At 28.8% G+C, this 144,179-nt stretch overlaps 2 protein-coding genes across 4 annotated transcripts; one reads left to right on the top strand and one right to left on the bottom strand.

Moving 5' to 3' along the window:
* The first annotated feature begins 27,610 nt into the window (after nucleotides 1-27,610).
* Nucleotides 27,611-31,685, top strand: LOC148230746 (uncharacterized). The gene is made up of 3 exons (XM_088195744.1): nucleotides 27,611-27,729; nucleotides 27,824-29,768; nucleotides 29,835-31,685. Exons 1-3 carry the CDS (start codon nucleotides 27,611-27,613, stop codon nucleotides 31,683-31,685), a joined length of 3,915 nt encoding a protein of 1,304 aa, XP_088051870.1.
* An 11,655-nt stretch (nucleotides 31,686-43,340) lies between these two features.
* On the bottom strand, nucleotides 43,341-111,239 carry LOC148230745 (cell adhesion molecule 2-like). Of its 3 annotated transcripts, XM_088194417.1 has the most exons (8): nucleotides 111,144-111,239; nucleotides 110,782-111,037; nucleotides 64,445-64,656; nucleotides 62,129-62,264; nucleotides 60,108-60,367; nucleotides 55,257-55,392; nucleotides 43,812-43,948; nucleotides 43,476-43,611 (listed from the first exon to the last, which is right to left on the bottom strand). In XM_088194417.1, the coding sequence occupies exons 2-7, from the start codon at nucleotides 110,852-110,854 to the stop codon at nucleotides 43,848-43,850; spliced, it is 918 nt and encodes a 305-aa protein (XP_088050543.1). In that variant the 5' UTR covers nucleotides 110,855-111,037; nucleotides 111,144-111,239; the 3' UTR covers nucleotides 43,476-43,611; nucleotides 43,812-43,847. The 3 variants fall into 3 exon arrangements, with proteins under 3 accessions (XP_088050544.1, XP_088050545.1, XP_088050543.1); XM_088194418.1 differs by having other exon boundaries at nucleotides 43,341-43,611; nucleotides 110,782-111,239; XM_088194419.1 differs by lacking the exon at nucleotides 43,812-43,948 and having other exon boundaries at nucleotides 43,341-43,611.
* Nucleotides 111,240-144,179: the final 32,940 nt, after the last annotated feature.

Genomic DNA, 144,179 nt, shown 5'->3' with positions numbered 1-144,179 from the left:
CAAAGACGACGATCGAATCAAAGTCAGCGATGGTGAAGACAGGATCAAGATTACGCCCTAGATGATGACCCCAACATCAGTGACGATGAGATGCAAGTAAGTAAAGCGCGATACGAAAGCCCTTACATCTCAAAAAGCTTAGCAACTTGTTGAATAAATCCCGATAAACTGAAACAAAAATATAAAACCACACGTTAATTTAAAAATAATATATATAATATTATATATGCTTGGCCATAATAATAGGGCAACCCCAATAAATTTGTTATATCTTAAAAATCGTAAAAATATAAATAAAATTTTAGTTTAAAATTATCTTAAAGTTGGATTCATCAGACCAAATGACTTTTGCTTAATCTTCAGATGTCCAATCAAGGTGTTTTCGAGCCCACTCTAACCTTCGAGTTAATTTATTTTTGAAAGGCACGGCTTGTGTCGGGCTTTATAATCTCTGAGTCCCACATCGCTGAGTCTTTTTATTGCTATCTGCAAAAAAAGAATGACTCTCGGCCTGTAGAAACTTCAGCAGCCAGCTTTGAAAACGTTTTTCAACAATTTTTAAGGGACTTGTGAGCCATCATTCAATTTTCCTGAGCAGTTGTGTCTTTCTTTTTCTTTCAGTTCTTGGCTTTAATTTGTAAGAACTAAATTCTTTGAACCGTTTCAAAGTATTTTGGACAGCGTGTCCTGAACAAATAATGTGTATACTAATTTACGATATATTCAGTCAATAATATGCAATAAAATTATAATCGCTCCTTTAGTTTGACTTAATTAGCGTTTTTTTGTAATTTTTTTAGATGTTTAGATAATATTCAAAATAAGTTATTGAATAAAAAAAAACGACAAATAAAGGCCGAAATCACGCAACTGAACATAACTGTCACTTAGTGTGACTGAACAATTAGACCTGCAATATTTTTTTAAAACTCAAGTGAGGAATTTAAAACGACAAATTCCTTTGTATAGTTTTTATAAATACAGCTAAAACTACCTGCTAAAATATTTCGGTTAGACAATGCACTTGTAAAGAGTTACACAAAATTTTAAGGGGTGCCCCAATATTATGGCAAAGGCTGTTTATAATATATTCGTATATTCACGTATATTTATATGTTTTATCCTCGCACTAATGTCTTTTGAATTTTTCTCGATATTTCGTCAAAGATGTCCTTTAGCATCATATGGATATTCATTTATGGTACACCTTTTAAAACTTAGCACAAATAATAATTTAAGAAACGCCCATAATTTTGGCTTTTAATGTCTAAAAATACAGTAATTAAATTGCGAACTTATCTCATATCTGCCTAAAAATAAGTACTAAAAATATTTGATCGTTTTGTTATATTGTTTCAAATTTATAAATAAGTTGATAGAAAAATCATATTATTATATAACTTTTCACTAAGCGTGTAAAAAATTCCCATACAGAACTGTCAAGGCAGATATATTGATAATGATCATTTGGGTCAATACATATTGCTTGAAATTATTTTTAATTTAATATCCCTATTGTCATTTAGTTAATTGGTTAGTTTATTTATCAAATACATTATTTGATGTATTTTCTCAAATGCTCTTGAAACTTTAGTTTTAATTATTTTTTATTTACTATATCTTTATAAATTGTAATATTTGGTTATAAAAACATGGAAATGTTTAATTGTAACAACAATATTTTCTTATTGTGGGAATGTTAATAAGCCGAGTAAAACTAGTTTACTGAAAGGCAATACAGCACCGAATTTGATCTGCATCTGTTTGAAGAGTATCGATTCTCAAAAAAAAACAATTTAATGAAATATTTTTTTAGATAAATGTAACAAATGTTTCAAAGCTATTAATGGTTTAATATTTTTTTAGTATATAAACTATGTGATTTTTAAATAGTATTCATACGATTTATTACAGTTTTTTATTTTGGTTGTGACTGAACAACTCACGGTTGCTAATCTACTATTATGAAAGGTTTTGCTTGATGATGTATTAAATTCAAGTCGGTAAGTCTTTTTAAGTGTTGAAAAAAAATTAGAATCGTTAACCGGTCGTTAGCGTCTGTGGATAGAAGTTTTCGTGGTGGCAAAGACGTTCGAATCACGCGTTCGCTAATTACTCGCCAACAAAGGCATTTGAGAAGTGTACTTTTTCACGCGCACTTATAATTAAGGGCGGAAAAAAGGCGGCCGGTAGATGAAAACTCTTTTCCGGCCCCCGGGCAAAGGGGTTGAAATTTGTTCGTGGGGAGGGGTCCGCAGATTAATGAGGTTTTCGTGTTAATGATCGACATTTCAGACGTCCAGACACACTCTTTCGGCCGATTTTCCGACATTCATCAGACGGCAAGAACATAATCCCGATTTATATTAAAACGTCCGAGAAAAATCGACGCAATTATTTTCTTTTTTGCCGTGCCGAAAATAAAAACAGACGGCCGCTCGCTGTGCGAACGGTTCGCAGATGAATTGTGATGTTTGGTGGTAATTTATCCGAGCCTGCCTTTGTTTACGGGCGGTTGTAGGAAAAAGTGCACAAAGGGCCTGCGCCTCCGTGTTAAAAGCCTTCGCGAGCTTTCGTAAGTCATAAAAATTAAAGGTACTTTCCCGACTTGCCCACGTATAAAGAACGTGAAGTGAATTTTCATATGGCATTTCGGACTGGCGCTTGACTCGCGCGTGTGTTGCTAAAGCAAGAAAAAGAAAAATTTTCAAAGACAAAAAAACGCGAAAAAGAAAGGCTTTCGCCTTTTGGAAAACGAGGTTAGAGGGGCTAATGACTTTCGTGCTTTTGTTTGCGGGAGGCCTTTATGGCCTACACATATTTTTATACGTTATGCAGCACGAGTTTAAGCAACGTTATCTAATAATCGCAGTCGTAAAAGCATGCCTAATAGTATATTTCTAGTATCGTACAGGTCGAAAAATCAAAGGATAGTATACCTTGCGGATATAAAACTATGTGTATAAAACTAAAAAAATATAACATCTGGATATATTATTGTTCAAAGTCATATAATTTTTTTTTCTCATATCAAAATTTTATAAAATTAATAAATATTTTATTTTTAAATGAAATTTTTGAGATAACGAGATTAAACTTTATTTTTTTCAAAGTAAATAATTAATTGCATTAAAAAATTGCATAACAATAAGAGTGGCGAAAGCAATGTTGTTGCAACTCTTGAGAATAGTTGAATTTTCGCTTCGGTTTCGCTATAGAATTAACATACTATAGTACGATCTATTACGCTTAAAATTAATAAAATATTGTAGATTTTTTAATCTACTTAAGTTGATAAAAAATACAATTAATGATTTGTCACAATACAAAAATTAAAACAAGAAATACGATTTACAGACATAATAAAGAATTTACAGTCTTTAATATAATTGCTATATTTTGACAAAGGAAAAATAGTTAAAAAACTAAATAACTCAATGGTTATTTAATTACTTAAATCTTTCTGATAGATCTCTGACTTTTCATTATTGGTCAGTAGTTCTTCAGCGGACTGGTTTGAATGAACGTGAACCATCCTACAGTACATCACAATGAAGTTTAATTTTGTTTCTTTGATTGTTTTCATACTTAAACAACCGTGAAATCTTTATTTTTTAATTATACAATGAATATTTTTGATACAACATATGACTTTCGATTGAAATCGTTTAATTATCTTTAAGTTGCAGATATTGGGTGTACTCCAAAGTAGAATACCATATGTTCAGATCGGTTTTAATATGGTTTTAGAGATTTAAAGTTTATTATTCATCTAACTATGTATATGCACCATATAAGGCGTCTGTGTCCCAAGATATTTCACCGAGTTTCTTGAGGTAGTTTCTGATCATTTAGCTTAACTTGTGGGCAGGTTTATTATTTATTGTAAAGGTTATTTGTATACATTCTGTTTCATTAACTTTTGAATATTGTTTTGGCTTTTTAAAGGCATTATTAATTTTTTTGAAGGTATCGATATGTCATTGAAAACTCTGGCGTTCATTTTGCAGAGCGATGATATTTCCTCGTGATGATTGACAAATATTAGTCTTATTTTTAAATATTACTTTAGGGTTGTACAGTAGGCGTATTGAAGGTTGTGTTATTTTGTATATCACATTTTATGAAATGTCTTAATGCCTTAAGCACATCAAAAAAAGTAACGAAAAATTCTTTTTTTTATTCCAAATTTTCATTGCTTGGTGACAACAAGCAAATAATATTTTCACCTATGACTAGCTTTAGTCCACGCAAGAGCTATTTTTAAATACTTTTAATAAAATTTGCAGGAGACTAATGGATATATACGAAGTTACGTTTTCAGGGGGCTTTCCAAGTTTGAGAATAAGAATAATTTGAGCAACTTTCCACTGTGATGGAAAACATTTCAATCTAATTATGGCATTAAAAATGTATGTGACGAACCTAATGGCTGAGTTAAGAAGCTCTTTCGGGACCTTTCCAGCATTTTTTGGTATTTTATTCGTTACGATAATATACATTACTTCTTGCACACAAACTTGCTTAATAAGAAAATATATTTGATGCGGTGTCTCCAGTAAGTCATAGATTTCTTCCTTTTTTCTAACTGAAGCCTTAGTAGGAAAGAGATTAACAAATTTAGATAGATGTGTTATGTATTCTTTTAGGACCCTTCAAATAAGTTATATCCAGGATCTTTTCGTATTTGTCATACAAAAAAAAAACAGTTAAATAATACATTTTAAGTGTGATACAATTTTTTCTCACCAAACTCGGATATGTCATTGAAAGGACCTACAATTAAATAACAAAATTTATTTGTTTAATATGTTGATGTACTTGGGTAGGACAGTAGCCGCTGGCGATGAGCGCGCAGATTCGAAATCTGATATTTAGCGCTCTCACTTTTTCCAGAAGCTTACAGGTGTCACAGTAGTAATTGCTTGGGTGCAGATCATTAAACTTCTCGGATCTTTTAACACTTAAAATGTATTAAAGTAACTTAATTTGTATCTGAAAATTCTTCATGCTAAGTGAGAGAAGTGTAAATTATAATATTATTTTGGTAAATTACCATAAAAGTTCATTGTTTGTCTGTAGCAAAAATGGATCTCATTTTAGAATGAGCATTATTGGATATTCCATGTGCTTATTTTTAATTACGCCTATTTCTAGAAATATCTATATCGGATATGCTGAGTCATGCAGGAGACCATATATCAGCAGTTAGCGTATTAAGTATTTATAATGAAAAAGTTAGTTTTTGATACTGCGACCACTTTATCTTCGGAATATTGAAGCTAAAAATAAAATATTAGAGAGTTATTTTGCTCTTTGCTTTTTTTAACTTAGATGGGAGTCTACCGTGATATTTGAACAAGTTCACACAGAGGAATATCTTTAAATTTCTGATAAATAGCAAAATAAGTTTTAAACAACGTATTTATACATATCAGACTAAAATGTTTGGTATATTTAAACGACAAATTTAAGATAAATATTAGAAAACTTTATTATTTAACAAAAAATATCGTGTTTCGTTACTTAAAGGAACACTTTAATTTTATCATTTCATATCTGGATTATTTTGAAAATATACTATTGTTTACGTATATTACTTTATAAACATTAGGTTTGTATAGAATAAAAATTAATTAAAAAATTGTAGAAGATATTATTATTATTTAAATAAAATTATCAATTCGACAATTATGAAAATAAGTAACTTATTCTAAAGGCCATAAATATGAATATTCAACCACTTCAGAGATAATATGTCACCCAATGCAGTAATGAATTACTAATTTTTGTTTTAATATCGTCATATATTTTGATATACTTTTATTTAAACCTTTTAGTAAATCAAATAATTATTTTTTCTTCTACAATATTCAATATGTAAGCAGCATAGCTCTGATTGTTATTATTATATATTGATAAAATCAAAGAGTAGGAGCTCAAATGGTCAGCTCACATGATATCATACCCGAAATAGACACCGCTCAATTAGCTAAGTAGAACCTCCCAAATGTTATTAAAATAATACATTTTTCTAATTAACTTGCTCGCTTCAATAACAACTAGTTGAATTACTAAGCTTCGTCTGGGGCTAATTAGGAACTACTAATGTTTGTTAAAATAGATTAGATATGTTAAGAAATGTATATTTAAAACATAGTCAACATTATTTTAAAATTTAAATCGCATTTAATTATATATTTGAAATAATATAATATAAATAAATATGTGCTTAAATTGGATAATCCAACCTCAAAATAATCGCAAGCATACGGACAGATTAAATTACCTTCTTTATATAGAGAGAGAGAGATATGCAGCGTAATAAATTTGATTAACGCATCGTCGCATACGTTACATATTTTGTTGCACCACAAAGATGTTTAACAATTCAATTAGTAAATGTTTACTGTATTCTAGAAGACCGAAGCTGGCTGTATATCGTATTATATATACATTTATGGTGGAGAGCTTATGCGAGCGGTGGTACAACTACCATACCGCAAAACCCGCACTGTGGAATGCCTCGTTTATTTCAGTTGCTTCGCATCCGAAATTGTGTATGATTTCTCTATTGTTTTGGTTTATTTCAAAATATGAGATAATATTTAGACAAAAGAAATCCTTGATGATTATGATTTGGATTATAAAACATTTTATAGGCAAGGAATATAAAAAAACTATATTCAAATTACGACCGATCGCTTCAAAGCTATTTTATGATTTACGATTTATCTGCTTCCTTGAATAAATATCAATACAAAAAACGGAGGACGAACAGAGCCGCTACTTTGTCAGTATTTGTGATTTGTGTGTTTTATGAAAATAAGATAATATGTTTTATGGGTTAATATTTTTTTAATGATAATACATTAACTATACACTGCGTATATTACGCCGTGTTATAAAATCATATAACCCTCTATAGAATTAATTGTTATAGAATCATAGGTTAGATTATTTGACTTTAAAAACCAAAATTATATACCTAAAAAATAATATAGATATATATTTATATTATTTTGCAAATATAAAAATTTCTGCCCGTTGATATATTGACCATTGACCGTTTACGACATATATTTTAAGAATAATTTTATTTGTTAATAATTGAACTGTTACAAAAATATTATTCATTGCTCAATTATGTATGTATGTACAAAGTATGGTTCAAAATACAATATACATAATGGCACATCACAACGTTTGCAATAATATAAGGTCCGTTTGGGATGCTCCGTAATGCTGCAATATGCACAACGACGACTAGTTCCTTTCGCAATCCAATGTTCAAAAGTTAAATCTGTAAGCTTTTTGGATCCTTGTTGACTTCATACTTTTAAAATTGAAAAATTGGTTTTTACTGTGGATTTTAAATTTTACTGTTTCTTTGTATAAAATAAAATAATTTACTATGCAAAAATCATAAAGAAATAAAAAAAATTATACAAATATCGTTGATCAAATCGATCAATTCCTTTCACGTAAAAATTATAGTTCCTTATGCTGGTTCTAATTGCTTCACTTAAAATTAGGGAAAAAACTACACATGAGAAATATATACACATCGAAAGTTTTTGCTGGTTATATTCTACTGATATATAATAGTTCTCCTCTTGGAGCAATTAAAATTTGAGCTAAAATTGCTATATTTTACTGGTATATTTCCACTCTTAGTGCAATTAAAAGTAGGACTATTTACGTTCTTTTTATCATCAACAGTTAAATCGGGTTCTGAAACATCTGATTCCGAAAGAATTTCTTCCATATTATTCGGCATTCGAGTCTCTTCCAATGTTTAAATCTTGCTCATCCGTTATGCCATCAATTAACTAAATTAGGTTTTCCTCATCCATGTTCTCTACCTTACCAAAAGTGTACTGATTTTTATTAATATTACCTAAAATGTATTAAGTATAATTAAATAAAAAAAGGTTAGAGAATTAATATAATACAGTGAAGTTCACAAATTGGTACTTTCCTCTTATATAGGGTCAAATTTATTTAAAAATATTTTTTATTTATTTCTTATATATGATAGATGAATGACATTTTTAAAGTAAATTTGTTGCAAAGAGTAATATTTATAGGATGTTTTCTATTCTTACTAACACTCAATCACTGCCGCTTGTTCACACATAACCTGTTCAAATTTTAAAACGTACATAAATATGTTTTAAAAATTTAACATATTAGGTGTGAACGAGCGGTAGCGATTGAACTATTGCAATTGTACGGATTTTTTTGGTACAAGACAATTCGAACTTTTCAATGAAAATATTATTGTATATAAGAAATTAAAATGTATAAGTTAATAAATTAATTTGACCCGTGATTACACAAAAGTACATAAAAATTAAATTAGAAAAAAACTTAAAAGATGATATAAGTGTATAAAAAAGTGTATAAAATATGTAAACTTTTAATTATTTATAAATCACTCTTTGATCATTTAAAATTAAAGTTTTATTCCCAAATATATTGTTATAAACTAAAAATAAATTATGATAAAACATAATCTCACTTTAATAATTCATTTAAAAAATTTGCACAAAAACCAATTATTGTAATTTAAATTAATTTTGTTAGCATTGCGTACTAGAATTTCAAGGTTATGTCTACTATACAGCAATTAAATCGTAAAAAACAATATAAACGCAACAAATTTATACATTTAATAATTTTTATATAACATATAAATATATAATAAATGATTATACACATACCTTTTCCCAAAAATCTCCGAAGTGATCGATAAAGTGCTTGCCACAACTTCATACGGTCAATGGTTAATATAATGATCATGACATAAAACATATTTTTGGCCAACAACGGCTACTTTACGTCATATTGACAATATATTAACCAATGACACTTCTCGGCAGCGTATTGTGATGTTGAAGGTGATATTTTTTATGCATTGAATTTTTATTATAGACCGTAATGACGATGGTTAATTACTTAACCGTTCTCGGGCTTTGGCCTATAAAGGGATAATGAGATAATCTATTATAATGTATTTATTTTCTTCCTAATATGATAAAGCACAATTATGGTAACATTATTTTCAAACCGCTAAAAAAGTTTTTCAGCTCAATCAGCGATTTTGCTTTATAATTTCAGTTATTGCTTTTAAATTATATAAAAGTTATTCTTAAAATTACCTAAAACAGGATTGAACAAAAAAGCGTTCCAAATAGTTTCGAATTTGAAGTCAAGCATTCATTATTTTTCTATTTTTTTTCGAGAGCAAGCTTATTTTAGTTTTAAAATTATTTAAGGCATTAAAAAAGTTTATAAATTAATAATAAAAATTTTACGGTAAAATAAATACCAATCAGTAAAAACTATTCATATTATTAGTTTATTACTCATTTTATTTTTAAATAGAGCAAATTTTCCGGCATTTTTTAAAGTGTTTTTCATAGTAAAAATAAATATTTATCGAGATACTAATTTTATGGTTTGATAGACTATATTTGATTTTTGAATATGAATTTTTAATACTCTATTCTTAATATTAATTATAAATTTAATATTGTTATAAGAAACCAAAAATATTTAGTATTAAACTCTTTCTATGTGACTAAAAAATCTAGCTGTGTTAAATATACGCATAAATGATTGATCGAGAGTAGAAAAGAACAATATAATTAAGTTTAACTCAAGGTTATAACGAATTTTGAAAATAGAAAACCTGAAATAATATTTATTTTTACACTAAATATGCTGCTATTAAATAAATTATTAGCAATTTACTTGCTATAATAATTTAAAATTTAAGTTATTCTTCGTATTGGTTGAATTAGGATTCACATCTAAATATAGATTAGGACAATTCGAAAATTTACAAAATAGAGTAATCAAAAATTGACTACATTTACATTATGATACCCATACTGCTGACATATGTATATAATATGACTTATTGTACCTGTACTTAATATAATTAATATATGTTTTTTTTTTAAAAAAACAAAGAAAAATACTTATATTATAAAAAATTAACAAATCGAGTTAAATAGAGAAATAAAATAATTAGCTAATTGTAGCTAAATATAAGAACCTTAATTATTATTAAATAAATAACTAGATTTAGCGATTCTGTGCCCAGAAATAAAATCTGGTATTTATTATATGATTTGTCAGTTATAGCAAGGGCTAGGAATCGTTTCGGTTTGAGCTCGCTTTTGTGTTCTTCTAATCTTGTTATTAAGGAGAGTTTTGCTATTATTACCGGAAAGGTTTTATCTTATATAAATTAATTTATATGAAATGTATTATTTTATTTTATTTTAACTCGTGTATGAAGCCGTAAATATTTATTTTAATTTGCTCAAAAATACAACGTTCCAAACCTCCTAACTTTAATATTCCGCGGGGCGAATTTAGCGTTGGGAATAATCGCGTTATTATTATAAGTTATTTGTACAGCAGAGTCGAGATAATGTACGGCTGAGATATATTTCTCGCAATAAATTTATAGAGGAATAGATAAAAGTACGAGGGGCGCCTAGAGATTTGAATGCATAAAATGTCATCGTAACGCTCCAGCTATTCCGCTACCGAGCTTCTAGTAGAGAGCGAGGAACAAACGATGAAGTGTGGATATGAGATTAAGACTATAAATCCAAAACGTTAACAAAACCTCCCCATTTTTATATGTGTCGTTTTGTTTTGCTTCGTAGTAGCATCGCGATGCAGTGTCAGCGCTACTTTGCGCAGCAATACTTATACGTATTACTATATTGCAGCGCATAATACCGAATTCATACAACTTGTTTTGCTTTAAGCCAAGAAAACGTGTCGCTAGTGGCGTTTTTCATTTATGATGTGTCTTTTAAAACATTATATTTTTCAAAAATTATTGAACTGGAAATTGTTAATATATTCATGAAACATGATTATGACCTATTAAATGATGAAGCCCTATTCTTTGAAATAATGATTAGAAATACTAAAGTTGTTAGAGAAAATATCAATATACTAATAGTGTTAACGTCTTACAAAACATTAATCAAAGTATGAGCGAATGCATGCTGTTGATATAAAAAGCTTCGAGAAAAATTCTCAGATATATTTACGAAAAACTTTAGTGGCTACATAGTTAATACAATAACAAATGATATACATTTATAAAAATATATCGTTTTATATATGCCGGACATTTGTCCCGCATGCGCAACAAAAACCTGCAAAGCGGCTTACTATCAATACGCGAGAGAGTAAGATGAGCTCAAGTATACCGCAACAGTTGGCTGTACAGCGTACAGAAAGATCTATAAACCCTTTATGTCAGTAGTCCAATACAAAGCAAAGTAAAGGATAAAAAACATCATTATCTTAAAAATAAATTATTTCAATACAAGGCCCACAACCAAATTATTGCCATAATACTCGTTGTCATAAGTGTTATCTCGATATTTTTCATTTTTCTTAAATTAAAAATATGGACATATAAAAATATATTTGTAATATACAATATGTATTTATGTTAATTAAAAATATGTCTTTGGGTATAGGAATTTTTGATGCCGGTGTTAACAATATTATAGGTTATTATTTATCCATGTAAATTATATTTTAGTTAATAATTAAAATATTTATAAGCGAATCGGAAGACTGGTAAAATATTCAATAAAATATACAAGTACATTATGAATTATTAAGATTATAAATTTATTCACTTTCCATTACTTATTATTTCCCTTAGTATTTAAAAAAAAATGACAATATTTTATCGCTTAATTTATATAATAAACATTGACTATTGTTACATTTAGCCGGCAAAGAAATCCTTGCTAATGACTCAATTATAATACCATACTTAAATCATTGATTCTTGCATTTTTAATTATTTATTGACTGAAAAATACGTAAGAAAGTCAAAACATGATTTTAGAGTCGGCGATAAAACTTTATTGCCAAACAATGTTTTATGGGTGTTAATTGGAAGTTACTTCTCCCGTTTCAAACAAATTGCTATTGACGCGGTTGTAAGCAGGTCAAAAACTACTACTTGTTATTTTTTGTAGTTGCTCTTGAAAAGTTAAATATTTTTTTCGCAATGGTAAGCAACCCAGCTAAATCTCATTAATGTAGGTCTAGGTATTTACATATTATTTGTGTTATTTATCCGACCAAGTAACTTTAGAGCGTGATAAATTATCATTCGTCATCACGATTGTACAAGTGCGTGTGTTACAAAAACGTTAGTGACAATCGGAGATTTAGACGGATTAGATAAGTGCGTACATCAAACATTTACATTTATTAAAAATATGTAAACTCTGTTAGGAACTTTGATCAAAAACATTTACTAAATACTTCTAACTCAGAATATACGAGAGCTTAACTCACACTGCCCATAATTTTGCTGAGTAACTACTACATTTTAAAAGACTAAGGAAGCAGCCACTTTCTACTTTACGTCAACACTAATCCAACTACGAATTTCGAAATCTTGAGTTCAAACCGATCTTTAGAGACTACTAGATTTTATGATACATATACAAGGCAGTACATATCTATAAGCTATTTAACATATACCTGTACTGTATTATATTTATCTTTAATTTGTATTAAAAATATCGTTCTACGCTATTAGTATAGTTACCGACAGATATACTATTGAAAAAGGTTGAGCTCGATTCAACGTCGCCATTGTCAAATAGTTAAAGTTCACTCTTAACAAGTTTCAATAGCAATACAATGGATTGGAACAGTTTTTTTCAAACGTTTTATTTCGATGATCTCTCTCGAAACAGCAAACTTTACGAATAATCTGGATTTAAGTTTTTATTTTTACTGTTTTCTCATTTCTCCATAACTGTAAATGTTACTTAAATTTATTTTGAAACGTGCCATAAACCTTTATCTTTATCGAATGTATTTTTATGTATATATTATATATATATATAAACTCCCGTTAGTAATAAGCAAGCAACTAACATCAGAAAATCCACACATTCGGCATATAGTTGAAGCGAACTATTCACCGTCATGTAAACACGTATTGGCGACAAGTTGCATGAGAATGGCCCTAGGCGTTGGGCGGCGAACGTGGGCCCGCGTGCCCAAAACGGTTCAGGTGTTCGGGCTCGTTTCGTTGGCTTCGCATTGTTCCCGTAATGGCTGCCATCTTTCACCTTATAAATTATTACGGCCCAGCAGCAACATCTGCAAGACAGTGCTTCTCAAGAGCTACTACAAGAATACAAGTGTAATACTACTACCACTACTAAAACACAGTTGCGGTAAACTGGCGAACGAGCGCGATAAATCGGCGATGGGAACAACGCGAAGATTAACTGTAACCGTGAGACTCTGACCCAATTTCGACGGGATAAGAGAAATTCCTTCGCTAATGCCTTGGCCCCGGCGCGGTATCGATTGGGATAATAAAATATTTATATACTTGGCAGGGCAGCGTTTTATCCAATTATAGTTTTGGTGTGCGTAAGAGGATCAGGGCGGTTGGCGTGCGGTTTTGTGCGTAATGGATTGAGAAGGTAATGGATTGCAAGGAAGCATTGTATTAACCCCTTAGCCAAAATCGCACTGGTCTCCGAGACCCTATGAAATCATTGAAATCCGCAATATTTTTTCCTTTTTTATAAGAAACCAATTTAAGTAGTTTCGAGGCGAACTTTTAAATTAAATAAAAACACACGTATATATTACAGTGAATGTGTATTTTTAGTGAAGTATATTTTTACTCGTAATAATATAATTTCAGTCTTATTTATCGTCTGTAATGATCATTGCCATTAAGCTTAATATTCTGTGCCTACGTGTGTTATACAAATATCAGTATTATCTACATATGTTGATGTGTTTTATTATGGATGACTTTTCTAAATGAAAAAATCTATATTTATAATTTTTTAAGCATTTTGGATATGTAAGATTTCTGTAAGCAAACGCATATTAATATATGTGCTTAAGTATAGTAGCACGTGAAATATGTATAAAATTACAAATTTTAATTTTTGCAAAAAATTAAATTTATTGTTTTTAAAAGCATACAAATAATATTAAAGCAGTGTATTTATTAATATGTTGTGCAAATGTGATTAGTTTATATTATTTGAGAACGGAATAGCGTAGTCTGCAACGTCTTAGACTAGCAACTTTGACGTTGCGGGTAGCACTCAAATTTTTATTTATAAAAAATTCGCTTTTAAAAAAAAAATCCGGGCCTAGTTGCAGTAACATCTATTGGTTATAAATATATATTACGCATGAGTTTATATATATTATATGTCACCGATTCCCAGAGTTTGTCTGGTAGTTAATACTTACTTGTGGGTATCACATATTATACATATATTTGTATTGTTTTTTATTTGTCTTTAAATTAAAGACAAGATAACATTGTCATAATTTATTTGCTTGTGTACTACCCTGTTATACACATATTAAATCGAATCAATAAACTAAATTTGTAAATTCGTACCTAAAAATAAATGTTTTTATTATATGGTATTATTAGCTCATATTGAAAATGCTCATAGCTTATATAATGTATTACGAAGTGCGATTATAAGACTATCCTATAAACATATAAAATTACAAGGAAAACTTTAAGCTGTGTTTGCGTGCGTTTCGCCGTAACTTTTCGGGGTTAAACTCGCTTACTGTATCTGGGCATACCTTTATTTACATTATAAACAACCTTCAATGGGCAGGCATGTCAAAGCCTCATACTTTAATAGCTTAACCGCAACTTGAAGGCTACATCAAATATTCAATTTATTATGGTAGCCGTATTTTTTCTTCTGCTCTCCCACTTTCAGTTTCGCGAAGCTTTTCTTTTCGTTCTTTTTTATGTATGCAAAGTCACTTTGATGTGATAAATTATTTTGTAGTCGAAGGCGAAATAAGAAAATAAATACAATTAATCAAAGCGTTGCGCGGATTGACAGTGACGTAATAATCAAATTTAATAAAAGATTAGATTATTATATATATTTTTTTAACTTAACTAAAATAACTAAGATTAAATGTAATAATAATATATCATTATGTTTTAAGAATAAATCCTAATATACTCGTATATGTTTAACTCTTAAATCGATTAAGTAAGCTTTAGTAAACATGCTCATAACAAAGCATGGGGACAAGAGTGACTTTGTTAAAAATCAAGAAACGACGCTTCATTTATCACTGGATGATAGTGCTTCATCGATCTTATCGCTGTCAGTAAATAAGCTCGGATTACATCACATTTTTGTGTAGAGCAAACGACGGTGCGTTAAATAGAAAAAAAATAAACGACAATAAATAAGTACATATATAAGAGTATATTCGTTTTAATTATTATTATTATTACTATATATTATCAAACAGGAATTATTTGCGTTATTTATTTGTACATACAAAATCAAATTATGTTTTATAATTTTTTGTTTGATATAAGCGTGAGTATATTAATGATTTATGTACAAAAAGGTATATCAATGTTTTTTCAATCGTCTTTGTTATACAATAAACGAAAACTCGTTATATTATATCGTGTTTTTTTATCGTTTTAATTTAGTAGCCAATGTACACTTGTTCTATTCTTACCTTTGCAACGCATAGGTCAGGCTTCTCTCCAACTACGTCGATGATTCTTATTGCGGTGATCACATTTATCACTCTTGTCTGTTATGGATACTCCTCATACAGAACTTGAAAATCTGATTAAGCTTCCTCTTCTCAGCACGTGTCAGAAAAAAAGTATTTCCCATCCAATAAAAAATAACAACATGCATTTTCATAGATGTATCCCGTTGTTTCGCACGTATCATTTTCGATTTTGCAGTTAAAATGTATTGCAACGGAGCGAGCGCAGCATTGCGCCATTTCTTCCGAATTTTCCGTTCGTCTGCATACACGGAGCGTACCGATAGAAGAGCGTTCCCTTAGAAGATATACGAGTCACATATTGGAAGCTCCGCACCTGCACCGGGTTTTAGCGCCTCTGCCCCCGGATCAAACATCACAACTAAATTGAAACACGTATTTTATAAATATTTGCATACAATATGCAGCCAGCCACCAGTGCACACGACGCGGTATTCGCAACGAGAAGCAATTTATAATCGGCTGTGAGGAATTCAATTCAATGTAATTTAATACAATTTACGTATAGAATTGTTGTCGTTGTTGTTATTACGGCTATACGTGACTCACTTATCGCTTTGAGTTATGACGCGTTCGCGCGTGAAGACGAAATTACTTATACACACACGTGTAATGTTATGTATGGAAATGTGTTATCAAGGTCGCGTGGTGATCATGGGATAACATGCAATCTTAGCTAGTGATATTTCAAACATGTAAACATAAATGTCGCGTAATATATAATACGTGGATTTGATCACATGAACAAGGTGAAAATAGCGAAAACTTGAAATTCTATATCTAATTATATTTTGGTTTAATTAACTTTAGGGCAGAGTAGATAAAACACCAATAATAGGATTAAATACAACGCTATATTGTACTATAAATTAGTTTTAAAATAGCTCTGACGCTTTCAATGGGTCATGACGAAAAGCAATCACCGGTTCCAATACACTTCCTTATGGAACTCTGGATTTAATTTCTTTCAGTTGCGTTGACTTTCACGCTAAAGTATTTATCTAATATTAGGATTCGAATATTTTATAAATTTTGTTCGGCATGTTTATTTCTATCTTATAGACCAGTCCATTGTGCCAGATTTTGTCTAAAGCCTGACTGATATCTATGAACGCAGCGGTGCAGTACCTTTTGCCCTCAAAATAATTGCTAATTTTTTTTATAATCCTATAGACTTTCATATTCCTGTGGCAATTTCTAAATCCAAATTAGTGATTTGCAATAATTATTTACTCTTAAATGATTGGGTTTATTCATAACAATTTTTATAATATTTTAACCAACACAGGTAACAGGCTTATCGATCTAAGCGACGTTGTTACTAGTCTCCAATTCGAGTAATCGAGTACTCGATACTCGAGTATTTTTGTCTATTTTTCAAGTACTTGATAATCGAGTATTTTGAAAATTACTCGATTAATACTCGAAATTAAAAAAATTTGGAATATTTCAGAAACAAAAATAACTTTAACTCGGTCCGGTAAAGGTTAACGTCTTGCTTTTATTTGGCGTTTATGCCCGAAGTCCCGAGTTAGAGCGGTTACTATCAGGTATAATTTTTTCATAGTTCCATAGTTGCATAGTTCCGGTCGTCGGCTATGTTAGTGGGTACGACGGAGAAATTTCTTTTGTGTTTTCTGTTCGACAGTCCCGACTTATCTAAATGAACAATATGAAATATCAACAAAAAATTTTTTTAGGTTTTATGACTATGCAGTTGTAGCGTAAAGTGTTGTAAATTGTTTATACTGATCCCTCAGCTTAAAATATAAATCAAAACAATTGTGTGTTTTAAAGGCATTTAAAGTAAAGTCAGTTCTTTGCAAACCGTTTAGCTCTAGAGTGAAAGGGATTCACCCAAATACATCTTCGAAGGATATAGATTTAAATTCTTCGCATTAATCAGAAGGAGTAGAATATTGTATATTGTTAAGAAAAAAAATCTATTCAAGAAGAATTACAAAATGCTATTTTGTCAATAGTCGAAGGAAATAAGAGAAAAGCAGAGAAGGGAATGAAAGAAGAGAACATATAAAGAGAGTTCAAAAAATTGTATATCTATAAAAAGCGAACAGATATAAATTAGAAGCCTTATCCAACGCGTTAATGACAATAAGACCAACATCAACAGCAACGGAAAAGGTTTTTTCCATAACGGGAATAATAAAACCAAAGGTTAGCAGTAATATTAAATTCGAGACACTTTTTGCATTATTTTTTTTAAAAAGTATGTTCGTGAAGTTAAAATAATTGTAAAAATTAACATACTAATTATTTTATTTATTTATATATATGTGCACGAATTTGAATAATAGCTATTTTGGTACATTTGGTAAATACTCGAAAGTACTCGAGTACTCGAGTATTTTAAAATTTTAATATTCGATACTCGAGTAGTTGACGGTTCGAGTAATTGGAGACTCTAGTTGTTACTTCCAGTGGTTTTTCTGGTTTGGTATCATCTGCTACTTTCCAGGACGAAGAATAGTACTTCACTCTTAATATGTCGTTAGATATTATTGTTAAAATTTTCATTCCTTTTTCCGATAATTCTTTTAGTAATTTTCTTAATATTAAGTAGAACCCCTGCGATATGTGTCTGTTATTATTATTTGTTTTATTTATTTTACTTTGAACCTCTTGTACTCGCTTTATTGAGTGGAAGTGCTTTTTAATAATCTACAATTTTCTTTGTATGTATTATAGTTTCTGTCACAGAATCGTATTCGTCGTTATCTAATAGGCTTACGATTTAAAAGTTACAAAGAAATATAAAAAAAAAGAATTACGAATAAATGGAGCATACATATACAACTAATTGTATATGTATGCTCCCCCTATTCGAATAATTAGTAAAATACGATCTATGAATACTTGACGATAGATGCTTGAACGCCCTTTGAATTGTTGAGTAGATAATTATATACAATACAAAATACGTAAAAAAATATATTAAGAATAGTAAGACACGTCTTAAAATGACTTTGGTATGAGTATAAAATATACATATATTCACATTGCTTTATAAACAACGGTATTTTATAATAGTTTAGAATAAATTATTTTTTACTTTTAATGGAGGTATTGTCATGTTTTTGTTCAATATTATATATGATTCGGACTATTGCCCATAACAATTTATTGTATTTAAATTGTATTGTATTTAAACCCATTCAATGCTTATAGCACAGTATCCGTGTTCATTTAGCATTGTAAACATGTTATTGTCGTATTGAATGTGTTAATATAATTTTTATTTGTTTGATTATATACTAACTGAAAAACAGGATATAATTAAATATTAGTCGTTTAAGTAGGATATACAATGTTTTCATCTGTCATTATTATTAGGTTTGGGTTTTCAACCGAATATATTTGCCCGTTTTATGATTATTTGTTCATCGAACATTTTTTAAACTAATTGTTAAGTATTTATATATATTTGTAGTGAATATTGCATTGTTAAGCTCTTCTAATACAGTTTAACAATGCTGGCAGTCAAATATTTTTAGATATTATTATGCAGCTGTATAGGTACTTTCTCAATAAATACGAATAAAGTTTAATTTTTAATTTTGTCTAAAGAAATTGGTAATGCTAATAATTGTCAATGTGTTTCTAAAATTTATATTTAAAAGAAAAAGCGCATTACAAGAAAAAATAAAATTTTACTATACAAACACCTAATTAGACCGGTTATAACAAGTGTTTGCCCAGTATAGAGAGGCTCATCATTAAATTCTAAACTCTTATTTAAAATAATACGATAAAATAATACATAATACATAATTTTTTACTCACATTAAAAAAGTTCATAAAAGAATTCTAATGCACCCTAATTCACCCGAATCTCTTATTATCACATACGTCAGAATAACAAACGCACATTATTAAAAAGTCGTGGATCGTTAGACACTTTTATTTGCTAGTCTTTTCCCATAGTTGAGTAGTCCCAATAATCTTATAAATCAAATGTACAATCACCTGACACAGCCGATGTTCTGCGACCTCGCGGTAACCCTATTGTACCTTTATACGATGGCCATTTGTACAAAAATTGTGTCGAAATGAATAAATATATACAACCGGCTTTAAAGGGTCTAATTTAGGTCACCCTCACAAAACACACGACATGTACCAAAAAAAGTAAGTTCATAAAAAAAAATATATTCTTTCATTGTCAGTTCGTGAAATTTTGTAGTTTTTCCCTATCACAAATTTTTTTTTTACTTTTTTCTTTAATTATAATACATCACTTTATCAACATTCAATAAAGTTTTCTGGCTTTAAACGCCGCACTATCCACGTGAGTGTATCCAAAGACAACAAGCGGCGTCGATTCAACGCAAACATTTATGTTTTCCGACATGTCATGTAAATATACATCACGGTCGTATGTAAATTCCTAATGTGAGAGGGTGAGGCCATACCTTACTGTACTACACACGAGCCTATAGTGAGTGAGTGAGAAAAGAGAAGAGAAGCGCTCCGGGGCGTTTTGTTCGGACGGGGCTAAGCTTCCAGGAAATTGAACCGACCGAAATGGGGCCTACGCGTCGGAGCTTTCAATTTGCCTACGAATAATATTCGTCCTTTAACAAAGATTATGTTGTCCTTCAGCGCCTTTTTTATATACCTCCGGCGAACAATCGTGACGCGTTACCCGGTTCCATTGTTGTTTAATAATATCTTCAAAGCGAAATACCAATTTTGTGAAGCGCGGTGAAATATTTAACCAACTTTGCGTCATGTCGGGAACCCTATCGTAAAATACCTTCCAGCTTATTCAAATATTACATATATCTCATAAGCATATCCTGGCTGTATATATCTTTTTCACTACTTTGATTAAAGTTATTTTTGTGAGTAAAGGAAAAAATCATGAAATATTAAATTTTTTATATATATATATATATATATATATATATATATATATATATATATATATATATATATATATATATATATATATATATATATATATATATATATATATATATATATATATATATATATATATATATATATATATATATATATATATATATATATATATATATATATATATATATATATATATATATATATATATATATATATATATATATATATATATTTATCGGAATTCATCGAAATTAGAACTTACTGTTCGATATTTCGGCTGTAATGCTCTAACCATGGTCACGAATTTTCGGCAACTGCCCTTCTCGTCCTTGACCTTGTTATATATAGACGCGCCTGCGTGGGTCAGGATATTCGTTAATTGTCCATTTTCCGGGGTCGCGTCATTCAGGTCCTTGTTAATGTAATCGTTTAATTTTGTAGTAATTAGGTCAGTGACAATTATTTGTGATTTAGTACTTAAAACCGAAAGCCAAAAGTTTAATATCATGCTGCGGTCTTTATTAAAACTATATTCGGCTAAAGCAGAGTAACGGTAAACTTTTTGCCCTCACTTTTGTGTTCTGCTTCGCGGTTAGTAGAAAAATATTAACACTTGTTTTTGTGGTCTTCAAAACAACATATGATATTATAGAAGCAAACTATAAGGCGATGGAAGAGTTTAAAGTACTAAACATGTTCATAAACCTCACTAGACTCGCAATAAAAATGGTTGATATAATGTTTGCATACAGGATGACCTCTTTGATTGCTTCCAAACCTCGGGCAGGGCGATTGCATTAGAAAAAGCTGTCAGAGACTCAAACATCTATACAGATGGATTTATATACAACAAATTGATCTACAATGATGATATTGATATAATTGAATGCTTAATTCAAGCCCCATTTCATATTTCATAACCTTCATAAGACAACTGAGCGAATAAGGATTAAGATCAACATGCAAAAGACAATGTATATGCCCATCACAAAAACAAAAATACACCATGACCACCCGCAATTTTGTGAGTAAACCGTAGATTGGTTCGTTGATCAATGCGCAAAACAACGTCAGTGATGATGTTTAAAAAACAAAAAGATGCTTCTTTGGATTTCATAAATTTTTAAGATCTACTTTTACAGATGTCAAGAAGCACAAAAATATTACTATGCAAAATCTTGATAAGTCCAGTGCTGATATACGAGGCAGAAACATGTACGCTAAGCACCGCCAACAGTCAGATACTACGAGTGTTTGGAAGAAAAATTATGCGGAAAATCATTTTGCGATCGTGGGACTTGGTGGCGACAGTATAACCATGAGCTCCTAGAACTCTATGGGGAACCAGACGGGTTAAATAAAATCAAACGACTCCACTGGACAGAACATGTAACCCGCATGGAAGTTTCAAAGCCACAGAAGCGTCGCCATTTATCAAACCAGATGGTCGGAAAAAAGTAGATAGACCACGGCCTAGGATGCTGAACGGAGTGAAGGCGGATGTGAAGACTCTTGGTGTCAGGCTCTGGAAAAGAAAGGCACAGGAGCACAAGCTGGAGTGGAAAAATCTTCTGGAAGAAGCCAAGGTCCATCCGGGCCTGTAGAGCTGAGAAGAAGAGAAATTTAATCGTTTGATATAAAGTATATAAAAAGTAAATTCAAATTCAACACGATCTTTTTATGATTATTTTGTATTTCATATTATTTAAATAAAATATTTAATTTATAAATGATTAATTTTTAAATAATAAAATTAAAATAATAGAATTCAGATAACATAATAGCTTAGATAAGAATGTGTTTATAAAACATTTCGCAGTTACAGGTAGTCCATGATTCCAGATAGCAAATTAGAAAGTAAATTACGTATAAAAATAATTGTATTTACTAAATTTATGCAATGCATTACAATTTTGATTAGGAAAATAAACATATAGATAAATCTTAAAGTAATACATTTATCTTTAACTGTATATGCCAATGTACACAATGGGGTTGCTTTTAATTTATATAAAAACATCCCTGTACTGCATTATAAAAATGATTGTGTATATGTATATAATAATAAATAAAAAATAAAAATTATGCTTCCTAAAAATGTTTTATTTATTATAAAATTTACATAACATCTTTAGAACTAAATATAAGGTAGTGCTGAAATATTTTTTTATTATAAAAAATAATACTACACTCAAGTCTTACTGTGTACTTACACTATGTGAATGAAATAAAATTTAAAATTTACATTGTAGTATTTTGCGGGTTTTGGTGCAGATATTCAAAACACGAAACAGCGTTCCTTTAATCGTACTTCATATTATAATTCATAAAGTTAGCCCCATGCATACATGAGTGTTAAAAAATAATGCAAATTTACTCCTAGGGAAAAGCCGAATAGATATCCGGCCCGATATGTGCAACGGTGGCTTCCTGTTTGGCTCGGTGGCACGATCCTTACATAAATAATGCATTGTATTCACTTATGTGTGCAATCGTTCTGTTATTTTGCCCGCAACGAAAAATGCAGGTGAGCAACAATGCTATGCTTTTTGTGTTAAAAAATAAAAGAAAAACCATACACCAGCAATAAAATTTCGATTGCCGCGTGATATATTGTTGTTTTCAAGCTTCTCCCGTTAGCAATTTGCCATGTCTTATATACAAACATATATGAAAGTATATCGTCTTCGGTGCAAAATCGAAATTTACATTACACAAGACGTGTTTGTATAATGTAACGTGTGTACCTAAGTATATTGTGGAAATATTTTCCTGACATTTTTATACCGCATATATAACGTTATCGTATCAAAAAAGCACTATTTCATGCGTAACGTCATTTTAAATATTTGTCTACGTTAACAAATAAATTTACAATATTGTGGACAGTGGTGGAACTACATGGCGCAAGAACCTGCAAGGGACTCAAGTTTGTGAGTAAGAGGTTATTCCATTTTTAATGCAAATAAATATTAACATATTTTACTTATTATTTAGCTTTAAGAAATATTTTGTAAATTATACGTAAATCACATCTTACCTAAACAGCAATTTAAGATTTTTTTTATAAGCTCTTATAATTATATTCTATAATAAAAAAATTAGTACTGAGTAATATATATCTATATGTTAGAAATTTTATATTCCAGTCTCAATGTATCTTACCGATGCCACCAATCATGTTGTTATTTTGCGCGTCGTTGATTCTTCCATAAAACTTTGCGACTCTCCTCAGCTTCTATGTGTAAGTTTATTGCGGAATTATACATATTTAATTAAACTCTTGATTATGTCTAGCTTCCAGGTTAATTGATAAACGTAATAATCATAATTATGTATATTATCGCTACGAGCTAATGACTCGGGTAAAGATCGATATTGTTGGTGTCCTGATAGACCGTATAGTACGGGGTGTAATACGGTAATGTACCTCCTAGCAAAATAAAGTATTTATTTATAACATTTCGTAAATTATAGAAGTGAAGTAACAATAAGACGTAATTTCAATCTGAAATAACTATGCATCGGCAATCGCCCAATAATCTATTCGTATAAACCCAGATACTTTGTGAAATATTTTACGAAACTCAATAATTTTCTTTTCATATTAAAAAATAATATTTATTTCTGGATTACAAAAATGTAATATTGTGATTAGATAAAATTAAAAACCATCGTTATTTATAAATTATAAACATTAACTAAAACAATTTTAAGCTATTGTCTTATTTTTGTATAATAATTAGGGTATGTGGTCTTCATTGCTCATAAGATAACTACATCGTTTCCTTCATATGTTTTAGATATCTTGAACTTATTACAAATCAGTATTTCCATGTAATTATTACAATTAAAAAATATTTTTAAAGACTTAAAACATTATTAATAATTTAAAAAATGAAAAAGTTTTATAAAAAAAATTGCAAATATACTATTATATATTAAAAGAGATCCACCTCATTTATAAAGTTTATTAATTACTTTACTAAAATTACTAACGAAAACTTTATGAATAGTTTAAAAATAAGATATGTGGTAATCTATTAATTAGAAGATTATTACTATATATGCTTTATTCAAATAACTGTATATCTAGTATATTCTATTCATATCCTAATTTGAATTCATATTTAATATATCTCCAGGGATATCTCAATCACGACTCACCACGACCAAAACAAGCAATATCGTATTAAATACTTGGAACCACTCATTGATTCCGCTAAACTTATTCGATAAAGTCCGTTATTAAAGATACATTTATGTATTAGTGCAACAAACTTGATACAAAATGAGCTTTGAGGATTTGAGTACCATAAAAAAGTTACACATTATTTACATACATGAAATACAAACGATTACAATATATCCTAAAATTATATATACTAATTGTCTTTATCAGGGTTACTCTAGTACTATTGAGAATATTTAAAGATAAGATGCCTTTGTATTAGAATAATTCACAGGAAGAAGGAAATGAAGAATTTTTAAATCATTGTGGAGGGGTAAATTATTAATATAAAAAAACTGGCTCTTGTATCAGTTTCGCATGTTTTTTTCCACCAATTATGTCATACGGTATGATATAACTTATGCTATGCTGTAAAATCAGACCATAGACGACATTCTTTTTTAATTTTATCCGCTGGCTAATACAGATGTTTTGAATGGGTTCTAGTATAACATACAAAGAAGTTAACCAATCGCTATAAATTCATGGCATTATATGAATAATAAATTTTACCATTTAAATATGCCAATCAAGAACATTGCCCCATACATAAATTTAAATGGATACAAATTAACTTATAAACCTTGAGAATAATTTGTGCTGTGATAAACATAAATTTAACCGTATAATAGCATATATAATACTTACTCATTTGAGTTAAATAGGATACCCCAATTGGCATCGTCTTTTGGGTTCACTTTTGCATTGCTTGCTTATGAAGTTTATTGTATATTCAGTAGAAAACAGAATATAAACAATTTTATACTAAATGATACTAATGTTATCATTTTTATTTATTATAATATATTTATTGTATAGATTAATAATATAACCAGAGAATTCTGCTATAAGAACAACCATATTTTTAATAATAAAAACATATTTTAAAAATTGATTAAGCCACCAAAAAAAACACCTTTGTATTCACTAAGCTTTTTTAGTTAAAGAGAATGTGTGTGTTAAAATTATGATCACCAATTAATTATATATTATCTAAGTGATCATCGGATCAATTAGTTAAGTAAAAAATGAAAAATGTGAGCTATGCGCCACATAGCTTCTAGCTAGAAATTATCAGTATTATAATATATAGGTAAACAAGCCAATTATAACGTAGTGTATTATTTAGTCGCTTGGATATTATTATACATATAAAAAAGCAAGGTTAATATCCATAATTAATTTAATATTTAGTTAGATTCATACACTCTAAAAATAAAAGTAAAGTAGACAGTTATACTGACATTTGAAGGGCAAAAATGAGAGTTTTTTTTACTGAATATTTCTTTAGGTTATTAAGAATGAAAATGATGAAAGGATTTATATTTAAAATAATTTATTATTTTAGTATATACCGCCAAAGTGATTATATAAATTTAATTTAAAAGTAAAAAAAAATCTATATTAAAGGTACACGTTCAAAAACAAAGATAATGATGATTTACAAATCTGTAGGTGTAATTAATAATAACAACAACAATAAATAAATATTTAAATAATCAGTAATAAGTTATTGTTAATATAATCAGAAACTCAAGTATGCTACAAAAGTGTTGCGCCATTATTCTTATAATGCAATAATTTTATTTATAGCCATTATTATTTAAGATATATCAAAACTTGTAAAGCAGCCGAATGAAAACTGTTCCTCATTCAATATTTGTTTAAAAAGCACACCAAAGTATATATAATTTATTATATAACTATTTTTGTAAATACACTATTAAATGCATGAGTACAGTGCAAGAAAAAAATACGCAAAAAAAGTCAAGGAAATATCTTGAAATATTATAATGTTTTATAGAAAATATTTTGATATAAGCCTATTTGAAAAATTATTTTTGTAAAAATAATATAGTGTGAGTAATGATAAAAATAAAATTTCAAGTCATTTTACAAAATCTTAAGTAATAATAAAAAGGGTTTTTAGATTATTAAATAAAAGTTTAACGTGCTAGAGACAAAAGTAATGATGATAAGCTATAAATATCTAACTTTTGTGAAAATTAATGAAAAGGATCGTAATGTTCTTAAATTTAATACCTTTAAATACTTAGAGGTAAAATAAATAAATTTAATTTTAAATATCTTCATAAATGTTTTAATTAAAAAAATAAATTAATATTAGGTTATCCCAAAAGATTATGTGGTTTTGTATATTAAATATTAGGTAAGCACAGAAGTTTACAAAAGTTTGTAATAAGATAATCACTTTACGAGATCTGTGATTTTTTCTCAAAGGGATAAAAAGTTTAATAATACCTTTAATAAAGAAATTGTTTCCAGAGACAAAAAAAATCAACCTCTGTTTTAAAATCCCTTATATTTTTAATTTTTGTGTTTTATTTTGTGTCAGTTGTATACATATATAGCAAGGTAGGATTTCTCATTCTTTTTTATAAACTTTTTTAACGTGTGTTTTTATTACACGGTCTTGCACTATTTTTCAAGAAAGCAACAATTTTAATTTTAATTAGCCCTGTTGTATATCTTGAATAAGATCAATAAACATATACCAATGACTTCCTCCAAAAATATTATGGACATATGGATTAGCTTTTATCTTATCAAGATAAAGCTCTCTTTTGAAATGAGCTGTTCCGACAATTTTACATATATTTATGCATGGCCGAATAAAAGTGTGTTATGGCCGTGCGTGGTTTTTTGTATAAATAACCTGAAGACGCCTCAGCTGTCACGGCGTATGGTCGTGCGTCAGCAAGGATTCTGAGGATGTAAACTCTGATAATAAAGCATTTCTATGGTTAGAGGTGTTTAATTCCGTCGAGAGACGGTGGTCCTTCGAAAAGAAAAGACGGCCATCTCCAAAGGGGAGAGGTCGCAACATTTGGTCCTACGAGCCGGATGGACCACCAGAGCTTCGCTGAGGAAGCATTCGGGGCAGCAGCAGCTGAGCAACTGCGGGGCATCACAGGGAAGCCGCCGGGTCGAGAAGCTGCGCAGACGGAGGAGAGGACATTTAGGTTAGTGGTTAGCCGTTCCCCACTTGTTATTTCCTAACCTCAAACTTTTCCTTCGAGTCAATATGTCAAAACGCGACATACTGAAGCGTTCTAGGCTGCAGTCGCAGCTTAAGCGATTTGCCGACGCTGTTGAGGGCTGCGTGTCGAGTGGAGACGCGTCGGGTCTTCAAGTACATCTTGATGACGTTGTGGATGTCTTAAGGACCTTCAGGCAGGTCCAAGAGGACATCGAATGCACCATAGGTGAGGTGGACGATGAAGCTACCTCGGCGTTCGAAAGGGATTATTACAAAGCCATTTACGCCGCGAAAGAGTTAATAGTGCGATATGCACGGGGGCAACCCCCCCTCCCAACAGTCGCGCCGCCTACTAATGTCTCATTACCTGCCCTTCGGTTGCCTTCATTTGAAGGTAACTACAAAGATTGGCCGCATTTCTCTAGCCTTTTTCTAAATATTGTTTGCCGAAAGGCAAACATATCAGATGAAGAGAAAGTCCACTATTTGTTGACTTCGGTCAAGGGAGAAGCCGCTGAAGTCCTACGCGGTATAGAGTCCGCAGGTCAGTCATTTGACTTCGCATGGGAGTTGTTGCGATCACGGTTCGACAACCCGAAAATTTTGGCCACTGAGCACTGGAGAGCACTGCTCAGTATTTCGACGGTTAGCGCCAGCTCCCATGTGGGGTTAAGGAAGCTGATCGATGCGGCTACGTTGCACGTAAGAGCACTGGAAGGTCTTGGGCTGCCAGTACAGCATTGGGATTTTGTCCTAGTGCAGGTCATCGTGTCAAAATTGGCAGTGGTGCTGGCCCGCGAATGGGAAGCGACAGCACTAACAATCAAATTGACAACGTTCGAAGCGTTGTTAACATTTCTAAAAACGAAACATCAAGTGTTGGAAAACACAATTATCCCGACTCAGGTTCCTATTAAGGAGCCTAAAGTTGTTCACCAAGTGAGCCATCAGCCGTTGCGCGAGGTATGTCCTCAGTGCAAGGGGACTCACAAGTTGGGTGAGTGCCCCAGTTTCAAACAATTGCATGTCCATAAAAGGTGGGTCATCGTGAAACGAAACGCACTATGTTTTAATTGCCTGCGGAAAGGTCATAGTGCTGGTAATTGCAGGGGCAGTTGCTGCTCAGTGTGTGCAAAAAGGCATCACTTTTTGCTCCATGAAGATAGGGATCGAGCAGAAGCTCCAAAAGCGACAATGTCCGCTGTAATGGCCTGCCAGCCAGGTCAAACCGGTAAGGTAGTATCGCAAATAGCTTTACTTTCGACGGTAAAATTATCCATCCGGGGTCGAAATGATTCCACGCAAGTCTGCCGTGCCCTTCTTGACACTGGCGCTGAGACGAACCTTGTATCATGTGCACTGGTTGACAGGCTGGGTTTGAACATCCGCAAATCCAGCGCCAACATAGTGGGTGTAGCGGAGTCTGTGGCCGCTAGTCAAGGCTCTGTAAAGCTAAAAATAGCGCCGAGGAAGAAAAAGCAGTGGTCGGTAATTGACGCTATAGTCATGCCGAAATTGACTGCAAAAATTCCAAGCATGGCCATCAGCAATGTACGTAGGGCCATCCCTAGATATATCCAACTGGCAGACAATGAATTTGACTTGCCGGGAGAGGTGGATGTCATCCTTAACGCAAGTTGGTTCTTTGAATCAATGCGCAATGGGCGCAAAAGAATCAAACTTGAGAATGGGTCAGTAGTAATTCTGGCAAATTCCACATTTGGGTGGATAGTGTCGGGTAGCATCTTAGCACCGGCCGCTAAAGATCCTGCCTGCAATCTTAGCTTGGTGCAGATGGACAGGCAGTTAAAGAAGTTCTGGGAGCTCGAAGAGGTCAGTAATGACCTAAGAGCTAGTCACAGCGACAAGTGCGAGGAAGAATTCAAGGGTTCAACAAGTCGTACAACGGAAGGTAGATTTGTTGTACGCCTTCCATTCAAAACTGATGACCGCACTTTGGGTGTATCATACGAGCCAGCGCTTAAGCGGTTCTTTGCTTTAGAGAGAAAGCTGGCGAAGTCTGTAAAGATTCGGGATGAGTATACTGACTTTCTTAAAGAGTATATCTCTCTTGGTCACATGTCTTAGCTTCCCACCGATCCGTCCATAAGGGACGAGGGTTACTACATTCCACACCATGCTGTGATAAAGGAAAGTAGCCTCACAACCAAGCTCCGAGTGGTTTTCGATGCATCGTTCAAGTCCAGCAACGGTGCCTCGCTCAATGATCTACTGATGGTTGGTCCAAAACTACAGCAGGATATTTTTGTCGTGTTGATTCGTTTTCGTCGGTTCACGTATGTCATTACGGCTGACATAGAGAAAATGTACCGGCAGGTTCAGGTTCACGCCTCCCATAGGAGATTTCAAAAAATCTTGTGGCGATCTGACCCACGGGACGACGTGAAATCGTTCCAGCTGAGCACAGTAACGTACGGGACAGCTCCAGCTTCATTTTTGTCGGTGCGTTGCCTGCATCAACTTGCAGCCGAGGCAGAGGTTGATTTTCCTGCAGCCTCTGCAGTCATAAAAAATGATTTTTATGTTGATGACCTGCTCACCGGAGCAGAATCCATTGTGGCCCTTAAGGCATTACGGTCTCAAATTGCCGTCATATTGAGAAAGGGTTGTTTCACCCTGAGAAAATGGCTGTCAAACGAGCCGAGGGTGATAAGCGATCTCAAGGAGGACGCAAAGGGACAGATCTCTCACCATATCATTGAGACGAATGAGTCAACGACACTGGGAATGGGCTGGGAAACGAGAACAGATAGGTTCTTTTTTATGGCAGCGTTCCCGGAGACAGTCCCAGTGACCAAAAGAGAGATCCTCAAGTCGATTGCACAAATTTTTGATCCGCTGGGTCTAGTCGGTCTCGTTGTTGTAATATTAAAAATATACATGCAGCAGTTGTGGAAGGAGAAGCTTGGCTGGGATGATAAAATCCCCAGCTCTTTATTCAGCTCCTGGCAATTGTTGTACGGGGATTTAAATGGCCTAAAGGCAATTGTTGTCCCACGCCATGGGTTTGCGCAGTATCTGTCTAAGATCAAATTGGTCGGATTCTGCGATGCGTCCATCAAAGCATATTGGAACCGATCAATGGTGAAGGGCTATGTGTGTGTCTTTGTGTGCTTTGCGACAAAGGCAGTGCACCTGGAGGTTGTCACGGGACTCACTACAAATGAGTTCATGAACACCTTGAGACGATTTATCGCGAGGAGGGGCAAACCTGCCGAGTTGCACTCGGATAATGCCACGAACTTTGTGGGAGCCTCTCGTCAGCTAGGAAGGCTTCTAAGATCTGCCGACTTCAAGGAAGTTCCGGCTTCGTTAGCTGAACAAAGGATTAAATGGAGATTCATACCACCGCGGTCACCGCATTTTGGCGGTTTGTGGGAAGCGGCTGTCAAATCAGCCAAGCGACATCTGGTAAGGGTAGTGGGAAACGCGTCCTTAACATATGAAGCCTTCAGTACCGTCGTTGCGCAGATCGAGTCAGTATTAAATTCGCGTCCGCTCACTCCAAGTTCCAATGATCCAAATGACCTCATTCCATTGACTCCTGGTCATTTCCTTATCGGCGAGCCACTAACTGCTTGTCCCCAGGAAAACGTGCACGACGTGCCGGAGTCACGGCTGTCTCAGTACAGACGTTTGCAGCAGCTGGTGCAGCACTTCTGGGCCAGGTGGTCCAAGGAGTATGTGACATTGATGCAGCAGCGCAGCTTCAGATCGGGTTCCTCCAATCCTGACATTGGCGACATGGTGTTGTTGAGGGAGGACAATCTGCCTCCTCTCCAATGGCAACTTGGACGGGTGATCGGGTTGCAGCCAGGAGAAGATGGAGTTGTACGCGTTGTCTCGGTAAAAACGCCTAGCGGCATCACCAAACGTGCAGTCAGCAGGCTAGCACTCTTACCAGTGGAGCAGCAATAGGACACAGTGTAATAAAACAAATGAGCGTAAACATCGCTCAGGCGATGAAATTAGAAAATAGTGAGTAAACAAGTATCGTTTCAAAATAAGATACAAAGCTACTTAAAGTGTAGGGAGGAAAAAGTATTCCAAACATAAGTTTTTGCAATGTTCATATGTTACGATGTTTGTACGTGTTATCTGTTCTGTATACTTATGTATTATAATTTTTGTTGTGTATACTTTGATATTGTTTTTCGGTTGGGAATACTCATGTGTTATAATTTCTGCGCCTATGTGGCAGAGTTTGTATTTAGCTGAGTGGCGAACATTTTTTAATAGTTAATATAATTGCGTTCAGCCAACTGTTTTTCAATAAGTTTGTTCAACTAGTGTTTTGAAAGAACAATACTTTTCCCTTGTTCAAAGTATGTACGTTCCTTCAAGGGGGGAGAATGTTCCGACAATTTTACATATATTTATGCATGGCCGAATAAAAGTGTGTTATGGCCGTGCGTGGTTTTTTGTATAAATAACCTGAAGACGCCTCAGCTGTCACGGCGTATGGTCGTGCGTCAGCAAGGATTCTGAGGATGTAAACTCTGATAATAAAGCATTTCTATGGTTAGAGGTGTTTAATTCCGTCGAGAGACGGTGGTCCTTCGAAAAGAAAAGACGGCCATCTCCAAAGGGGAGAGGTCGCAACATGAGCTTAGTAATATTTTTAATGATAAACAGAAGTCTCTTTTATTAAAAAATAATAGAGATTTTGAACTTCACTTTGGTCAAGCATTTCCTCTAACATTGAGTAGTTTGTAAACATGTTGAACTAAACGCTCATTTTTCAGTTTTGAGACAGCTTGATATATTTTAATTCAATCCATAATGTGACTTTAAACCTTCAATATAAAGATTTATAGTAGTTTAATGGTTAAGGGAATTTTTAGTACATAATATGTATGCGTAACTGTATATTTATAAAAAAAAGTATTCATGATTATAAAATAAAAAAATTCAAGCATATATTTTAATTGTCAATTTTACTATAAAACCTGACCCTAAAATCTCGGTCACTCAAAAGTCGATATTTTCACAACATATTATTATACGTATACGTTTCCACGTTAGTAGCACGCATCCACGTAAGTATTTTATCGCGTTAGTGGACCAAATTAAACGTCGGCTTATCGGCTAAATATTGAATCGACGTGACCCAGAAGGCATTGTTTGACAAAAAAATATAACGGTCTAGTTGTTTATTTTTATATTTTCACTTTCAGGGCGATATGATTGATTCGGCGGTCGAATCACGCGAGAGTATCGTTTGTTTCTCGCGCCGGCCCGGATTCCCCCAGACCTTATCTTGATGCTCCGAGTCGTGGTGGCCAATACCCACCTATAAAACGGAAAAGAGAAGAAAATTGTGTTTATCCAAAGGCCGATATCCGATAGCCGCACGACATTAATCACGCAGGCTTGGCGTCGCTTTTCTTCCGTCCCTATTTGCAGAGCGACTGTCAATAGGCGATGAGCGGAAGCAGTTCTGTCATCGCCAGAACCCTATATTTTCTTATGTATTATATTGCAAGTGTTATATACCTTAAGCTGAAATCCGTTTCTAAAATTTCGATTAATCTGTAGCGAATATATCGTTCAGCTTATTGACGTTTTAAATTAATGTATATTTATATATTGATTCATCTACTTCTAACAATACCAACTGTTTTACATTCTGATCTTAACTTTAAAGGTATAAATATTTTCTGTAATTAGAACATATTTTTATAATCTTGATGTATTTTATAAACTTCGGATCGTTTGCTCTCTTTTATTATTTTAATTAAATACCCTTAATTATATATAAAAAAATAAAATTGTCACATTGTAAAATATGATAATATTTATTCGCTTATATAAATGCTAAACAATAATTAAAAGTTAATAATATAATGTATTTATTTTATATTTATAGAATTATTACAAAAAAAATAAACAATCATGTATTCAATTAAAATTAATCCTAATTATTTTATGCCTTAAGAGTGAAAGTTGTTCATGCAACAGTTATTTTGTACGTAATTTAATTTAATTAAATTAACAACTTTAATTATTTAAGAGTATATTTTGATTTTATATTAACATGTGCGAATTAAATTATAAAATTTACCAATTAATATAAATTTATTGTTTTTTTAATTATTAGGTATATTTTTATTATTACTATAATATTAGCACTTAAAAGTAAATAGGTAACAAAAAAATGATTTTTAGTATTTAAATATTGAAGCAGAATAAAGGCAAATTAATAATGAATAAAAAACCATATAATATTCACATGTACCTAAATTTATTGGAAAGTTAACATTACAGTTATTCGTGCTTAAGCTGGTTTGCGGACGTTGACTATTTATTCTATAAGAATGTCTTTCAGTATATACTATATAATATATGACGAAATAGCGTAGTTCGTGACGTTTCAGTCTGGTAACTCTGTGGTTGCAGGTTCGAGCCCAGGCAGTGTAAAAAAAATGAAACGATAAGAACAAGAGACTTAAATGTCAAAATTAAATTTTTAAATATATTACGATAAAGGTTAAAAATAAAAATTATCAAAAAATTAAATTTAAATTTCCTTAAATAATATAGATCTTATATTTTAGTAACCAAAAAATCCAATAGGGTACACATATATAAAAATAAAATTTAGTATTCAAAAGCACAAAGAAGTTTTACATACTTTAGATAATTTGTAATTCAAAAAATAATGTTAGTGTTATTTAATACCGAGCAGGCATGTGGTAAAATAATTTTAAATACTTATTTGTATATAACAAATTAAGTTTTAATTGCTTAAATTTTAAGAGCTGTTTTTAATAAATATCGGTCTAAAGGTCGCAATAGCAGCAGCAAGATATAATTAGTCTAAGTAACCCTGTTCACTTAAAAAAGGCGATAATAAAGCTTGTCTTCGTGTTTCATATTATTTCTTTTACGCATTATCGAGGGCTTTATATTATTTGTATGCGAACAATATAGCTTTTGCGTGAGCCTAATAACTAGTAAAAGGTTTTATTTTATATAGCTTATAAATCAAACCGTCATACTGAAAAGTATTTTAAACTGCAGAGCTTGGTGAAAGTAAAGTAACAATGTCTAAGCTTTTTAGAACCGAAAATTCTTCATTTATTGATTTCAAGATCGCCAAAGTTCTAAAGAACACTTCTATTAAAGAAACGATCGCATACCAGATGGGCAGAGCGAAAGTTCGAAAGCCAGATACGAATCCCAATGTGTGCTTACAATCGCGAGAATAATTGAAAGTAGTTATGTGAAATTATGGCCGCGGGCGTCATTGGCTGCGCGCGATACGGCCTAAGTTTAAGCAAAATAAAGTTGTAGCGAGGGACGGGGGGGGGGGGGGGGCAGGAAGTTTTGGACAAGAAAGTGATTATCTAACGAGTGCGGTAGTTTGGCTGTTGGTGTCGGTGGCGCCGTAGATATCTTTCCGAACCGTTTAATAGATAAGGATGCCGGGGAATTAGCGAACGCTTTGGCAGAGAGCACATCTCGCGGCGCTAAGCTCCGCGTGAAAACTTTCAGCAGTTAAGCTCCCCCTTGACATGACACAGTGTTCGGCGGAGCGGGGGATAGAAGGGGGGGGGGAAACTTTTGGATTTTCGTTGGAATCGGGGGTGAATGCACAACCGGGAAGATTGATTGCTTCGTCTCTCTCGGTTTGCCCCCGCGTTTGGTTGGCCGGTTGCGGGATCGGCCCGTTTGCAAGATCCACGGATCCTTACACATACATAAAACATCATCAATTTGTGCTGAATACACACGCCCCCTGAAAAGGCGCAAAGCGAAACGACACATGTCAATGCGAATGTCGTAATAAATCATTCGCGTTGTCGCGGGACGGTGTACATGTTACGACAAAATAATTTATTTCTACCGATGAAACTTGCCAATGAAAGGGTTTTTTTGGTTGTTGAGGTAAATTTTATCAAATTATAACTTTATCAAGCGATTAGTATCGGCAAGCAAAAGTGGATATAAATCTGCATATAATAATATAAATATATCAATCCTGTAAAGACTAATGAGACCATGAAGTCCCGTCAAACATTGCAAATTGCGTGTCTATGAAAAAGGTTGTGCTGTCAATAGTAATTTTTACTTTTCGTTCATAATCACTTTATGTTTATTTTAAAATGTTATTTTTTCAGAAAGTAATATTTTAAGATGGAAGTAGAAGAGAGCTTAGAGAAGTTGTGTTTAAGAATTGTTATTTTTTTGTGGAATATTGATGTAGAGATTAGAGATGAGCTTCGGGATTGTTGTTGGAGAGAAAAGTGGTGTTTGGTTGGTAAAGTTTGCAAGAAAATTTGGTTCTTGTTATCATTTTTAGAAGAAGTCTTCATATTTTACATATACACATAGTTGGTCGTACACATTTATGTTGACAAGTGGAAAATTGTTTGCGGTCAGGTACTCTCGCAGGGATATGAGAGTTGTCGACTTTATTTTACCGATAAATATATAAAAGAGCCAATTACCTTAAGATAATTATAAAAATACCTTTCCATTCCATTTTTTCTCATATATAATATTTTCTTATATTTTTAGATACTCGATTACAAGGTATTTTATCAAATACGGTTTATCCGTTTCTCTGAAATAAGAATACATGAAAATGCAATTACAATTTTTAGAAAAGACGTATTTCTAGGTTATCTAGCATAAATGAATTTCTAAAATTCACTACAAACGTTTAATTAAATTGATTATCAAATTTGTTGAGTTTAATTTATACTTTTTATCCATTATTGTATAAGCTTATTTAATTTATTGATATTATATTATGCTACATTTTGGTGCTAGATTTTCTTATTTTTTAATATTAACTGATATTAGATAATCTTCATTTAACATATCTAATACCAAACTTTTTTCTATATCAAAATTTTTTATAAAGAATCAAATAAAAAAACATAAGATTTAAAGTTTTAATAATAATAGTATTAATTATTAAGATGCATCTCATCAAAGGATTTATTATTCAATATTGTGTATTTATAATCGCTTAATGCATTTAAATACTATTTATTTATCTAATACATGTCTTTGTATCGTAGATCCAGTTTCTTTGTTTTGAAATACATGTATTTTTGTCTAGTCTGTTTAAAATATATAAATTATTGGTCGACACTAAGAAACTTTTGATCCCAAAAATTTAATTGCTAAGTCCTTGAATATTATTTATATACATATATTTAATAACTATTATGAACCAATACACGATTCTATCGAGTACAACCGTCAGTTTAACATAGTTTATTGAAACAGCTTTATTTGTTTTATGTACATTTTATTTTAATTACTTATCTTGATTATTAATTAAAAATATATATTGTCAAGATAACAAGATACATATATGTTTGTATTTTTATACTACAATATGAGCATTTATTTTCATCATATATATTTATGGTGTCCGATATTTAAAATTTTACGAAACTTTTGTCCTAATCTTAACCATAATTTCATAAAACTACTTTAAAATATTTTTACGATTTAAGCACACATCGGTTCGTACGTAATCTACTGTCCAAAGTTTTTGGTCTGTTATGAGGTCGTTTTTACCAAGCGGGTTTCATCGGTGTTAAATGGACGAAAAATTGAAATATAACTCTCAGCGCGAGTCCGTACGATTTAACAGTCCGTGAGTAAAATTTTGCATGGAATATCTTTTCAACGGCAAATATGTAATACTTAGCTATCAGTAAAAATCACATTTAATTTTAAATTATATTTAAGAAAAAAAAATAGTGTAAATCATTTCAGAGAATATATCAAGGCGGTGCAATTGAATAACAATCAACATCTATGAGTAGTCGAAAAAGACTCCAATTTTACTTACTTAGATATTTTAAATGCTGTTTTGGTTGAAAATATGTCTGCTACCTATTTAATGAAAAAAATGTAAAAGAACCGTACGAGGTATCAAATTCTTCATCAGACTTTAAATAGTTATTCGTCGCCGAATAACTATACATATTGAGTTTGCCTATAATATTCTCAACGTCCTATATGTGTTAACAATTATCATAAATTATAATGATTATTATTTGAACAATTTTAATTTACTTGTAATATATTAAATATCATATTACTTTGACATAAATCTTTTTTATTATGATTCTTACATAATAAAACATCAATTGTAGTGGTTTTCTGTTGCTCACTTGATTTGTTATCCATACTGTTTTTTGTATAATATTATTCAAAAAATAATTGGAATATTCTCTATATAAATCCGCAATTATTTTTAATGTTATATTTTAGTATATATTTTATAAACATAGTCATAAACATTTTTTTTACATTTTAATAACAGATTGTAAAAAAAAAACATAAAAATGTGACACAATATGGAAAACCTTTAATGTTTCCTTTTTTTTCTTTTTATTACTCAAAAGAGTGTTTTAGGTAATAAAAAACACATTATAACTTTGCGACAGTAATGTTTAGTTAAATCATTTAATTTGTATAATATTATTATTTAAAAATGCTTGTAAAAAACAGCATAAATCATATTAAAACATTTTCACTTTAATACTTCATAAGTTAATTTTATTGATATAGTATGAAAACATTCGTGTGTATTTTGGCGATATATTACACTTTGGTCAATAAAGGTAGGTGTGGGTTGGAAATACCCAACAGGCATTTTTATGTAATTTCTCTGTATATTCTACACATTTTTGTATTCAGAGCTTATGTGTGCCTTGGGAGATTCCATCGTATTGTACCAGTGATTTTACAACGTAAGGGAAAACAAAATATATGTGCCCCGTTTTTTTGCGAGAATCAATTTTTGGAATGGTTAAATTATGTAGGACGCGCGATACTGAAATTTCTACCATATTTATAACTTTATATTAAATTTTCATCCATAGAGATAATCGTACTGTTTCAATAAAGATAAAAAATGACTATATACATCGTATGTGCATGTGTTTTCATTCATTGTTAAATGCTTTATTCTCATAGAGAGCTGTCATTCTTAATATAAACTATCATGATTAACGAATGAACGCAATCGTCACACTTGTAACTCGATGTTCAACGGCTGTTATTACGCCCGTCAACCTTTTAACTTGACAGGAAAGGCAGTGCCATAACAGCGTAAAATAATTTTATAAAATATTCGATAAAAATCATTCCGAAATATCTTATGACATTTTATATTTAACTTGTGGTAATTTCTTAAATCTTTGATATAACCATAGTTTTTTTTTTCCTCAAGTGTTTAAATCAATTAATTATCTCGTTTAAAGATAATATGGCGATTAATATGGTGTCATCTGCATATATCATATTATTCTTAAAAATTCGCATTTCATCGATAAAAATATTTTATTCTTTATTTTTAAATCCATGAAAATGAAATGATGAAAAATCCATGATGATGAAAAAATACCACCCCGAAGAACACATTTATCAGTCCGTAATTATTATTCACAATTTAATTAAGATATTATTATTTTATTTAGTGTTTTAATTATTGATATTGTATTTGTAAATTATACGAATTTCTAATCAGAGCAGTGAGAACAATAGATTACTGTCAATTGGGTCTTAAAAATTGACAATAATATTATAAATTGCTTTCCTAGCTTTTAACGATAACAATAAAATCATTAAAGATTAATGAGATATTATTGTATAGATTTGCCTGTATAAATCTAATGATTTGTCATAAATACAACTTGTTATTTTTATTATCAAGTATTTTTAAATAAATTAACATAGAAGCTTACTTTTTTTATAGTAATTATAGAAAAAAAATGTTATAATAATGAATTGATTTTACTAATTTAAATATTTTTAAAATAAAAAGGTGATAAATTATTACGGATTTATAGTTTTTTTGATCTATAATATATCATTGAGTTTTCAATAAAGTTAAATACATTGAAATCGTGTAGTGACAAAAATGTGATTCATACATTTTTAATCTTTAAGTTAAAGATTTTAAATACTTGATTTCAAAAGCTATTGTGAGTCACAATATAAATTATCATTTTTAGATTAACTTATTTACCCAAATTTTTAAAAATTGTATGACCCACATGTCATACAATTTTTAAATAACAGACCAAAATTTAGTAAGTTCAACTAATTTTTGTTAAAATAAATTTGACGTGTTTATTAATTTTATTTTATTACCATAATAATTACTCCATAACCGGAAGCATAAAAACAGCTGTAAAAATTAATTACAGCATAACCGAGCGGCTAGTAATATATTTTCTTTATTGTAATTTTGTGTTTTAATTATTAATTAATTATGTCTTGATTTTTTATATACATAATTAAAACAATCTAGGTGATTTATAAGGAGCATATTTTTAACCAAAGACCATTGATTTTTATATCGTGTACAAGAGATTTTTCTTGTTCATGATTATTATACATATAATTGCTCGCATCAAATTAACTTTCAAAGTTTTGAACTTTTTAACTTTAAAAATCAGAATAAATATTATTTTAAAATAGAGCAGTTTTTCTTAAATTATGAGCCGCAGAGAGCTAAAAAATATTTTAATAGTATACCGATAATTTTTTGAATATTAATGTTTGTTACAGGTTTTTAAAATAACTGTAATAATGTAACTAAACAAACTAAATATTTTTTAATTATAAGATGCATAGTTTCTTATTTGAAAAGATTTATTGAACAAAGAAATATTCGATTTTTTTTAGAAAAAATAAATCAACATACTAAATAGCATATTTTAACAGCTAAAACGTGGTTAAAGGGTATACTTTAATTTAATGCACAAACATGTTCTAATGTTTGAATAAGCTTTTACAAATAAATTAGCATTATTGATTTTCATTAGAAGTTTTAAAATCGAAATGATATTCCATCCATAATTTTACAAACTAAAAATAATAAGGAAAAATACAATTGAATTTAATATATCATTCATCATTATAAAAGCTGAAGAAGCTATGTTTAGTATTGCATTATATACCTTTCTTCAAATGATGTTTAATTGAAAAAAGGGTAATGTATCTAGTAGGGCTTTATGTTGATTCACATTTATTATATAAAGTTTAAAGGCCTTTTAAAGGTGTGTGAGTTTCGTGATTGTAAAGACGAGGTGACACTGAATAGTGAGCTTTAATTAGACGCAATTCAATCCTTTTAAAGCATTTTAATTTGAACTATGTTTACTTGTCTGGACTCTCATTATTTCACTTGTATTAAATTTATGGAAGAAGAACAAAATTTTAAGCTTTCTTTTCTTACTTTAAAAATACTAAAAACATTATTTTGGGCTATTAGAAATTTTTGTTTTTTATATTGTAAATAAATATATAAATTTATTACGGTCCTGCATTATTCGGATGTAGATTTGTGAGGGTCTTAAGTTTCGGCTCAATAACTTTGTTATTAGCACCCATTTTTCCACGAAGGAGCATGACTTAAATATAAAATGAATGCATTTTAGTGCGTTAATAACTTAGGTTGTAAGTATTAATTCTTAGGTGTGTCTCCTTGCGTTTTAAAGCTCATTATAAAATTCTGATTTATATTTGATACCTTATTATTTAAATAATTAAAGGTATATTTTAAATATGTTTAATTATTATATGATAATAGTCATATGTTCGTCAATTTTTATTAAGACAACAGTAATATCTGGCAATCCCAAAATTTACATCTATAATCATAATATCTTTAGCGAAAAATGACTATGCGAAACAGAATTTATTACATTATTGATAATAACGTTGTCAGGACCATGTCATTCAATCGCAAAAAATAATGGAAATTCACAACTTACCGAACAAGTGTATTTGTTACGCCAATGTACATAACAATAAGTGATCTCCAAATGAACAAAAAACAAAAGCATGGTTTCCCCTTATTTTAAAAATCAAATTAGACGATATCGTTAAAATATAACACAGACTATTTTTGTTTAAAAATATTTTAAACTTACTTACATGTATTTTAATTACACACTTTCATGAAAGCGATCATGTTTCAAGCGTCCAATCACAGCCCTAGCATCGTTGCATTTCTCAAGTCAGCGTGAAATGCGGCAACACGCGATATCCTTGATTGCGACCCGACCACCAAAGGCGGATCGTGAAGGGGGGTAACATTTTCTTCATAGGAAAAAATCAGAGGGTGGTTTCGCAATCTAACCACCCGTCGTCTTTTTCCTGCGGTGTGTTTGGACAAGAAATTGCGACGCCTGACACCGGCGGAGTCTCTCCTGAAATTCCGTGGATTTCCTCTGTTGGGTTTTCGCTTATCGCACATTTGCAGCGAATATGCCATCGTCAGAATTGATATTTTAAACAAAAGGGCGATATCATAATTTAACATGCTGATCCTTGGTGCACGAGGAATTCTTGTGACTAAGCTAAATATAGATCTTAGCCAGAACTGGTTAACCTGTTGTTTAGTCTTTGCGTTACTGCTTGAATTCTAGTTATTTTAATAAATTATTAAATAAGCAAATGTAAGTGAATTAATCTCTGTTAGATACTTACTTTTTTCTTAGTAGTGGCATTTGGGATATGGTCCGCATAATGATAATGTATCGCTGGTGTCATTACCTTTATTTTTGTAGAATCATATACAATCAGTAATACACATGTAAATGATTATTTAATTTAATTATTCGTTAATGGTTTTAATGTCTATTACTAACAGCGTCATCACTAATTTTTTTTTTTTGAAAAGCTGATTTATAAACAATACTTATATGACATAATAACATTAAAAACACCAAATCAATGTTTTGGTCAAAAGTATGTAGGAAAGAAATTTTATATAAAGGTGTGATACTTCATAATGAGCTCTTATTGGACGCAATAAAAGTATTTTGCAGAATAAAAGCTTAATATTTTCACAACAATTACTAATTATTAGTATCTTTTAATAATTACTAGAAACGATAGTTGATTATTATTTTTTAAATATTTTTAATGGATAAAATATAAACTAAATATGAACTCGCTAGAAGCAAAAGCTCACGGAGACACACTTTATTGGCGATGCGGTATCTTCGTGGTGCAGGCTCTCTGGTAGGTGCAGCTGCTCCTAATGGCCAGCCAAACCTGATCAACATTCACTGTAAAGTCAAGTAAATTAAAGTTTTTGTTTTAAGACAATAATCACATATGTTCCCGGAGAAAATTATCAAACCTATCTTCTTTAAAAAAAAAATTCTTGGCTAGACTCTTCATTTATTAGCTCTATGTGTTAATTTGGTTCTCACTTTCTTTAATTCTTGCACTTTCTATTGTGAAATTAGCTAATGATTTTTTATATGCGTTTAAGAACTATTTGGTAAAATTAAAAATAAGTCTATTAATGATGAAGAAATAATTTTATTACAAACAAATAATGATGATTAATGATTTAATAATTAACAATAATCATAATAATCACATGGAAAATTACTTAATAATAATAATAATTATACTAAATGGACAATTATTATTTATTTTACATTTATACATTTTTTTCATATACATATATAATATTTAAAACTTATAATAAAATTGTATTTATTATATAATAATAATATTAATAATTAATAATCGATTCATCAATATCATATATAGTACAATATGCTTACGTTATTTTGGCATCTTATCATCTTTTTTATATCGATTAATATATTTTTGAAAATCTATCCGATAATCTTAATTAAAACAAATTTACAAATACTTTTTTCTCGTATTATTTATACATAATAACTATCGAATATAATTTGTATGATATATTATATAACATAATTTTACAAGCTATTTTGTTATCTGTCAGTAATTAGCTTTTGAATGAAAATATATAAAATTGTCACACATGTCATCGGAGTTAACGCATGCGCTGAATTTGTATTATAGGTGGTGGCTGAAAAAAATTAATAAAATAGATTATTTAAAAATAAAAACAATAACAAAATAGTATAATACATTAGATATTCTAGTTAAATATCATGAAAAGCAAAAAGCAATTGGAACTGAAGGGAGTAAAGGTTAATTGCATTTTATTAAATGAAAATGTGTTAAGTATATGTAGTGTTTAATCTTAAGGTAAACTTGTTATAATACCTTTTAGATGATTAAGATATACATATTTTTCCAGAATTAAATGGTAGTTATGGGTGTTGTTGAATAGCCTGATCCGTCCGTACTCGTCTCAATTGTCTGATCGTTTATGCTATAACCATCTTCTCTCTCATTCGACTCTATGGTGAAATTATACAGTTATTGAGTTGAATGCGGTAATTTCAACAAATTATTAGTATATTGTTTTATTATTTATATAAGCGATTTCATTTAAATTGGTCGGCGAAGTATACAATTAAATTAACATTTAATAATCACTGTAGCGAGTTACCGTAGCTAGTCAGCGTGTGACAATACCGGACGCATATTTTTAATTTATATTTTTATTTGCAATTTAATTTCACAATATTTACCATTGTTTTATTTCTAAAAATATATATATTTGGAGAAAAATTTAGTACCGTGTGTTTAATTAAATTTTTTTTTTACATATTTATCAACAATAAAAATACTGATTTAAATAACAAAAAACATTACCTAAACGAACGTTTAATATTACATTGTTACGTTCATTAATTATTTAGAGTTGTTACGTAAACAATTTTTATTTTATAATTTTATTATTATAATTTTATTAAAAAGAACATCTGTTCTAAAACTAATTTAGTTTCTACTAACAAGGCGGTATATTATTAACTTCCTTAAATTTAATTTTTTTAATATATCTGTTTTAGACTTGAAAAAATAGCTATTTTAGTTTTTAAGGGATTAAACATATGGTTAAATAAACATTGAGTTTTAACAGGTGAGAAAAAGTTATTATGAGAGCCAGAAGTCAAATTATAATATTATTTTAAATAAGCTTTATTGTTTAAATTTTAAGGTTTTATCACAATTGTTTCAACCGTAGTTTTTTAATGAGGCTTTTATTTAGATAAAAATATAAATTAAACATTTTTATTTATTTTTAACTTGAATCATGTTTTTCTGCATCATTTAGTTACATTATTTATCGATTATCAATTGAGTCATTCCATAAAAGTTGTATAGCCTGTGTTCAAAACAACACGGTGAAGAAAAATATTAATTTTAATGATCATCTTGGAGGTGGATAAACTGCATTGAAGGTAATATACAAACGATTGAGGAGTTTGATAGACAAAAAAACTAGTTTAGGATAGGATCGGATGGCATATTGGAACAGGTATAAACTCTCAAAAGTTATAACATTAATACAATAACAGACACTCAGTGTAGTTGTCTGTAAGATTTTGTCATCTAAAATGTGCTATTTGGGGACAAGCTATCAGCGACTATTCCGTCTTATGTGAGCTAGTGACGTATGCATAAACACATCAGACAATTAAGTTAAAAAAATGTTTGAATCATACAGATTTTTTGGAATCATTATCAGGGTAAGATTGTGCGGAATCAGTATTCACTGTGAGTCTATAAAGTAAATATGTACAATATATTGTATATCCTTCAATTAAAGCAGTGAGATGTTTCATAAGTATAACTTAGTATTTAACAGTTTATGACAAAGACAAGTATTGCAGAACCTTTATTGCTACAACATTGGTCAGGGTATTTAGTTGCAATAGCCACAATTATCATTTCCGATTGTAGATGCAACTAAATGTATTTTGTTGGGCAAAATATGATAAGGTGAAAAGCCTTACTATGTTTGACTTTAAGGATTGCAATGGTGGAAATGGGTATAAATTTATTTTTTTGTTATAATACATATTAATATTTGCTTTTTAAAAAATAATGTAGATATTTAGTCCATTATACAACTAGTTTGTAGCACTAAACAATAAAATTACAACCAGATGCTCTACGGGGCATAAACATGTTTAAAGAAGTTCATTTTGAAGTCCTTCACGTCCCACATTTTGAAACATACATCCGAGACTAATCTGCGACGCTCTCGTACACCCAAAGCACCGCGTCGTTAATTTGAAGCTTTGAAACACAAAATTGCACACCACGTGTAATCCCATACCCAAAAGCGTAACGGCCATCCATCAAGTTGGCGCATTTTCGTTGCGTTTTTTCGTCGTTTAACGGTACAATTGCTACGATGGTTTAAAAGAGTAAAGGGCGATGCATAAATATACGAGGATAAACAGAGCGTATGATAAACCAAACAGAATTAGCCAAGTGATGGATAGTATACGTACAGACATCAAAAGGATTCAATACGGATTGTGTGATACATCGATGGCTTGGAGACATCATTATGTTAAAGTTATTTAAAAGATCTACAATATATTATTATTAAAACTTAAAAGACGTTACCTCAATGCATTTGAATAACATATATTAAATATCATTATGAATCACGGCAATGCTAAGATTAGCTTTATTATTAAATGGCAGATTTTGTATGAAGCTTTAAGTATTTATAAGACCATGTTGTAAATGCTCTACTTTTTATATTGCGAAATTAAATATACCACGAGACAAACTACAAATTCTCGAAACTAGTTGTAATACTATTAAAATAGTTGGAAATATTCTGATGGTAAAAAAAATCAGGAAAAAGACAATTTATAGCATTTTCTTACACTTATAAGGGCAGACTCCATAAAGAATCTTAATAAGAGAGAGAGATTTTGCAACAGATTAAATGTATAAAAACATGTTTTAATCACTGGCATACAATTTAAAACTGTAATTTGTAACTGCCGTATTTATGTCATTATTAAATAGCAAGTAGAGCGAAAGGTGTAGGTTGGATTCTTGGGGAACTCCGGAAGGTGTTAGATATTCTTTCAAAAATCACCGCCATAGGTTACGAACTGTCTACGATCGCTCAAATAACTCAGGAATAATTAAGTTTTATTTTTGAGGTCTATGGCTTTTACAATATCAGTATATACGACGTCTACTTGTCTCCCAGAATTAAGATATTTTGTCACTGTTTTCATAAAATACATTAGGTTAAGGACAGTAGAACGTGGTGGACAGAAACCACGTTGGTCTAACATCATTTTCTGAAAGTTATTGAAAACGTAATTATAAATAAATATTTAAAATAAGTTTAAGATCTATAATATTATGTATTTACTGCTTTAATTCAAACAAAATATTTAGGTGTTTTTACTTAGTTTTTTACCAGTCTTTGTACATAAATAAATACAAGGACTGGATAAAACAATATAATGAGTTTATGATTTCTTTAAATGGTTTTAAATACTTTTTATTATTTTTTTCTAAGAACTTTATTTTTGTTAGTTGCGTGGTTTTGATATATTAAATATTTAATTAAATTATTATCCCTCTTAATGCTTACAATGTAAAGAATGTTTACAACCGGTAGAGGTAAATATGTTTTGTATAAATCTGTGAGTTAAAGATATTTTGCTCGATTTTAAATGTTTTTTTATTACAATTCAATTTAATTACAAATACTTTATTGTCTTTATTGTTTTGTATCTTTAAACGCTGTCCGTAACGTCTCAAACAAGTTACTCTAAGTTTGCGGGTTCGAGCCCCATCAGCGGCACTCGAATTTTTATTTATAAAAAAATGCGCTATTATAAAAAAATCGGCCCCAGCTTCAGTGAAATCTATTGGTTTTAAATTATATTACACATAATAAATTATTATTATTATTTATGTCACCGATTTCAAGAGTTTCAGTCTGGTGGTTATTATTTACTTGTAGGTATTCATTAAATCTGATTGACTTACTCAGTTGCTACGGATTTACCCTGTTGTAACGCACTAGGCTTACACCTGTCAGATTACAATAAAAGATTTAATAAAAATATATATATAAATAAAATAAAAATCTTATATATGTGCATTTATTTAAAATAAAATTAAATGCTTTTTTTTTAAGAATTTTGCGTAAGAATTCAAGGACTCTAGAGTCTCAACAATTTTTTTTACTGATGAAAATGTAGTAAATATTGTATGTAAATATTTTTTGGAAAATATAACAAACAAGCACATTGATTTTTGACTCGAGTTGCCGACATTTCTAACCAATTATCCGTTTGACTATTTATGAATATTTCGTGTTTAAAACAATAAGAAGCGTTTAAATATAATTCTAAAAACTTATTTTACAAATGCGGGCGAAAAATAAGTCCAGGAAAACATCTTTGCCTTCTAAGTTTTTGTACTAAAGACTGGCTAGCACCACTAGTTAATTTATTCTAATAAAATATATTCCTATATAAATCATATTTTTTTGTTAGTTACGATTATCAGGGAGAACCTTACAACTAAAAAGTGCGCACAAAATTGTAAAGTTGTTTTTCTAAAAACAGATTCATGTGATTTATGATTGTGATATTTATGTGATTAAGTTGTGATTAATTACCTTATTTTATTTTTAATTAATGCTTATTTAATATTTATTTTACAATTTATTTTTACTAATGGTAAAAGTTTTATTTATTAATAGTTATAAATGTTTAGGTAAATATTGTAGAATAAAGTTTGTAGAATAAGGTTTATAGTTTTTTTAGTGAAAATTATTTTTTCCTATTTCTTGTCACTAATCAATTAAAAAAGTACTTGGTTTTATATTGCGCATAACAATCAATTTGATTTTCATGTTGTTTTATGTGCCATGTTGGTCATTAGTGTATACATTTAAAATCTACCGTATACGTTATTAATGTTTTGGAGGCTAATGTGATATTAATATTTGTTTATTTAAAAGGAAAACATGATGAATTCTTATTTTTAGACATTTATTGTTTAACAAACAAACCTAAGTTGGTTAAAAAGTAGTACTAAATTGCCAAAAAAATGTTTCTTAACAAAAGTCTTATAGATTTTTTGTGTTCATCTAGAGCAGATTTTTATTGATATGTTTTATAAAAAGTAATACTCGAAATACACGCACTCAACAAATTGCTATCTCTAAAATCTTGAAACACTACAAACATAAGATATTGTTTTATTTTCTTAGTTTCAAGTTGTCTATTTAGTTATTTGTTTTTCTTGTAAAGTTGTCAAATATGAGTTAGAAATTTTTCACTTTAAGCCATCGATAGTTTTTGTGTATATAAGATAGAAATATACGTATCGTATTATATATTTTTATTTTACGTTCACAAACTTATTCTATGCGCCTTCTCCAATTTTGTGTAAATAAATTGTTTATTTAGACTGCTTGAAAACTTTTAAAACTAATTAATTTGCGCACTGTGGCAAAATAGTTCTATTCTCAACAACCTCAAACGTAATTAGGTACTACACGACCTAACCTTGGTATTAATTGGAATTCGTCAAAGCCTATCTCGCCCGCTGTTGCGGTCTGGTGCCTAGAAATAAGCCAATACCTGCCATACGAGTGTTCGCACGTCCGCGCGAATTCCTAGGTAATAAATCGGAATTAACAATTATGCATCGATCGAAGTGTTTGCTGCGTCGCCATTGGGGGCCAACGCCCGCAATTGTCGACATCCATTACTGGATTAACGCGGCCCCGCGCGACAATACATTGTAATCTTTTGAAACCGCGGCCGTATTGTCGACAATAAATACCACAATGGGAATTGGCAATAAACACGACATCGCGCGCATTCAAATGTCTCCGCGCTCATTGTTCTCGGAGCATGGCCGCGAGAATGTTTTCAGTGTGGTGCGTCGTTAAACGACGAAAAACGCCACGAAATGACGAAAAATGGTAAGTACAATGTCCAGCCCAGTATATATTTTTAGATACAGTAACATTAATGTTTATCTTATGTTCTTATGGACGACTTATAGCTTGATGTATGTATTTATTAAGACGTCCGCAGTTTCAGAACAGGTATACATCAGTAGGCGTTAGTTAGCGTGTTGGCATTTAATCAGACCAAAAGTTCAGTTGATCGTGTTGTCGGCCGGTGGAATTTTTTCCCGGGACATCGTCTTGCTAATTCATAGTATATGAATGACATTTATATTTATGTTCGTTATTAGGTCGTTCAAATAAACATATAATAACTATATTTTGCATCAGAATCCTGTGAGTATGAATCGTCACTGCCTCTATGTATTATTTGTATGGCGTTGCACAACAGGCGTAGTGTACGTTATATGGATCTATTTTATAGTATTACAAACTTATGTCATTCAACCGCAGTTTGTTTGTAGGATAATATCGGTGCGTTCATTGCTAAAAATAGCTTTCTCATTTATTATAAAAGTTGAATTTTAGTCAATATTAAAAAATGACATATTCACATAACTACAAATCTCTAGAGTGGCGTCGAGATGTACACAAAGTTTGATAATAAACTAACGAGGATTTTTAGATTTTACGCGTTATGTGTGTTTTAAATATTTTTTTCATAAAGACACTAAAATTCTTCAGTCGATGAAAGATAAGGCGATTACAACGTAATACGGGATTCTTCAGCTATTGGGAAAAGGCTGTACAGGATTGAGTGTAGCAGTCTTCGACCAAATGCCAAAAATTTGTAATGTCAAAAAAATGATAACACGTTTCAAGCGCTTCCTAATTCAACAAATTGGTCAGATTTGCTAAATCTAAATGAATACAAAATTGACGCATAAGAATTAACAGTTTTAGATGTGTGATAGTACTAATCGGATTTTAATCTCCACAACGTATTTAAATTTGCGGATATCGATGTGTTCCAAAAAATGGTTCGCTGACGGTATATTCAAAACAATGGCATTACGGTTTTTTGAGGTATACAATATAGTACACGGAATTGCAGAAAATAAAGTTATCCCGGCAATATTCGCTTTTCTTCCTAGAAAAACAGAAAATAAACATATATTTTAAATTTCTAAGGGGATTGAAAAATTTACAGCTAAATTTGACTCTGGAATATATAATGTTGGATTTTGAAATCGAGGCAATAAAATTTTTAGCCTTTCCGGGAGCAAACTAGAAGGGCTGCTTTTTATTTATTAATTTTTTATTTCACCCAATGCCCGTATTAAAATATTTAAGCTTTTTTTGTTGATGTTTTTTTTATTTTTTAACTAAAAGATTAAAAATTGTTGTAGTAACCTAATGATATTTCTGTTATTGATTAAGTTTATAGATAGCTTTTATTATTTTTTTACATTAGAATTATTTGGCATTTGGCCGATAACTGCTGCACTCATTCCTGTACAACCTTCTGATAGTTGATGATTACAGTGGTGCGTTGTAATCCCTTTATTTTTATCGATTGAAGAGTGGCTTTGATTCATGATTGTGTTCACTGACACGTTTTATTAGGATTTCATTATCACATGAAATATTTCCTATCACACGGTAAAAATAATGTTAAAAGGGCACACAGTAAAAAAACCCCACGGTTAGATGTCCACGCGGACATAGCGAGTCTTAATATGAAGATATTGAATCCGAATCTGTGCAAATACTTTTGAGCACTCTCAGGTTATCAGCATATAATAAATATTCCTTGTTATTAATTTCCGCGTGTATGTCGTTGATGAAGAGCAAAAAGAGCAGAAGATTATGATTGAATCCATGTGGTACTTCAGAATGAGCGAAATACTCATCGGAGCGACGATTGCCATGGTTCTTAAACTAGTAATAGTTAAGTCCTCTTGGATTTACTTAATTCGTTAAGGTAAGGTTAAGATTTATACATTAAATGGTTGTTTTGACGAAAGTATCATGTTAAGACTAAAACATTTAAAACGTATGCTCAATAACATATTAACAGGTATAAATAAATTATTTTAAAAATAAGAATTATATGCATTTTCAACAGTGAAGGTGTATTACCAGTTAAGTTATACTATGTTCACAAAATTTTTAAGTAAAATCATATACGAATACATATTCACAAGTAGATATATATTTCTACTAGCGAACAAATAATTAAACTCTAAAATGTCTATAAAATTTAATTTTACAGTTGCGAAACATCAATTCAAACCTAACCTAACCAAATAAACCAAACGCAACTTAATCTAATAAAAGGTATAGAACGAACTATAGATTTTGAAGCTTCATTATGTTAATATGTTAAGTTTAAGTTTTGGTTTAGTTTAATTGATTTTAAATAATGTAATATTTTGCCGAGCAATGTGACGTTACAATTTTCTGAATTACTGATTATTTCGAAATACACATACTAAATCCTCTATTGTGAGCAAATACAGTTTTACTGATACTAGACAGTAAAATTTAAAAAAAAATGTCGCTGACTATTGCTTATGACTAACGATTCTCAACTGAGAGATCGGAGTTAGTGATTATATAAAGATATATAATTCCAACCGACAGTAGCAGGTAAGTTCTAACTAGATTTTCCTAATCTCACGGATGAATGTCGTGATGATAAATTAAAATTGAGCTTCGTCGTACCTATTATGTATTAAAAAATCACTAATAATGTGCTAAATAAGCTTATAGATAATATATAAATGTAAATTAATTGTGTGCCAGGCTGAATAAGTAAATTTTATTTATTGTAGAAAAAACACTACTTCACTGGTAATACACATTTATTGTAACATATACATAATACATATTATATTAGGCCAGCGTGGTCTCAGGATTTCATAACCATATTTTAAATTAATATATAAATTATTTTAATTTATTTTGCACGGTTTCATAGTGCGCCTTAGCAACATAATATTTCTTATTAATATAACAAAGCACAATATATTTCTTTAACCGCATATATTTATTTAAAGATTAAACAAACAAGTATATAAATTATTTATGAAGATAAAATTAATATTGCTCTACTACCTCAAGTTTTGGAATATTCAGAATTTTTAACTAAAATTCAGTGTATATTTTGGAGCCATAGTGTTTTCTGCTCGCATATATTATATTCTTAAGTACATAATATAGCAATGTCAAGTTTAAAGTCTTCAAATTGCCACAAAGTTCAACGTGAAAATTCATTTAGAAATTTTATATAACTGTTAGATCTTTATCGCTATGATTTATTTAGCCCTCATGCGTGAATTTTAACTTTCGCATTTATAAAACGAATTTACATTCACGTCGTAATACTCAAGGATTTTTTTAATTAAAAATGTAAAATTGTTGAGAACTAAGCGTAAAAAATGATTAAAATACCTACTTTTTGTATCTGTAGATAATACAATACTTTATTTTAATAAATTTTGCTTTCTATTATATAAATGTAGTATTAGTAATATGTCAATACTATTTAACCCTTATCAGCGATATGTATCTAACCGATTGCAATGAAATAAATAAATTGTATGACTTACATTCGATACGTGTCATAATGTATATTTCATGTATGATTGAGTGAACTTTTCTTATACTACAATAATAAACGTTCTTATATTAAAAAATAATAAGTATACGATACGCTACAAATCATTAAAAATTAATTATTTTAAAACATGGACAACACTGTACAGCATTAGAGATGATATTGTACAACATTAGGGTATACCTACCCCTAATGTTGTACAGTGTCTATGTATGAAAGTGAACTGACAAGTTGGACCAAATGAGACGCTAATGGAAACCTTGTTAAAGATCATTTATTAATTTATTGAGGGTCTTTAATGGTAACTGCTAAGTTCTACGCGTAATAACGGGGTAGCTAATAATACGTATTATACACGACACGGATACGATTTTAAACTTTCCAAAATCACCAACGCATGACACCGTCAATTTTAGATATTGTGTTAATTAAGGATAATGCTCTGATCTCGCATATGAAATGCATCTTCAGCCCACCTTCCTGTGCTATATACACTATAGCTTTAAAAATAATATTGTATATATTACACTTTTTTATATTCATTTTAAAAATATGGATATTAGCCTTCAAATATTAACAATCAAAGATTACTGACATATTCATACCAAAAAATAATATAAAAATATTTTGCGAAGCCACACTAACCCACAGGTTATTGTATAATCTCAGGTATTGGTTACAAATTTTGGGTAAAATATACTAAAAATATAATTTTTTTTATTGTTTTTTTTCTATATTTTTATTCTTCTCTCGCTTAAATTGTAAAAGTTTTTTTAGTTTTTTCTTAAAATTATAACCCAGAACGTTTTGATTTGGGTTTAAACAGCAAATAGACGTTTCACAACTGTCAAATTAAGTTTTATATACATTTTAGAGCAGCATATTATCGCCTACTAGTTAAATTAAATTTTCGCTAATAGAATATATATCTGCTGATAAAAATGTATTTGGACTTCAGTATTCAAAATATAACGTTAAAAAAAATACACATTCACTGTAACATTTAGACATATACATATGGACAAGTTAAACTCCTTTGATTTAACTAGAACCTGCCAGATAATTAGTTTTTTCACTAGTAAAAAATATATATCTATTTGTAAAAATGTATTTCGATATGATTTTACAGAAATGACATATTTAAAAAAATATTTTCTGGATAGATTCGAGGCGGTTTTTTCTAGATTTTCTTTTAGGAATAAGCACATGAAACTGAATGTATCATTTATTTACTTTACTGCAATAAATCTAGTTGTCAAATTACCGATATTATAATTTGTAAAACATTAAATTTATGAAATTCAGCTGGTGCTGTTGTTGATATTTCGATATTCCTTTGCTTTTTTCTTTAGTAGTCGATCAAAATTTTCGGATCGAATACCTAAATTTACTGTTACTAATTTTCATTCGTTGAATATTTTTAAACTTCAAAAATCAATAAAGTCAACAATAACCTGCAAATAAATTTTAACACAAACGGAGCCGCGCCAATAAACTACAATCTACAATATAATTCACAAAGTATGTGCTAGTTGCTACATAGCACATGATTTTTTAATATATTTTTATGTACTAATAAATTTGCCTATATCAAAGCTTAATTGTGATATTTCATTTACGAAACTGTCTGGTCCTTTTTGATATAGGTACTAACAATGTTTTATTATTCGCTACTTGCCTACTTTTATACTTATGCTTCTGATGAGTTTGCAGTATGCAATGAGCGCGGTCCCAAAAGCACTAAAACATTCATACTATTTATTTTTCGCCATACTCACGCAAAGTATAATATAACGATATATCAAGTATACTTATTAAATATTAATAATATCATATACACGCTCGTGTTAAGAAAGCATCGCTTTAATCCCGGTACGCGCGAATTTCTCGACCATTATTCATAGTCTTTCCCTACAACATTGTCTCACTACATTTCCTTTATCTCTCAAGTTTCCTCGAAATATTATTGCTTCGCTTTTGCGTATGTATATGAGGATCTTTATAGTACATATATAAATTGACGACGTGTGCGGCGTGTTTGGTATTTCGGGCATAACTCTACTGTATATGTACACAACACAACCGTAATGTTATTCATCAAGTGGCAGAATTGCGGGGAACATTATACATTTCATTGCGGATGCTGAAACCGTTCCTCGAGGGTGGATTATCGTCCCAAAAAAAATTAGGATGGATGAGGATTTGGAAAAATCAACACAGCAAATAAAAATATATGTTAAAAAATATGTGAAAGTACGTGATAAAATGTGGCATGTCAGACCTTGCACTCTATCAGCTCTTGTGTCAATTGCAGTAGAGCTGTCTCTGCTTTCCAAAGCCGGAGCCCTTTGTGGGCGCTCCCCTTCGACGCTCTCTTCATTGCTGCGCCAATACATTGTCGCTATAGTTGCTAAACACTGTAACAATGAAAAATAACACAAGTAAACATCAAAGGTGAAATTGGCTTGCTCTATAATAGTTTATTTAACAAAAATAATACAACAACTGTAATACATAAAAAGTATACGATATTTTGTAAGCTTATTTTTATGTTCTTAAAATTATCACATAATTATGTTGATAAAAAAATAAAAGTAGAGATTTGAAATATTGTGTACATTTTGTATATCTACAGGAAAAATAAAAAAATAATAAAAAACTTAAATGATGAATCTATCAAAAAAAAAAAAAATTAAAATATTGAGAGTGTAAATATGTTTATTAAATAAAATAGTTTCAATAATCTCATTTAATTTTAATAATTAATATATATTAAATATATTTTTTTATTATTAATTACTTTAAAATTTATGATAAGAATAATAGATTTATTTTATTTTTATAATATTTATAAGCTCTTTATTTCTAATTATTTTAATAATTATTGTAATCAGCTTAATGGGTCACTCGCTGAAAATTCTGTTAAAAATTATACAAGGTAGAATTCATACACGTTGCGAAGAAGAAACCAGCACAATTTGGATTTAGGAAAGGCCTAGGTATAGAAGAAGCACGTTTTTGCATGCTTATGCTACTTCAGAGATGTCACGAAGTTCGTAAGCCTGTTTACATTTACTTGATTCGATTGCGTAAAACATGATCACTTTGTAGAGGCTCTAAGTTATATTAGGCCAGACGTAAGACTACTTAAAAATCTGTATTGTAATCAATTAGCAGTAATAAGCACTGTGGAATATTAAGCCAAACATATTCCAATTCAGAGAGGTGTCAAAGAGGGATTTGTTCTTTCTCCCAATCTGTTTATTATATATTCCAAACCCATATTCAAAGAAGCACTTCAGGGACAGAAAGAAATAAAAATCAGTAATTAGCTGGGAGCGTTGACGACCTTAAGAGATCGCTGTACAAGTATAATGTAAATAAAGTATTTATAAAAATGGTCTATGAATAAAAATCGATGATGTAAAGTCTCCTTTGAACTATGTAGTCCTAACATTAGACGAATATAAATATAATTGAGAGACTAAGGCATTTAAAATGCCTGAGTAGTTGGCTATATGACAAAACATACCACGACCAAGAGAATAAAGTCCGCATCAAAATTGCTAGAAGCCAACTTTTATAATTATAAGCTAGTCTCACAAACAAGCACTTACATATTCAGACAAGAACTAATTTCGTAAAATGCAATGTCTGACCAGTGCTTTTGTAAGGATGCGAGCCCTGGACTTTTAAGAACTTAATAATTTGGTTTTAAAGAAATATATACAAAACCTTTAAACATTTAACATAACTTTATTAGCTGCAAAATTTTTTGTAAATTATTGTAAATTAAAGTAAATTTAATGTAAAATGCATGTTTAAAATAAATTTTGGTTACATATGTGATACAAAAATTAGGTGGAATACTTTTTTAATAATCTTGAGTCTAAAATTTATTGATTGTGTTTTTAGTGTAACTTTTAAAATGGCCATGTACATTGCAATAAAAAATATTAATCAAATTTTTTTGGTACTTTTAAAAACATTTTGTAAGTTATAAAGCCGGAAAATTTATTATTTTAAGTCACTTAATGTTATATAAAGTGTAAGTGAAATTACGCAAATTTATCCGTAAATTACTAATAATAAGATATTTATAAAAATACATGAGTTTAAAAGTCTATAATAATTTTTTAATATTTTAAAAAATATCTTTTCACTGCTTCATAATATTTAAATTTATAATTATTTTTAAGATATACAATTTGTTAAATTAAAATATACTATCTTCATGTTGTATAAAACGTAGCTCAAATAATATTTCCTAATTTGAATCAGTGCACGTCTTAAAGGCATTTAAAATTAACGTAGTGAACGTTTCTCGATGCCCTCTTTCAAAATTAATTCAGGGAAAGGAATGGAAATTGCTATCCCTTCGTGGAAAAGTCATATTTTTCGCTGCAAACGGCCCGAAGTCTGTCATTTATCATTTACATTTTGACGCTGTTTTCTCGTTCGCCATCAAAATTAAAGCTTGTTCAATTATGACACATTACTTTCTCACTTTATCATTTTAAAGTATAAGGAGCGTGAAATAAGTTCATTATATAAGACTCGGAGTGGAAATGGATCTGAGGCCGGAGATGATTTATCGACAGAGGGCGGTGGCAATATTACTTAATACATTTTTAATTTAAAAAATGTATCTCTATATACATATGTATATAGCACAAATGATTAAATTTATAAATAAAAGCGTAGCCGAAAAAACGTACAAAAAAAGTAATTGCTTTCATTCATATAACATGTTGATTGGTTGGTCGAATTCAATCAAAACACGTTGGAAAACCCTCAAAAGAAATTATTTTCGAAATCAATTACGTGGATATTATATCAAACATCATTGATTTAATGGCTGTGTTTATTTTAATTAAATTTATTTGTATATATATAAAAGTTTATTAAAAAAGAAATATTTTTACGATATGTTTTATTATTTTTAAAACACTTAGCTTCAACTGAATATTATGCTTCTCAACAAAAAAAATCAATTGGTAGTAAAACGTACAAACTTTTACCCGCTTTACTTAGAATACTTACTAGGCTTATATTGTCACTTGATCTTAGTATGAATTTTTAAGGACAAGTGATAAACATAGTTAAGAAGTTTGACGAGATAAATTACTCTAAATAAAAAGTACATAATTTTTTTCAAAGGAATATAAGTAAATAACTTTTGTTATAGATAATGTTAGATGATATCATCAACTCCTTATTGTGTCTAAAAAATAATGACTACTTTTATGTAATAGACGTTTAATAAATATTTCTCTGTTTAGGATCTAAATATATTAGAAGAATAGATCATGACAGTAGACTGGCAAACAAATCGAGTTTTTGACTTTTTTCTCTCAGCATTCAATATTTTTAATTTATAAAACGATTTTGTCTGCAGATTGAAATCATTAAAAACACATCTTACAAAAATCATGAATTAGAATTATTGAATTTTATGTTTACAATTGACCGTTATTACCAAAATTTATATCGTTTCTGAATACTCTAAAAGACGTTTATCCGTGAGCCAAATGCATTTTTCAGAACTAACACTATAAAAATATTACATCATGATATAATGTAAATATCATATGCTACAAATCAGGTTTGAAAAAAAAAACTGATCATTGCACAAACTTTCCATCGGACACGTTTTTTACTTTCAACAAGCTGGCCATTTAAATTTGAACATGTTGATGTACACCGAAGTACAACCAGTGGAGATATTTACCTATACATTTGGCTTGAAACTGAAGAATCGAGTGGTGTTAATAAAGCTACCTTTTACTTGATAAATTATTCATCGAAAAATTAATTGATATTATTTTTTGATTGTACGAATTGTCGAGGTAAAATTTTTTTACAGTTAAAACTACGCTTTCTTTTTAGTTTTCAGGATATAGTAAAAACTTTATAAAATAAAAAATTAAAGCATCACATGCAAAAATATAATAAATATTCAAAAGAAAAAAAATAATAATAATAAAATATAAAGAAAAGTCACAAGAAAGTAAATTATAAAATCATAGCTGGTAAAATTAAATGTTAGCTTTTTGTAAAAACAACATGAAATCAGCAACCTTATGTCAAAAGATAAATTTGATTTATAGGAAATGACCTATTTATTATATACATATTAATATTATCTTTAAACTTATTTATGGATATTTCACAAAAATGTTAGGTTTTAAATTATATAGAAAAAAGTACAACAATAAATATGACATTATTAAATTCTCTAAACGTAAGAAAAGAACATTAGCTCTAAATAAAACATAATTAATGTTCAGAATATATGATATGTTACAGTAAATGCTTATTTCTTAGTAAAATTATATTTTAATTAGTATAATTATAATTTTACTGTTTCTTTAAATCATATCTGTATTTACTTTACTTACTGTTAACAAAATTCAACAAAAATTTAAGCGATAATGAAATTAAATGTTGCTCTAAATTGTCTACAAGACATAATTCTAACATAAATACTCGTATATCAACACAATAAAAGTTCAGAATAGTGTTAAAACTTTCATCTGGTCAAGTTTGGTTACTTAATTCCTTTAGGTTAGGTTTGGGTTGGAACAGCAGGTAAACGTTTCGCAACTATTACAGTGAAAGTGTTTTTTTAAGTTAAGTAATAATTTCACTAGAATAAATTAATTTCACTAACCGTGTTGATAAAATTATTTCAGAACATATTGTCACTAATAAATATACATTTTTAATAGCGAAAATAGATTTTAGCTGATAGCTGCTAGTAAAAATTTATATGATGCTCTAAAATATCAATGAAACTCAATTGGACAGTTGCGGAACGTTTATTTGCTCTTTAGGCCCAAACCTAACCTAAAATAATTAACTATATATAGTACATTAATACAGTATGATTTAAATGTCATTAATATTAAATATATTGTATACTTCATAAATTGTTTATTATTACTATTTTTTATTTTATTTAAAACTTCTTGAATGAGTAAGAAAATTAAAATGTATTCAATAAATTATTCACTGGCCATTAGTATCTCAAATCTCATATATCATTAAATATTTATATCTTAAGAATACATAAATAATTTTACAAAACTGTTTACAATAAATTAAATATAATATTAAGATGTTTTCTTACCTTTAATTTCATATCACCGTGCTTGAAATGTTCCGGTTTGACTTTAAACTCCAAACCGAGTGTAGTCGTACTGAGACCTCCAGGTGAAGACTTTCTTTTGGGACCTTTCAGCATCGAACTGTCCACAGGATCCCCGTTAATGAACCACGCCAATCCAGCCGCAGGACTCGAAGGTCCTGACGTGCACGTAACTTGTACTACGTCACCTTCTTGATATCTTCCTCGACCCCCGACGATCCGAGGTCCTTCCTCCGGTAAGGCTAATCGATAAAAAGAAAGATAATACGTAATACGGAACATAGTGAATTTTTAATATATTGAGTATTTCTTTTTCCTTTCTTTGAATACATAATAAATTATCTGCCGGGTAATGCTTATAATTAAGAGACCCTTGTGCGATAAGCTCCTCTGATGAAAAAAAGCCCGATTCTTCGCCGATGAATAAAACTGGAGGGTAAACTTGAGCCTTTCAACGGAACCCCGGGGGTGTCTTGCGCGCTGTTTTTTTCCACAACAGCATTTGCCTTTTACTTTGCCAACGTCTTGATTGCCATACCAAATTAAGTCGCCGTTATAACGACGCGCCCTTTATGAAGATTAAAATTTTAACATCCATCTTCAGGAGGGGCGAAGAAAGCGGCGAGAGACGGAATAAGAGAGGAAATGAGACCGGGTAAAGGCACCATCTTTGCGGTGAAACTCATTTCGACCACTTACATATGTATATAGGGTATGAATTATAAAGTGGTAGATTATTTTACACGTGTACGAGTATACTATATAAGTATATGTATTATGCAAGAGTGTAGAGCATGAGATGATAATTATGGTGTAATTAAGAATCACGAGACTCGTATTACATTTTACCGAATAGGTTTTTATATTACCTAATACATTACAATTATTACAAAAATTAATACATAAATTGGGGCTTCTTCTATTTTTAAATTGCCATGAACGAAATATCAGATACTATGATACAATTTGTACTTATACATACATATATGTATCGTTCATATAAAACATTCTTCAGCAATAGCTCCTTAATTTTTAGTATTATATATGTGTGAAATGATCATTTTATGAAAGTCCAAACTTAAGTCAAGCGACACACAATTAAGGACGTTTTTAAATAATCAGATGTGATTATTAAATATTAATTAAAACAATAATATGTTGCATAGTAAAATAAATATTGACGAACGGTTTTGACACGTGCCATATCGAGCAAAAAATCTATCCCGCACATTGTATAATACTTATCAATATTTGGTTAGAATATTAGATATTGGTTAGGTTTAGTATTTTGTGTGACTTTATAGTTCATTATTATTTTACAATTATACATAAAAAAATGTTTTATATTATTTCGTAAAAAAATGATATTAATAACATATTTCATTCACATTTTAATATAAAAATGTGTAATAAATATTATAAATACATTTCTTTCAATAAAATATTATAGTTCACGCTATTAGAATATTTTTAAATGAAGATAAACTACTTCTAAAATGTTATTTTAATCCATTGCCTTATTATATCCTATCTTGATAAATTATTTAAGTTGCTATTTACTTAAACACTTTTACTTTATAACAAAATATGTTAAGCAAATTTTATATTAAAATGTATAGCAAATCTATTTTGATTATATTGTTATGCTTTACCTAATTATTAAATGGCTAGCTTAAGTTTTAATATATTTTAAATATGGAATACATATAATAATTATATAAATTATATATAATTACTTTGAAATACTTTTCATAAAGCTGAATACATGAAAATACATTTTCTTAAATATTCAACAGAACTCTTGTTCTGCTAAAAACTTTTGTACAAGTTACTGATTTTATTACCGACATTCTTCTCTCGCGTAAAAATTATGCCTATAAAGTTCTTAAAGTTACTCAGATGAAAAATTGTGACAATTTTTTAATAGATGGAGCGTACATTAAAGTAAACGATCTCATACATTAGGGTATACAATATAGTATTATTTTAATTGTTATACATACCAACAACTGTCATGTCACCATGATCGACCACCGTATGAAAGGCAGGAGCTTCTCCTAAAACTTCACATCTATATCGTCCCGTTGCTGTCAACGGAACTTTTTTTAGCGTCACCGAAGTGTCGGACGAGTTTTCCATCTGAAATATTCATTTTCGATAAGAATTACATCTTCAACTCTCTGTCTCGTAATTTTGTAACAGGAGATGATTTTATATTTAAAACAGACCTGTCATAATATAAATACGGTTTTAAAACATAACAATTTTTAGGAAATTTAAAATAAAATATACTACCACCAAAGATAAAATAAAGCAGATATATAAGACTTCTTTTATACAAAAATCAGAAAATTTGTAAATCTAGTGTGTAAAATTAAATCAGAGTATTTGTAGCAATATAGTACTATTTTTATTGCTTTAAAACAGTGGTTCTCAACCTGTGGTACGCGAAAAATATTCAGTAATGGCGGACATAAAAAGTAAAAACTAAATCAGTCATAAAAATTTCATTTAAACTTTTGTATTTTTCCTAAATGAAATTTTTCAGAAAATATCGATGACGATCTTTAATGGTAATGATAAAATTAAAAGTATGATTAAGAAATTAGATTCTTGGAAACATTGTATCGAAAACAATCAACCGGAAGTATTCGAAACTTAACATACTTTTTTGGTTGAAAATAAGGTTAGCTTGTCTCAAGATTTACGAGAACATATAATAGTTTATTTAACAGAATTAAATTGTCTTTCATGGAGTATTTTCCAAAACCAGAAAACAAAGATGATAATTGAATTTCAAACCCCTTATATGCAGAAAATTTAGAAAAAGCTTCATCGTTATTAGTAAAAGATAAATAAAATTTAATAGACTTATCAAGCGACAAAACTATACAAGTAAAATTCGAACGAAACAATTTAATTAATTTTTGGTTAAACATTGATGAAGAATATGAGGAACTTTCTAAAAAAGCTCTCAAATTATTATTACCGTTCACTAGTACGAAATTATTAGAAAGAGCTTTTTTTTCACATGTTTTTTTTAAAAATAAGTATCGAAACAAATTGGACGCAGGTGTAGATTTAAGGGTATATCTTACATCCTTAGAACCAAATTTCTAAAAATAATGTTTTTCGAAAAAAGCACAAGGATCTTATTAAATATATTTTGCTTATATTTTCGTGAATTTTGCTTAAAAATTAAATTTATAACTTGATAAAAATGTATTAAAATCCTTAGCAACACTTTTATAGCTATTATTTTCGATGAAAAATAGAAAATTTCAGTATAAAAAATATTTGTAAATAAAATTTCAATAATATTATTATATTTAAAATAAAAATTTCGCCTGCAGCGCTGCTGTAAATTTAAAAAAATAAAAGTGTAAATTTTCTCGTTTTCATTAGAAGAATTTTAACAATTACGTGTTTAATTAATTTTATATTTTTATAGGTAATTTTTGGAAAGAATTGCCTGCGGCGCTTATAAATTTTTTTAATACAAGTATTTTAATTTAATTCTATGTAATTTTTTTTTACAAATTATTGTTAAAATAATACTTCCTTAAATGTCCTGGTTTTGAATTTCGACAATAAATGAGCTTCGGCACCTTTTATTTAAAAAAAAAACATTGTGATATGTAAAGTTCAAATGTCTCATTTTTATCAGAAAAAATAAAACTTATGGTATTTTTTTTAAACTTAAATAAATTTAGTTCTGGGAAATATAGTCACCCTATAAAATTTATAATGCAAATAGAATAACAAATTTCTCGAAATACAATCATTTTTACGAAGTGGTACAATTAAGTGTGATGTACTACCAAGTGGTACGCGAGCCAAAAATGGTTGGGAAACGCTGCTTTAGAATATTCCGAATGACTTATCAATAATTGTAATATTCTTTAGAACTTGGTTTGAAATGTAGGCCAAACATATTAAATAACAATTGTTGTCAGTAAAATATTACAGTTAATTTAATTATAATATAATTGATATTAATAAAGACTGTTTAAAAATAGATATTAAATACAAATTTTTAATTACTATGCATATTATTATTATTAAAATTTAGCGAATAATTTTCCATATTAAGAAAGTAATGAAATATTTTAACTAAACAGCGTTTTTAAGTTTAATTGCAACAGATTATCTTATATTATAGCCATGTGTTATATTTTCCTGTAAAAATTACAAAACTAAATACAACTAAAAAATGATATAGGCTTACTAAAAATATTTAAAGCATAATACAAAATAACGACACAGCAGGTACATATACTAATATGTTAATTTCAGGGTTAATTGATTTATTTACTCACATCGACATAGACGCCTGGAAGTTCTAGAACCCTCGCCGGGGGGCTGTCTTTCGGATGGTATCTATAAAACTCATTTCCATCTTTGTACCACTTAACTGAATACAAGACCTCGTCTTTATCCAGTTCATAAAGGCACTCAAGACGCACCGAGTTCCCTCGAAGTATGTGGTTGGGTATTTTGACTTCACTTAGCCGCAGACACGACACTCCAACTGCAATAAATAATAATATGATATCACGAAACTGGTTATACTTGTGTATGTATTTTAAAATATACATATAGAGACATGTATTCTTTGATCAGTCACCGTGACATTTTCATTCGTTATAGAGATATAAATAAAATAAAATACGTGAAGCAGGTTCTCCTTGTTTAAATCTTACAATCTCTTTGAAATACTTTAAAATTTCAACCTGGAAACGTATTATGCTCGCTGACCTAGAAACGATGCTTGCCAGTGATATTCGTGACGTATAAATTGCATGAAATATGCACCTATTGTATTTTATATTCAGCATGTAGACTGATTTACTGAGGACTTAACATTTAAAAAGCCATAAGTTGTGTAATGTTATTGTGAAAATAAATAGAATAAAATCATAATTTTAATGGATTAGGAGCAACATAAACTTTTGTATTTTCTTTATATTTGTTCTTCAACTGAATAAAATCATTAAAAATATTATTATAAATTAACGGCCCTGCGCTAACAGTGAATTATTAAATATATATAAAAATATTGAGTACTTTTTTTTAATAAATAAATAGTTAAAACTCTAATACTTATGTATTCACAAAATTGTAACACATACAAAAAGACAGAATTTGAATCCAAGAGGAGACAGCGAGGCGAAGAATAACTTATCAATAGAAATTCAGATGAGTCTCTGCCTTTCACAAGGTCTTGTTACATAGCGCAATTAAAAATCCTGCCTCAGGGAGAGGGCCAGCGCTTATTGTTTCGTATAAGTGTCATTAAAACGTATTATCATAATAGATTTAAACTTTTGTCTTACCCATTAGTTCGTACAATATATTATTTGGAAAATGGCTTTAAAACAATACGTTAATTGACTTTATTAAGCCTTATAAAATTTTAGCTTGAGTTCAATATGTTTATTAATATGTCTTAACAACATGGTCTAGTACAGGGTTTCCCAAACTTTTTGAGTGACGGAACATTTGGCAAATCCGAAAATTTTGGCGGAACACTTAGCTTATTTTTTAGGTTGGGTAATTCATAATAGTAAAAATAAAAATAAAAAATGTTTTTAAAGAAATATCAATAATTAATAAACATAAAAATACAAATAAATAAAACTCCTAATGACTGATGATTTTGGGTTGTTAAATTTTTTTTTTATATCAGGCACAATATTATTTCTGTATTTTTTTTTTGTTGCTATATATTTAGAAAATCCCACTTCGCATTAATACGTCGTGGAAAACGGAAGTAAACAAATCACAGCTTGTTTTGACACATTGGGGAGCTCTTCAGTCAGACTCGCCCATAAATCATTTAATGGCTGATCTTTATGTTTTTATTTCAAATCAGAGTCATTAATTAAATCAATTCAATTCTCATAATCCCTTGCGCTTAAGCCCACTGGTTTAACTGTCCCGGAAAATGGATTCCGAACCCAGGAATCGTCCTTACTAGTTTTCGGAAAATATTCTGAAAGAGTAGTTTTCAAGTTATATAGGTGTTCTAAAAATACTTGTGAAGCTTCATTATCAACTTATAATTCAATTCATTTAAACATTCATCCAAGTTAGGAAAACAATCAAAATTATTAGATTCAACTGATAAAATCCAAAATTGTATTTTTTTATCAAAAAATTCAATTTTATCTCTCATATTAAAAATTGTAATTGTAAACTTTTTCCTAGTAATGATAAGTTAACACCATTGCACTTTGTAAAAATATCCGCCAGATATGCAAGATGTATCAACCAGAAAGGATTTGTTAAACATTTGATAAAATGATGTTGCAAATTATTTTGTGCCTTCAAGAAGACTAATAATTCATTTCGAAGTTCAGTCTTAATTGTGCTTTTCCTCTGGATAGCCATCTCACTTTAGTATGTACAATTTTTATCTATTAGCAAGACTAACAATTTTTTTAATTTACTCTAAATGTTTGTGAAATATCTATTTTGGCTCCGCGGGACACCTTTTTTGGATCCACGGAACACCAGTGTTCCGCGGAACATAGTTTGGGAAACCATGGTCTAGTATATAAACAATTTACTTAAAACATAAAAAAACTAAACAATATAATAACAATTTATTTGAATACGTTTTTATTACGCTAAGAAATAGACAGAAATGTATTTCTTTCAAATAAATAAAAAAATATATATGATCTATTAATAGTACACAGCAATATTAAGAAATATTAATATCATAAAAATTTAATGCAAATATCAAAATAAAACATATATTATACAATATTTAAAGTTATTAAGCTAAAGATATTTACATATCTTAACTTACTAACCTTAAGACATAGAGGTACTTAAATTTTAATGTCTGACTTTAATGTAAGACGTGCTTGAGAATTTAAGGTTAAATGTTTGGTTTTTGAGGTTCGTGACTTTTATTATAGTTTGAGTAAAAAAATCAAATTTTATTATGATTATTGCAGTTATATATAATTATTTTTTATGCTTTAATATTTTATACATCACTTTATTTTTAATAACTTTAATTTAGCTGATTGATATCAAAATTTATTTCTAATGTATAATGTGCTACTTTAAAAACCAGCCTAAGGGCCGCAACTCTAGTAAGCACAATAATCTACGTTTTGCAGTTTGTTCAGTAAATTTGAGCTTAGAATCTAGATGAAAGGTTGAAAATTTAATTTATTTAAATTTCCTTGCTTACTTTTGAGAATAAGTGTCAAGGTTGTCTACGTATTGCAATATCTTGGTTATTAGTGTTCTTCTTTTTTAAAATAAAAATTCAAAAAGATAAATTACATTAGTAACATAAGACCGGTTTCACACGTGCCGGATGGTTTCACCCGGCACCGTGTAGTGGGAATGGTGTTGTATGGATTAGTACCTTCCATTTCAGACGTGCCGGACGAATCCATCCGGCGCCGGCCCGACGCTGCCCATACAACACCACCCCACTACACGCCGCCGGCCCGGTGCCGGGCAAATCCATCTGGCACGTGTGAAACCAGCCTAAGGACTAGTTATGTTGGTTGTGTCACCAGCTAGCTTGCAATGCATAAATGGATGAAATTTCATGAGGTATCGAGAGTATATTATATACCGAAATAAAAAAACTTTTCTCTTTTAGGTGTAAGCGTAATGTGTGAAAATGATAATCAAGGGGTTTTATATTTAAATAAAACATATTAAAATCTCGTGCATACTGTATCAAGGCTTTTATAACGCATGCTAATGCATTGAGCTAACACCTGCCATATTGCACCGGAAGATTTACAACAAAAACTTTTAGAAGTGCATTTTTACACTATAAAATTTTAAATATAACAATAAAATTAGTAAGTTTAAAGTTTGTAATTAATTTTAATAATGTATTTATTATAAAAATGTAATAAATAGTACAATTTTAAAATCAAGACAGTGAATAATTATGAAAACCATTATTTAATAAATAAGAAAGTATGAAATCATTATTCATTGTGTTAAAAGTGATAATATTGAAACAATTAATATATGCTTCTAGCTCGAAATTTGGGTCAGAATAATTTGAAATAATAATGAGGGAGCAATAAAGAACTTTAAATGGAAATTCGGCTAAATTAGATTACTCCAGTTTGAGCCGAACTTTGTATCAAAGTGGCACTAATATCCATTACTAAAATCACGCTATTAAAATAAAAAGCGCTTTGAATTTGTAACTGCGAGGGGATAAAAAAATTGCCGTAATTACTATTGCACTATTTGATAATTATTATTGGTATTGACAGTGCCTTTTTATTACATAAAAATATTTATTTACGTATTATATATATTTATATATTTATAGTTTTTATTCTTATCCGCAATGCGCCGTGTTAAACACGCGTTTCGCATTTGAACATTTTAAAGTCGTAAAATGGCATGTCATTACGCTCCGTTCAAAGTTGCGAGAGTTTGAAAATTTTGTATACACCAAGTTTGTGGGGTATCGTGTACACGGCGAGTGAATAAAAGAGAATAACATGTTTTCTTTATTTGGCTTTCATTTCAGGAAAAATGAGACGCGCGCTGTACGTGCAATTCGACCGTAAACTTTTTAAGTTTAAATTGTAAAGGACAATATATGTCATGTTGGGTGGATACACACGTCAAGCGCGTTTACTGGATGCAGCGATACGTGTAATAAATATTTTATTACTAGTATTTCAAAACATAGACAACAACAGTTTATTATTAAATATTTGTATTATACAAACGCTATTCAGAAAGTAAACACAAAACCGAGAAGTATTTTATGTTGTGATTGAAATAAAATAGATTTTTAATTTTCGATATCCAAATACCTCTATTTTAGTATTATTATTTGTAGTGTGAAAATATTATTTGCATTTTCATACCAAAAATGTTTTTGTTGGGTTTTCAACAGTATCGCATAATTGTTTTAATATATACTTTGCCTTTACAAAGGAGAGAAAATGCATCCATTTGCAATTTTGACTTCAATTATGTATATTATTTGCTACAGTGATATTCACGACTCTCGAGCTGTACAGAAAACCACAACAAAATTAACTTTCCTACAATTTAATACATTTAGAGATATGCTCTTGTTAGTCGTGATTAACAATCATTGCTTTCGCTCAGGTATATTTATGAATGTTTATTTTTTAATTTAAGACACGAAACAAATAATACTTGATAAAATTTAACAGGAAAAAATTACACGCACAATTAATTTCACTATCTTCAGTAACATATTTTACCTTTTTTTATCAAATATTATTTTCTATATCCGTTATAAAAATAAATATTTGTATAAACAATTATATTGACTTTATTAAAAATAATTTTTACGGTTATTTCAAACTTCTTTGCAGTTCTTCCTATTTTTTAAGTGATTTTTTCTTCCTATTTTTTAAGTGACAAAAGCTCAAAGTAATTGGAGCTTTTGTCTTAACACGTTTAATTTCTTATTTCTTGTATAATTTTATTTTGACACGAAATATAATCTATATTTTTAAATTGTAATGCAGTATATTTTTAAGATGATTTTCTTTACAACACGAGTGTCACAAATGCTTTAGCCATTTAAAATTGTATAAATATAATTTTTAAATATTAATATGAAAATTGTAAACATTTTAGGGTAATGAGTTTATCACCTACTAATAATAATTAAACCACACTGAAATCGACGATTAATTAAATGAAGCAAATTGTAGGAGCTTTTAATTTTTAAGCATGTTAAGCAAGCAAACAGCTCCCAAAACAAATATACCAGGCACGCCTTACATTCAATGATGGTATTAAATTCGAAAGGTCACAAATGTTTAAGACGAAAATGGCTTTTAATCAAATTTACGCACCAAGCGTGAAAATCTAAATCCTACGCTTTTAGATAATAATTTTATATTTTTGTCATACCGGCCAAATAAGCTATTAGAATACCTGTCATAAAAAAACATATTTCCCAATTAGCTATATAAATAAACAGAAAACTAAGCGTTCATAGCAATAAACAAAGAAATACAAGTGCTATTGTGTTTTGTCGTCTAGAATGCATAAAAACGGTCCCAACAACAGTTTTTATCATATTTAAACGTAGTAAGATCAGTAATTGGTTGTGGTAGCCAAAGTGGGTGAGCCCTAATTATTCCTTTAGAGATCCATGTGTATAAAAGGCCAATACACCCGTCACATATAACACCCACTCAGAGATTTACTACAGGCAACACGTCAAAAACTTCAAACAAGAGCTCTGTAATTTAGACTCGATAAGTGTGTACAAACTCCTTGTACAAAGACCTTGAGGAGTCGCTTACCAACTTCAGACCATAGAAGATCGTAGAAGCAATCGTTTCTCTCGTTACAGTCCAATTGGATTCCCGCTTCGGAGACAAATGGATCCATGGACGAAAATGCGTAAAGAGGACTTTAAATATACAGTAACTAAAATATACAAAATGTATTTTCAAAAATATTTAACAAATAGATACAAATAGAGCAGTTGGAGCAGCTGTTAAACAGGTCTAATAAAAAAATGATTTTCGGACGAGAATTCGGAAATATTTAGCAATAAGGCGACACAAACTGGTCTTTGTGTGTAATTAATATTAATAGTATTCAAATTATTATTATTGCAAAAAAAATTAAAATTCAAGACTTTTTTTATTTATCTATTTTATTTGTAGAATATTGGTTTACTATATAATTAAAAATTTTATGAGTCATTACCTTAAAAAAAATATTAGAAGAAAAAAATAGAAAATAAAATAAAATGAAATAAAAAAACGCCATAAAAAAATAATAAAATGTTGAGAATAATGAATTAGAAAAAAGTGAGAGCTTCTCTAGTCTTTTTATATTAAGTTTTACCCTTATATTTGTTTTATCAAATTCAAACACCGATATTATTATAAACATTAGTATGTAAATAACTATAGCTATGTATGTATATTTTATAAATTTGAAAGAAAATATGTAATTTAAACAAGCGATTCTAATGGCTTACTAGCAAAATATGATCTGGTATTAAAAGCCCAAGTCGCTATGGATCCCATGAATTTGATGAATCTTACAGAAAAAAAAATCTCGCACTTATATTATTTTTCAGCACACAATGATAGCAGTTTCTAATTCTCATTTTTAAAATAGCACTACTTGACATTTATAAATCGTTTAACGCATATCTAAATATTTTTTTTCAATTTATTTGTGGCAACAACGATTTGGTAACACTTTTTTCTGCTTTACGCTCCTGACACTATTTTGGTTACTAGTAAATAAAAACAAGTATTGCTTGTCCTGCTAAAAAAATTCAGGAGAATTTCGATCACAAAACAACGAGAACACGGCCAATTTAATCACACCATAAGCACAACATTGCAGCGAATGAAGCATATTAAATTTGTCAAACCGACAACAAAATATTGCTTCCATTTATATATTTTTATTTCTAAATATCGCAATTATATTATGGTTGTTAAATTAAACGGCAAGGGCGAAATCCCTACAGTGAGAGTTTTGAAACTTAATCTACAAACAGCCAATTATGTGTGTTGTACAAAGTGTGCAAGTTGCACATTTGCCTTGTTTATCGACGCCGGTTATGCAATACCGTAGCGGGTGCACCGTAGGTTGTACCACCGCCTACCACACACTAATGTGTGCACGAAAATTGATGAAGTTATGAACAAATGGGGAAAATAGTACCATGTTAAAGGGTCGGAAAGTGTAATCATGTCGTTATCGTCGGATGAATGGCACAACTCATTAAACCATAACAGGAAATAGGCGTTGGCCCTGTTCGAACAGTGCAACGTTTCATTTGCCACATGCAACTGCAGAATTGACTTGTTTTCATTTTTCGACGCGACTTGCAACTTTAATTGCCTGGCTTGGCGTTAGATTTCAATCGCACACCGGATATCCAATGAGTTTTTGCACAGACGTAGTTATTAACAGAATATTGTGGATATGAGTTTATATGCTTTGGTAAAATTCTATATAAGATATAATAAAAAATAACAAAAAATAGTGAAAAATATGTTAAAAAATAAAAATATATATATACATGCATATATAAATAAGAAAAAAAATTAATTTATAACTCACAAAGACAAAGTTATTTTTATTAATTATTTTTAGTGCAATACTTTTAATCGGGCCACGTTCACTATATAACAGCAGACATAAATAAACTATAACACATTGGCTTTCATTAAAATCATATTTTCGATGCAAGAAAATTTTGGTTAGTTTTAACTTAGATGCTAAAAAGGTCGTGTTGTTGCCTGATGTGACAATTGGAATTAAGAAAAATTCGCTATGGAATAAAGGTGCGTATTGCGTAGTGAAGACTACTGCTATAAAGTTAAGATTCGTGAATTTATAAATAGCTAATAAAAATCTTTGTCAGCTGGTAGTTTATATACATGGTGTTTCTGGAACTGATTTAGTAATTGATAGGTGCATCATTACTGTAAGAGTTATTTTAAAAATATATTATAATAGTTTTATGATACATATAATTTACATTGTTTTCGATAGCCTACTGGTTCTAGCGATTATATTCCCATCTCCTATATAGTTTATTATATTATTGATACTTCCACGAATTTGTTAAAATTGCATAATTTAATAAAAATAGTATTTAAAAAATGTAAAACAATACTTACAATATTATCCATACCCAAAATCTAAAAAAATATTTGTGTTTAATTAAAAATTCACATACTTACTGCGAGCACGTTAAAATAATGAATCTGTATATATTTAGTCGTTTTACGGATAAATTATGTTACATTTGGTAGTTTTAATGGGTATATATAAATACACTGAATATAATATAGCATGTTTGTACATTATGGTAATGCAATTTAAAAACATAATTTAGAAGTTAATTTTACACTGCTATATTAAAAACTTTTTTATATAAATTAAGAAAAAAATATTTAGAAACGTCTGAAGAAAATCAAATTACGATAAATTTACTATTACAATTTTATCATATTTATATTATTAAATAAATATTATCCTTGAAATCCACTAGTATAATATAATAATTGAAAATAACGTATATTTGTTAATTCTGTATTTTCATGAAATGTCGTAAAATGAGTCATAAAAGTATAAATAAATCAATAGAAAATACCAAGATGATGATGGCGATAAAACAAAAAAAGCCTCCTTTAGGATTGGTCTATACTTCTTTAAGAGAAATCATAAATTTTATATTAACATTACTTTTTTTTTATGAATTTCATTTATATTTTTACGAATTTCATTTATAAAAACATTAAAAAAATATCTCTTTATTTAAAGTTTATAAAAATACTTCTTTAAGGTCATGAAGGTAAAATTTAACAAATTGTATTAATTATTATAAACTTTACATTTGTAGCTTGATAACTTTTATATTAAAACAACATATAATAAATTTATTATAATTTAACTCTTCAAGATTCAAGCTCCAAATTATTATAAAATTTCAAAAATTTCTTGTTATAAGTATCGACGAACGGTTTGCGTCGTAAATATTTCATTAGATAGCACAAAATTTTCACGTTGAACCCAAGAAAGGAAATACCTGCTTTTATATTACTCTTGAAAAGTTATAAGATTTGCACGTATACATTCGCACACAAACACAAAAAAGGAGTGGTACGTATCTACAATACATACGTATGTATATGTACACGGTCTGAAAATCCTAGAAAGGCTACTTTCCCGCCTCTCTTTACTGTAACGAAAAGTTACCCATTATTCAATTCAACATGTCCTTGCCAATATCTTAAATGACAGCTTCAATTTCCGTTAGTAGCTGCTGAAAACGCACGCAAGTCCTAAATGGGGGGTTAGTCGAAAACATAGAAACTGGCGAGGGTTGGCTAAAATAGACATATATGGACCTATATATAACACATTTTATATTAACTTATTAAATATATATATTTATGATTTAATGATTCAGTAAATCCTGATCTTATATATCGAACATACACAGCTTATATACTATAGGTTACAGAAGCAATTTTTTGAAGTGAGAATTATTAGTCACCTAAATTTTAATTCTAAAGATAGAAATTTATTTATGTAAATATATAGATAGTGCTTGATGAATTTTTTAAAAACAAACTTTACTCGTCATTTTGAACTTTTCCTCTGAACTAAATATATTATCAATTAATGTATGTGTGTACTTAAAATAAATCTGACTATGATAAACCTATTAAAAGTATCAAATGTATAGCTTGAGAGCAGATCATATTCAATTGAATTATGATTGTGTATTGATCTCCGGTGAAAGTAATATAAAAATAAAACATTCTTTCTATGGCGCGTTTGACATCGATTTGTAAAAATCAAAAATGGCTTACATGTTGTGCATATGTATATGAAATGATATTCCATTTTTGATTGAATGTTTCCGACGCTCCTGCGGGACGGAGAGTTATTCAATTCATGCAGATTTCTACATTACAATGTAGGCTATACGCATAAAAGCTTGTACGGGGGAGGTTTAGTGCTTCGGAGGAGAGCAACAATAAAATACTAAAGCTAGAGTTTTACGATTTTATTTGAAGATACTATTTTATTAGTGTTACGTCATAGCTGCTTTCCAGCGAGCTTTATTTTTGTGAGTCAATATTGAATGAAAACGATTTGAGGCCTAAAATGGTAATACTACTTCTACGTTTAATTAAAGTATTTTAATACTAATACACTACACGAAATAAGTAAAATTGGTTTTTAAGCCCAAAGTGATACTTAAATTATTGTCATTTAACTTTTAGACGTAAACAATGAGATATAACGCAACTAAAGGTTCAGACAAATAAGTTCATCTCAATACGATATTTATAAAATTCTGGAAATAGAATATCGATTCCTATAAACCAACACACGCTTTACTTAATTGTGACAATTAATTACATTGTCAAAAGTAATATTAATTTATTATGTTATAAAGTTGGACTAAACATATCTATTAAAGTTTGTTTTAAGAAAAAATAAATTAATCTTAAAAACGTTATTAATTTTTTATTAAACCTGGTATTTAAAATGAAAGAATTTTCAGATCCGAAACATTTGATAGAGTATTTATTATAAAGTTTTTTTCCGCATTTTTTGTTAATTATTAGGTGACAAGATTTTATTAACTTGTAGTTTTATGTATATTTTTTTATATCATACATTTAAAAATATTATTAATTTTCTTATAATAATCCCATATTAAGGCTTTTATGTAATGTGAAAAATATCATATTTTACTTTCACAATCAACTTGTAGTTTGGCATAGTTAAATATTTCCGTTTAAATTAATGTTAATGAGGCCTAGTAAGGTATATTTTATAGCTTAGTATGTATTTTATTTAACAGTTGGCAAGCGCGTGAAAACTTTCAAATTGACGAGATTTACTTGAATCTGGCAGCATAAAAATAGCTCCCTACCCATTTCGTGGACTATAAGAGCCTCGTTCGTTGCCTACGTCGCTCTTTTGTGTTCGAATGAAAAGTGCTAAACAAAAGACAATGGTTCCGAAAATGGGTCGTGAGACTCGAAACTATGCGCTGGTTTTAAATGAGAGCCTTTTATCCACATAAAAATGTAGTTATTCACCTTTCACGAAAGATTTCAGCTGATGATGGGTGCAAAGGATGTGGGTGAAAACAACAAAAAAAGGGTGACAAAAAAAAAACAAAGGATGGGTGCCTAGGTACCGGAGCTTTCGTCCCTCGTCGATTTTTTTCCGTTCATGAATTATATGGCGAAAAACGGATAAGAAGGTAAAAAAATCGGATTTCGCACAAGCTGACTTGACCCAAGCCACGTCGATAAACTGCTTCATGGAAATTTTGATATTTTCATAAAGGTATCAGTAAACTGTAGCGTGCTTATACGATATTTATATACCGTAGTAAATTTACATTTATTAATATTAGGTTATTTAGTACGTTATTACTGATTTAATTATTTTTTATTGTTATGTACATTTTTTAAGTGCGTTTAACGTTTGCAATAATAACGTTGACGTTTTGATTAAAAAAATATAATTTTATAATTGTCACTCTAAATAAAATACGTAAGACGTAAATTATGTGCGTTTACTTTTATTTTTATCTAAAACTCTGAACAAGCTTAATTTTAACGCAGCTTTTTTTATCTAATAAATATATTAATTTAATCAGAACTAAAACAATAGTAAGTGTTATAAATAAAATCTATTAATAAATTTGATATTATTTTAACTAAAAAGTCAATCACTTTATTTATTTTCCTAGGAACTTAACAGCTAGCCTAAACATTTTGGAAGAAAATATTACAGCATGCATATGGATAAAATACAACAACGAATATAATACAATTTTTATATGCATACATATATATTGTATATAAAAAGTCTTCCAACACTTCAAAAATAATCGTTTAAAACTACACGATTATGGTAGTATATGATTAAGAGAAGCTGAATATTAATTCGTATCAACTCGGAATTTTCTCAATGGTATTGTTACATTAATATAACATTTTGAAACAGCCCGTATATCACTTTCACATTAAACCCGTCGGATGCTTAGTCAAATTTCAAAATAAAATACAAGCAAACGGACGTAGCTTTGCAGTGTAAAATACATATTTCACATGTTTAATCCAATTAGAGCGTACTAAATGCTCGCCAGATAATAACAGAGCGACTAACGTCGACCATTATTTTTACTTAGAGTGCCTAAATCGTATTTGCTGCTACGTAACAAGATGAGTTTACCGTAAACAAAACTTTAACTTGAGTTTACGTTTATTCGAACTCGCCTATATATTTTGTAGGTATATGTATGTATACATACACTGTCGGACCGTTCCGGTCCAAGTCTCGTCCGGGACCTTCGTTTAGAAACAGTACATAATATTTTATGTGAGGAAACCCGCCGGATATTATTAAACACGTTTAAAACTATAATTTATCAGAGAGTTTGGAGGGTCGAGCTCGAGTCCCATTATTTTTTAATTCAATTGAAAATGCTCTTCAGTAACGAACTAAAGGCGTGTCGGATGAAAACATTGAAAAGGCGTATTCGTTAGGCGATCGCGACTTTTTCAAATTGGGCTAGTTTGAAGAGTATTTTTTTTTCATTATTTGTTTGTGTTTATATTTTATTGAATCAGGAAAAACTTTATATTACAATGTTTTACAATGGATACTTAATTAATCCCCTTAGATATACGAATATACATACATATATTATGGCTACCATAGCAAAGTCTTTTATATATTTTTATATTTCAGGATTATTTGATATTATTATTTTAAAATCATATAAAATACTAACCAACAAATAAAAACATTAAACACATTTAAATTATTAATGTAATTTATTTACATAAAATTTATTAAATTAAAATATTATATTTATAACTAGGATTATAAAGTTTTAAAATTAATTTTATATAGTGGTGTATAATAAATAAATAATTGTAATAATAAATACAAAGAAAAAAATATATATTTATATATAATATGTACATTTTTTTTGCGATATTATTTTTAAAAGCTTATAATGTATAAAAATATTACAAAAATTGCAAAATATGGGACTGAAAGCAGAACTATATTAAAGTTTCTTCAGTTTTATGAAAACTATACAAAATTTAGGTTGATTAATGTTGATTATTTAAATATTACTCATTAGTTTGTTCTTATATATAAGTTTAAAAAAAGTAGATTATTATATATTTTCCTAATAAAAAATATGTAAATACAACACCAGAATGAATAAAATTAACAAACAGGAAAAGTAAATAATACAATAATAATAATATAAATTAAGTTAATATAAAAATTATATGTTAAGAATAAACTAAATACTATAATAAAATAAACACGTAAATGTAAAATACATTTATATGAGCATCCATGTTTAAGCTAATTAATTTCTTGATATAATATTTAGTTTGAATATGGTTTTTGACAGCTTGTAAAGATATTAATATATATTACAATTAAAGTACCTTATATTATAAAATAAATATAAAAAGACCACATTTAAAATTCATGAACAGAAAAAATTATAATAATCTATGATATGTATTAATATTAACTCATAAATTAAAACATTTTGTGAAAGTTATTTTGCTTCAATGAATCGCTTTTAAATATATTTTGTATTAAATTATAATAAGATTTTATTTAATTTAGAAAACTTTCTCTTATTAAATTTTCTTTAATTTTGACGATAGTTCAGAGTAAATGATTAAAAAATATATTATCTATGATTAAAAAATTTCATCATATCAATTAAAACCAAAATAAGCACTTGATTGAAAAATTATTAAAAAAAAATACTCGGAATAAGGAGCTTTACGATATGTAGGGCGTATTTAAATTAAAAAAACTTATTGTGCTATTGATTTTATATTCAAAATCAGGTGCTATTTTTATGTACTTATTGTAACTTTCGAGAGTAACTTAATTTAATTTAAAAGCGACTTTCTTTATTACAGATAATATGATAAAGCACGATGCAAAACCATCTTAAATAAATAATCGCATGATGTAAGTAATTTGAAAAAAAATTATATAAAATAATGTAACGGTTTTAATAAAAAATACTAATAATTGCAAAGAAAGACAACGGGAAGCTTTTTATGATGCAGTATTTATTAAATTGATAGATGCTGTACCGCAATATTCATAGCGGTATAAATCAGTAAATGATAAAATCTTAATCCTTTATTAGTCTAAAAACAAAGAACTATTGCATATTTTGCTAAAAGAATCGATATGGTTTCAAGATTAATAATATTTCTAATTAGAATTACATATAACTGTTTCATATGTTATTTTTATATTAGCAGAGCTATGTTCCAAAACGTATACTTGAAATAGAAATAAAATATGTAGCCCTTGCAAGAGATTATTTTAATCTTTTTAACAAATATATAAAGCATATTTAAGATAGTTTTAATACATGTTCATCTTTGTAAGCGGAAGACCCTATAAAATATACAGATAAAAATATGTGTAATATAGGATATGGTACACTCTTTTATACGGAGAAAATTGTAATTTTTTGTCACTTTAGCGTTACAAACAATTAACTGTTTTATTTTATACTATTAAAATAAGAATAATAATAAAAATCAATAATAATAATATATCGATTTTTTTTAAATATGTTATAAGTAATTATATTAGATAAGCATTATTTTAGTATAAAAAATATATTTAAAAGCTGTAAATCAGTGAAATATATTTTATTAACTATAACCTATGGTTTCACCTTACAATCACTATATGTCACTATGCAAGCCTAAGCTCTGGCGTTTATTCATTACGATATATGCATATGCATCCGAGAGATTAGCAAAATCTAAAAAAAGGTAATGTATATTAAATTCTAATTTCAATCTCACAGAAACGATAGACATTAAAAAGCATTAGAGTTCATATATGATTAGAACTCGGTTATTTATAGTTACCAACCTATACCAATGGTCTATCGTACTGAATATACATGTAATTTAATGTTAAAAAAATTTAAATATATGAATGTACAAATAAAAAAATCGTATACAATACATATGAATGACAATTCTTAAAAAAATAATGAAAAATGATAAACGTAACTCGTAAATAATACTACAAGTCTTGATAAAAATAGATATTACGAACAAATAATCAATATACTTTTATAAAAAATATCAAGTATAATGAGTAATGAAATATTGCTTTTAAGAAACCTTTATTTTTAAATTTACTACTAGTATTATTATATTTCTTCGATTTTCTTACGCGTTGTTTTTTAGTCCGTAAACGCTCATTTTATATTCATATCACGGAGGTAATATGGAAAGTTTGATTTGATTCGCATTAGGGAGTATTCTCTTGGCCTTAACCATTTTATGAGGTTTCGTATGTTATAAGATCCTACATGATAAAAACGACGCTGTATAAGTTTTACTGTATAATTTAACATACCCACGTACGCAATAAAAATAATTTCGGTATAAAATATTTATGAATGGAATTATGACTAACAATATGAGGTTTATTACAACTCATTTCAACTAATATTATATTTATCGAAATTTATCATACATTATTATTTTTCTAGTAAAACAGGTCGATTACTTAATTTTATCGGCTGAATATTTTTAATAAGCCAAAAACTCATTATTTTAGAGTATTCATTAAAATGTACCCACAACATTTAGTATAAAAAATTAATAAAATTTTAAAATATTTGTTAATAAATTAATAATCATTTGGTTTTCATTATAATGGTATATGAAAGTACCAATTAAATATTCAATATAATACATATTAGATCGTCTTAATATTAAATAAACTTATTCTGAAATTGTTGGTGCTATGTAATTAAAATTCAGTGTAAATTGTAACTTTTGCCTTAAGCAAGTTTATATAAATAAAGTAATCGATATTTTAAGTCTGTTGACGTTACAGCCACGTAATTTGGACTTTAATATTCAAAGTATTCTTTAGCGGTTGTTTGTCGTTTCAAATTTAACCAAAACTGTTGTTGGGTCATATCCGGCGTTTTAATACTTATTTATATAATATAACACAGGAGTCGGCAAACTTTTGAGACAAAAGAGCCAAATAGAGTTTCAGGACGATTTAAAATGTTTTCAGGGCAAGTAATATATTTTTTGATCTCTGTTTTGGCGACTTTTACAGTTTCGTAAGCCACATGCAATTTTTTAATTTGGTCCGGATTAGATTCCGGAGTCTTTATTTGGAAGATAAATTATTTTTTGCGCAATAGTTGAGCGTTGATGTTCGTAGGTGCTTCCTTTGGCCAACTTTTTTAGTTACTCCAAAATTGGAGTTCGCAAAAATAGTTAAATTTGTGTGACATACAACTTTGTGCGAGAATTCAGCGAATCGTACTCTAACGCTCATAAAATAAAAGCGCTGGGGTGCAAGAACAAAAATTACCAAATATTCTCATATAAAGGTATCTTAAAAACCTTTTCTAAACTTTCTATATTAAAAGTGAGTATTTTTTTATTTAGGTATTCTTAATTAAAAACTCCTGATTCAGGAATGCTGCAAACTAAAGTTTCATAATGGACACGAATAACTGACATCTCGTCAAAAAGAAACGCGCTTCTATTCTATATCTCCAAAAATCACAGAAGAGCAAAGGGCACATGTTGGACCATTAAGGCCTCCCGAAGAGGTGGTATAATTTTTTGAGAATCAGATGTCATAAGTTACAAGCCATATACGACCGCCTAAATACATTAGGAATAATTGAATTAATATCAACCATTGAGATCCGACCGTTTTTTAATATTTATTCATGACAAACATTCTTTATCTACTTGTATTCTTGCATCAAGAAATGTTTTGGTAAAAGATAATAGGATCAGTCAGGTTATTCGTAGAACGGAAGGAACAAAATCCATACTCTTGGTCTAAAAAAGTAATTAAAAACGTAACTTTGAATAATTTAGCAGGAGCGGACTGCAACAATACTGCAACTGGTCAAAAATTATAGCCGCAAAATCTTTCATCTTACATATGAATGAAGAAGAGTTCTGTGACTTTCAAAATTAATCAATTATTTAATTAAGAGTTATTTTGTTGATACAAATATATATAAAAAAAAATTGAAACAATTTATATATTTACAATAAAAAAAAACTTAACTAAAACGCAACAAATTGTTAATAAGTATTAATGGAATATGCATTATATAAAATACTAAACTGTTATCTGTAATGTTTCTTTTTGTAAATAAAAATATATATAGAACTACGAAAAATAATGAAATATCAGACTTCATTATTTTACATCACATGAAAGTAAGCCACTTGAAATTTGGCTATACATTCCACCCATATGCTACATTTGTATGCTGATTGTGAACTAAAACATATTAGATGATAAAATATGGTAGTTGTATTTTCACATGGGCCGCATGCGGCTCCCGAGCCGTGCTTCCCTGATCACTGATACACATTTCTGCTTAAGCGTTTGGCGATACCTACATACAATTTGATACTTTACAACAAAAACAACATGATGTTTTCGTTATCAAATTCTGTATATTGCTATTGGTGTAAATAAATTATTATATAATATGTCGGTACGTGCGGAAGGCTTCGACGTTGACATTCGATATGGGTTTCTGAGTGCTTTTCATACATACAAACCTATGAAATTTTCACGTCGACAATTCGAAGGGCTGACAAGAACGTCCCACTTATTCAAAGCTAAACTTGCGTTGCGTGTCTGCCGCGACGAATACGTGTATATACACGTATTCGATATATTATATGTATGTATATATAAGGAAATTTTTCAGGCTAAATATTCGTTTGACACTTTTTCTCAGGCGAAGATGGCTGAGCGTAAGTAAAAGCTCCCACTTTGATACACATCCACGTAATCCAGGCCATTAGCTCAAATGGCATATAATTTCCACGTCATGCATGGAGGAACACTGCCAAATTTCACGTGTGAAGCTCTGTATATATCACCATTTTTTATATATCTTGTGTGATGGCATTCTAGATAGCCTTATTATGCTGTGTCCATAAATTACACTGTAAATTTTATACAAAAATAGCCTAATCTAATTTACAATATTTATATGTAAAATTCTGATTTTAATTTTATTACTGGTTTTGACGCATTTTGCCCGTTTATAACGTTATTTCTATACACATTAAGAAGTTGTCAATTAGGTTATTTTAAGGAAGTATGTGCACTTTATAACATTAATTACTACTTTCTTAGAAACGTAATGTATTTGTCAAATATTTTTTTATTTATGAGGACAGTAGATTAAGTTTAGTAGGAATTCGATAACAAAGTATTGTAAGGGAATATATCGCAATTTTACACCTCCTGTAATTTTTTTTGCTGTTTCAACTTAAAAAAAATTATTTAAAATAAAAAGTATACAATTAAACTAAAATATTTTATTATACGTTATCTTCATATATTTTAACAAATCCCTAAATTATATTATACTTTAATTAAAATCTAATCCTAATATTTATCAAATGATTAATTTTCCGACTACATCATTTATGCTCTATCATGCTTTATTCTAAAATTGAATTAATGTTTAAAGAAAGTTATTATCATACCTCATTTTCTCATAATAGGGGTTCTCATTTAAAATTTTAATAGGAGGTTTGGGGCGCTAATAATGATTTTATTTTTGATAAATAATTAAAACTCTCACCGGTATTACCCTATTATTATAAATATTTTTAATAAATTAGCATAAATGTCTTTTTAAGCCTACACTTTAAACACGAAGAGTTTCCACGGTACACGCTATGATATATTTATTTATTATGGTGTCATTTTTTTATGTGCCTATATTTCCTAGTACGCTCCTGCGATGTTAATGCCCAGGCACTACGGGCGGCCAAAATGATTTACTCATCGTGTATGTATTGAATTTGCATGAGCAAAATCCATAAACGTCCATTAAAACGTGGCACTCAGGAATAACGGCAAAGTGAGCGTGAAGATATATTGAAAACATGGCAATATCAACATATGTATCCGTTGGCAAATGAATGGGAAAATGCAGCTGACCACATGTTCATGGCACATTAGGTTTGTGTGAAGTTAGACACTAGAACGTAAAATTTATTGCATTTTTAATTACAATAATTCTCTATTTTTGCTTGTATATCATAAATTACCATGTGATTAGCTTACAATGTATTATATTTACATGTATTTAACGCAAGGTTATTATGCATAAAGAAACTACGTTAAAATTATATTCTTGTTTATTTAAATATGTTTCCTCATAAGTATCTGTAGATTTAATCGAAGCAAAGAAAGAGAAGGGAAGGCTTAAATTTTCTTCAGGATCCTAATGTACAACTGAGAAAATTTTAGAACAAATGGTATTCAAAATAATATATATTTTTATCAGGGAGTGTGATGGATAGCTACTGTAAATAAATGATAGTATAAGATTTATGAAAGGTGTAATATATGTATAATATTCTAGCATAATCAATTTATAAACAGAATAACATAGTGTATTAGTTTAACTGAATATGTTTAATAATTCTCAAAGTTAATTATTACTTACATTTGTGTATGACTAAAAGTTTTATTAGAATTAAATTGTTCTATAAATAAATTTATATTCAAGCGTTAAGCACACTATAGTCACCATGTAGCATCAATATTTTAGTTTGTTTTTCGGGGCTCGAATCTATAAAGCACTATCTTGTGTAACAAAAAATATAGTAAATATTTCAGTGCTAATTGTATTATATTGAATGTATCTAAGCATGACTATACGGATTTTCTTCTGTTCCACGAAAAGGATTAATTTTGCGCTTCTCCGACACGAGCTCAATTTTGTCAGTAATTTCTTTGATGTACGGTAGAATAGTTAAACCCGTGTATTCTTTGATTCTAGGGTCGCTTTTCTCTTAGATTTTATTTTCTGAGAATCATTAGATTTATAGGTACGTTTGCGATTTTATTTAATCTGATTCATCAAAAAAAATGCGTTTTGTGAATTTTTCAAATAAGTTTTCCAATAAAATAATATATAACTTGATGTATTTTTAGTATGAATGACGCATTTCGTAATAAATGTTGATTTTATTACCACTATAAAATTTATACATAAAATTATCTTTTAAATAATATAAAATTTATTGGAGAAAATATTTAAATTTAAGATTACCATTTATCAAAGATGTAAAATTTAATTTCAAACAATTAATTTATTAATATATTATTATTTATTTTTATTATATTAAATTATCATAATTATACATTTATATTAAATAGTTTTATCAGAATTATAGATTCACAAATATTGATATAATAATTTAGTACACACCTAATACGAATCAAACATATTATTAGTATTAGGATCATAAATTAAAGCAATCACTACATCATTTCAAAATATGATGCCAAATTAATATATAATATTCAACATGAAAAATGAGTAAAGTGGCGATTTGATTAATTGAAAGTCATATTTATATTTTACGCTAACCGAGAGGATAAGTATGGTTTTGCAAATTATTCGATCGACGATTTTGCCAATTAACGGTTCTCACTGAGCTACTACTGTGTGTTTGATAATTTAATACTGTGTCAAATGCGATGAATTAATCTTGTGTTGCATTCGATTCGATAACGAAATTAAGCATACAATCTAATATATTATATATGTAAATAATACAAATTGAACTAAATTAAAACCAAAAAGAGATAGTATCGACTGAAATTCAATAGCTCTCAAAAGCCTGATATAAATGTGTCAATGTACAGTTACACACGGAAAAAATACTATTTTCAAAATGTTTTACTGCCTAATATTTATAATATAATATCGTATATAGTAAAAAAATGTTTAACAATTTTTTCTTAATAACATTTGACTAGTCTATTATTTAAAATATATAATGAGATTTGGTTAACATATTTTTCTAATTTACATTCGATTAAGCTTTTGCTCATCTACGATAAACATCGATAAAGGCATTATAATTAGCTTTTTTGCGGCTACTTATAACGCGTAATCATCTACAACATTTTTTCTTGAAATAAACTTGATTACAATGTTTCGCAATAAATATTAAATAATCAGATTTTTATGTAAATTTAACTCAGCGTGTTCCAATATATTTCTAGCATGTATACTTTTCTTAATAGCTAATTTCTTAATTTGTGTAACTATAAATTTTAGCATTTATTAAATAAATGGCATAATTAAAGTTATTTTTTATTTATAGATAGAAATGCTATAGATTGTAACTACACATACATTTTAACGACTATTTTGAACAAATAAAAAGAAAGTTGATGGTTGTTATTTCATAGACCATATATTAGCACATCCGTTCTGAGTACTCTGAAAACTATTATTGCGTTCAACTATTTTTTTTTATACTTCTAAATTAATGACCTAGGCTCTTTCACTTTAAAGTCGTGAGCACACTTTATGCATGTCTAAAAAGAAATGCAGTTGGCCCGCCAACATCCTTATCTGCGACTCACCGGAGCTGTCTTGAACCAGCAATATAAAATATGTGACACTTAGTCACTGAAAGGCAGACAAAGAGAGACGGAGGAAGAAGCTTCAAAGATTCTAAGAGAAACGTGGTGACGGAGATACAGGACGATACATATCAGCGGATCATCCAGGATTATGACAGTAAGACAACACGACAGATCACAACCGACGAAAATTGAACTCAGCACTCCAGCAAAGACTCTTCGACTTTCGAGACCTGTCATTTTCACTCCACAACCACATAGCGGCAAATATCAAACATTTCCATACGAATGTGGTAATATATAAATGCTTATATATTAATTACTACTAGCTTTTCCGCGTCTAGCTTGGCCTTATAGTCACAACTATTTAGCCTCAACGACCCAAAACTATATTACCAAGTTGATAAGAAAATTAGAACATCATTTTTTTATAATTAAAATTTTGAAAAAGAGCATACATTTAAATTAAAATAAATTAAAAATTACCATTTTATACTTTAATTGTCTATTTATTGAAGTTTTATACAGTTTTAAGCCAAAAATAAATTTGAAGTACTTTGTCAAAATAAATTTAATAACAATATTTGATTTTTATAATTTTTTTCTTAAATAATTATGCAAATTTCTGGAGAGAGTTTATAATTTTATAACTTATATTTACACAAATTATTTTTTGTGTTAAATATACAATAACACGTATAGACTTTTTATGATTATTTTACCATGTATTGTAAAAAAACATGTATTATAAAAACATGTTTACATATCCGTTTACATGTTTAAATATAATATTATTACTTGGCGATTTTTATGTAGAATATTTTACATGTATGTTAATAATTTATTATTCGAAATATTAGAGGCAAATTCAGCTTATGTGAAATGTAAGTGATTTTAATATATAATATATATAAGAATCTCTAGCATATCATATAAGAGTATATATTATGTACTTTCATTTCAGTCTTACTTAAAATTTAAAAAACAACTTTTACAATATTTAAAAACAAAAAATCATTAAGGGAAAAAATGAGACTTTGTTAATTATATAAAATAAATCACTTTATATTTAGCAAAAAAATTGTTGAATAATGTTAATTAATGTTAAATTATTTTTCAACTTATATATTACATTAGCAAAAATTTGAAAATTACATGCAAAGACGAATTAGGTCATCAACTTTTAATTAACTTGTATCTTCTCATATACATATGAATGTGTTGTATGTATATGGTGTAAATTAGCACACAAGTAAATATGTGTGTATATTTTTCTTTCCGATTTATTAAAGACCAAAAGTTTTATATACCAGTGTATTTATAAAATAAATTATATATATATATAATATAATATTTATTAATCTAGCTTCAGAAAATTCCTTTCTTAGGAAACTAGTTTTATTTTATTATATGTCATTAGGAGAAATATTATTATTAAATAATATATATGATAAATAGTAAATTTTAATAATAAATAAATTAATTTTTTTAATAAATAAGGACTAATTTATGTATAATATATTACATAATTTATTTAAAAAGTATTTTTTAAAGAATACATATACGTATGAATAACAACATACGTAGGTAAAACAAACATAGAATTTTGCATAAAAATACACATATAAAACCACGTAGTTACAAATTTGCAACGACTTGTAACGGTTATGAAAAATGTAAAATGCTTAAATACTTTTATTTATTATCTGTATAACAAATTTTAAAGAAGATGTGCGTAGATTTTATAGGCAAGCAATATCTAAAAAATCGTAAAATCAAAACGCCATCTTTGCCATATATAATAATAAAAAAATAATATTTTCATTTGATGATAATAATTATTAATAAGAAAATACTTAGAAATAAATGTTTGATCATGTGTTATGGAATAATAAATTAACTTTAAAATTATTTAGAATCGCATATGGGTTCTTCGCTACTTTCGTTACTTACGCATCAAAAATTCATTTTTAATTTTCAGAAACGTACGCCTGCGAGCGGTCCACGCCTGAATTACGGCCGTTTAATTCGTTTAAGCGACATTTTTTATATATTCAGTGTCGTATATATAATGAACGCATGAAAGGCGGGAATTGTGCGCCTTAATACTATATCGATACTAGCATTTTTTCTTTATTTTTTCTCCATTCTTCCCTCCCGCGACACGCGTCGTATTAAAATCCTCGCGTTTCCCCCCCCCCCCCCCTTTTTTTGCCGCAAGAAAATACATTATGTATTTTTGCGTATACTTTCTCGCGATGTATGGATTTTCCGGATAACGATTCGCAGTTTCCAATGAAATGGCAAATATAACATTATGAACGTCACATTTGGCCGATCCACTCGGTTAAATTTCGTGACGCTCGCTGAGCACGAAACCTGCCGGTAAAATATTCAGACTCGCATAATTTTAGGCTGAAAAAATTATATTTTATACCACCGCTAAGCATTATATTTATTGCCGGCGCAGGCAAATAATTAAATTCGACGCGGTGCACTCGGTTTTTGTGCACCGCTGAGTATATAATGGCGTGGTGCGGCACGGAAGTTCATGGACTGAGAGAAAATATGTTCTAATTAAGTCCCTAATATCTATAGCACCTTATGTTATTAAATACAACTTTAAGATAACTTAGAGTTATAATTTAAATAGTTAGATAATGTTAAGTACTTATTTTATTAATTTATTTATATATTTTATATTGAACTGGGCGATTATAAGGCTTAGGATAAGGCAAATACACAGTATACCAGGTTTTTAACATAAAGCAAATAAGTGTGACAATGTTTGTGTATTATCCCCAAGCTTGTGTTTACGCCAAAGCATAACACCTTAAACCTATATACATGGATTTGAGTAGATAAATAAATGTTAATTTTGATGCAAAAAAGAGGACCTTAAGAATTCTTTTGGGTATAATCTAAAGTACGTCAAGGAGATTACGTATTGTTCTTTGAATGACAATATTTGAAATATGAGTAAATCGAAATATCCAAATCCTTTGAATAAAGATTTTATTCTAGCTTTCGCTGATAATGTAGATATTATCTCATAAGCCAAAAATCAGGGTTTTTTATCGTAATTTTTTCTTAATGACACTGTCTTAAATTTTTGTTTAAATAATAATAAAAAAAAATATTTTAAAAAACAAGCTATTTCGTGTGGAGTTAACTACTATCTAGAAAATATAAAAATATATATTTATATAAATCGTTAAAAATACAGGTTTAAAATAAAAGTCTTGATTAGATTAATCAAATCAGATATGAACTCTAATTTATCATCGTCAATATAGGGATTTTGTAGAAATAGTATTCTTCAAAATTCTTTTAATCTGGGTAGGATATGAAAATATGTAGAAACAATAAGCAAAAATCGATGTGCTATACATATATTGAATTCGAAGTCGAAAGCAACTTTTGGTGATAGAATAAAAGCTTATATCGCCAATTGGGCTTACGAGCTCAAATTACACAAGTAAGAGTTATTATATATATATATATTGAATTTAAAAGGACTTGTTAACATTGACAATTTTTTTCAATTTCAACTTTTATCTTAATCGTGATACTGAAAATACGTAAAATACTTTGTAGCTTATAGAATTTGTAATCAATGAAAAAGATATATTGTAAAGAGCATGGTAATAATTTAATTGCTATCTACTGTCATTCGTCATTTATATTCCGCTATTTGATATTATAATGATTTAATATCTTCATATTTTTTTCTCAGCCAACATTAGAGACTCATGACTCCTTATTTAATAAGTTAATCGAATCATTTAATAATAACATTTACTATCGTTTAACAACGATGACGATTACTATTTATGTACTTATTTATTTTTATTTATATTTTTTTATTACAAATCTGACCATATTGGCTGGACAGGTTCTCCCAATGTGTCATAAAGTTTATTGAACAGCAATAAAAAACAGGCTATTTACCAGCATTATAACAATAAATATTAAAAAAAATAGTGCACAAATAAAATATATCTACTCCACAAAATATTTTCCAGCTTCTTAAAACTATCACCGTAAAACATATTTGTGCTTAGAAAGCTCGTAAGGAAAAGCTGTATGGTTAGAATAATGGCGACTCTCTAGCGTGTTTCTCAACTGGTGGTCCGTAGAAAAATTTTGGTGATCCAAAAATTTTGAGTGTTTTAATAATTTTAATTGAGTTTGGAAGATCATAATTAGTGATAATTATAATTTTAATTCCGATCGATTATCACAGATTAGGTGTTCCTAGATTATCTTAATCTCATGATTGAATGAAATAAAATCATGCTGGGTCGTGCGTAGTGTTATTTACTGATTGTATTTATTTTGCTGTAATAAATCAGGCTAACGCCTGTAATGTTGCGACGATATATTTAAAACAAATAATTATTTAAAAATGAAGCTTTACATCGTTGAGTATAAAAATAATCACAACAATCCGATAATTTTACTGTCAATTAAATAAAAGCGATTTTGTTGTGTTGTTTCAGTACGCCACCCAATTATGGAAGAGTTAATAATGGTTTTAATTATAGCTCGAGAATTTATTGTATCTAAATTTGGTTATCAGTCTACAAAGCGCATTACGAAATATCGATTATAATAATATTATTTTCGCATTTGTGTCAAGCGTGAAAATTTGAGGCGTAGAACGATTCTCGGTTATTAAATTACTTTGTTAATACTGTATAAGTGAAATTCAAAATTAATGACATGTATTATAAGCAAATACCAAATAACAAATACTGTTTTATGTGGTATTTAATGTTGACTTGTGTAAACAAAGAGTAGCCTAACGACGAATCGCGAGGCCTTGAGACAAGCGTATAGCTTATAATTATAACGTAAACACATATCGTAAACGAAATAAATATCATCCATTAGACAGAGATGCTCTAATTAATTAACTTATTTCTTAACTCATATTACGTTACGCTTTTTCGTACTTTATTAATTAACTTTTATAATTACTAGGGATATCCCAGAAGTAAAGATACAGGACCAGTTAAAAAGTCAATTTATAGTCTCACCGCGAGTTTAGTTTCTGAATTTCTGTAGTGAAAAAGAAGTAACTATTGTAATGTATTTTGGCAAAATTATTTAGTGAATAGAAAGTAAGAAAAAAATACGTAAATTATAAGGCAATCAGTGAAAAACTACGCATCATTTTCTATTACCTTATTGAAAAATGAAAGAAAATATTTTTAACTATCCATAAACTTTAGGAACTATACCACAAGGTATGATTTAACAGTTACCTATAACTTGGGTACTAAAAGTACGTGTTTGGTGTCAAGATGCTAGATTTTTAAAAAATCTTAAATTAACGTCCAAAATAAATAAGTCGACCATTATAAAAACATGTTTTTTTATATTAAATTAAACTTTGATTGTTAACTATCTGAATATCCTTCTAGCATAATATTCGATGAAAACTCAATAGATAATACCAATGCACGTAAAATTCATATATTATTACCAGATGACCTAGCCTAAAAAACAATATTTTAAAACACCAGTTGACTCAATATATAATCATTTGCAATTTTATACAGATCTCCCATTTTATGACCAACATATATTCTGAGAATGACGAAGCATGCAGAATATACCCTGTTGTTTTATTAAATAAAACACTAGTATTAATAAACCATTGGTATGCCTACATTATTTTTTATACCATTTCATAAATTTATAAAATGTTTCCGACCCGCTTTTTCTCAAATAGGAAACGGGTCAGTCATTACAGCAATACAATTCTTTATTGCCGCGAGTGTCAATAAAAAAAAATATTACAAAATGAATGCTACATTCAGATCCTAATAAACCTTTTGGTGACTATAAACTATTATTATTATTGTGTTAATAATATTCATTAGGATATTAATACACGTGTATGAAAATATGTCATATTATAAAAAAGTATATTTACGTTTATTTGTTTACATTAGATCAATCATATATTAGATCAATCATTTTAGAATACTCTTCGAAAAGCTTTTTTATTTCAGCCTGAATAGTGAACTTATTAGTAGAACTATGATTAATCAGTCTTGCGAAATAAAAGAGCATATTCTAAAGATAATTATTACCCTAACAATAGCAAAGAGTATATTTATGTTTATATTATACATAATGTATAATAATTAAAATTTATTAATATTTAAGGAATATCTTTATTTATAAGAAAAAATATATTATTATAAAAAGTTTACCGAACAAATACAAATTTTAATATATTTTTTAATATGTATACATTAAACTATTTCTCAGACACGATTTAAATCTTACAGTCTAAATTTGTTTAAAATATACAATACTGTTAATAAATTATTAGTAAAGGGTAAAGAAGTCTTACCTATGTAACGTAAAATATACGCGTTAAACTTTGATGTACCTAATTTTGGAATAAAATATTATAATATAATTTAAGCACTTGGGTTGAAGCTTAAAGTTTATATTTACTTGAATTTACATAAATGTAAATTAACTTTTCTGTACGAATTAATTTTAATTTCATCTTTTTTCGAATAACATTTTTACCATTAAAAATTGTGTTCAAGCGTCTCTGCATTAAATGTATGTATTATATTTCCAATATTAAAAATATAATTTACATATTTTACATCAAAACCGATATATTCTTTTATATTATTTAGATAAAATATTTTTTTAATATCAAACCGCGAGCGTAAAATTACCATCGCTATGGGGTGAAATTTGCATTTTTATTATAAAAAATTGTTAATACAGCCCTTAATGGATGGTGTATAAATTCAAGCGCGATATTCTCAACAATTATGGATATCTGATGATATTCACTCGTCGGCAAGGGAATCCTCGACAATTACAACGTTACCATCAAAAGGACGCGAATGTCGCCTTGAAATGATAACTGCAAATGGAATGTCGCGATTGTAGGTAATAAACATTTGTTAGAAATGTGGTGGAAACTGTAGTAGTAAAGGGATCAAAATGAATGTTGGCAATATTTTTTTATTTACAATGTAAAACCGCATTTACTTTACCCAGAATACAATATTATGTTTTATTTTGTAAATATATGTAATTAAATATATTTTATTATTAACCACTTATCAAAATAAACATGTGTAATGCATATTTAATAATCAATTTTAATTTTAATTTTTATATATAATTTCTAAATTAATTTGCAAATTTTGTTATGGTTTCGCGTGAGCGAAATTAAATTAATTTTGAACTTCGTCGACTAAAATTGGTTTTAACCTGGCTCTCCTGAGATTTCACTTACAAAAGATTACGAATAAAGTTTTTACATTCCCAAGCAAATGAATGAAGTTTCAGACGATTCGAGAACTATAGAAATTCATTTAAGGAAAAAAACTTTAGGTTTTAATTATTGTGTTGTAAGATAAATGGAGACATAGAGGAAACTCATTTCATACGAAATTATTATTATTAAATCCAATTAACCAGTTAAAAAAATAAGTATGGTTAAATAAATAATACATATACTAACTGATATTATAGAAACATAATACATTAAAATCGCTGACAAATTTATAGCTGATTCAAAGTAAAAAGAAATTAAATTGATTTAACAATTTAATCTTTCTTTTAACGTATCTGTTATATGGGGAAATACGCTAATCAATAATATTTTTATATTTTTTTTTTAAATGTGAAAATGTCAACACAACGTGTTTTGATATTTGCAAATTGAATTCTGTATTCTATAAAGTTTATAAACTTATTTTAATTATAATTCCTAACTTATTACATTGCGCTAAATGTGTGAGGTGGCTGATTTGGGTAAATGATGACTAAAATAACAGACTTTCAGAATTGAAAGAAATTAATTTTCACCTTGGATAACACACCGATATTGACAGATGTAACTAATCTGAAAATGCAGTATTAAGAATAATTAAAAAAATTGCAAAATCTTTTAAAACACTATTTAACATAAAAAGTACAAAGGCGTGGCTTTGTGTCAAGACAGAAAAAAAATATCCAAACATGACAAGCTTAGCAATAAATTACTGTAATTATTCCCAATAATATTGTAATTAAATGCGGCTTTACTGCCTTCAATAATTTGTTATTAAAAAATAAATTGTCTGTGGAAAATTAAGATTAGAATTTACCAAATAAGTACCTCATATAAAACTGTTTGCATGACATATATCACAAGGATCGCACTAATTTGCAGGTAGCTTCTTAAGAGTTGTACATCTAAAATTCCATACATTTACTCACACGTAAACCATCTCAAAGGAGTTCATATTTATTTTCTTTTGTATATAAATATTATTAATTATAATTAAATGGTTTGATCTTGATATTTGAGAGACTAGTGTAAAAATAAATATTGAGTACCATCTTAATATATAATATAAATATAAAAATAAAGTACTCGCCAAAATGTTTTTGTTAAATTTTCTTCTATAGATAAACATATTAACTACATTACTAAATAATGCGAATTAGTAATTAAAATTAACATGTTTATGTGATATAATGGTGAGGTACTTAATTACATGTAGTTAAACAATTGCTTAATATCATATCAATTTTATCTTTATTTAAAGGTGCCATATAAGGAAAATATAAATGTTTGAAGCGTTAAATAAAATGAAAAAGAAAACAGAAATTCAGAAAATTAGAACTGCAAATCAGTTCCCTTATTTTCGTATATTTTGCAACTATTTATTACTTAATACTGTTATTATTTACCAATCTCCTTATGACTATTTTCTCAGTACTTAAACTGTCCTTTCTTTCTTTTATTTTTATTTTTCACGAATGCCACGTTTTTTGTTATAGTGGGAACTCAAAGATTTTAGAGATACTATGTTTGGGCATGGCCAAAAAACTTGACTATTATTTTTATTGATCTACTCATTAGCTGCCTGATCTGTGCATAGTTATTGCAACCTGTATATACAATGTTAAAAATTAACATACAAATAATTAACATATAATAAAAAATAAAACGTGATTAGTATCCCTCTCCTTGATGACGTCACTAGGAAAATGTATGGCTTTATAAAATAATGGTTATTGCAGAAACTTATTATACATTATATATGTATATGTATATGGACTGTTATCCGTACCTTTTTATTACAAAATGGTATATGACCATTATTGATAAGACGTATTAGATCATTGACGCGCAAATGCTTGCTCTGCCAAAGCTCGTATATATTATATATTGCCAAGGGAAACAAACAACTTTCGAAGCGTAAGCGAATCAAATTAAATTCACAGGGGGAATTTCAATATTTTTGCGGTAGCCGCGCTCTGCATTATAAATTATAAGCTAAACGAAAGCAAAAGTAAACATTTGCAAAATCAGTAACTGACGTGGATTTATATTTTTTCGCATACTGCACAAATCTAATTTTTTCACAATTGTAAAAATATATATATTTATATAAATAAAAGCCTATTTACATACGTTTGTTTGTAGGTTACACGTTAAGGCGGCACATTGTAATAAAATGGGCAATAAAAATTTCATAGCGTGTCCCACCCGCGAATAAAGTAATAAGATTACGCGAAAACTTTTGTTGTAACACATCTGGTAACAGTTGGCAAAAATGTATAATAATTTATAATAATAAATATCAGCAAAGTCAAAGTGGAGCAACGTTTTAAAGTGTCATTAAATTAAATCTGCGTCGTTTAGTAATTTCTAATTTAAAGTATGGGTAAAATACATATTGCTACTTATATTCTATATTCAATGTATTTAAAAAAAAATTTGTTAACATCAATAAGCAATTTAAAAACTATATAAAGTAGTCTAAAGTGTTTTTTTTGCGATTAAACACATTTTACTATGACACAATGCTATATTTTGAAAAGAACTCTTGAATAAATATAAAATTCAATTTATTATCTAAATTAAGAACATACGATTTAAAAAAATGTCAGTATACGCGATCCACTTTCAACAAAGTCAAATTAAATAAGAAAAAAACTAATCAACAAAGAAAGTAACGTGGCAATCCGAGTATATCTTAAATGCGTTATTGCTACAGAGTCCACAGAATACTCGCCTTGAAAAGTAACAAAGAAAATAAGAAACGTAAGGCATTTTTTTCCCAGTCAGATCTAATAACAGAATATGGACGAGAGACAATAAATAGCACGCTAAAACTTGAAGCGATCACTTACTAAATACATTAATTATTCCACAAGGAAGAAACAATATTTAAAATAGTGACAATGAAATTTACGATTTTTCAAATGCATCTCTTAAGATAGGAATACAATTTATGAATTTCTTATAATATAAGTAATATATAAGAAAAAGTATTTAAATACCAAGAAAACACCGGATATAACTTAAAAAGTTGCAATGATGAAAGTCATTAAATTAATGAATGGTAATTCAGCTTAGTAATAAGATAAGATAAGAATTACTTTTAAAGATTACTTAAATTATAATTTACTATAATCATAAATAACTTGACGATATTGCCTTTTTAAAAACTGAAAAAAGTATCTTACTAGTTATGTCGAATACGTTATTACTAGCTGGTAATAATTAATCTAAATTTCTTACTTAATTATCAATTTAGCTTAAGAAAAAAAAAATTTCTACAATAAGCAAGTACAATGTATGTTAGCTAAATATATAAATTAAATTATGAGTCTGTTTTCACGTGTCATTTTTGTCTTTCTTTTCACAAGTGGCAAATTTGTAAGAAAAAGAAAAAAAAATTATATGTTATAATAATAATTGAAAATAATTTAAATAATGAATTAAGTATATTAGAAATATGGTTAAAGAATAATGTACTTAAATTAAATGAGAATAAAACCAAATGTATGTTTATTAATTATTAAAATGTTTTAGATAATAGTACCAAAATAGTAATAAATAACTCTAGTATAGAAATAGTGGATAATATAAAATATTTAGGAGTAATTGTTGATACAAAATTAAATTTTAAAGAACATTGTAATTACATATTAAAAAAAATTAGTAGAAAAATAGGTTTATTATCTAGATTAAGAAATATATTAAGTATAAATACAAAAAAAATAATTTACAATAGTATAATATTGCAACATTTTAATTATTGTTCAACACTATTAAATATGTTAAATAAATTAGATAAACAAATGTTGCAAAAATTACAAAATAGGGCAATGAGAGTAATTTTAAATAAAAATAGATTAACTAATTGTAAAAGTATGATTTATAGATTAGAATGGTTGAATGTTCAAGAAATATTGAGTATGAATGTTTTAGTATTTATATATAAGTTAGAAAATAATATGTTACCAAAATATTTTAATAAGTATTTAATAAGAAATAAAGATGTACATAAATATAATACTCGAAATAGAGAAAATTTAAAGATAATTAAGTATAAGAAAACGAGTACGGCTAGGGGAATTATGTACGGAGGTTTTGATTTATATAATAGTCTTCTAAGAGAAATCCGAAACAGAAAAATATAACGGGTTTCATAAATGGAATAAAAAAACACCTTCGTACATATAGAAATAAATTATAATATTAAGACTTTATTATTGTATATTTTTATTTTTTCTTTCTGTTATGTATTTTTTATATATTTTTATATATGTTTACTAAATTTGTTAGATGTAAAGATTTGCTATTAAGCTAAATAAATTAATAAAATAAATAAATAAGAATATTGCTTATTATCCAAATAAATAGATTGAATTTTAAGAAAATATATAATAAATTTTAGATTTAACTTTTCCATGACTTTTTATGAACAAATCAGTCATTAATAAGAATTTATATATATGAAATCAGAAATTACTCTGTACCCTCTATTTTTTTATTATAGATTATTTATATAATTTAAAGTTATGCTGCAACAAAGATGCAAATCCTTCAAGACTAATTTTAAGGATCTGATAGAACCATCTAGTAAAGGCCAATAATCTTACGGTGATAAACGCCATAGTTAAGGGAACAGCAAGTTACAAATATAATATAAGTAGATACTGTAACCAAATATAATACTTCAGGTACTTTGATACACATTTTTTTAATATTTTTTATTTTTAAAGCCACAAAACAATTTTAAATGTACTTGTATCTATAGCTGATTTATGTTAAGCAATATTTTTAAGATGTGTATTATCTGGAAAATATTTATATAGAGCGAAAATTTCCAAACCATTTTGCTCGCTAGAAAGATTATATGGCAATTATAATATTAAAAATAAACTATAATATGCAAAAATGGCAAAATTTTACCAAAATAATTATATAAATTATTTAACTATTAATATGCACATATATATTTCGGTAACTTTTTAGTTTCGTTGATTTTAAATGGCACATATTAAGAAAATATATAAAAAAATAGTTCTTTTATTTTGATTAGTCAGAAGTATAATTATATAATAATTACTAAATTCAAAACACTAAGGTCTATATGATATTTAAACATAAATCTGAGATTAATAGTCAATGAGTAATATTGTTGAGACTCGATTGTAATAATAAGCTCTAATTAGCACCTATTTTATTTTTAAGGTGTTTTTATTGTTTATGCGCACGAAAAAGCGTTACCTATATAAATGTGTAACTATTTTAAATTATTTTTTTAGGACAAATAAAAAAAATTAACATTTTGTTGGCGTCCCCCTGTATCGAATCGTTTAACCTACTTTGGAGACCACTAATCAATAAAGAATTTATGATCACCAAGTGCGTATGACTGTATGACTTAACCCTCTTTCTATAATTCACCTGCGGGAAGCCTTAAGGGCACGCACATCCGATGATATCCACACTATCTTTTGCTTTTATAGAGCAAAGTGCTCCGGCTTAATAGACTTTAGCATTCCGCAAGCACCGCGAAACCGTAAACCAAAATTTACACTCGCGCAGCTAGTAGTTCTGGCGGAATTTATTGCCTGTTTATTGTCTTTCCAAGAAACCTACCTCTAGAATAATAACAATTGCTTCCGGATCAAAAAATCAATACTTTTTGCTGTTAAATAGTCTGGTGTAGTAAGAACCAAGGCACATTCTACGTATTAATTAAAATACCACAGTATGAGATAGTACTTAAACCGAGAGAAACTTGAAGAGTTTAATTAAAATTATTAATTTGTAAAAATATCATGATTAAAACAAAACCACTTAGATGTTAAATTCAATTAACTTTTAAAAAATATGGTAATAATAAGCAAAAGCTTAGCCTTAATTATTAATTTTACACAAGATAATATTTTCTAAAATGTACCAATATTTCACAGCATGTTTTGCTAAGTAATTATCTAAACTTTAACAAAATAAAATTTTTTTTTTTCATTCTTAACACAATTACAAAAAAGTTATATTTTTATAAAAATTCATAGCTGACCAAGTATCACATTATGATTACCGGGTGCAAGTAATTACTATGGGTTATTTTTACAATATCAGCTAGTGCTTATATTAGAAAATTACTCCTCTCCACTTAACCTATTTATCTTAATGGGAAATAAGCAACAATAAATAATTTAATACAAAAACAAATTATTACCAAGACAAAAACAAGGATTATTTTTCCTCGAACTGTCATTCTGTGTAAGGAAAATATCGAGATACTATTATATCACGCAATGTGAAAATTGATTTTCTTGTACTCTAAATGTATGTCTATATCATACATGAATATATCATACAAGAAAACTTTAGCTTAAAATCATATTTTATCATTAAACAGGAGATGTCATATGTTATTTTATCAATATTTTTAATAATTTCTTGGTTCTGAATTGCAATTGGTCGTGTCGTGTGTCTTTTCAGTACTAAATGCAATTTAAGTTTTATAAAACTTTGAGGTCAAATATTACAGCAAAAATATATTTTACTGTACACAGCAAAAATATCTTTACCTTTTCACTGTTTCTACTTCTCATTAACACGTATTATTGAAACGTTTAAACATTGGTTTAAATATTCTCGAATTATAATAGTATACATTATATTGTAATAATACTAATTTATTTATATAGTTTACATAATTTTAAAATAGTATATATACATAGATACTTATTTTGGGTGCTGGCTTTTCATGTTTTTTACTATTATTCGCCTTAAAGCTAATATTATATCAAAAAAGCCAACAGTAAAATAATTGTCTAGCTTGTGTGTTGAATTTAACTGTTTAAAGTAATATTTGATTTGCGATTAAAACTTGATAATATGTATTTTAGTATTAATAAATTACGTAGAATATAGTTTATTATATTAAAACATGATATTTTTTTTAATTAATTAGATTGCAAGGTATTTTAAAGATAAAAAAGCATTACTTTGATGTCATACTTCTATAAGATGTCGCAATTTTTTTTTTAAATATGTAAAATACATAAAATGTAATAAACATACGATATATAAAAAATTATAATAAAGATGTTTTTAAATTATGTTTGAAGTTTAACTGAAAAATAATATGTAAATAAATAAATATAAAGGTAAAATATTTTTTAAAGATTGATAAATTTTGGAAACATAAATTCTTGATGTATTATAATAATAAGGGCTACTGAATAATGCAAAGCAAACTGAGGCTTTTTTTATTTATACCGCGATCCTACATATTTATGTTTTCGTCTATATAAAGAATTTTTTTCGAATAAATTATAATACTAGATAAATATTTTTGTGCATTAATTATATAATACAAGAAGGGATTTTGAAAAAGCATGAAAATGTAAATAATAATATTGTAATTTGACCAATAAATTTATGTTAATAAAAATTTAATCAAAATACAAATGTTTACTATTTATTAAAACGATTTTTATTTATTACTTTTACATGAACGATTTTTGTACGGCTGATTTAATCCAATTTGTATTTTAAAATTGTAAATAAAAATAAATGGTTTTGAAGTAATATTAATTTAAAATCAATGTTTTTCTATATTATTATATTATAGTTTTCTTAGTATTATTAAAATACATATTTTAATATGTTTGCTTATTTGTCTAATATAAAATTTCATTGTTATGCGTTCACATCAATCGCAAGCTTTTCTTAAAAAAATATTGTAAACATTTACACTATGCTAAAAGGCTTGTCGGTTTTACCTTTTTATAAATGTTATGCTTAAGTTACTGTCTGGGGGTAAGGTTATGAGCTTTAACCACCTTGTAATTCAACCCCACGAGAGATTATTCACTTAATCTGCTATAACTCATTGTTCATATTAGTAGTTTCCTAGTCAATCAGCAGTCCTAAATTCTAGCTATATTACCTGGCTATTTGAGCCTTTTGTCTTTGGCATTTATACCATTCTTGTTAACCACTCAAAACAGCGTTCAAGCTTAATCTAGTCCTAGCCATTTAGTGCTACTGGCTCTATGTATTGTTTTACTCTTTTAAAGGTCAACTGCTTTGCAGGCTTCAAGCGTTCAATGAAGGACCGATGATCAATTCCATAGGGGCTTCTATTTGTTTATAACTTGATAGTTTTAATATAATTCAGAACGAATCTATTATATTTACTCGTCCAAATATTAATTTTAGAATTTTTAGCTCATAGTCACTTCGATACAATTTTCGATCATTTTAGTGTTCACGCCTTACAATTGCATGACATCTTGTCTGTTTCATGCAAAAACTTATATTCTACTTGTCTCATCAGTCAAATTTTAACATTATTTTTTTAATTTATTAAAATTTATTTTGTCGGTGTATAGATTGTCTCATTTTTTTTAGCAAAGGCTGGTTTGCATTTGTAAAATGAGCCATATCCTAATATCGTATGACATACCCAAATCACACAGTTTCTTATATGTGTTGGAATTATATATGATAAATATATATGTAAAGTAACATCTAATAATATTACATATTATATAAAGGTCAATCGTAAGTCTCACATCGAACGAAATTGAAGTAAAAAACACGCGAATTTGATATTCCCCGTATATTAGTAATCCGCATGCGTAAGACCCGTGTTAAACAAGGGATTACTTTACGTACTTCAATTTCGATCACTGTTTCAACATTTTCCCATTCGACAAAAGGGACTTATTCCATCCCTTTCATCCCTAAAGCGACCTTTTCTGGTCAACGCCGCAAAACTGAAATCTTTAAATTTCTAATGGTCAAAAGTGAAACCTGCGCTCGCATGATCGTGTGATCCAGTGCCGTGTCATTACTTTTCGAAGGGGACACGCCGAGGGTTGTAATTTGTTTCTACGCATAATTTAGATGTGGGCGTGGTGGGCAATTTTCTAAATTAGTAACCAAAGTGTTTTAGTGAGATCCATTTAATTTTTAACCTAATAAACTCGTCAATCGATTTTACGATTGTGTTATAATATGTAGGTTATCGGAACAATACTTGTATCTTAATAATACCCATTATTTAGATCAGCGATGTAAAAAATACGACCATTGTGCTATCCGGGTTGTATTTGCTTTTTAATCGGAATGATCTCAGGTTTAAAAAATATTCGCATTTATTTATAATACACAATGCTTTTTGCAAGGCATACATTTTACTGATTGATAAACGATAAAAGGGCGTAAATAAATATATACCTAATATTTTAGCACAAAAGGATGTAAATTTCATCACTAGTAAATTTGTTCGGTATAATAACTTATTATTTCTAAGCTATTATAAGCTTATATATATTCAAAATTATACAAAACAGAATGAGATTATTCAAAGAATAAAATTTTAGTTTTCTCCCAGACACAATAGACGTAGAGTTTTTCTACGTCTATTGTGTCTGGGAGAATGTTAATTATTATTTAATTATAATTTCGATTGAAACCAGATGAGGTTTATCTAAATTTTCTTAGTCTCACGGATAAATGTGGTTAAGATTAATTAAAGTAAAGCTATGTTTTACATATTGAAAATATCTTGTATAAAAAAATTTTGGTATAATCTCGATCTCGATGGAAACATTTTTACTAGAAAAAGATGAACTGACGATTTTGAAATTACTTTTAGGAACAAGAGGAGGTTCTATCTACACGTTAACGACGACTGCGATAAATCTTCAGTAATTCACGTCTTCTAGAAAGTATTTCGCAGTATTCTTGAATCGGGATTTATTATTTAGAACCCTCGAAATACCTCATTTTAATCAAAAAATTATAAAAAAGGTTTTTGAAATACATTTATAAAAGGATATTTGGTTACTATTTTTTATTATTATTTTATTATTTATTTTATTAATTTATTTAGCTTAATAGCTAATCTTTACATCTAACAAATTTAGTAAACATATATAAAAATATATAAAAAATACATAATAGAAAGAAAAAATAAAAATATACAATAATAAAGTCTTAATATTATAATTTATTTCTATATGTACGAAGGTGTTTTTTTATTTCATTTATGAAACCCGTTATATTTTTGCTGTTTCGGATTTCTCTTGGAAGACTTTTATATAAATCAAAACCTCCGTACATAATTCCCCTAGCCGTACTCGTTTTCTTATACTTAATTATCTTTAAATTTTCTTTATTTCTAGTATTATATTTATGTACATCTTTATTTCTTAATAAATACTTATTAAAATATTTTGGTAACATATTATTTTCTAACTTATATATATATACTAAAACATTCATACTCAATATTTCTTGAACATTCAACCATTCTAATCTATCAATCATACTTTTACAATTAGTTAATCTATTTTTATTTAAGATTACTCTCATTGCTCTATTTTGTAATTTTTGCAACATTTGTTTATCTAATTTATTTAACATATTTAATAGTGTTGCACAATAATTAAAATGGTGTAATATTATACTATTGTAAATTATTTTTTTTGTATTTATAATTAATATATTTCTTAATCTAGATAATAAACCTATTTTTCTACTAATTTTTTTTAATATGTAATTACAATGTTCTTTAAAATTTAATTTTGTATCAACAATTACTCCTAAATATTTTATATTATTCACTATTTCTATACTAGAGTTATTTATTACTATTTTGGTACTATTATCTAACACATTTTTATAATTAATAAACATACATTTAGTTTTATTCTCATTTAATTTAAGTACATTATTCTTTAACCATATTTCTAATATACTTAATTCATTATTTAAATTATTTACAATTTCTTTAATGTTATCACCTATGCAATACATTAATGTGTCATCCGCAAATAGATGAATTTTACATTTTTTCACGTTATTAACTATATCATTAATATACAAAACAAATAACAATGGTCCCAATTTAGACCCTTGTGGTACTCCATAAGACACTAATTTCTCTTCAGAATATACATTATTTATTTTAACTTTTTGTTTTCTTTTATATAAGTAATTATTAAACCATCTTAAAACTATATCACTTATACCTATACTCTCCAATTTCTTTAACATTATTTTTCTGTCTATTGTTTCGAAGGCTCTCTTGAAATCCAAGAAAACTGCTCCAATGATTTTGTTTGTATCCTTAGCCAACAGCCAATCATTTATCACTACTTGTAATGCAGTTTCAGTCGAATGCTTTTCTCTGAATCCCGATTGTTGTTCACATATTATGTTTTGAGAAGTAATAAATTCCTTTAATTGTTTGATTACTACTTTTATAACTATATATTTCTCAAATAGTATTGTAAGAAATGTTCAAGGAAAATTTTAAAACCATATATTCGAAAATTACTCACTTTGAAAGTAGACTTGTAATTTATTTTTCATACTAAATATACATACGTACATATGTTAATACGAATGGGTATGAAAGCAATTTAAAATTAAGAACATTTATTACAAGGGCCAATTTAAAACAAGCAGCAACGTACATTTCTTAGAATTTTCAGAAATAACTTCACATGCATATTTAATGTATGTTTAAAGACCTCCCCACGCACCGCAGTAATAAGGCTTCGGGCGTAAAATGGGGTAAATATACTACTCGGAGATCTAAATTATCATATGAATTTTGAAAAACGCATACTAATGCTATTTACTGTATATTAGGCCCTTGTGAGCAACCAGAAAAATATACAACTCTCTTTTTCATGGTATCTTGAAATTAGACGTAATGTGCAATTAACCTTTCTAGCTATTTAGGTATGTAATAACGCACACCAAATTGCCGAGAGAATGTTTGCAAGTTGTAGTATGCTTGTTTTATTAATTTATCGCATTTTAACTGGTTTATCAGTTAAATCGTACATTTAATGAAAGTGTGAATTAATATTTTTTACACTAGTGTGAGAAGATTTTATTCTTTTTAAAACATGTTACAAATATTTCATGTTATTACTAAATATGCATCTCAATAAAGTGCATGATTAAATTAAAATTTAATAAATATTTATACCAAAATACTGTGATATTAAATATATTTTACTGTGATATTTATTACATTTTATAGAACACACTCCTAATTAAACATGTGTATGGACAATATAAATAAGTTATAATCTACCACACAACGAAAGAATATATTTTAGAACCTACCTTGCAGGAAATGTTAGAAGCAGTGAAAAGACTAACATATAATGAAGCCGCAGAAACTGTCACAATGTCAGAAATATTATAGAAAAGTAATACAAATCTGGAGGAACATGTCCTTAAACTTGTTAAAAAATGTATGAAGACAGGAAATATTTCTGGAGAAAAAAGAAAGATAAGACCATATGCGGGAACTATAAAGGAATAACAGAAATATTTATATGTATTGGCGATAATCTGTACAGCCATGTATTAAAAATATAAATAAAAAAATCATAAATATAATCATTTAAATAAGATGCTTAATAACCACTGTGGTTATTTTCTTCTAGCAAAAATACTAATTTATTAAAAAATTATAATATACTATCAAATAATAACGATAATGTTAAGCAATATTAGACTCATGATTTTTTATATCTCTATTAAACATTTCCTCAAACAGGAGAAAGCAAACTTCAAGAGACATGTGGCTTTTATGTAAGCAAGAGAATAATCTCGAGCCGTACATGCTATAACTAGCATCGCCGCCGTAAAATCCATATTGTATTATTTCTATATTACATTTCTTTCCGACCCTCGCGCATAAAACCGAACACATCCGCAAAATTAACTATCGTCCCCGGCGATTAGCACACTCCGTGCTCGGATTAACATTTTTCCACAATATTACACGGTTTGAAGATGGCATTATGGGGGTAACGAGGCGTGCTCTCTGTCCATGTGACTGGTGACGTTTTTGCGCTCGTAAAGTGCTTCCTCCCGCTTCGGCCGCCCGCGGACCTCGGACCCTTTGTACCGCCATTGTTGTCCGGCCCGACACATTAACAATTCTCCGCGCCCGCTTATTTGTAACACAAACAGCGTTTTAGATTTGGACCGTGCGGATCCGAGGTCGAAGGACTAAATTTTACATGAGCCACCTCATGCGATGAGCTTAAAAATTTGTGAAAGATGTGCTTTTTATAGTAAATATATAGTTTATATATACCTATTTTAATATTACCATAAAATCTAATAAAACACTAAAAAAAATAAAAAATAAAATAAATATATTAAATGAAGTTCTTCTGGAACTTCAATAGCATATTTAACTATTGTAATCCCTCTGATTGGTTATTAAATTCATGTGCTTATTTATGGGTATTAAATTTGTAATCACTTTGATTGATTGGTAAGTGTATATTATATATATATATATAAATATATATAAACATATATATTATTACAACAGATCGTTTATTAATATATATGTATTAAATATATGCATATATTTTAAAGTATTTCTAAAGCGTTTCATTTTAGCATTTTTCTACAATCCCTTTAACTGTTAACATATGTATGTACAGCAAAACCTCAATTATTTATATATCGGTAGATGACTGTTTAAAACGTTTCACTATAATTACCATAAACCTAAATAACGTTCTAATATAATTAACATAAATCTAAATAACTGAGAACGAGTATTTTTAATTCCAATGTCATAGAAGTCTCGCGTATGCACTTTATTTCGACACAAAACCTCGCAGAGTATTAATATTTTTATTATACGAATCCCAATAAACAGTTTTAAGCACATAATATTATTAACAAAGTTCTTTAGCTTTTTAACGCTTATTCAAACATATTTTTATTGACACTTTTGAAACAGTTTACTAATGATAACGAGTGCCTTTTATCATTTACTTTGCTATAAACGTCACTTATTTCCGCCACAAATTCAATTTTTTCTATTCATGGTGATATTTTAATAAACAAGAAACTAAATGGCGATGAATTTTAAGATCAATTTATTTTTCGGGCAGAATTAATAATTTACAAATCCATTTTAAATTACAACTACAAGCAAAAAATCACTTCTATTTATACAACCCTTGTATTTGTACTTTTAAGCTACTTATTATTAGAGATTTTAATAATTAAAATCGAGCTAGAATTTTATTTTATAATAAATCATAAAACAATTAATAAAAGAAAAATTAAAATCAACTGATACTTGAAAATGTATCGAACTAGAAAATGTAAAGGATATAAACTTTACCAGTGCGCCTTTCACTTACAACTTAAATCTAATAGCTATATAGCACATATATTTTTTGTTGTTGTTAAATTTAATACATGGAAGATATTTTATATGAGTTAAATGAGTTCATTACAGTAATTTACAGCATTATGATTTTCAATATTTGATATTCATTCAAATAGAATCACACGCTGAATCTGAAAATAAAGTCTAAAGTAATTTTTTTGAGATAATATTAAATTCCTGTATTTTTTATCCTGCAAAAAGTGTTTAAATGTATTGAAAATATCGCTAGTTTTAGTGAGCCAAATGCAAAGTATTTTATAATAAATTAGTTAATTTAATTTTCTATTACCCGTTTATACAATACTTTTAGTCAGATTATTGGTTTATTATTTATAAATTTATCGACGATTTTGGATAATTTTTAGCAAAATTAAAGAAAAAATTATAATTTTACTGTGAATTATACAAAGAAAAAAATATATCCCGGTTTAGTGATTGGTCATTTTAATACTTTTTAAAATATATATGAATATATCATTATACCCAATAAAGTCAAGCTAAGCATAAAAATAAGTAAAAATTAAATTTCCGTATTTTTACTCAAATACTTTTATATTTTACAACCGATTTTAATTACAGCAGCTTATTTATTTTATAGTAAATCAAGCTTTGCCATTGATATAAAAACCAGAAATAAAACAAATTTAATTTAGGTATTTTACAGTGCAATAATTTTTTTTATTTACAGATATTTAAAATACATAAATTTAAAAAACCTCTTATACATTTCTCCTTTCTTAATTTTAAAATTAATTATCGGATTCATCACTTGATTTGACTCTCAAATGTTACAGTTTAAATGCCTGTCAAATGTAACATTTTTTTTTATAAATTTATAAATTAATGATTAATATATAAATATTAATACCTAATTTGTATGACCTAGCTCCATTTTATTAAATCATCACGATGTTTATGTGTGAAAATATAAAAATCTAGCGCAATATTATCTATGATGATCGATCGGAATAACACCTATACAATAATCACTAATTCCGATCTCTCAGATGCGATAGAAATTTAAAAACAATAAGGTCCATTAAGGTTTTTCAGATCAATAATCAGGAACTTATAAATACTACTCGGCTATCGTGCTAGTAAGGAAAAAAATATAACGATGTAAAATAAACCGGAATAAAATAAAATAAATGAAATAGTACAATACAAATCGATGTTCCAACAAAAAGCTCGACGTTCTCTAGACATAAAAAATGTACATTACTATAGATATTTCATTAAATAAAAGTGTGTTAAAACACTATGCAGAATGTGCTTCAGGGCAAAAAGCTGTGTTCGATAATTACAAATCAATGCGTAATGCTCAACAGTAACATTGAAAATTCATTGATTACATAAGCACTTGAAATCAAAACATAGTTAATAATATCTAAACTAATTCGGATATTTATACAGTAAATCCATATCCATTAATTAGATGAGTTTTTGCAGAACATTCCAAAGTATTTCTTCAAATTACTGAAGAGCGCTGTAAGACTTTTCTCGAGGAACATCCTCGCGTCCTCTTTTGCTTAAGTTAGGGCCAGGACGTCGGCACAAGCCGATTCGCTTATGGCTGTCGCCATCTGCTCCTTAATACACTGGCATTGCATATTAATCTGCTTAACGTCAGCTACAAGAAGCTAGTCTGGTTCGTTTCAGTTAATTTTATTACTTTAAATTAATTTTTGTTTGTTCTCACTATGTATTATTTTGTTGTGTATTAATAATTAAAATAAATAAATTAATTAATATACAAATATCTTTTATTAGGAATTTTATTTAGAATCAAAAATATTTGATCGTGTTTCAATTTCTCACTAATCCTACATATATGAATCTAACTATATAATTTGTTATCGGTGCTTCAAAGACCTGCAGCGTTTAGATCGTTAAATGGATGATTGGTTAGTTATACAATCTATACCGTTCTAGCAAATCAGACTTGCAAGTATCGTGCATCCTGATGATGATTTTTATTTTGCGATAAATTATTAAATATGATTTAAAATAACCATTACAAGCTTTTTTTAAATATTTCAATATGAAAAGAAAGCTCTAATCGCATTTGATCATATCACGTAATAGGGTCAGAAACAATGTTTTATTGTATATAAAAATCAATATGTACAATGGAATTATATTTATGTATGGATTTATTACGCATCAGCAAAATTTTGTTTCATATTTATAAATTTATTTTTGTAAAAGAAATATATTAATACAGATAATCTAAATGTACAAAAAATTGTAAATAGTCCAGATTAAAGTTGAAAAAATTAGTAATAAAAAATTTTTAAGCATTGATTGTTTGTGGTATATTATAATGTAAAAAAAATATGAACACAATGTGTAGGTAGGTCATAGTGACGTATTAAAAAATTACGATTATTAATATATAAAACAATATCAGTTAAATTACCGAAATTAAAACTAATTACAGCAATAAGCTATTCACATCCAAACGATAAGAGAAACAATCAATACGTAAAATACGAGTTTCTCATACTCTTTTAAAACCATAATTGTGGTATCGTAATTGGGTAACTTTGCTTTTGAGCAAAGATAACAATGCCATTGTTTATTTTTAAAAAAATATCTCATTACATAAATAACACTGAAAGAAAATTTTGTATGTGGTTGAACTGAACAAAGGGACCAGTTAAATATAGAATATCTTACTTTTTGTTCAAATAAAATAAATGACAGATTTTTGTCCTTTCTATATATGTATATAGTTAATCAATTACCTAAAGACAACTTATCTTATTTTTTTTTAATATGTAATTTATATAATAAACTATAATAAAGTATATTGTTTTTATAAAATAATGTTTTATTTTATTTTTTTCAATATAATTTGTGCAAAAAAGATGACGACATAATTCAATATGTCGTAAATTTATATTATATATTATATATAAAAAGTGTGATTTTACATACTAATATTTTAAATGTGGCTAAAATGTTTGTTAGTGTGAATTGTTAAAATTATGTTTATGTCCCTTAAAAGTTAATTTTTATTTTTTAAATTATCCGAATAAAATTTATATTTAATAATTTTACTATTATTAAAAATATATAAATGTAGAAGAACTCACCGTGAAAAAATAAAATGACGTAAGCCACCGATCCGCGGTGCTTGTACAGAAAATCCTTTGCAAGCAGCTTCATCTTCGGAAACTTTTCCAATGCTTTACGCCGCCGTCACAAACATTTCACATTTCAAGTTTTTTCTACATTCGACGAACACACAACAGTAATACGACAGCAGTACATTTTACGTCAAAACTTTCTATCAAGACAACGATCGTCGCAGCACGTACAGTCACAAATCGTATTTAATCACTCGACAAACTAAATTAAAAAACAAAATTAAAAATAACTTTTTTTTTTAATTTCAAAATTAAAAATAAAAAAAGTTTAAAATGTTTAAATTTTCAAAATTTTGCCGCGCGGGTACATTTTGCGCATGTGGCGGTAGTGGGGTAGGGGGCACGTTTGCCACGTCTGCGCGCAACTAACAACGGGCGTCCCTGGCGCCGCTGGTGGCGCGACTGGCGTCCCGGCGCCGCTCCGTTCCTCCTCGCCCCGTACCACCCCCCACTCTTGCCGATATCATCGAAATCTAATTAAGCCGCGCTCTTCGACGCTGCTACCCCGTTTTTCGGCGGTGTTTCTACGATAAGATTTTCTCTAAAAAGCTGATCGGGCTTTGTATATTTTCAGCGCATTTTTATCATTAGATTTTGCTTTAGGATCTGAATCATGTGCCAGTTATACTAAACTTACGATTAGGGCTTTCAATCATCATCATGGTTAGTTATTCAATGATGATGATTGAATAATTGGGGTTTCGAGAGAAGCATTTTCTATCAGTGGTTATGTTAGGGTCTCACCTTACTGAAAGCTTATTTATTACGGATTTTTGTTGTATACTTCCATTCTTTAAAATACGACAAGCACTTAATAATATTCTAACTTTTAAATATTTCCACATAAAGATTATATTATTTTTGGCTGTGATTTCGGTTGAACATCTGTGATGTGTTATTATTATGCTCTCTAGACACTCAGTGGTGCGCTAACTATTTTTATTTCCGACTTCCCAATTTTGTTAAAAAAATTGTCGAAAAACATGAATAGACTTGCACTTTTGTTCTGGCTTGTTAAATGTCAAATAAAACACATTATTTTATAAAACAATGTTTTAATTTATGCACGTGGGTTGAAATATATTTTTAAATATAAAAATATATTAATTATATGAACTCAATGTGAGGCATGCGCTTGCAAAGAATGCTCCTCTTTGTAGCCATAAGCTTCATTCTCATTGCGTGTCGATTGTTCAGCAGTTGCTAAGAGACTGAGAGAGTACGCAATTTGCATTGCGTCGTTTAATACTCCATATGGCGGCTATCGGAGCTGTCTCCTGTTCGTCCATCTTGTAAATAAATATATTTTTTTTTCTATATTTTTATTCAACTTGCTTCTTGTTAAATAATGTTGGTAATTTTTTTTTAAAAATTATGAAGATGTACATACCCATATTTTGCGCACCACTGTTCTTATCAATTCATTGATGTTTCTCGCGCCTATTCAGTCTATCGCTCGTCCTTGCTAATATCTCTTCTGTGTGAGCAAGTGTCACGTTTTTTATAATACTGCTTTGAGATAGCTCTAGCAAATTTCAGATAAAGATGTTAGCGAGCCAATGGCATCGCTTCTTGGACATACCCAAAAACGTGTTCACACCTATAGTAAAACGGTCCAGATGACCATTCCGGCGATCGCTAGCTGAAGAATCGAAGTACTACAGTAATGTGTGTATTGTCTAGCGCGCGTCCATTTCAAACAAAGTTTAGTGTTTTAGCAATACTGATGGGAGATTAACGTCTCGGGATGAATGTACTATTGGGTGCTATGTGTATTTTTTTAAAAATTAATAATGCAAATATTTGGTCACAATATCTCTAAATCATTGTTTTGTGAATAAAGTACGTTTGGCCTAACTATCAAATCGGGTTGGTTTATCTTTTCGTTTATTAGAATGATCCTTGATGTGATCTCTAAATTATAACAAATTTTGCAGGTGGTTGCAACCCAACAAAGGCTTTAGCCACTATTGACAGCTGTTTTACAAAGTTTACTAGAAGTTTAATTAATGCTTTATATCTATATAAATTTCTTGTGACCACTTCTTAAGCGTGAGATTTAATTAGTCGTAATCGCTTATTTTGAAGCAAAATGTAAATAATTATTGAGTAAACATTGTATAAGCGCAAGCGTCGATGGCCAATTTTGACTTATGGCAAATGCACTTTTTAAATACAACAAAAAAATGTAGTGTAGATACAATGCTATAGAATGCGCAAGTTACAATATTTGCATTTCTATTAGCTGTTTAAATAATAGTCGGTATAAAATATTAATTAATAAATAAGTAAGAGATAGCATAGTCTGTTTTTATCCTAATACATCGCATTTTCCAGAAAGTCAAAAGCAAGAAAACTTACTTACTTCACCATGGAGAACATCCATTTGTCAAAACTTGACATTAATACTAATTCGCTTTTGACATCGAACATACAAGAGTGTAATACGACTCTAAAAATACTGAAGACAGCTGCTTTTTACATTACATCAAACCTAATCCCGATACGAAGTCCGATATCCAAGAGTTTAAAGAAACAATTATCTTCGGAAGCAGCTTGAAGACTACCTATACTAGTATAACAGATCATACATGTTTTTAAAACTTAATAAATAATTTAAAGTAATCCCTATGTATCTAATTATGATATATACAAAAAACGTGCGGTATCAATCTTAGACATGTACGTGTATTTTTAATTTTCAATTACAACACAATTTAAGATACTTTTAAGTTACAACCATTTATGCAAAACATTTATATTCCAATAAATCTATACATATGTAAGTAATTTTTGATCGCTCATGTCGTGGCTTTGCATCATAAGATTTTTGTTGTCTCTTAAATCGAATTCTGACAATTTTAGGTGACCGCTTAGATGGACCAGATCTGTCGATTGAAGTGAAAGAAAACATTTGTTTTCTGGACGTCGATAATTTCATCTTTATTTATTTTTGAAGTAGCGTTTTTAGCAGTGTAGAAGTATAATTCTAATTGGATTTTCAAGTGTAACTGATCCCACGACTGCATTTCGACTAATACACCTATACGATCATAAAAATGGGAGGATTCATTATAACTTGATTATATAAAAGGAACTAACGCTTGCTTTATAAGTCTAAGTATATAAGTATAAGTTTCCTAATTATTATATTAAATTATAATGGTCACTAGCCCTTTAAGATGTCTATTATTTTCATTTTTCTTTTCAATATTTAACTTTTCACTAATATTTAAAAAACCAACTACTTAACAATTTTCAGAATATCTTTTAATATTAGAATATGTATAATTTGAACCGTCAAATACATCTGAGCGTATAGAATATTTAGGATGATATTGTAATATTATTATTTCGATAATGGCGCGTGTTCTATTAATATATAAATCTGTGCTACGAACTATCGCATAAAATTTAATAAATTGCTTAACTACAATGTTGTTTTGCTTCATATGGGTTCAGCTATGATTATATAAATACTATCTGTGATTATTCAATTTAAACCCACCGCACATGCACAATGCACCCCATTATGTGGTTCAATTGGTATCTTAAATGTTACTCGTCCCATGAATTGATACAATTACTAGACAATTGGTCAATTTACTATAATAAAAATTTATATTTAGAAGCATTTATTTTTTGTGTCGTAGTGTAGGACACATTATGCCTAAGTAATTATAATAATTAATCGAACGTCAGTCGTGAAATTAACTACTGAAAGGCATTTTTTGTAGCTTTCCCATAACAGTTAAGAATATTTTATCTAAACAATTAATCAAATAAACAATCGCACACGTGCAACACCACATGCTATATAGACTTTATCGCATGAACAGATTAAGGTCACAGACTTGTAAAGCAATTTATAAATCAAAGCAAAAAAAGTGTTAAGCCATGCATGCGAAAAAAATGTCTAACATTTATTAATAAAAAAAACTTATTTATTTGATTATTTGACTTATACAAATAATTATACAAAACGACTGGTCTTAAAAACGAGATTATATAAAATGAAGGATGTGTTAATTTATCATTAATATTTTTTCCTAACGCATATAGTGAACAATGCAATTATTTTTTACCGTGACTAATGTGATTGGGATAATGTGACAAAGAGACCGTAAGTTTGAACAAATAGCTTCTATTTAAAAAATAATATAAATGAATATACCAAATATCTAAATTAAAATCAATAATTAAATTCATAAATAATATGGTTATTGCACATAGTAAAACCAGATATTAAAGTTAAATCTACTAAAAAAATATTGTTTTTAATAATATTTTTATTAATCAAAATATATTTTTCAAACAATATTTTTTAATTGATACCCCAACTATTAGTTATGTCAATAGCCACAAGCATTTGATGCGACAGCTGCTTCAGTCATCTACTCTGACAAAGGCTAAACAAGCCTTTGTCAGAGCTCAAAGTATAATAGATAAATAACTGAATGGATAGCACAATTAAGAATCTCGGATAAGTTACTAAACTTAAATACATGACAATGAAAAATTTTAAGGCAACAGTTTTTATTGAGTTTTAATGGAGGGTAAAAATCAAGCAACAATTGAGATAAATAGCGGAGCTTTTGCTGGAATTATATGCTATAAAGGCTTGTCAAATTTTGTTGATAATATACAAAGCAAATTACCTGGTTGACATTCACGGTTGAGACATGGACATACACTTAAAAAATTAATTAACCTTGAAATGTAAGATTATAATAACAATATTTTTAGACTTTTCAAGAAGAATAGGTAATACTGGACTTGGTACAACTCGGCGTAAAACGGAAAGAACTAAGCAAAGTTATTGGATAAGACCGACTGATATATAAGAAAAAAAAGGAATATGAAATATATAACAGAAGTAACTAATAAAAATCTCTATGATCAACATGTTTCATTTCTTGGAAAAAATTATCCTATGTATTTAATTAATTTATAAAATTATTTACATAAATCAGATTATTATGTCGTTGTTAAAGATAAATTTTATTAAACTGTTATTTTTAGATATTACCCTGTAATCATTCTCCACAAATAATAGCTTATATATTTATATTTACATTTATTTATATTTGAAGTGTATTTTGAGAACAATGAGAATAACACTGACTTAAAAATAACATTGATTCGACTCGGCTGTAATAATTGTAAGGGTTCGGGAGTCGTCCGTGGAAGAGTTAGTCGCAAAATTGGTTTGCCTTATTCCACACATATTCAATAATTCAACTAAAGGAATCGACGTCCACGGTGCATATTTAATCCCATATCCCCTTATTAAATATGTATATATTTCACAGTAGCACAAAGAAAATTTATTATTTACTAAGAATATGATTTAAAAATGGACATTCTTGGATTCTCTTGAAACTTGGTGAGTCGATACATGTCAAGGCTATTGTCCACTTATTGAATGTTTCCATTTTCCAAGAAGTACCACAAATAATCAAAGCTGTAAACAGTGGTGTATTCGTGAATTCAACATAAGGTATACGGTATTGTACGATTGGTGCGATACGGTAAACCCTATAGATACTCATATATAATACGCTACATTAACCATAGGGTATACGCTATTTCTACGAAAATAGCACTATTTCTACGAAAATAAACGGCGATATACGCCGTATACTCTACTATGCCTTGGCTGGCAAATTGTATATTCTAACTGTCTGTAAACTGTATATGCCTGTATAGTTAGTACCTGGCTCGGAGCATGCGTTTATTTTTAAAAACTAAAATTATCTTTATGACACAACAGTAATAGAAATATAGGCTTGCAATTTTTGCTATGAATTGATAAAATTATATAGATTTATGCTATGTTTTTATTTATTGCTGTGCTTTCATAGTAGTATTTTTGATATTTATTGTAACTTGTTGGATGGAGCACATCGAATGCTTAAATCGCAAAGAACTCTTTGTTGCGGGCTTCAAAGTGCTAAAAAATATTTGTTAATTGTATCATACTGTTTCAGAGAATAGTAAAATAAATTATAAAGCCATCGTTACTACAAATAATTAATCTATTGTAGATTGCATAATATATAATATTTAGTCAAAGCTCAATTTATATTTGTCTTTTTTACATTTATATGGCTAGTGAATGTATTTGTAAACGGATTTAAATATTAAAAATGATTGAGGTTGAATTTAAATTGCAATACGTAATTAAAAGCTTTCATATAAACGTGTTTTATTTGCAATATATTTTTTAATACTTTAGGAAAATATATAGGAATACTATTTTTTATATTTCCAAATTTCCAAGCGCAAGTCTTAAACAGCGTGTATGTAATAAGTTATGTTTAATACTTATATTATCTATTAGTCTAAGCAATATGCGCGAGATATTTGTTTATGTTTTATATTATATAAGTATATTTATTTTATGTGTAGTTGCTCAGTAAATTTATTACTAATGTGTATTTGTGTATAGAATAAATCTTGCTTAAAGTGAGCCCATAAAAAAACTAATCCCCAATGGGGGTCTAAGCGCCTACCAGGAGCAATTATCCGACAGTGAAACGAAAATGGGAATTCGACATTCATAGGGAATAATTCACCCGGAATGGTTAACGGATATCGCACATGATATTCCAGAACCGGCACTGGTCTGAGTATGCAATTTATGGTGAAAGGTCAGACCATAGGATGTAAATACGAACGAGTGAGGTTATCGTCCAAAGTGGATGCCTCCGACCGTAATTGCCTCAAAAATAGTCGTAGATGGTTTTCCTTATCAGCTAACGTATAACTGCATCTAACTCATAAAGAAGCTTAACTCTTTTAATATTTAAATAATCCTAATAAAACCAATAATAATCGTTTAGGAAACTATAGGTTGAAGTTTATGTTAACTTCCCCCAAAAAAACATTAAAAGTAATATGAATCGTATTATATGTAAGTTTGTTGCATTTGTCATTTTTTGTTGATAATTTTGTTTATTAAATTAGTCTTTTCTTATCAAAAGTCCTGTCTTTTTTTAGATTCCGACAATTTTTTTTAAAACTATTTAAATTTATTGTTTTTTAATTAAAAACTAATGAAAATTTAATGCTCGATTTTTAAATATATGCTTATTAAACTTAATTATTTTGTTTCGCAGCAATTGTCTTATTATATATTGTTAATACAAATTTGTGATACTTAAATTAATATTGCGAATTTGGTTAAACACTGTGTGTAATTGCTTTCTCTTCAAAAAATATTAAGTAATATTAATGTTATTTTTTAAAAGTCTGTATTTCCACTTAGTTTGAAACTGATCTTGCAATTACACATTACACATTAAATACAACTACTTACACTGCTTTTTATGTATTTTTTATACCTTCTCATTTTAAGCATATTCATCTAAATAAATAAGAGTTCTTTCTAAGTATGTTTTTATGCTGCTGAGGGATAAGGCATAACACAACCTTATATAAGTTTCATATATATTATTTTATTATGTTTAATTCATGTCAAACTAAATCAGTCATATATGTAGATGCTATGTGCTATAGTAATATAATTTATTATATCAATTAAATTATGTCTGTTAAAATTTAAATGCATCCCTCGATTTTGGATAATAAGCTACATGACATATTATGTACACAATTATCGTACATAGAGTAAACTGCATTTATGAAGCTAATCTTAGATTAAGCTCTAGAATTCCAACGATAATTGAATTGCAACATTGCAATGGCAACAAAGGGAATAGGTTTTTTATATGCTCGCTTTGCACAATGCGCTTCGGTAAATTTTACAGATTTATCTCTCTTTGAGTCTTATTCGTTTTATAAGAAACCTTTGTTCTCTTTGATAAAATATAGCTTATATCAAAAACATATTACGTTGAAAGTTTAATGCATACTTTTTGGCCTATACATGTTTGAATTGTAGCGAGAGTGAGAGTGGGTGATTGCAGAACGACAAAACGGTAAAAGTACCAGATGTAAATGGATGATGTCATCGCGTCTTATCTTGATTAATTAAGGCGCATGCTGGAGACGGGATATTTTCATCTCGGATAAAGCGAAACAGCGCTATTTTCTTACTATACCTTTCTTTACACGTTTCCGACGCGTCTATAGGTTCGTTAACCATTAGCTTAATGCCTGTTACATAACGCTTTATCCTAATCCGGTTTATTAATATTTAAGATACACAAATCGTTACAATAACCTTAAATTTCACAATCATGAAAAATCTAATAATAAAATACTTTTCCAACTTATGTTAAGATATTTTTTTTATTAATGGATTTGATGGTTTATATTTTTTTTTTAAGTATTTAATAATATATATATATATATAAAGCTTTGCCTGATCTTAAATAGATCGAATTGAACTCTGGACCCTAATTAAATTTTATTATATTATTACGCTGGAAATTAAATTTAGAATTCAATAAAATTTAATGTTGGGTTCAGCAATGCAAAATTCAGATCAATACTGTATATTAGAAGACAAAAATTTGATAAGAGTTTTGTTTGTATGTTAATTTTAATTCGTATAATATTTAATAAAATATATGATTCTCGTTTAATTTTTTAACTCAATTACTATTTGTTAAAAACATATAATGAAAAACTAGATTGCAATTTTTGAACTATATATACTATAGGTTTGTTCTAACCTTAGTATTAAGATATGCAACATTTTTTGAGCCGCTGTACTTGAGAAGCCTTGTCTACATCTAAGGAATTGAGTCTACAAAGATCAGGTTAAACACTAGATTTCGGATGTTTTAGCCGAAAGAAGAACTGGTGAAAATTGTTAACAAAGTTCTGTCTTATATACGCTATATGTGTCTAATCAGGTAGAAGTTTCACAATCGTAAAACAATCGTAACCTAACAGGTGACTTCAATGCACTACGTTTGACTGATAAAATAACAATACGCTGCAATATTAAAAAAAAAATAATAATAATAAAATAGAAGAAAACACGAAGTACTAAAATTAAATAATAAAAACCGGACCAAGTCCTCGTAACTATGTAATGCCAGCATTTAAGGAGCTGGGTGGTGACAGCCATTGGTAAGTCAGCTAGTGCAAACCTTAACAGGTAACAAAAGAAGATGCGATCGTGACTCTCAAAAACGTTTCGAAACTCAAAACTGGAATTTTTTGAGAATAGTTTGATTGTTGATAGCGCTCTTCGGTAGTTTGAATAATGCTTAGTAACTTACAACAATCTGGTAGATCTCAGCGAATCAATTCCCAACGCTCCTAAAAAAGACTCCTATTATAAAAATATCTCAACAATCTATTTGAAAAAAAATTAAGAGAAAGTACTAAGCTATTCGGGGATTTCAAATTATAAAACCTAATTTAATAATGCCTCTAACTTAAGTATCATATATGACAAATAATGCGTTCCCCATAACAAAGCCAAAAAACTTGAAAGACTTGCCGCAGTCATCGTTTAAAACATATTTTATTGAGATATATAGAATATTGTAAATTCTAAGTATAATGCAGTATATAACACATTATTTAAAAAAATAAAACTTACCATACATCGCTAAAACGTTTAACGTTTACTCTCAAAATGTATAATGTAATGATAAACATATTAATACCAATAAATACTAGGTTTATATTATTTGATAATACAAATACAGACTAAAAACTATAAAGCTTGACAAATGATGATTTTCAACCTAATATGGCTGCAGCTCTATTAAGTTATTCTTTTTAATTTGTATAATTTTTTTGAAGCTAAAAAAGGACAAGAAATAAAAAGTAAAACATAATACGATTGTCATAAAGCACTTAATCATATTAAAACTGATTTGGACTAAAATATCTTAGGTTTAACAAAAAAAGTGAACGGTAGCATCTTATCCAAATTACAAGTAACGCAAGTCGAATAAAGAATAGAGCCGTGTTAAGCAATGGGTTTTCGGATAAAATCCGGGATTTCGTTTATTGCTTTTCCAATGCACAAGAAACGATTCAATAAGGATCAAAGCCGGATACCAAAGTTGTTTCAACTTATGTGTACAGTTAAAATTTGCAATAACACTTTCATATATACATATGTGTACGTGGGCGTTATACGTATACTTAACTACACACGTTCAACTTTTAAACAACTATTTTAATCTAATGAAAATTACTTTGGTCCTCGTTAACGTTATTTTTTCCGGCCTGAAACAAAAATCAGCACAAACACTAAAGTTAATTAGAGTCCCTTCGGAGCCCTCCATGGTTTTCAGCTGGCACCGTATAAATTTTCCGATTTTCGCGTATTTTTCCCCCATCTATCAACGCGCGAGGCCCTCCCAGTTTTTTACTTAATTAAGCTCAGTAATTAGAGCGCGAGCCGGAAAAAAGTTTAATATTCGCATTAATGACCCCTGTCGATTTGATTGTTTGTTAATTATTATTGCTGCCGAGCTAGGACACCGCGACAAACGCGGGGCTAATTATTTAAATGGACCCACCGTGAAAATTTTCCACGGCCGAGCTAAAAACAAAGGGCGGCAGCTTACTTGGAGCGAATGCAAACGAGGAAATTAAATCAAATTCGAAACGTAAACGTGTGGTGCCGAATTTAAATTTGACGTTTTGCCGGCGTATTTTCGCAATAGCGAAAATAGACTGGTCGTAATTGACAGTACGACCAGTTTATTTTCGTGATGCAGGATTCTGTTAAACAAAAGCATTTAGATGTGTGAATATGTAAGTTGGAGTTTTGAGAAAAGTTTAATAAAACAATTATCATAATGTATATTAAGTAATCCAGAACTAAATTCAAAACTTGAAATTGAATCAAAATTAACAGTTATATATAAATATCGTATTTTATGTGATGGTAAATATTGGTTGTGTATTTGAAAACTAAGACCATCTAATAAACATAACTAGAACAAATATTCTAAATTGTTAAACATTTTCTTTAGCTTGTACAGTTCATCATAATATCACGTGAGTGAGTCGTACAAGACCTGTTGAATTTATCAAACAAATCTAGAAATTTGCATCTTTTAATGTGAAAATAAATAAAATGACTTTTCTAATCTAAGCGCAAAAAATATAATACTAACTATGCACCATCTTTCTGAAATCAATAATATACAATCAACATATTAAAAGATAGACCAAAGACGCTTACCCCAAAATATCGTCTTCAAGCGAACAGGTACAAAATTCACTGTCGCCGTAATTTAACGAACCAGATGAAATACATAGAGACAGCTTAAATAGTCTTATCAGATATTTATAAGAAAAATACAAATTACCATTAAGGTGTTCTTCCCATATATAAACCATAGTTATCCTACCCTGATCATTTGCTACATGTTATACTTTGATTGTCCAGCTAATAAGTCACATTGAATATCTGAGAGTGTAGGTCGACCTTTGAGACGACTTGTAGATAAAAACGCAGCAAGTCATATATTAAAATATATTTTTTTTCATAAATTGTATGATTGTATTTATATTTAAAAATAAACAAATGTGCAAATATTTAATCACATTAAAGAAATTACTAATTCTTTTTTTTAATTTAGATTTTTTAACAAGATTTAGACAATTTTAATCAGTCTATTACAAAAATATTGAAAAATATATAGGCTGTATAATTACAGTTTATTAATGACAAAAATAGTTTTTCAACTACTATAATATTCTCATATAATCATGAAAACGTTTCAATTTGACAATTCCATTGTCACTGCAAGTACACTGTAAAATGTCTGAAAATAACCCTACCATTTGATAATGGTCCTGTCATAAACAATGCAATATGATATACAAATTTTGCCTGTGTTTTAATAAAACAGAATTAATTAAATATAAAAATACATTTTACTTAAGTACATCAAAGAAAGCAATAAATTTATTTGTCCTTTCTTTTAATTGGCAAACATGCAGCTTGCATTTTTACAAGCTTTATATTTTGTAACCAAGCGTAAATCTGTTCCACGTAGTATTTTACTATTATAGAATGTGACATATTTTTTAATATTCAACTCTTGAGCGTAATGTTTTAAGGTTTTTTCAACTTTAACAAAAATTTTCATATGTAGTTGTGTCATGCAGACTAGTCATAAAAGCGCATTGACTAGCGCAAACCAGTAACTCACTCAGTAGTTAACTGTTCGGAGAAGCCTCTAAAAATATAAATTTATTATTATTATATTTACCGATCCCTTTAAATATAAAAAAATCGCTATTTTGCAAAATGCATTTGTGATAATTAGACAGGAAACCTGGATACAACTATGGGGCCAAGATTTGTAAAAGTTGGGGAACCAACAGGTTAAGCAACGAAAACATCTCAAATCATTTGCTGTGCTATTTAATTGCCTATTGATGTTACCTACAATGACATGACATGACAGTGGTATGGTGAATATCTACAAATAATAAAATAAAAAGAAAATATTTTATAAAGTTTTACACAGGGCTTTCATAACTGAAGGGGCTGTCGACTTTACGCCCAATGAAATGCGAAGCATTAGAAGCACCACACACGGTCATATCTCACAACTTTTTAAGAGTTTGAAAATTTAAAATCTAATCCTAGCTTGCGGGTCGGATTAAAATATGCAGTGAGCTGGATTTGGCCCACGTGTCATAGTTTTCCGACATCTGGTTTATACCATAACTATTACAAGTATCACATTTAACTCATGCAACATCACAGTGAAATAAATGATTTTTAATCATAAAATATTTTTTTATGATGAAATTTCAACGACTTTAAAAAATATAAAACATTAGAGTTAATATATATTATAATTCTAATGTGTTAAAATTTAGAAATATTATATCTTTAAAAATAATATTCATTTTAAATTATTAATTGTAGGTATAAAAATATTTAATTCCATTATTAAAAATAACATTATACATCTATGTCCGTTTTTCCCGATGAGTCGTTTGGGATTGAATCCAATTAGGTCGGCAATGTATAAAATCCAATTTTCGATTTTGCCTTCCAGCACCCCTCAATAAGAAATAGGATTCGTCCAAAACCCACTTGCGAGCCCGTATAGGTTTACCCATTTTATCATACGTTCATTTAACTTTAATTGCCCGTGTTCATTGTGAGCTATAAAATAAAAGTGTTATTGTCGAAATGCCGAAGATAAGGCCGACTAGGTGGCTAAATTCGACGAGAATGACTTCAGTTTGCTCACGACACTTGAATTAATTAACATAAGCACATGCCCTACGAAAATTTAATATATTTTAAAATGTATAATTATAACGATGTCAGATTAACCATACATTAGTCGTGAAATCTCTCCAGAGGTAAAACATATTTAAATTTATACCTAATAATTATATTGTAATTATAAAGAGAAATATATGCCACTAGAGATATGATTTAATTATAAGTAAAATAAATACAGAAACACCTGTTCGTGTATAATTTATATTTAAAAAATAAGTTAAAACGTATTATATTATACTACAAGTTTTTGCACAACATAATAATATATCAATGTTTACTAATATATTTTTATTTCAACACGTCGCAATCCGATAAGTGAGTTCAACATAGAATTAAGTTACCTAGAGCTTGTGTCAGTGAACCTCTTCACTCGAGTACGGGAATTCGGTCGAATAAATTATACCACCTACCTTCAAGTATTATGTATCCGTGTACAAGCAGGAAGTATAAGAAAAATCCTTATTTACATATTAAATTAGGAGCTTGAAGGATTGTTCTAATTATTTATTCCCCATTCCTCAATTAGAATACAGCGTATGTAAAATTTTCGTAATGTGGAATTTTTACATTCTGTTTACATTGTTGAATATTTATAAGAAACGCTATATGATATTTTTAGACTCCGCAGTGATTTTCTTTTTAAAGCTATGCGACCTGAGCTTTATTATTATAGAAATTATTAAACGTTTCAAGCATCTGAGAAGGATTATTCTTAGCACGTAGGGTCAACTTAGGACGAGGGTCGACAGTCCGTCAATCGGCAAATAGAGTTTGGACTTTTCACGTGCGAAGAGACACCTTTGTGTTAGGTTTCTTGAAAATATTTTCTTGCTTTTGGGTATATTATATGACAGATATTTTTGAATAAATTTGAATATTTTTTTCAATATTTGTGAAAAATAAGTATTTAAAACCATATATATTTTTTACCATTAAAATATTATTTAGTATTTTAATAGTAAAAATATATTATAGTTTTGGTTTAGAGAATATTAAATGCTTTTTTTTGTATTTTCTACAAGTTTTTACGCTACAAATTTGTTAAAATATAAAGGTGCTAAAAATAATCTCACACAACATTGTGCATATTATCAACCATAAGAAAAAGTCATCTAATATAAATAAATTAAAAGTAAAGAAAAACGACATTTTGATTGAATGAAGCGGAGGTGGACTCCTTAACGTTCCCTTACAGCTGCAATAAGCTGCGAAGGATCTCTTTGATTGAAATGACACTTACGTAGCACAACTCGCATGCAAAATATAACTTTGAGTCTTTTATACTGCACGTACTATTCATATGAAAAAAATCTAAGTGAAAAGAAAAAATAGATAAAATACCCATCAAAGATAATATTATTTATTTTTGTAATGGTATTTGCGCGTCTACCTTTACATACACACGCACACAATATGTATTTTTAAATAATGAAAACAAAATATAAGAAAGCGTATTATTATTTTGCTCGCTTAGGTAGCTTTTCATCAAAAGTTGCGCGTTTTTGATTAAGCTCCAAAGTTTCGTTTTCAATTAGCGTCCAATTATGCGTATTTCGAACGCCTTTTCGCCGAGATAGTTCCGTTTCACCCCATCGCCCCTCATTCCTTCGAAGGGCTCGCTTCAAAGGTGAATTTTCCGAGGGGAAAACTTTAAGAAGGTGCGCTGGGTAAAAGTTTTCAAGTCGCCCCACTTGACACCGCTTGTTTGGTGAAACTACTCCGATGACAAAATGTTATTGAAATGACTTGCGTGAAGTTTGAGGGCGAGCTTGTTATGGTCCCTCGTAAGGGCGGTTGTCAGGTAAAAATAAAAATACGAATACACGTTTCTATAAAAATAACATATGTAAAATGAAAATATGTATATACGAGTACATATTGCTGAATAATAAGCGATACATTTAAATTCATAACATAATGTTACAATAATGTATGTATGATATGTGATATGTTATTATAGTTACAAATGTATTAAGCTGAGCTTCGCTACGATGTTGCTATTGATGACAAACGGAAATTTGTTTGAATCCTATGACACTCCTCGATAAACAAAATATAGCCGAATTTCCGATTCTGTTATTAATAAATGTTAAAAAATTTTAACTTTTCTATAAAAATATATTTATTAATCCTATAAAATAAAAATCACTATTCAAAATACAATGCAAGTAAAATCTGTAAAATTTTACATGTTTCAATACAGAACTGAATTATTTTGTAAATGGGATTACGACTAATTATATTTATTTTATTTTAGGTTGGGCAAAGTAAAATCTGAATTATATGGTAGAATTTTAAATTATTTTGATTTATAAAATGCTATGAATGACATCGGCAAACAAGGCGACGCTGGTTGTTATCTCCCGCTGTGATATCATAGTGCCGCCTAGCATATTGAGAAATAAATTGGCCCCCACATAATTTATAATATTAATCTGCACAAATGTATATCAGTAAATATGATTTTGTACATTAAGTGTGTTTGACATAGCAATAAGATTTCGGGTGAATTTATGAAATAATTATACAAATCAATTACTTTTCTAGTTATGTCATTACATCTTTACGCGTAGGTGTGTTCAGGTTTTAAATCGACCACTACTATAAAGAGATATGGTGTAAAAAGCACACTTATATGCATAGATACGTATTAAAAGGCATTTATTCAAATGGGGGCCAAAGAACAAAGTTCAGTTCAACGGCGAGAGCTTAAAGCACGCGATGGTACCGGAAGTTGCGCGTCGCGAAAAAGCGAGACGCTCGCCGCAGCGCAGCCGGAAGGAAGCAATAGTTTTTGTCCCGCGGGACCATTCCAGTTTAACACACTTTGATGTCAAGTGTCACGGCCAGAATATTTTAATACGCGAGAGTGTGCGCGCCGAACGGGTTAAGCAGTGTCAGCGCCAGCTAAAATGTAGTAGCCGAAATGCGGCTGATTCAACACAGATGCACATTTCGCGCAGCAATGCTGAATTTTTGCATTTTTATGAATAAATCGCGCATTATAAACTGTTTGAAATTCAACGCGCGCTATTTTCCAGCGCGTATTTACATGGACGCGCGCGCCATGAAACGATATACGAATACAGTACCAAAAGCACTTAGATTGATTGTATAACATTGCAAAAATATTCGTCATGAACGCTCAATAATTACAACTTTAAAATTGTTAAATAATTTATACCATTACAACTCACGAGCTATAAAAGATATATATAAAAAACCTATAAATCTGTTCTTAGAATTGACATTAATTTTCTTACCATTATGCCATATTTTTTAATCTTTTCATGTAATTTATGTTTAAATTACGTTCTGATATTCATTATTAAAATGTCAACCAATATTTGTATCGAAAGAACTTAGTACAGAAAACGAATTTGTAACTCGAGCTATAAATACGGTATCCCTGCTCTATTTGCTGGTAACACAGCCATTTAATGCTTGTATAAAAATCTCAATTAAGCGATAAATAGATTTCACCTTTAATTAAAAACAGGGTCGACAAATGATAAGTCACTCTTATTCCCAATGAAAGTGTCGCAGTAGTTTTTTTGTAAAAATAAATAAAGTTTAGTTGAATAATTAAATAAAAAAAATTGTTTGCAAAATACCTAGCTCAATCAATAGATAGTAAACGTTCATTCAAATGGTATGTAGATTAACTAATTTTAAAAAAAATAATAAAATTAGAGTACTATTATATAATACCTTTCTAATCCTAATTAAGTTAAACATTTAATTAATAGTATTCTATAAAAGTACCTGTAAATTCATATGCTTTCACATTTTAAAATATGTACATAATTAATACTTTTAAGTACCTAATAAAGCTACAAACCCAACAAAATATTTTATCAGGTATTGCGTCAAATACTCTATATATATACTCCACTCGATGTATACGATTTAAAAATAGATACCTTTATCGAGCACCGTGAGAGAATTTATTCTCAAAAAAATGTTTTATTAATGTATCAATTTTTTTAATAAATAGGTAGAGCGTATTATTAAATTTGAAATAAATTGCGTAATTATATCATACAATTTTATCAAACGCTGATATTTTTTTGATAATACATTAAATAAACATTTACAAAAAATAGGTAAGACCTAACCAAACTTAATCGAACTGCAAATATATTAAAAACTGTTTTGTGTTATCAGTAAAAATCGATACCTAACGTCATAACCTTTTAAATGCCGCAAACTATTAGTACGACCGTGTACTACAGACCAGATTTTTTTAGAAAAAACATCGAAAATGTATAAAATAAATATAAAACGTGGCATTTCCCCTGAGAAAAACTACAATATTTTTTTCCATCCTATGCCAGAGATGTCACATATAAAAATAAAATAATTTTAAAGTATTGTAAGATATAATATATGTATATAGAAAAATGTAAGTTTATTTAATACAGATGTATTAAAACAATTGTTAGGGTTGTCACATAGATAATAAAAATGATAATAATAATGAAAATTTTGTAAAAAGAATATTTACGTATTTTCAAAAAAAATACTAAAATATAAAATAACGGCAAATATAAAACTGTAACTAATTATTTTTGTCAGAATATGTTAAAACATTTTACGTTACACAAAATTCTTGATATTAGCTAGTAAAATAAATGAAAAGTGAAGCGCGGTAACGCGTTTATTTTGTATGGCTAGCCTCTTAAGCGTGTTAACACGCTTAAGGCACAGAATGGGTTAAGCCATGAATCAAATCCCACACGAACCCCAGTGTTTTTTATCGGGTCATCGCATCGAAACTAATGATTAAAATTATATTTTTTTCGATTATCGTAGATTAGGTTTCTAATATAACGGACGAATATCAATCTAGGTCATGCATATATGGTCGTAAAAAGTTACAAACAGAGAGCTAAATATAACTTTTAAAGAGTATGACATATTCATTAACAAAATTATTTAGTAAAATTCTTAACAAATAACATAGACTCTGGGGTTATTTTAGATCCAAGGAGAAAGGGTTGTGGATAGGGTCACATTAGAACTCATATAACTTACAGGAAGATTCGCAATATTTGCGTTGAAATCCGAAAATTATCAGTTTGTTTATTGACTAAAAACATAACATATGAAGAGATAACAGTTTTCTAGCGAACTATAAGGAGTCGATTTGTAGAATTGGGGTTGGTCGCGAGTAAGCCGGTCCGAAAATCAAAACTTCGACAATGCTTAAGAAGCATCTTAAGCATGGGTTCCTAAATACAAGAATTTCATTGTTAAGAATTGGAAAGAAGTAATAGTGCAATTTTGATGCCAACTAAGTATGTTACGAATAAAATAATATCTGATTAAAGCGTATTTTTTTATTTGAATGTGTGCTTCTCAGATTAATCCGTGTTTTATGTTTTGACGGAGAAAAAATATTTGCGCAAAACACATTCCAGAATTATTAATGTATCGTGTTTAATATTAAGCACTTACCTCCAATCTTAATTCAGTAAAGAAACATGCCGTCTTTACGTAGTCGAGAAGACGATGCGTCAAGACCAATAGAAAAAAGTATTGAAGATACGCCTTAGACCGCAACTCGAAGAATGGTTTCCTGGAGGCAAGAAGCCGATATTCATGCACGATGGATCTCCATCGCATAAAGCTCAGAGCATCGCGGCTTTTCTGCAAGATAAAAACATTCAAGTGTTAGATTGGCCAGGAAACTCTCCTAATATAAACAACAACGAGAATGTTTGAGAGCGAGACTACTAAAATTGCAATAAGCACAAAAAGGGAGCTAATTGAGAAGGTGATTTATGAATGGAATCATAATTCGAATCTTCAATAAACAATTAAAAAATATATTGAAAGCATGCCTAAGCAAAATTAGGCATTTCTAAGCAAAAGAAAGATATACGAAATATTAGAAATATAGCCCCAAACTACCGTGTAGACCATTTTTTTTAATTTTCTACTAGTTTTTTTTTTCGATAACTAATGCTATTAAAAATAAGAAGATGATTAAAAATACAACTTACTGTATAAATAATTATAAGATATAGAGCAATTAAGATTTAAAAATCCAAAATTTTGCTTGGGTGTAATAATATGGCCCGGTACTGTATAAGGTATATGTAGTATAAATAATAAATACACACATGCAGCTCTACAGTTTTAGAGCAACTCGCTCAAGGACAACAAACAAAAGAATATGTATATAAATTCACAAAAAGACAAATTTATCCAAAATATTCAAAATTATTTATTTATTCGTATATTCATAAATTAATGTGATTTCTAATGTTACGACAAACTTTTAGCAATTTTAGATAAATCATTTATTTTTAAAAAAAAATGCTTTCAGATTTATATTGTTTTTATGCTCGATGAATTCGTTTAAAAATGTAGCATAGTAACATATTAATGATGCTAGTTGTTTATTATTTTCTGTTTCCAAGTGCCAGTGATTTTCCATTAGCAACAGATATTTTTTGATTTTTCTCAAATTCTGAAATCTAGTGTTAAATTCATTAAATAAGGCAGCTAAATATTTTTTAATCATTATATAGTTCTCCAGAGAAATGTCAATATCATCTTGTTTAGCTTTTATAAGGATTTAAAAATACGCAGCACTTGGGTTTAAATTTTTTCACAATATATGTTTATTTTCTTATAAAAAGCAAATAATTTATTCGCTGATTGAGATCGCTAAGTTTTTCTATGATGTCAGACAGAAATGTTAAAAGACACCAATATGAATCATTCTTTAGTTCCTTGTAAATTTTATTGTCTTTTTGTAATAACAAAATAATTTCTTGCCGTAAAGAAAAAATTCGTTCAAGACATTTCCTTCTGCTTTGCCATCACACTGAGGTATGTAAAAAAACATCGTTATAATTACTGTCCATTTCTTCTAAAATACTTTAGTTCTTGTGCTTGGTTAGAACTCACTATATTTATGACGATTTTTCTTACAGCATCTACAATACTTCACCGATCGAAATACGTGCTGCCAAATTTTATTGGTGTAATATGCAGTGAAATAATAAAAGGTTTGTGATATTGTATTTTTTCTATCTTTTTTTGATTCATTCATAAAACGGCATTTATCAGTGCATACACAAAATATTTTTAATATATTAATAATATTATTTAAAAAAAATAGTAATAATATTAAGATAATTTGTGCATTTAGTTTTATTCTTAATAGAATAAATTTAATAATATTAGAAGAAACTAAAAATATAGTAAATTAAATTATTTTTAGTGCAATATATAACCAAAACGATTCACTGTGATGTTGCTTAAATGTCGGTACTTGAATCTAAAGGCAAACCAAAATATTTATAATGTTTCAAATTTTTTATGAGGCGATTAAAAATATATTTTTCAATATGTTAAATGCGTTTATCGCAGGTAGAATCAGAGAACTGCATTTATTCATTTCCGATAATATTTGGACGCATTAAAAAACATTTCATCAAAATCTCTGCATCAGTAAATGGCTTCTTATATTGACCGGTATGTAACAAATTTCATAAGATGCTTTGTCACCTACATTTAGTGATATCGCCATTTTTATAATATGTTTATGACTTCTTAAAGAGAAAAAGTGATATTAAATGATTTGTTGTTGTAGTTGCAATGACTTCCGCAAGTATAATTGTCATTAAATGATCTGTGTCCCGTTGTATGGTGTTAAAAAATGTTTCTTCTTTTTAATATAACATTTTCACAAAAAATCGAACAAATTGACAAACCGTGTTTTTTAGCACAACCATATAATATTATCTCCTATTGTTTTGAAGCACTTTTTTTGTCGGATATTTTTTTTTTGGTTTTGAAGACAATCCTGCCATTGTGGATATTCAAATTATAGTTTTAAAATGCCTTGTATTACAATCATAAATTCGATGTGTTCGCTCGTGGACGCTTGAAATTATAAGAAACTCTATTCGGCGTTGTGAGGGCAATTAATTGTTTCAGCGTAACTCAAAGTTTGGTACACTTCTTGATGTTTGAAAATATTTAGTAACAATTTTGAGTGTTAGGCCGCACATAAAAGCAAGGGGGGCCGCATGTTGAGTATCGCTGATCTTACGCATATGAGGTTCATATGTATTAGATCAAGCGCGTAAATGTGTGCGTTTATTCTCTGGTTCGATACAAATAAAATATGAATGACACTAATGAACGTCAAATCAATAGTTGTATGTATAGTGGGGTTTTTAATTAATCAATTTTACATTACTGGAATTTAAGAGTGGACTAGATCCAACAGCAGTATTTAAACTTAAAAACTTTTACGAAAATGAAGGACATAAAAACTGCCTCTTTTAAAACTATATTTTTCAATTTTTCGCTTAAAACTTCATCGTTTTTTGATTTGTGGAGATATACAAAATTCATCCCGATCCATAAAGAAGATAATAAATTGTGTATCGAAAATTTGAGAGAAGTCACCGTTCCTTCGACACCTGCCAAGTTGTTTGATATAATTATTCACAGATATATTCACAATCACTGTCGACAAGCGCAAGCAGAGAAACAAACCGAATTTCGTCTGCGTCGTTTCACGGTCACCAACCTCTTCTGCCTTTCTAGGGCGGTGGCCAAATCCACCAATTCTGAAATCCAGGTCAAGGTGCTTTATACCATAAATACTATTCAGTAATAAAATGAAGGTGCTTGAAGGGTATTAAATTTCTCAGCACATAAATACAGAGATTAGTTATCATATCTTTCTACTACAGAATTGTTAACAAAATCTACTTTATCAATGTTGAATTCTACTTTCAAAACTTTGATTATTATTTGTCAACAACATGTTCCGCATAGCGCAGTTAGCTAGTATTCCAATTTACGACGCGTTCTAATTTAAAACAAAGTTGGAAGTAGTCAATTAAGCGTTTGGCCGTTAATTAGTTACAAATTTACCCGTGCATTTCATGCTAGACGTAAAACAATTAAATAATTATTATTACCATTACAATGTATGCAATATATATAATTAAATGCGCTTTCAAAATGTTACTTTGACGTGTAACGCGCTTTTGTATGGTTAACCGCATTCAAAACAGGCATGAAATTATTAGATTAACAATACGTTAAATTTAACTTTAATATGTACTTAGATTTATTGATTAAACTTAAGAATTTTATTTAGCAAACATGATATTTAATAGTGAATTAAGTATCATTGGATTAAGATTAATTTTCACAAAAAAAATTATTACACAATTACATACGCCACAGCATTTATACAGGGTGGGCCATATGTTTTACAAAAATCACGATTATTATGTGATTGTTCGGCTACTCTTTCGCGCTCACTACTGATTGCACAGTGTGAATCAATGTCTCAAAGTGTTAATAAAGAGTATCATGTAAAATAAGCTTCTATAATAAACAAATATTGATTTGGTTGTTATGTTATCAATCACCCTCCATATTATTCAGACATTGGTTTCTTAGACTTTTTCAGAGATATACCGAATTTTCTAAATGTGAAATTGTCACAAAATCATAAAGAATCGTTAAAGAGATAAATAAGTTTACAATAACATGACACACTATCATAACAGCTAATAGTATTTTTTCATTATATTTCATAAAAATGTAAAAATTTATGTTAACCATTATTAATCCTATTAATGATAAAAAAATGTATATTATAATATTCAGCTGTATCAATGAATTTGATGAGTTGAATTTGTTTATATTTATTCTACATAATTGCATGGATTTGAAATAATTTTTTTATTTTATAAATATTAATATATAAAGAGATAAGATTTTTCTATTTTATTTTGCATTTTAAAGTCAATATACATACATCAAGTTACCCTACAAGCTAATACATATATTATATTTTTATGTATGTTTTGAGATTTAATTAATAACTTTTATTTAAGTATTATATGATACTTTAAGATTTGTGAGACCAATTAAAATATTATAAATCTTAGTTATAATTTGTATCTAACGTTATAGTTGAATCTAAATATAGTACATTTATTTTTGTTCAGTATAATTTATAAGTTTAATATGATAAATTTTGAATAATTTACTTATAATGACAGATATTACGTTTAGTTTAAAACGAATTAAATTCAGATAAATCACTCAAGAGGAAAATTGTGATTTGACATTGAGCTAACCTTAATTTCGAGCGACTGCTTGTGAAATTTTGGCGACTTGTTTGACATAAATTAAAGTCTAATATTTTGTTCACGAGCCAATTATGTTTGAATAAAACTCGTAGAACAGCAATATTTAAAAGCTATTTAGCTACATTATTAAATTTTCAAGTAATAAACAATGAAATATTTACTAGTTTAGAATATTTTCTTATCGAACCAAAAAGGACAATATGGATATATAGTATGTAGTCATACAAATCTCACAAACATTTGTACATGAGTCGTATATCATGTATAAGTTATTCATACATCAAATAATTTCGATAACGGTTTCAAAACAGGGAAACTCGACCGTTCATAATTTATCATTCAATCTATTCGGGAGTTTCAAAGGGCTATTTTGTTTATTCTCAGTATCGGAATATTAAAAGGATGACCCAGTATGTATTGTTCAATCTAATTAATATTTTCAAATCAAATATGAACAATAAATGTAATACAAGAATATTATATTGATTATTCTTATATAAACAACTCATATGTACATAAATACAGACCTGAATAATATGTCATTTGCCTGAGCACTTATATATGTTCTGCGATTTCCAAAGTAAAATAAATTATCTATTTATAAATAATTAATTATCATTACAGCGATTTTTCACAAACAAATTTTCTATTTCTTATTTGTAGTTTGCTATCAAACATTAAATATCGTTAAGTAGTTACGACTTTTTATCTGCGTTACACTTCTTTCAACGACGTCAATAAAGTGTGAACCAATCTTTTGAGAATGCACTTGATAATTAATGCATCGAACATGTATTACATTTAACCCTGTAATAGAGGTAATGGTTTTTAATTTATTATGAATTTTAAAAATGATTTTATCTCATTAAAGAAACTCGTCCCTACCTTTTAAGTTGAAAAAAATATTTTTTAGAAAAGGGGTTAAAACAATATAATTATGTTTAATTTTTGTTACATTGAGAACCATAGCGTGATAATTAAAATAGCTAATATGTATATTAAAATTAAGGCAAAATTTTTCGAAAAAGAAACGTTGGCTCAGGTACTGACGACAAATTTTGTCAAATGATTTTATAAAGTCATTGTAAATGATAAATGATCAATATAAAACAAGAATTTTTGTTTTGATGGAATTTGTGAAATTTCTTATATGAGTATAATCGTGTCTAAGGGCGATTTTAGATATATCTATGTAAAATGATAAATAACAACCTAACGTGTACCGAAGGAAATACAATTCGGATTAATACTTTTATCTTTACAAATCTGGAGTCATGAGACTTTCTGCTTCACTTTTCAACATATTGTTATGTAAAGCTACGCGATTCAAGCTTCCCGAAACATTCAAGTCGAAAATATCGACTTTTTTTAAATGATATTTTTGCGATCAAATACGAATCATCATAGTGGGATTATAAATACGTTTTTATATCGTGGAACAGTTTAAATTCACAGGTTAAGTATTGCTTACATTTTTTAAAGTTTTTGGAAAGCATATTTTATTTTTTAATATTTTTAACTGCCATTACGGTTGCGTTTCGCAGGAGAACATTGGTTGAACACATCGCGTATTTTATTATAGAGAACGGTAGAGACCCAATCATCATTATTGTTGTTGTAAATAGCCTTTATTCAAATTTTATCAACATGATGTTGAATCAAATTTTGCACTATTAAATATTCTGATTTGTCACAAGTCTTGTTCGCTTTCACACTTATTTGTTATTTAATTAAAAACATATTTTTATGTGGCTCATTATACAGCATAAAAAGTGACATTGTGAATAGTGATACCCGGTAAAATATCGCGACTAACGGAGGGTTAAAAATGCACCCCTACTCTTAAGTTTAAATCCATATTCCCCGGCGAGAATTTGACACGAGATTTCGCCCCCGAGCACTCAAGCTGTGTGTGCTTCACGCAAAACGACGATCGGCTTAAACACTACTTTGGCTTACTAGGATTTCACTCTCGAGAACGGTGTGTGGAAACTTGCGTTACACTACGTCGGTTATTAGAGAACACCGCGTTGGAATTTGAAATTATACGCGTGTGTATGTGTTTGTTTGTATGTGTGTTATATGACGCGTACTAAAATTCGACGATAATTTGCTCGCTCAACGACGCGATAATCGCGCTAAACTTCCATAACGTAATCATGTTAAGTGTCTATATTCAAGCGGCTTAATATTATTGTATTTAAGAATCTTGTCAATAACTTAAATATAACAAAAAAAATCACAGAATAAACGCAAGAGAAGTTTTACATAAAAAAACTGTTTGGCTGTGTATTTGCGAATCATTAAACTGAATATTTGCAAGAATAAAACTGAATAATTTTTTAAAGTTCTCCTCAAGTTTGTAATATTTTATTACTTTTTCACAAAACAAACTATTGCAGCTAATTTTTTTGAAAGGGGTATAAAGTATTTAGCTACAAAATAAATTATTGCTGTCAAGCAATTTAACCTTCTATTTGGAAAAAAATGTTTTATGAATTTGAAACTATTTTTCTCTACTACTAATGATTTAAGCAACAATATTTGAAAAAATCAAAGATAATATTTTTTATATTTATTTACTTTAAAAAAGTAAAAGATAAATCAAGTTCAATGCAAAAAAAAACATACGTTAAAACATTTTGTGCAAATTTATAAAATACTTTTTTATTTAAATGTAATTTCTGAGACTTATTTATTGCTGATATTCAACACATATATTCATTGAAGCATATTTGGTGGACGCCTGGTAATTTCACTGTTACATAACAGAATAACTGGAAACTGCTAGATACCGTTAGACTAACATTTTTTTTGCGCTTAAATATCACCCAGTAGAATTTTTCGCATAGGTAGGTGGGTCGATATTTAAAGACTAAAAGAGATTATATTATTCTACTTTGATATACTACCCCTATAAAACTACTTAGGTTAATCCCCTACAATAAGCATCATTTTATTCTCCGTTTCTGCTTTCAATCAATATGGGAATCGTCATTTTCGTAGTTCAAAGCCATGGAGATGACGTTTTATACAAATATTTTTAATACAACTGGTACTATATTTTCTAATACCGTTTTAGCCCAATACCGGTATTATCGGTTTTGCAATCCTTAGGTAAAATGTATTGTCTAGCGCGCATTATTTTCCCCGAAGATAAGTCTTTTCGGGGGTGATCAATGTCTCGGGACGGATGTGCTATTAGGTGACCCGTGAAATATTTGTATTTATTAATGCAATTATTTTCTCATAAAATCTTAACTTACATTGTTGTGTGACTATACTGTTTGTGGCCCCACTTTCAAGACGGGTTTGTTAATTTTTTTGTTTGTTTCGAAGCTCATTCGTAAAAAATGTAGTTATTTCGATTGCTGATTATTAACGTCGCGAATTTCAGTGATTTTTTAATTAAAAAAAATGAATTTTGACTTTTTTTATACCTTAATACATTAAAAAAATACTTGAAACTTATAAAATATAGAAAAAAAAAATCAACGCGAACATCAAAGTGAATTTTATTATTACATAGTACAGAAATATTTACTTGACCGAATAAAATTTCATTTCAAAGCGTACAAGGCGAAAATAATTTTCGTCTTGAAAACACAAACTTTCTCCCCACATTTATATTTGTAAATTTATTTCGGGTTAAACAAAATTAAGTTAAATAAATCGACGTTTTTGTAGCGTAACAATACACGTGCGAAATTCAGCGAAAAAGCGCCGACTCACAAAGGCAACAACACAATGTAATAATTTATCGCCGTTAATGTTTCATAATAAGAAACTCCCAAGATAGACGCGTGGCGATAAATAACCCAAAAAACAAAGCGCGGTTTTCGAAGGTTGTTTGTTCGAACATCCACCTGCGTGAACGCCTCAATATATTCAATAATACAGGGATGTCAATATCGAACTCCAGGGAAAATAAAGTCGTAAAAAACAGATTTTTGTTATTGGATTGCTTCTATTTGAAAATATTAGGTCAGTTAATAAATTTGTACGTATTTCTGAGATGTATTGAAGAATAAAAGTATATTTTTAAAATCGTTATTATTTTATTTAAATTAATATTAACTATAATTCTAATTTAATACTGTATAAATTCCTCATCTTAAATTATATCTATGAATTTAACTATTAATTCAAGGAATTTTTAATTGTTATTTTTTTTTAAGCTTTTTATTTAGATTTTGACGTGCATTTTTAATGTATTCGCCTATTTTGCCAATTTAGAATAACTTTTTTATAATATTTTAAGAATGTATAGTTTTACACCTTGCCTACTGATATAAGTCCAAAGCTTAGTCGAATTGTATTAGTTTTTAAATAAATATAATAAATTTTTCACATTATGTTGTCGAGCTGTTAATTTAAAGTCTAATGAATCTTAAGGATTAAGACCCTAAATTACAAAGTAACCATCTAGATATAACAATAAAACAACTCACATTTAAATAATATTTATACATAGCTCGAAAAAAACCCTCAGATCAAATTTAAAAGTTTTTTTTATGAATGCTTCTGAGCTGATTTTGTATCTTAGCTACTGGAGAATCTAAAAAAATATTTTAGTACTCAATCAAGTTTACAAAATTTCACTGCCAGTAAAAAATTAATAACGTGATACTACATCATTTTTCCAATATGCTGTTTGTTGCTTAATACTTTGTGTTGTGCGTTAATCATTTTTGATGTCGATTTGTGTACCGAAAAATACGAATCAAGTATTGCTTCCTACTTAAAAAATATAATGTTTTTAATATAGCATATATTTTCTACTCCTACTAATAGATAATGACTAATACTATCAGAAAATATGAAATTTTATCAGGTCGGATGTGTTATTATGTGGATAGGGAAATATTTTGGATTATTAAGGCAAGTATTAAATACATACTGTAATTGGCCTTACTTTTGAAACAAATTGTCTTAGTTTTTGTTTGTTCGAAGTATAATGACTAAATAGTAAAAAAAATGTGCAGGTGGTTGAAACTCCCACAATATATGTATTGCACATATAACGGTAAAACCATCATAGTAAATATGTGCTTAAACCGTGTTGATGTTTCAAGATTCAAACCAACGTAATCTAACTAAATTTTATATAATATATTCAGCTTAAACGTTAAACTTTGAAATGCTCACACGCTCGGCCTAATAAGAACATTTTCATAATACACTTTAATAAACCATAAACGTTTACATTTGAGCGTTTATCGCAGAAGCCAGCGCTAAACCGCGTAATGACACGGATCGGTTATTTGCTTACGTGTATACGTAGAGGTACGCGGTATAAACAACGACTAAAATCTTAACAGAGAACCCCATACATTAAATTCGTCCTTTGATGCTTTCAGTTTGCTTTCGCGCACTTCAGCGATCGCCAATGAAATTTCCCCCATCGCACGGCGCTACACAAAGATTAGTGATGCTTGTGAAATTTAATTTCCTCTTCTATTCGTCCTCACCTTTGACTCGCGGCGTGTAACGAATCGTCCCTTGTTACAACCAAAAACCTCCTACTTTGTGTTTCCTAATTTCGCTTGTACACGCATTGTTTCATACTAGTGTATCGCCCTTTGGATATTCGATCCCGCGAACCGGTTTAATGCGTGCAAGCAACCCAAGTGTCACACACAGACGGAATTTTTCTTTGAAGGTTAATAACATAGTACAAAATTTTTATCACAAATATAAAACACTAGTAAACTTAATGTTAAGATGAAAATCTCACATGACAATTAACGTCTAAAACAATATTTTTTTTTTGATGTACTTCGTATGTCAGTTGTAGTTCTTGTTTGATTTTTGTGTAGCTTTTAATTTATTTATTTAATATGGTTTATGTTTAAAAATGATCTAAAGTAAGGGAAAATGTAAAATTTTCAATTTTTTAACTTTTATTTAGGACCTCAAGTGCTTAATGTCACAACACTCATTCACAAAAATGATTAGAAAGAAACTTATTTTAAATCCTTTACTTGTTAGTAAGTCACATTTAAAATCATTTTAACATTTACCTAATTTATTTCATCTTCATTTGCAATAACTTATTTTTTTTAAATTAATAATTTGTTTTTTGAAAAGGGTATTTTTACATTTAATATTATTAAAGAGCCACAGTGGCATACCCAAAAAGCCATATGTGAACTGCGGTTTTTCGACCCCTGGACTAGCTGAACCGTAGTGAGTCGGTTTTTTACTTCTTGTCATGTTTCATTAGCGTAATTGTAACCCGATATATTTACCTTTCTTTATTAGTTGCTAAAATTCTAAAAAATATTAAAATATAGTTTTTTTAAATATTGAGATGTGTAGGAAAACTATTTATTCATTTAAAATTTTATATTAGTAAATTCTGTTGTCTAAGATCATGTCGTTTAATGATGTTTATATGTTTCTCTACTTGATATGAACAATGAAACTTTATTAATTTTCCTTGTAAGCGAAGTAATAACAAGGAGCCTTTAATTTAGCTAGGCCTCCAAAATGACACATGTAGTTTTAAACTTATTTGATATTTATTTTATTTCTCTGTTTTACAGATATAAAAAATAATATGTGTACTTTATATATGTAACAAAAAATATTAACTACGTTATTGTATAGCTCATAAACATTTTACTAGTTAAACATAGTATTTTAAAGATTAAAAGGTACTGAAAGTGATCAATACTTTCAGACTAAAACTGAACTAATCATGTCAAAAAACGTATTACAACCACATAAAAAATAGTTAATTAAAAATACTACATTAGTAAAAAAATTAAAAATTACTTAAACATGTGTATGTACATATGTCTTGCACTCAAAAATATTAAATAAAAAATCTAAAAAAAATAGTATTGGTTAGTACAAGTAAGATTAAGCTTGTAAAGGTATTTTGCTTAAAACGTATTAAATTTATTTTTTTTGTATTATATATACTGCTGTTATTAATTTTGTTCTATTATTTGTAGTTATATTGGTGCTAAAGTTTTTTAAATGACTTTTTATTTATTTATGGAAAAGATTCTGCTGTAACATGACATGCGTTACAATGTGATCCACCCAATCAATACAAATTAAAGTCTGTAAATCAGTAACTTAAATTTTGTAATAATAAACTATTACAGCTTACAATCATTAAATGTCGCTGTGCATGACCAAGCTCAATTGTATTAAAATTATTCATCACGATATAATAATTGAAAACATATTCAGGAATGAATAACAAATATTACCACTACTAATCTAATAATATAATAATATATCAAAATTGCAAAATTACTTATTAATAATAGTATTTTGGTATTAAAAACATACTAAAACTACTGTGATGCAATGCTCTAATTATAAATTTTAGTATGGTTTAGTAATGGATTTATTAATATATATAATACATGTTTTAGGGCGCTGATTTCGAAATGAATAAGACATTTATTTTCCAAATTAAAAGTCTTTTAAAAGAAGTAAATGTAAAAATCAACGTATTAGATCAGAAAGTTGTTTAAAACCAAGGAGTAAACTTAAAAGTGTCTGTGTCAATTTGAATATATCAATTTTGCGATAAATGTAAGACCGAAATCAATCTATGCAAAGTTGATCGGAGGAATACGGGATGAATATAAATTTTCCATCACCTTGCATTTTAATGGGGGCGAAAATCGTGTCTGCCGTGCATACTTTTTAGGTTTTCGTTTTTTTTTCTTCAGCTCGACGGTGGATATAGCCCGACACGTAGTGGCACTTCTTTAGGAATACTTAAAACAAGAGGCCTTTCGTCTCTCCGACACCCTTGGGTCTCTGGCAAAATGACGGCTCGAACTCGCGCAGGCTAAACGAAAGCTCAGACGTGAACAAATTAATGTTTAACGAAAGTTCCCTTTTGACGCCTTCTATCGATAAAAAAATCAATAAAAAATAAATTATTCTAATAAAGACGATGACGTTCGTTCTAGCTTGCTACAATATGTTAAAAATAAGTTGGTACTACCATTACTTATATATTGAATATAACATATTTAATATTTAATTTATTAATAAAGACGTCACTTATCATTTAATAAATTTATCATCGTTTGAAGTAATATTTTTTAATTATAATATTTCAATCTAGTGTTGAAGATGACATATAAAGCGTTAGTATATTATGTTACCATGTAATATCGATTGAAATTAAAGTTTAAAAATTGATGATGTTCATAATAACAATTGGATGAAAATATAGATTTTCTATTAAAATTCTAATTTTGACCATAAAAAAAATTCTGATGCAAAATTTTGATTATGATGTGAGATTATCAGTCTCTATTATTCATAGGGACTAGTGTAAAAACCTATAATAATTCAATCAAAAATTTAGTTTAAATAATTGACAATACTCATACTCATACTCCCAATCAATAATTAGGTAAAACCATCCATATTTGTTTATTATACATTTATACAGTTGTTATTACTTACCATATAATTGTTAGGCACAAACCAAGGAGCATTGGTCATGAACCTGGATAATTTATTCTGGATTTTCTCAAGAATATAGATGTGGAAGTCACATCCCAAATCTGAGCTCCATAATACCATGCCGGTTTCAGGATATAGTTCAGATTTTGTGTTTCCTTACCTTAACATTTATTAATTTAATATATTGTCATATCATCATTTATTACTTATAAATTTTTTTTTAATTTTAATTTTGCAGCCCTTGTTCCTATAATTATTGATAATATTATTCGTTATTATTCTGGTATACAAGCTACTCCCATGTGAGGTGCTTTGTTATTTAAATAAGCCAAACTTTATAGTATTTCACGTGGGTGGTTAAATTGGAAACAGTCAAAGGTCATTGGCTTTATTTGACCCGTTATTTTTAACTAACCACATCAAAGTTTCAATGTCAACGGCGTTCTAATCCGCAAAACCGTCACAGGTTTCGGTTTCGCTTGCTTCGTGCCGAATCGAAAGATCAAATATTAATTTCCGACCTCTAGTCTACAATACACATACACACAGACATGGAACCTTGTATGAATTCATTAATATAAAACAATAATTATTGATTGCTTCAGCCCGATTTGGCGAATCAATGTTTAATTGTACGCTTTGTGCCTCTCGCAAGGACCGAGCCTCTAATTATCAGCAACAACAATCGACTCGGTCTGAACGTATGAAACCGGCTTTAGAATTCTGCCAAAACGATTCCCAGTTGGCAAATTGCATTTTGAATGGAATCCAATTTTGGGTTTATCATCTATACACCTACCCTCCCCGCCGACCGAGCCGTCCGCCACCCTTCTCCTGCGGTGGCCATCATCTCTCGACAAAATACGCAAATTGGGTGAGGCACGCGTTTTAATGGTTCGCGCCATAAAATCGTATCAGCTTTTATTCGTGTGTGGATTCGATTGAGAACCAACGAGTGTTACATTTTTTCATTCAAAGCGTTCACACACATACGACTTGTGTCCGAATAATTGCTATAGAATGTTTACAAACGCGAAGTAAAAATATTCATATGCTAAATATATTACACAGTATGTATTTACATACATAGATGTAGCTCCAATTAAAATCAGGGAAGTTTTGTTTGAATTCAATTTATTGCGGTCACTCTCAGAGCAATTTAAATACAACACGAGTAAAAAACGATTTTTCTAAATTCTGTTATCTTCGGATCCGTTAAATTATAGAAAAAAAGTCAATTATAAATTGAAGTAAAACGAAAATTGTATCTCTTAATGATCTCAGCCATCATCGAGCAACTCTGTTTTTTTTTACTTTTTGAGCAAGTAGTTTGACAGAAAAAAAACAATTATTAATAATGATGAACATTACCAGTCACGCAAACACTACATTTTAAAAACTAAGTGATGCCAATAGATCCCAAGCTATTATTGTATTACAATTCGTGAGAAGTCCTCAAATATCCCCTCTATATATTCTACCTACGAGATAAAAAAATAAGTAATTCTTCTCTTATTCATTTTCATTCAGGGAGGCTTATGTTAAAAAGTAAC

The sequence above is a fragment of the Plectrocnemia conspersa genome, unplaced genomic scaffold (assembly GCF_051122295.1).
Source record: "Plectrocnemia conspersa isolate PC_06_02 unplaced genomic scaffold, ASM5112229v1 ptg000010l, whole genome shotgun sequence".
Lineage (NCBI taxonomy): Eukaryota > Metazoa > Arthropoda > Insecta > Trichoptera > Polycentropodidae > Plectrocnemia > Plectrocnemia conspersa.
Note: the sequence above shows the minus strand (reverse complement) of the source record. Positions and strands in the feature narration are given on the sequence as shown.

Coding starts and splice junctions, on each gene's coding strand:
- LOC148230746 (XM_088195744.1), top strand. CDS start 27,611: ATGGACCACCAGAGCTTCGCTGAGGAAGCATTCGGGGCAGCAGCAGCT. Junction 27,730..27,823: donor ACGGAGGAGAGGACATTTAG/GTTAGTGGTTAG, acceptor GAAGCGTTCTAG/GCTGCAGTCGCAGCTTAAGC. Junction 29,769..29,834: donor AGAGAAAGCTGGCGAAGTCT/GTAAAGATTCGG, acceptor CACATGTCTTAG/CTTCCCACCGATCCGTCCAT.
- LOC148230745 (XM_088194418.1), bottom strand. CDS start 110,854: ATGAAGCTGCTTGCAAAGGATTTTCTGTACAAGCACCGCGGATCGGTG. Junction 64,657..110,781: donor CGTCATTTTATTTTTTCACG/GTGAGTTCTTCT, acceptor TATTTATTGCAG/TTGGAGTGTCGTGTCTGCGG. Junction 62,265..64,444: donor TTCCAGGCGTCTATGTCGAT/GTGAGTAAATAA, acceptor TGAATATTTCAG/ATGGAAAACTCGTCCGACAC.